The 107242-nt window shown below is 36.2% G+C and overlaps 3 protein-coding genes, 1 long non-coding RNA gene and 2 pseudogenes across 6 annotated transcripts; 2 read left to right on the top strand and 4 right to left on the bottom strand.

The window, feature by feature from the left end:
* Nucleotides 1–29491: 29491 nt before the first annotated feature.
* LOC110805280 (uncharacterized) lies at nucleotides 29492–36682 on the bottom strand (annotated as a pseudogene).
* Nucleotides 36683–48605: 11923 nt separating this feature from the next.
* Nucleotides 48606–60521, bottom strand: LOC110805278 (cysteine-rich receptor-like protein kinase 44). 2 transcript variants are annotated; one of them, XM_056833103.1, is made up of 8 exons: nucleotides 59578–60521; nucleotides 57320–57451; nucleotides 57067–57197; nucleotides 56316–56526; nucleotides 55973–56210; nucleotides 50599–50749; nucleotides 50297–50506; nucleotides 48606–49679 (listed from the first exon to the last, which is right to left on the bottom strand). In XM_056833103.1, the coding sequence occupies exons 1-8, from the start codon at nucleotides 60422–60424 to the stop codon at nucleotides 49644–49646; spliced, it is 1956 nt and encodes a 651-aa protein (XP_056689081.1). In that variant the 5' UTR covers nucleotides 60425–60521; the 3' UTR covers nucleotides 48606–49643. The 2 variants fall into 2 exon arrangements, with proteins under 2 accessions (XP_056689081.1, XP_056689080.1); XM_056833102.1 differs by lacking the exon at nucleotides 48606–49679 and having other exon boundaries at nucleotides 49707–50506.
* A 93-nt stretch (nucleotides 60522–60614) lies between these two features.
* LOC130463840 (uncharacterized) lies at nucleotides 60615–65789 on the top strand. Of its 2 annotated transcripts, XR_008924005.1 has the most exons (5): nucleotides 60615–61087; nucleotides 61959–62065; nucleotides 62151–62306; nucleotides 64219–64305; nucleotides 65531–65789. It is a non-coding gene; the product is annotated as an uncharacterized lncRNA (long non-coding RNA). The 2 variants fall into 2 exon arrangements; XR_008924006.1 differs by lacking the exon at nucleotides 61959–62065.
* A 3320-nt stretch (nucleotides 65790–69109) lies between these two features.
* On the bottom strand, nucleotides 69110–70162 carry LOC110805277 (eukaryotic initiation factor 4A-9-like). The gene is made up of 6 exons (XM_022010874.2): nucleotides 70040–70162; nucleotides 69847–69953; nucleotides 69677–69771; nucleotides 69464–69553; nucleotides 69230–69345; nucleotides 69110–69122 (listed from the first exon to the last, which is right to left on the bottom strand). Exons 1-6 carry the CDS (start codon nucleotides 70105–70107, stop codon nucleotides 69110–69112), a joined length of 489 nt encoding a protein of 162 aa, XP_021866566.2. The 5' UTR covers nucleotides 70108–70162.
* A 2787-nt stretch (nucleotides 70163–72949) lies between these two features.
* On the bottom strand, nucleotides 72950–77301 carry LOC110805276 (cysteine-rich receptor-like protein kinase 44). Its single transcript, XM_056833710.1, has 7 exons — nucleotides 76346–77301; nucleotides 75385–75492; nucleotides 75118–75239; nucleotides 74431–74641; nucleotides 74108–74345; nucleotides 73826–73976; nucleotides 72950–73384 (listed from the first exon to the last, which is right to left on the bottom strand). The coding sequence occupies exons 1-7, from the start codon at nucleotides 77154–77156 to the stop codon at nucleotides 73112–73114; spliced, it is 1914 nt and encodes a 637-aa protein (XP_056689688.1). The 5' UTR covers nucleotides 77157–77301; the 3' UTR covers nucleotides 72950–73111.
* A 287-nt stretch (nucleotides 77302–77588) lies between these two features.
* LOC110805275 (cysteine-rich receptor-like protein kinase 25) lies at nucleotides 77589–84129 on the top strand (annotated as a pseudogene).
* The last annotated feature ends 23113 nt before the right edge of the window (nucleotides 84130–107242 follow it).

The raw sequence follows: 107242 nt of genomic DNA, 5'->3' as shown, positions 1-107242 counted from the left end.
TAATTTTAACTGTTGAACAATTACTACGAAGTATATTTTAAAATAAACAATATAATATAGATGCTTTAGAGGTCATATAGTAACATTTTCAATTATAGTTACTATTATTTCATATAATTACTGAAATAAAAAAAGAGTAAGTATATAAAAGTAAGAGTAATTATAACTCTTGAACAATAATTAAGAAAACATTAATTACATGATTAGTTTTTTTAGCTACGACATTCTAATTATTTACATCTATTCAATAAGACACATTAAACTCAAATGTTTTTAAACTAAAAAGTACTAATCGCCACGTCCACGTCCCTTCTTTACACCAACACGTCCTCTCCTTCGACGTTTGTGTCCTCTCTTTTCTCTACCACGTCCTTGGTTTTCATTGTTGTCAAATTTTTCTTCTTCTTCTTTTGTTTTCCTTGCAGAAGTTATTTTTCGCACGACTTCAATTCTAGATGAATCATCTTTGTATTTCTGAATTAATAATAATATAAACTAAGTTAATAATTTAACATTTAAGTGTGAAAAAATGACATAGTAACTATATAAAACATATAGTTTCTATTATGCATCATACAGTAACTCTTAGAATTAATGATGGTAAGATATTCGCAGAATCGCAGATATAGTTATTGTTATAATCATATAGTTATTGTCATAATAATATAGTCACTTATATTACTAATAACACAGAGACGGAAAAAAAGAACATAAAAAGAACAAAATGATAACATAGTAACTATTAAAAACATATAGTTACTATTATACATGATATAGTAGATTTTAATATTAATGATAGTCATATATTAGCAGAGTTGCATATATAGTTATTGTTATGATCATATAGTTAATGTGATGATCATAACATAGTAACTCTTATTAATAATAACATAGAGGAAAACAAAGAACACAAAAAGAACATTATTATATACATAATAACTATATCAAACATATAGTTACTATTATACAAGATATAATACCTATAAATATTATTCATGGTCATGTAGTCACATAGTTGCAGACATAGTTGGTGTGATAATAATATAGTAACTCTATCACTAAAAATATAGAATAACATCAAAAACATGCACAAAACATAATAAATTAAAATAATAACTATTTAAAACATATAGTAACTATATAAAACATACAAATAGTATTGAGGAAAATAAATATATGGTAACTAATCATGATAAAATAAACATATTACATATTTCAAACATATAGTAACTATATAAATACTATAGTAACTATTGAAGAAAATAAACATATGGTAACAAATCATGATAAAATAAACATAGTACCTATTTCAAAAATATAGTAACTATGTAAAACAAATAGTAACTATATAAAACATAGGGACTATTATTATAATATAGTAACTATTGTACACATAAAGTAACTATTATAATCATATAGTCACTATCTAAGAAGCGAACAAAAACATACTCTAAATAACATAGTACATAATGTAATCGTATAGTAACTATTATTTATCAAAAAGTCACTATAAAGTGTTCATAACATAATAACTATCTTAAACACATAGTTACTGTTTTAAACTTATAATAACTTTCTAAAAAATATAGTAACTATTTTAAACACATAGTTACTGTTTTAAAGTTACAGTAACTTTTTAAAAAATATAGTTACTCTAAAAACTACTATTAATATAAACACAACGAACATTCCAGTGACTATTAAAAACACTATTTCGCAACATAAATTAAAGGTAACTATGTCTTTTATATACTAACTATGTGTAACACTAACCCTAATTTCAACAAAACAACAAGCATTTCAAATCACTCAACAAAATAATAACTATTGTACACATATAGTAACCATTAAAATAATATAGTAACTATTGTACACATATAGTAACCATTAAAATTACATAGTACCTCTTTAAACCATATAGTTACTGTATTACTTATATAGTTACTATTTGAAATCGTGAAGTCACTGATCGAATTCGCGAAGTGAAAACGATATTTCAACAAAACACAAACATTAATGTCTCCAAAACAACAAATATTTTCAATTTTAAATAAAAATAGACTTAAATTCTTTAAAAAACAACAAACCGAGATGTGATCTAAAAATTCTTCCGAAGATTTGTAGATGAATGCAAATTAATCGATTCGATTTCGGCAATGACGAACCTCCTTCTTGATCTACTACTTCCTCCAATTTTTCCTCATCTACTAGATCCAATTATAAGAATTATAAGATAATTACGAAGAAAATCGAACAAAACCTAGAAATTTGGGCCAAATTTTGAAAAGCATAGAGAGAAAATGAAGAGAGAGAAATGAAAGATAAATGAACATAGTGTAAGATCTGAAATTTTGAAAAATAAAAAAGTTTAAAAGGTATATAAAGTGGGCTAGACACAAATCGCATTGAAACTCTACAGAACACATAGTAACTCTTTAAAACACATAGTTACTATAATACGCATATAGTTACTATTTAAATCACAAAATAACTGTCACGACACATGTTTCCCATACAAATTACTTCGTTGCCCTGATCTACGCTAAGTTAGCATGGACCAGGTTTATATTAGTGTAAATAGAGAGTGTAAAGGGGCGAAAATAAACAAAAGAAAAGGATTTAATTGGTCACGTCACGTGGCATCCACGTACAAGTTAATGCCAGCATCGTATCAACGGCTGGATCTGACCCAAAGTTTAATTTTTACTTTTTTAGGCTTAATTTTCTTAACTGGTCTGGTTTAAATGTTTTATTTGCGTGTTTTTTTTTCTTGTTTGATTTGAATTTTTTTATGTGATTTGATTTTAATAAAAATAAGTACTACCTCCGTCTTTTTTTGTTTTTTACGTTTGTTATTTTTCACGCGTTTTAACGAATAATTAATTTGCATTGAAATTTCTCAATTTTTTTTATTTAAACGAGATAAATTACGTTTATTTATAATGTTTTCACTTTTATCAAGATTCTGATATTGGAAAATGAGAAAAATTTAATGTCCCAATGGAAAAGTGTGAGATATTAAATGACCCAATGAATTTGATTGGTTAAAATAATAATTGGACACAAATTTTGATAGAATACTAAGTCATTTATGTGATAGTATAAAAGGAAATGTAATGAACATTTTGAAATACCCAAAAAACAAAACGTAAAAAACAAAAAGGGGCGGAGGGAGTACTTTGTAATAAATAGTAAGAATGTGGTCGGTGAAGAGAACATATCTTAAAGGATTATTTGGAATCTAGCGTAGTTTTTAATTCAATGTTTAAATGTTTTGAAGTATATATTTCTTACGTTTCTTAAACATTACACCATTTAGATTTTTACATTACAACAAAAACAATAAGCCTTAGTCCCAAAATGTTTTGAGATTGGCTAACATGAATCTTCGTAAAAGATCGTCATTGTCACCAATCAAACCAGAAAGGAGCGGAAAGTTAAAAGGATAAACAAGGAAGAGGGAGAAAGTGGAATTAATGAAAGTAAAATAAGAGTAAAATATAAATATATTACAGAAAAAATATTATAAGGGATAATAAAAATAAATAAAGCTATACATAAGTAATTAAAATACGTACATTTCAAAATAGCATGTAAAAAAATGGAAGTTGTATAAGTCAAATGAAGTCATCAATATATATTATCTCCCTCCACTCCGTCCTATCCAACGCCATATTTTTCTCAATCCCAAAAAGTCTCATATTGTGCTCAATCACATTCCTCCAAGTTTTCTTAGCTCTTCCCCTACCCCTTGCAATTCTATCACTTTGCCACGCTTCTAGCCTCCTAACCGGGGCATCACTTGATCTTCTGCTTACATGCCTAAAGCATCTTAAATGATTTTCCATCATCTTAAACTGAATCGGTGCAACCCCTACTTTCTTCCTAACAATCTCATTCCTCAAATGATCCTTTCTTGTATGCCCACAATCCAACCACTACAAGAAAAACGTGATTTTGCGACTGAAAAAGTAGTCACAAAATCAAGATTTTCCGTCGCAAAAATGGAATTGCGACTGAGGCGACATTTTTTTGGATCGTCGCAGAAAGCCTCGTCGCTATTTCATTTTTGCGACTATTTTTTGTGTTGTCGCAATATTGCGACGGATTAGCGACGGCGTTGCGACTACTTTTTGCGACTGAATTTCAATTTTTCGCGACTATTAGATTTCCCGTCGCAAATTTTTGCGACTGATTTCTGTAATTTAGCGATGGCCTGGTAGTCGCAAATTTGATTTAAAAAAATTAAAAAAAAAACAAAAATCAGCAACTAATGAAGTTGCTAATTTCCTTTTTAGGAGCGAATTAAGTTGAAATAAGTTTCCCAGTCAAAGAAATAGTGAAACACGGAGAACATATTTTCAATCTAAATTAACTTGCAAAGAAAAATTAAGAATTTCAAACATAACTCTTTATAGATCTTCTAAATTATTACAACACATCAAACAAATGAAAGATTCCAGTTCCCCGCATAGTAGTGACACAATTCGCTGAACATAAATTCTTCGCCAATCTCTATTGCTTATCTTCTACAGTATCCGACTCCTCCCAGCAAACAACTTGTGTTCATCCTTTTCAATTGAACCCCTACATTACAATTTCCAAATCATACTCAATCCCAATACATAATTAATTAAAAACCTACAGATTTAAAAGATTAAAACTCTAAACTATAGTTGTGAAGTAGGAGTAAATAACATCATCATATTATAAATTTTTTACCATTTTATCTATACTAAATGAAAAAAACAGATCTATAACAACCTGACATAAAAAACAATCAACTAAAAAAAATTAAAAAACGAAATCCAAAATTGAACCTGGGGTTAGATGGGCATCCTTCACCTGAGGCGGCGGCGTAAACTCAATGGGGCAACGGAGAAACGAGGTGGAAAATGGAAGCGGCGGCGGAAAAGAGCAGCAGGAAACTAAAACAGAGGTGGGATGAAGAAAATAGAAGCAAACGTCAGTGATGGGGGGGGGGAGTGAAGAAGGGAGAGAGAAAAGGTGGCCGGTAAGGTGGAAATCTTATCAGAGATTGAGAGTTTTCTTTGTTCAAAACAGTGAGAAAGATGAAGAGGGGGGCGGTAGGTGAGAGAAAATTTAGGGTTTTTTTGTTATATTGTGAGGTTAGGAGGAAGAGGGAGAAACAAGTTGGTGAAACGTGGCTGGTGAAGCCCATCAAAGTGAAATACTAAAACATTAAAATATACTCCGTATTATATTTTTCAAAAAGTAAAATAATTGCGACATAAAGATCAGTCGCCAAATTCAGTCGCAAATAATTGCGACTGAAGTTTCGGTCGCAAGAATTAAAGACAGTCGCAATTTAGCGACTACAGAGCGACCATCACAAAAGTACTCGCAAATTTTAGTCTCTTAGGTTTATTCCGTCGCAACGTTTAATTTTGCGACTGAATTTTTTGGTAGTCGCAGTAGTCGGTCGCAAAAACGGGTTTTTCTTGTAGTGAACGTAACATGCGCATCTCCGCTACATTCATCATATGCACGTGACAATGTTTCAATGCCCAACATTCTGTGTCGTATAACAATGTCGGTCGAATAGTCGTGCGGTAAAATTTTTCCTTCAATCTTTGAGGCATGCCTGGATCACATAGGAATCCCGTGACACTTTTCCACTACAACCAAACTGCTTTGATTCTATGAGCCACATCGCCATCCAACTCCCCAATCATTTTGGATAATAGATCCTAAATAACGGAACATTAAGATTTTTACACTATCATACTAAATTCATATCGATATATGAAACATCATCTTAGGCTTCTGTAATACCCCGAATTTTTAAAACACGATTAATTGTGCTTAATTGTTTTTATTCAATTTTAAAAACGTTTTAATTCCTAATTTCGAACTTTATTTTAATTAACGAAGTTTTAATTCGCTTGAATTTTTAATATTGTTACACGAATTACTATTTTTAGATTTTATAATTTTGTATTTACGAGCTTAACGACCTTTTTAAATCTTAATATTTTCGGATTTTTAATAATTTCGAAACGTTCTTGTCTTTATTCGAAAACTAAATTTATTTTTCGTTAACGATATTTTTTTTATATATATAAAAGAATTGTTTCAAAATTGGTTTTAATTAAACATTTTTCCTAAAATAGAAACCAATTTTCAGAAATCTTGCCTAACTATGTGAAATGACCAAAATGCCCCCAAGGAACAAATTGTCATCTTTCTTTCTCCTTCCTTGCTATTCACGTACAAACAACAACAAGAATGAAGGAATTCCTTCATTCCTCTCTATCCACAATTCAGTCTACATTCACTTGCTTAATCCCCAAGTATTTCAGCTTCTTCTTCACTCTACTTTTCACTATAATCAACCATATATGTTCCATTTTTCTCAACCAAAAATCAGTTACCAAAAACTGAAAATCAACTCCTTTGTTTTCTTTGATTCCAACCATCACCGTCAACCACCATCTACCACCACCACCACAGTCAATCACTACCCACCGTTATCCGCCACCACCACGGCCAAACACTCCGCACTGCCCTGACCACCCATCACCACCGCCACACCCACGTACCCCACCGTACTCCCTCTCATTCCCTTCGCAACTCCCCTACCCTCTCCCTTTTTTTTTCTCTTCGCAGCACCACCCCCGACAACCACCACCACCTCCAGCCACCTTCATCACCTTGCCAATCAACCACCGCCACAAAACAACCCGGCGATCCACCCTGCCTCGGCCCAGAACCGCCATCAACTCCCCTGTTTTGTTCGGCCATTTCGTGCCCTTTCTCTCTCTCCCTCGACGTTCCGCCGCCACCAACCACCTATCGCCACTGCCTCATTCACCGGCACAGCCTCCGACACCGAGCCTCCCAAGCCGAGCCACCGCCTCCCTTTCCCCTTCCTTTGCTGCTCGCCTTCCCCTTCTCTGTTTCGGCCCCCTCCCCTGCTTCGTGTTTCCATTCCCAGGAAACCAAAAATCTGATTTCTAAGTGAAATCTTGATTTTTCTTTCCTCAAACCCAATTTTAAAGTTGGGCCATTTTAGTTGGGCTTTTGGGTGAGTTAAAATTGAATGGTTGATTTCAGATTTTTGATTTAGTCATATTGATGTTTTAATATTTGTTTTATGATATAATTATTTACTACTAAATTATTATTACTTTTCAGGTTTGATTATCGATTTTAATAAAGTAAATTGCTAGCTTTATTTAACAAAAATGGAATTTAAATACTTTTCATGAAAAACGATTTATGAAATAAATAAATATATTTTAATTGAAAGTCCGATTAATAATAATATTTTCGTTAAATTTCGGAATTATATTTTATTAAAACTCGTTATTTATAAATTCGATACTTATAAAATTTATGATTTATAAAATATTGATTTTTAAATAATATATTGATTTAATACTAATTCAATAATTTGATACTTTGAAAGAAATCGAACTCGGAGCTCAGGACGAACGATCCAAGGAAAAAGGCCTAGCAGATCATGGAATTGAGGTAACGGTTATTGCTAGTACCCGCAATCCCTTCGAAATGTATTTATGAATGATGTTATATACGATTGATGTTTAATAATGATGTTTTATGATTTGCGGGATTACAAGTATGATTTGATTGAATTGTTTTACGATAATGCAGCTTTATGCAAAGTATTGATTTAATGAATTATTATTCCTGAAAGAAATGATTTTATGAAATAAACGAGATTTAATGGTTTTATTGAACCACCCTGAATGAATGAGATTTTCCTGATTAATGTTCCAGTAAAAGAAATGTAAACATGATAAATGAAAGTGTAAGAATTGGTCAAGTTCCCCTGATATGGAGCCCAGGCTCCCCCTGATAAGAAGCACTGGCTTCCCCTGATATGGAACCAAGGTTCCCCCTGATAAGAAGCACTGGCTTCCCCCTGATAAGAAGCACTGGCTTCCCCTGATATGGAACCAAGGTTCCCCCTGATAAGAAGCACTAGCTTCCCCTGATATGGAACCAAGGTTCCCCCTGATAAGAAGCACTGGCTTCCCCTGTTATGGAGCACTGGCTCCCCCTGTTATGAAGCACTGGCTTCCCCTGTTCGTAGGAGACGTCCTACCATGTTTTCCTGTAAAGTCCTAACGACCAGAATAATATTGTTAAAAGGAAAAAGGTTAAAGAAATAATGTTCCTGAAATAATATTCCTGAAATAATGTTCCTGAAATGATATTCCTGAAATGATATTATTGAAATGATGTTTCGAAATGATGCTTTTGAAATGAAGATTTATTGTTTTACTATATTCTATCCTCCCTGTTTATTAAATAAAATGAATTGAAATGATGTTACGATGCTTGGGTAACTCATTACTGAGTTTTCGGCTCACCGTTTTGTTTTCTGTTTTAGGTACTGCTGGGGACCAAGGAAACGAGTAGTGGCGAGGATTTCACTATTACAATGTTCACCTAAGTTAATGTTAAGTTGTAACAAGTTTAAGTAAAGATTCTTGATTAAGTTACGTACTTTTATTAAGGATTTAAAAAAGATTATTATGTTAATTTTGGAGTTTAATAGTAATTATTATGATGGTTGCCTTGTAATTCCCAAGATGGAGTTACGGCAGGTAATGTCCAGACCGAATTAGGTTAATTCCGCTGCTAAGTATTCCTTAATAATTGAATTAGAGGTCGGGGCGTTATAGTTTGGTATCAGAGCAAAGGTTCTGGACCCTAAGTGCTAAACCTTACGGGTTTTGCGCGTAGTAGAATTCAATAGGCTTTAAGCAAAGAGTTTTAAGGAATAAGTTAAAAAAATATGATAAAATCATGTTAAGTTAAAATGAAATGAGTGTGAGCGTAGGAACGCACGGGATAAAAGGGATTCATTTCTCATGTTATTTATGTTTTCCTGATTGAATTTGTTATGTGAAATATTGATTATCGAGGTTACTAACGATGCCACGAACGAAGCTCACAAGCGTAACATCCACGATGGCGCCAACGCTAATATTATTTTAATTTAGTTTTCCCTCGCTTTGGAGACAAACTTCCCTTGATTTCATATGTCATGTTATGCGTTTTCTACCCTAGACAGACTAGGAAAAGTTTAAGTATTACTGTTTTCTTGGAAAAAGTTAAGGTAAGCACGGTTCAAACTCAAAGATTTTGAGGATATGAATTATTTCGAGGAATTTTTATGTTATTAAATCTTTAAGGATGGTATAAATGTTAGAGTACCAAACGAGCATAAGGTTGTATTTCATGAGTGGTTGATCACTAATTAAGTTAAGATTATTCGAAGTTTAAAGTGTTAAAGTTATGAATAAAAGTGATTCTTGGGTTACCTTTCCGATGAATGTTTTGGTGTTTATAAGTCCACAAGTCTAGTATCTGAAAAAAGATTGATATGCCTCTATTAAGGAAGCTAAGAAGTTATACATGAATGTTATGAACCCTATGAGTTATGGTAAAAGACCCATTTGAGTTGAAACATGAATAAGATCTTGAGGATTTTATCAAAAGGAGTTATCAAGAATTAGTTATCAAAAAGGTTGAATGATAGAGTATCGAAAGAGCATGAGTTTGTATTTCGTAAGTGGCAAATCAACAATTAAATCGAGGTTTAAAGCATTGAAGTTATGATTGAAATCGATTCTTAGTTTACTTTTCTGCATCATTTGTAAGGATTATTTTTATGTATTTATTTGGAAGGATGTTTGATTATCTCCATAAAGAAAGCTAAGCGAAAGAATTTAAGGTTTTGGAAAATGTTATGTGGAAAACATGATTTATGGTGATCGAAAAGATGAAAATGAGTTTGCATATAAAGCTTTGAGGATCTTACCACAATAAGTTATCGAGAATTAGTTTGTGTATCAGGTTGATGATACCAATGAATGTTATGAAATTCGAAAAAAAATTATGAATGATTGAGGAATGCAATGGAGTTAAGAAAAGAAAATCGACGAAATGACAAGCCTATAGAACCAGGTAGTCTGAACTAAGTTTCAAGAAGCTAGATTGTTTATGATAAAGGCATGCTTGATGGTTTAACATTATCCGCAAAATCCGAGGTTTGTCGACTTAAGATACTAAGGATAAGTAACGAAGTCGTACGTCTAATGATGTAGTTCCTGTCACATGATTGGACTCGAATTAACCCCTGCAACGAACGTAGTCAACGAAGTTGTTTGACGTAGAAGAAAAGATCGGAGATCGAAATCGAAACGAATCGAATAATGAAAGTCAACGAAAAGATTCCTGCAACAAAGAGCCCAATGGAAAAAGAAAGCGAAATATCTCTAATTATTCTCCCACGAACGATATGATATACGAATGACTATGTTTTCTATGAATGATTATGTTATGGTCAACCATGCTCGTGTGTTAGATCAAATGATTATGAATGTTATGTTTATGTTGAATATGGAATTTTCAATTTATGAATTATGTCTATATGATATGGATTATTTTTATGCTGACATGATTATATTGGTAATCTAATTGTTATACATGGAAGCAGTCTCCGATGGAAGTTCTCCTGAGCTCAGAGTACGAGATTGATATAATAAATGACTTTTACAAATTATTTGAGTATTGCAATTGGTAGATAAACATTTATTTTCATTATATTACATATATTTTCAGAATTATAATTTTGCATTAAAAGTTACTATTTTTGGTAGAAAATATTTTCAAACAGGATTTCACAAAGTAAAATGGGAGCCTAGTCTATGCTAACAAGTTTGCCCCGGCCCTTTTATGCTCTTTGCTCCTCGATCCTATTTTATGAAACCAAGTGGAGATACGAAAGACGATGGCGAAATGTAATTGCCCTTAATGACGATTAAGGATCAATATATAATTTTGCCCCTTTTGTATTCTTTACTCTTTGATTCTAGGTCTCGAGTTGAAGCGGAGTCCTAAAAGATGATGGCGGAATGAAGGCTAGACATTGCCGGGATTGAAATAAAATTGTGAGATCTTGGTTTTAAAATAAAACATCATACTTTTATTCGAGCGTTTTCAAATTTTCAACAAACATTTTATAAATTTAATTATCCAGTTTCGAGGACGAAACTTTTTCTAAGAGGGTAAGAGTGTTATACCCCGAATTTTTAAAACACGATTAATTATGCTTAATTATTTTTATTTAATTTTAAAAACGTTTTAAATCCTAATTTCGAACTTTATTTTAATTAACGAAGTTTTAATTCGCTTGAATTTTTAATATTGTTACACGAATTACTATTTTTAGATTTTATAATTTTGTATTTACGAGCTTAACGACCTTTTAAAATCTTAATATTTTCGGATTTTTAATAATTTCGAAACGTTCTTGTCTTTATTCGAAAACTAAATTTATTTTTCGTTAACGATATTTTTTTTATATATATAAAAGAATTGTTTCAAAATTGGTTTTAATTAAACATTTTTCCTAAAATAGAAACCAATTTTCAGAAATCTTGCCTAACTATGTGAAATGACCAAAATGCCCCTAAGGAACAAATTGGCATCTTTCTTTCTCCTTCCTTGCTATTCACGTACAAACAACAACATACAAACAACAACAAGAATGAAGGAATTCCTTCATTCCTCTCTACCCACAATTCAGTCTACATTCACTTGCTTAATCCCCAAGTATTTCAGCTTCTTCTTCACTCTACTTTTCACTATAATCAACCATATATGTTCCATTTTTCTCAACCCAAAATCAGTTACCAAAAACTGAAAATCAACTCCTTTGTTTTCTTTGATTCCAACCACCACCGTCAACCACCATCTACCACCACCACAGTCAATCACTACCCACCGTTATCCGCCACCACCACGGCCAAACACTCCGCACTGCCCTGATCACCCATCACCACCGCCACACCCACGTACCCCACCGTACTCCCTCTCATTCCCTTCGCAACTCTCCTGCCCTCTCCCTTTTTTTTTCTCTTCGCAATACCACCCCCGACAACCACCACCACCTCCAGCCACCTTCATCACCTTGCCAATCAACCACCGCCAGAAAACAACCCGGCGATCCACCCTGCCTCCGCCCAGAACCGCCCTCAACTCCCCTGTTTTGTTCGGCCATTTCGCGCCCTTTCTCTCTCTCCCTCGACGTTCCGCCGCCACCAACCACCTATCGCCACCGCCTCATTCACCGGCACAGCCTCCGACACCGAGCCTCCCAAGCCGAGCCACTGCCTCCTTCTTTCCTCCCTTTCCCCTTCCTCTACTGCTCGCCTTCCCCTTCTCTGTTTCGGCCCCCTCCCCTGCACCGTGCTTCCATTCCCAGGAAACAAATAATCTGATTTCTAAGTGAAATCTTGATTTTTCTTACCTCAAACCCAATTTTAAAGTTAGGCCATTTTAGTTGGGATTTTGGGTGAGTTAAAATTGAATGGTTGATTTCAGATTTTTGATTTAGTCATATTGATGTTTTAATAATTTTTTTATGATATAATTATTTACTAATAAATTATTATTACTTTTTAGGTTTGATTATCGATTTTAATAAAGTAAATTGCTAGCTTTATTTAACAAAAATGGAATTTAAATACTATTCATGAAAAACGATTTATGAAATAAATAAATATATTTTGATTGAAAGTCCGATTAATAATAATATTTTCGTTAAATTTCGGAATTATATTTTATTAAAACTCGTTATTTATAAATTCGATACTTATAAAATTTATGATTTTATAAAATATTGATTTTTAAATTATATATCGATTTAATACTAATTCAATAATTTGATACTTTGAAAGAAATCAAACTCGGAGCTCAGGACGAACGAACCAAGGAAAAAGGCCTAGCAAATCATGGAATTGAGGTAACGGTTATTGCTAGTACCCGCAATCCCTTCGAAATGTATTTATGAATGATGTTATATACGATTGATGTTTTATAATGATGTTTTATGATTTGCGGGATTACAAGTATGATTTGATTGAATTGTTTTACGATAATGCAGCTTTATTCAAAGTATTGATTTAATGAATTATTATTTCTGAAAGAAACGATTTTATGAAATAAACGAGATTTAATGGTTTTATTGAACCACCCTGAATGAATGAGATTTTCCTGATTAATGTTCCAGTAAAAGAAATGTAAACATGATAAATGAAAGTGTAAGAACTGGTCAAGTTCCCCTGATATGGAACCAAGGTTCCCCCTGATAAGAAGCACTGGCTTCCCCTGTTATGGAGCACTGGCTCCCCCTGTTATGAAGCACTAGCTTCCCCTGTTCGTAGGAGACGTCCTACCATGTTTTCCTGTAAAGTCCTGACGACCAGAATAATATTGTTAAAAGGAAAAAGGTTAAAGAAATAATGTTCCTGAAATAATATTCCTGAAATAATGTTCCTGAAATGATATTATTGAAATGATGTTTCGAAATGATGCTTTTGAAATGATGATTTATTGTTTTACTATATTCTATTCTCCTTGTTTATTAAATAAAATGAATTGAAATGATGTTACGATGCTAGGGTAACTCGTTACTGGGTCTTCGGCTCACCGTTTTGTTTTCTGTTTTAGGTACTGCTGGGGACTACAACAAAACAGGGTTTTAGCGGCATTTTTTTTGTGCTTACGCGGCATTTAAAAATGCCACTAAAAACTTTAGCAGCTTTTACCTATGTGCCGCTAGATCCAATGTCGGGAGAACATCTAGCGGGATTTATTTGATTCGCCGGTAAAGGGTCGAATATATGCCGCTAAAGGTCTTTTTTTAAAAAAAAATAATAATATATCCTGTGTTAAATATACAGATTATATCACATGCTCCTGCTTGATTATTTCAAATCAATTTCTTCCAGAATACTTTAAATCTTCATATTTCACTTCAATCACAACAATACACAAATGTATAATATTAGGGAGATAATTATATATTTAATAGATATGAATAATTGTTGTTACATCATCATCCAAGGTACCACCAAAAACTTGTTACATCTTTTATGTTGTTGAACTTCAAATTCATACTTCGAACTACTTCAAAACTAACTACACATTGTCCAAATACCCATTTGAAAGGCTATTTAGGCTCTTCACAACTTCCAAAATCAGCAAAAATCAGCATTAAGCTTCACAATTCAAAGGCTACTTAGGCTCTTCACAACTTCCAAAACCAGCAACAATCAGCATCAAGCTTCACAAATAATAGACAAATTCACCACGACCACTTGATAAAAAATAACCTGAAAAGCAAAGATCTCATTATGAAACTTTATAATGGTAACATTAAAAATAAGTATTCAAATACATATAAATTAGAAGTACCTGTTCACTAAGTACTAAGTACTAAAATCATGAACTCTTCTACCTAGAAAAAATGCCTTTAACAATTCTCTAAACTCGAATCAATCATTTGATCTTCTAGTTCTTCTAGGTTCACTGATGGAGGACTCATATTTGTTCGAGTGTTCACAATATTGCCAGTAGCTCCCTGAGTATCAGCATCTTCATGGGAATGAAGAGTCAATGTTCGAAGCCTCTTTCGTCTTCCAATTGAATCTGTATGCAAATGAATGAACTCAAATAATAGTTAACTTAGTACTCAAACATAAGCTAATATAAATAAAGAACAAACAGTTATAAATATAGTAATCAAACTAATTTACATTAAACAACATCATCTCTAGTTACTCTGCTTCTCGGTTTTTCTTCCACTCAAGTCAAAACATAGTGGACACTTGCATATTTGAAGAATAACAAGATATCTAGTATTAATTCTATCGTAATTAAATTTCTAACTACTTCGTAATAAGGGTATCTCTAGTGGACCAATTACTACCTAATCTGCCACTAAACAAACGAAAATCCTCCAAAATTACTAAGATAGTATATAACTGGCATGTTGGATCATAAAGCAGAAGGGGAATTCAACCTAATTATGTAAATCTCCAAAACCTGTATTTGTCTTTCTATTATCAAGAGAACATAATGTAATGAATGAAATAAATTCTTCAATCATAATTAACATAAAAGTGCAATTATTCAAGGAAATAGTCTGTCCCTTTGACTCTTTGTGAATTGTTATGCCATCTGAACCAAGTAACCAGATAAGAGGGGTTAATAGACAATAAAAAACTAGCTAAAATACACAGTGATATTCTAATAGGTAAAGGAGATTAAATACTCCCTCGTCCCAGATCACGTTAACATACTACTTATGCTAAAGTTAGTTTTTCACTGATAGCCCACATCCACCCACATGTTTTTTTCACCCTACTCTTTTTCCCTCATATATCTTTGGTGTCTTCAACCAAATAAAAGTTAACTCTGGGATGGAGGGAGTGTTGACATTATAACTTTCTGCAAGTATGTTGTCAAATTAAGAAAGACAAGCAAGTAAATTGCAATAAAATTGTGAACCAGATAAACAAGTGTGAGTATTACCTTAACTAGCAATAAGGCTCTAATTAAGAAACAAGAACATCGACAATAATTAAACTAATTACCAATTACCAATTACCAATTACCATAAGTCCATAACAAGGCGAAAATAAAATGGAAGAAAAGTAAGAGATTAAATAATGCAAACTAAATGAAATCAAATCTGACGTAACTAAAGCATTAGACCAATTTTATCTGCAATTTTCAAAGCTTAAAGATGGTACAAAAATCAAGCCCATTAATTTAAACTTATACCAAATTAAAAGAAAAAATATAGATCTTTGATTATTCCTTAACAAGTCGACTTACCCGTTTGATCGAAGAAGCTTTAACGCCTGACCAATCAAACCCTTGATACCGCCACCACCGTCGCAGCCACCGGGTCAAATTCCACTTCAATTCTTCTATTTTTAGCAAGAATCTCCAATTTTGTAATGAAAAAAAAGAATTTCAAAGCTGTTGGTAGAGAAGTGAATCAATATTTTGAGTAGTGAGAATTGTAGATGAGAGAGAAAATGTTGGGGGCGAGGGTTTGAGTTCTGATTTTGGAGTTATGTTAGGGTTTTTTTGGGTTGGAAAAAATTGAAGCGCGGATAAAAAAAAATTGGTCCAAATCACCGCGCCTAGTGGGCTAATACACCGCCAAAGAAAATTTGGGCCTTTACTGGCATTTTTAAGAAATGCCACTAGATATGCCGCCTAAAGACATATTATAGTGACATTTAACATGAATGCCGCTAGATAAATGCCGCTAGACTAGTAAATTGTTGTAGTTTTACTATATTCTATCCTCCCTGTTTATTAAATAAAATGAATTGAAATGATGTTACGATGCTAGGGTAACTCGTTACTGAGTGTTCGGCTCACCGTTTTGTTTTCTGTTTTAGGTACTGCTGGGGACCACGGAAACGAGTAGTGGCGAGGATTTCACTATTACAATGTTTACCTAAGTTAATGTTAAGTTGTAACAAGTTTAAGTAAAGATTCTTGATTAAGTTACGTACTTTTATTAAGGATTTAAAAAGGATTATTATGTTAATTTTGGAGTTTAATAGTAATTATTATGATGGTTGCCTTGTAATTCCCAAGAGGGAGTTACGGCATGTAATGTCCCGACCGAATTAGCTAGGTTAATTCAGCTGCTAAGTATTCCTTAATAATTGAATTAGAGGTCGGGGCGTTACAGCTTCTCTCCCTTGAATTAAAAGCAAACGATCGAGGCCTCTTCCAATTTATATAAAATTGCAGATTGTGGTCGGATGTAGGATGTGTATCCTAATAACTTTCTACACCACAACCAGATGTTCATGTGTATCTATTGTAGAGAATGATAGTTTGAAGGATGATTTATTCATTGATATTCACATTAATATATAGTATTACAGCTAGGGTATTATGGTTTACAAGAAAGGCAACTAGAATAATTACATAAGAAAATCTATCCTAGAATCAAGGAGAATAATATATCAAGATTTTTTAACATCGTAATTAGAGAATTAAATCCCAAGAGTAATGCTAAGCATTGACCTGAGTAGGTCAATCCTTATCACTCACCCTCAAAACGGGCAGCCATGAAGAAAGACCAATTTTGCTAAGCAATGTGTTGAAGGTGTGACGTGAGAGTGGCTTGGTGAGAGCATCGGCGAGCTGGTCATTAGTTGAGATGTAAGAAACCCGTAGTTTTCCACATTGGACATTTTCCCGAACAAAGTGATAATCCAAACCAAGATGTTTCATTTTTTAATGGAATTCCGGATTAGCACTAACATATGTAGCACCCGCATTGTCACAATATATCATCGGTGCCGCATTAATTTTGTGACCAAGCTCTTGAAATAGGCTGCTAACCCACATGATTTTAGTTGTGGCATTGGCCACCGCCCTATATTCAGCCTCGGTGGAAGATCGTGCTTGTGTACGTTGTTTCCTTGAAGTCTAAGATCGAAATGGGATTTTTTTTCCAGGTAGACAATGTAGGCTGTTGTAGAAATGTAATCATCTTTGTCACGGGCCCAATCTGCATCTGAGAATGCATGGAGAGTAAGGGGAGAGTCTTTGCGCAAGGTTAGACCCATGTGTGAAGTTCCACTTAAGTAACGAAGTAGGCGATGTAGTGATTGCATGTTGTTGGTCTGTAGGATGTTGCATGTATTGAGCTAACTTATTAACAACATAGGCAACATCCGACCGAGTTAGACAAAGATATGGTAGGTTTCCAATGAGTTGCCGGTATTCCGTTGGGTCAGGGAGAGGCTCCCCATGAAGCGACAAGGAAGGTTGAGTGGCTAGTGGAGTGGCTGCAGGCTTTGCTTCCTCCATGTTGGCTTTACATAAAATTTCAGCAATGTATTATTTTTTACTTAAGAAGAGACCTTAAGGATGGGGCATTACCTCTACTCCTAAAAAGTAGGAGAGATCTTCTAAATACTTTAATATAAAACGAGCAGCAAGAGTGGTGATAAATTGTTCCAAAAATGGAGTATTATTACTTGTCACAATTATATCATCAACATAAACCAACAGGTAAATAACATTACCATTTTTGTGAAAAATGAACAAGGAAGATGTTGATTCCTGGGTTTTGATGATGACAAGCTTACACTCTACTGATTGTTGAAATAAGGATTGACAGGAGCAAGTCACTATAAGCTAGGACAAGTACACAACGAGGCAAGCTGTGAAGCAGCGTGGAAATTAGGTCCAACATCATGAAGAATACAAGTCTAAAGAGTATGGACAGATTGAATCATGGGCCAAGGAGTATGAAGCCCAGCAAGTCAATTAGAGTCCAGAAAGGTATAAGATCAGTAGAAACAAATACAGCTTAGTATGGGAACAGAATATTTCATAGAGTCCTAAATCAGTTTTATTTTATAAAAGATAAGTGTCGATTTACAAAACTGATTTTACTATTTTACTTAAGGTTAAACTCTTAAACGTTTTAAGTTAATTCACAACTCTCAAATCCGTAAGGATTGAGTTTATCTAAACGCGTTTTAAAGATGTTATTTGCGAAAATATATCTTTTGAAAAGAGTCCTAAATTGGTTTGAATTAGAATCTAGGGTAAACTCTTGGTCTCCTATATATACACCTTAAGTTCTCTGCGAAAGTTTTTTGATCAGACTTATTTACATTAACCGGAAGCTTTCAGGTATTACCCTTAAAGTCTTAATCTTTAAAGAGTCTGTTCCTGTTCCCATATAGAGCAGTATTTGTTACGTGGTCTTATATCTAGTATTTAGTATTAAGTTTAAATATTACTTTGTTTCAGTCAAAAGTGTTGAGATATTGTATGATAAGCCTGAGTCAGGCTTACTTGAGCAAGAGAGAAGATCTTACAAGAGATCTGTGAGGAGAAGCAGTTGAGGGACTGTTTCTGTAAGGGAAGGAACAACGAGGGGTTGTTCCTGGTCATCTGTAGTCAGAGGCGACTAACAGATTGTGGCCCGAGTAGATTAGGCTTGTAAAGAAACTGAGTTGTTTTGCCTAATTAGTGAATGTGTTTAAATCCCCAAAGGTGCCGTGGTTTTTTCCTCTCTATTGGGCCTAGAGAGTTTTCCACGCTAAATCTCGCTTGCATATTTTATTGTTTCTGTTCCTAGTAGTTTAATTTTTGTAAAACCGTAAAATATCAATTCACCCCCCCTCTTGAGGAACTCTGTGAAACTAACAGAAGAGTTTGAGATGGTGTTGTTGAACCCCAAGGATATCAAGTGTTGTCATAATTCGGTGTTCCATGCCCTCGGGGCTTGTTTTAGCCCGTAAAGATCCTTGTTTAGCTTACACACGAATGTTGGGTTTTTACACTAGAGGAAAAAACATCATAAGTTGCCCTTAAAATAGGCTTATAAGTTGCCAATTATAAGGGCAACCTATGGCTGGGTCACTTTTGTAAAATTATCAAAAACAAGGGCAACTTATAAGCTTCACATAAGTTGCTCTTTTTGCAAACAAGGGTAACTTTTGAGTTTTTTTTTTTTTTTTAAAAAAAAATCTGCAATATAATTCCTGATATTCTGCAACATAATTTCTTATTTTGCAATATAAAATTCTGCATTATAATTTATAAAATACTGTTTCACCAAACATCAGTTTGACATTCCTCAAAAATGATATAAATTTCAAATTTCCAATAATATTACCGAATTAATTCAAATGTAATTAATTAAATCGATAAATAACAAAATAATGTAAGAGTAACGGATAACTACAAGCCTGCTCTATTTATTACATTGAGGGTATTTCACAATCGTTGAAGTAAGTAGCCCACTTTGTCTCGAACTTCATCCAACTCCTCTTTGATAAAGGGCCCTCCCTTGGAGTTTTGAAAACCTTTAAAAGAACAACGTATACGTACATGCAAACCAATAAATTAAATTAAGTTTCATATGCGAAAACAGAAATTATATTGGTCGCGAAAACAACTTTCTGAGTGTACTAAGATTCATTTCAAGTTCTTTATGCACATCTAAGGCTCATTTGGCTTGATATAGATCATATTTGGCCAAAAATGGCATTTTCGATCCCAAATATCAACAAATGAACCTAAGGACACTTTCTAAATCTTTTTCATGTTTCATATGATTAGTTATATTTTTATAAGACTTATTTCAAGTTCGTTATGCACGCCTATGGGTCATTTGGGTCGATATAGGTCATTTATGGCCAAAAGTGGCATTTTCGATCCCAACTACCAACAAACGAACCTATTTCCACATTCTAACCCTTTTTCATGATTCATATGATTAGTTATATGTTTATAAGACTCATTTCAAGTTCGTTATGCACGCCTATGGTTCATTTGGGTCGATATAGGTCATTTATGGTAAAAAAATGGCATTTTCGATCCTAACTATCAACAAATGAACTTATATTCAAAGTCTAAACTTTTTTCATGATTCATATGATCAGTTATATGTTTATAAGACTCATTTCAAGTTCGTTCTGCACACCTATGGGTCATTTGGGCCGATATAGGTAATTTGTGGCCAACTCGAAGAGGGATACTCAACACAACGACCTCCAATGTTTAGTGGCAAATACTATTCATACTGGAGAAACAGGATGGAGATCTTTATCAAGGCTGAGAACTATCAAGTATGGAGAGTCATTGAAGTTGGAGACTTCCAAGTCACTAAGCTAAACACCTCTGGTGAAACCGTTCCTAAACCGATTGCTGAATTTGACAAAGCCGACTATGAAAAGCTCGAGCTTAATGCCATGGCTGTCAAAATTCTTCACTGTGGACTAGGTCCAAACGAGCACAATAGAGTAATGGGATGCAAGAATGCGAAGCAAATTTGGGATCTGCTCCAAGTCACTCATGAAGGAACAAACGAAGTCAAAAGATCAAAGATTGATCTTTTAATGCACCAGTATGAGTTGTTCACCATGAAACCTTCTGAAACAATTCAAGACATGATCACCCGCTTCACTAACATCATCAATGAATTGAACTCTCTTGGCAAAATCATAACCCCTGAGGAACAAGTTAGAAAAGTTCTAAGAAGTCTTCCACAGGATCCCTGGATGGCCAAGGTAACTGCCCTTCAGGAAACTAAAGACTTCACCAAGTTTAACCTGGAACAACTAGCTGGATCCCTCCTGACTCATGAACTGCAACTAAATGCACGACCTTCAGAGAATAACAAAAATATGGCTCTTGCTCTAAAAACTGAAAATGATGAAAACTCTGAAGAGGATGAGGAAACGGCTCTATTTGCTAGGAGATTCAGAAGAATGTTCAGGAACTATAAAGATGGAGATCACCGAGGGAAACCTAACCGAAAATTCTCCAAAACTGATACTGGATGCCATAAGTGTGGAAACTTGGAACATCGCATTAGGGAATGTCCTCTCTAGGATCAAGAACGAGGAAAAGGAAAGGAAACAACCAGAGACAGATTCAAAGATAACAGGAACTCATTCTCCAAAACTGAGGTGAGAAAGGCCATGATTGCAGCATGGGGAGACACTTCTTCGGATGAGGAACAGGAACAACCCAACGAAGAAACTGCTCACCTGTGCCTTGTAGCTGAACATGAAGAAGATGGATCTGACTCAGAATCTGAAAAATTCCAGGCAAGTCTCTCTCAAATTAAAAATAAACTTCAATCTCTTTCCAAATTAGAATTGTTTGACCTACTTTCCTGTCTCACTAGTGATTATGAGGATCTACTGAAAGAAAAGTTACTCTGATAAAGAACATCAGACCACCATAAAAGAACTTAGTAATGAGCTAGAATGGACAAAAAATACTAACATAGATATAGACAAACGGTTCTTTAACCTCCTTGATCAGAACCTCCACATAAAAGAAATCTGTGAAGCCTTACGAAGTGAAAACATCTGGCTAAAACAAGAACTGATTGATCTAGAAGTAACCAAGACTAAAAGCCTTTACAAAGATGAACTAGAAAGAACTCAACTGGAACTAGTCAAGATTCACCAAGAAAAGACCAAACTAGAAGATGAACTAGCTAGAAAGACTAGACACAGAATAGAAGGAACACCTAAATGGATAGAAGAAGCTAGAATCAAACGCACAGAAGGACTAGGTTTCAACTATAAGAAACGTCAACCTAGGAAGACTAGAGTAGATCTCTATAGTGACATAGTATGCTCCTTCTGTGGTCTAATTGGTCACTACAGAATCTCATGTCCCAAAAACCAAAGAAGCTTGGAAAAGAACATAGAACACAACAGAACTAAATGGGTAAAGAAAAGCGATTTGATTCCAAGCAAGGAACCCAAGCTATGCTGGGTTCCTAAAAACTCTAACTAAAAATCTCATGCAGGTCGAAGTGAGGGGGAACAACTCATGGTACCTAGACAGCGGTTGTTCCAAGCACATGACAGGAGACAGAAACAGATTTCTCTCACTCACGACCTATGAAGGTGGAACTGTGACTTTTGGCGATAATAAAAAGGGTAACATCATTGGGATTGGTAAGGTCGGTAAGTCAAAGTCTCACTCCATCGATAATGTATTTTTAGTTGAAGGTCTAGGACATAGCTTATTAAGCATTTCTCAATTCTGTGACAAAGGAAATTATGCTAAATTCTTCTCGAATAAATGTATGATTATCAACACTAACACTGATACAGTGATCTTAGAGGGACAGAGGAAAGGGAACACCTATGTGGTTAATCTTAACTCTGTTCCTCACTCCAATCTGACCTGTCTCAGTCTTATTGAAGATGATCCATTATTGTGGCATAAAAGATTTGGTCATGCTAGTTTCTCTCTAATGAACAAGTTGAATTCAAAAAATTTAGTCACAGGTCTTCCGAATACCAAGTTCGCAAAATTATCAGTGTGTGATGCCTGTATCAAAGGAAAACAAGTAAGGACTTCTTTCAAGTCAAAGGGAATAATCAGTACAACAAGACCACTAGAGATGATCCACATGGACTTATGTGGACCAATGAGAACTCAAAGCAGAAGTGGAAAAAGATATGTGCTTGTAATTGTAGATGACTTCTCAAGATACACATGGGTAATCTTCCTAGCCAGCAAGGAAGAAACATTTGAAGAATTCGTAGCATTTGCCTCTAGGGTCCAACGACAAAGCAATCACAAACTGGTCCACATCAGATCAGATCATGGTACTGAATTCCAAAACAAGAAATTTGATGACCTATGCAAAGAATCAGGAATAGATCATAACTTCTCTACACCTAGAACTCCTCAACAGAATGGTGTGGTAGAAAGAAAGAATCGAACTCTTGAAGACATGACAAGGACAATGCTGATTGCTAGTGGACTTCCAAAAAGTTTCTGGGCCGAAGCTCTAAACACAGCATGCTATGTGCTCAATCGAGTGTTGATTAGAGCAATCAAAAACAAAACCCCATATGAATTATATAGAGGAAGAAAACCCTCCATAACACATCTCAGAATCTTTGGATGCAAGTGTTTCGTCCACAACAATGGAAAGGACCAACTGGGAAAATTTGATGCACGAAGTGATGAAGCTATATTCTTGGGATACGCTTCGAACAGCAAAGCATATCGAGTATTCAACAAAAGGACCATGTGCATGGAAGAAAGCATACATATTATATTTGATGAAACTGACTCCCAATACTCTGTTACAGGTACAACTCCTGAAGGAAATTTCGAACTAGGACTCACAAGAAAAACTGAAGACGAAGAAGTAAGAAGGACTTCTCAAATAGAAGAACAGACACAGGATGTTGAAACACCTGAAGGAGGAACAGTTGAAGTAGAACAAACACAAAATGAGGATCATACAGAACCAAATGCTCAAACAGAACAGCGTGCCGAAGAAGCCTCTACACCATTCCAACCCAGACCTTGGAAACATCAAAGCTCACATCCACTTGACCAAATAATTAGTGATCTTGGACGAGGAACAACAACGAGATCACAACTTAAAAACTTTTGTGCTTTTTATGCTTATTTATCAATGATTGAACCTAAAAATTATAAAGAGGCACTAACTGACTCTGATTGGATCATTGCCATGCAGGAGGAACTCAATGAATTCGAAAGAAATAAGGTATGGCATCTTGAGCCCACACCTTCAGCCAACAGAGTAATAGGCCTAAAGTGGGTATTTAGAAACAAACAAGACGAGCATGCAACCATCACTAGGAACAAAGCCAGATTGGTGGTCAAAGGGTACAATCAGCAAGAAGGGATAGATTTTAAAGAGACCTTTGCTCCAGTTGCCAGAATGGAAGCAATACGTATACTTATAGCGTTCGCATCATACATGGGGTTCAAACTCTATCAAATGGATGTAAAATGTGCGTTCCTAAACGGACATCTCAAGGAAGAAGTCTACGTGGAACAACCACAAGGATTTGAAGATCCAGAATACCCCTCACATGTGTACAAGCTGGACAAAGCACTATATGGATTAAAACAAGCTCCAAGAGCATGGTATGAACGACTTTCTCACTTCCTACTAGACAATAAATTCAATCGAGGTAAAGTTGATAGAACCCTGTTCCTTAAGTCAAGAAAAACAGATATACTAATAGTTCAAATTTATGTTGATGATATTATATTTGGTGCTACTAACGAAGATCTTTGCAAGGAATTCTCAAGCTTAATGCAACAAGAATTTCAAATGAGCATGATGGGAGAACTTAACTTCGTCCTAGGTCTTCAAATCAAACAAACGGAATAAGGCATCATGATACATCAACAGAAATACATAAAGGACCTCATCAAGAAATATGGAATGGAGTCTGCTAAAAGCAACCACACACCAATGGGAACAACTACAAGACTAGATGAGGATCAAGAAGGTAAAAGTGTTGATCAAACAAGATACAGAGGTATGATAGGCTCTTTACTTTATCTCACAGCAAGCAGACCAGACATTGCATTCAGTGTAGGTGTCTGTGCCCGCTTTCAATCTAATCCAAAGGAATCCCATCTCACAGCAGTCAAAAGAATTCTAAGATACCTAAAAGGAACAGATGACTTATGCCTATGGTACCCTAACTATGATCACTTTGATCTCAAAGGATATACAGATGCTGACTATGCAGGTGATTTAGTAAACAGAAAAAGCACATCAGGGATGGTGCAGTTCCTAGGAGTATGTGCAGTCTCCTGGGCTTCCAAGAAACAAAACACCGTGGCATTATCCACAACAGAAGCCGAATATGTAGCTGCTGCTTCATGTTGTTCCCAAATGTTATGGATCAAGCAACAACTTAGAGACTTTGGTATGAAATTAAAATGTGTTCCTATCCTGTGTGACAACACTAGTGCTATCTGCATATCAAAAGATCCAGTCCACCACTCAAGAGTCAAACACATTCACATTCGTCATCACTTTCTAAAATACTATGTGGAAAAGGAACTGGTCAAACTTGAATTCTGTCCCACAGAAGATCAAATAGCTGACATCTTGACCAAACCACTTAACCGGGACAGACACGACAAGCTAAGGTTAGAACTTGGTATGATACGAATACAATGATAACTGTTGCCCTTACTTACTTTCTAACTTCACTGGATATCACAAAAAAAAAAAAAAAAAAAAAAAAAAAAAAAAAAATTATTTATATTTTTATTACGATTTTTCCTTGTTTTTATTTATAAAACTTTTCTTCATGAATGGACTAACCATCAGACTCAGATTGCAAAATCCAGCTGTGTGCATTACCACAACCACGTCTGCACACTATTAAGGTAATCGCACTTGTTTCCAATACTTGCTTTCAATTCGAGGTCTAAGTGGGAATACTAAAAATGAATGGAAAGCATTTAATTTGATTCATCGAATCTTACAAAACCCGGTGCATGCATTACTATTCCATTTTTTTCGCTCAAACACGCTTCCCACACTCCGATTCCCAACACCAAAACTCTTCCCATTCCAATCATTCCGCCTATAAAATTCTCAGAACATCCCCTCCTTCTTATCAAATCCCCAATTTTAAAATTCAAAATTCACTTATCTCTCCTAGTAAATCGCAACAGCCTTCCCTATAAAATCATGACCCTCTACAAACTTCAATTCCCAAACCCTACAAATTCATCTTCTCCTTCTACACCCATCATCACCGTCATACCTCTTCAAACCATTCATCCAGAAACAATGCCTCCCAAACAACCAACTCCCAAACCACCAGCCACAAAATCAACTGCAAAACTCACCACCAAACGAAAGCTGGTCTTGAAGAAGGAAGTCGCTGCTTTGACTCAGGGGGAACCTCATCTTCCAGCTGAGAAGAAGGTAAAACTCGAACCCACAAAATTTTTCTATTTTCCCCCCGATCGTATGCTCCCTGGTCTTAGCATAGATTTTGGTTGGTGTCGGGAAATAGGGTTTGTATAGTTGTTGGAGTCGATCGAGTCTCAAGGTTGGACTTATCTTTTTGAGGTTTGTTCTAAAGCTTGCATGTATCCAGAAGCAATGGGGGAATTTTGCTCAAACTTTGTCAATCAAAAGGGGGTTTGTAGTTCTGAAGTTAATGGGAAGCAATTTAGCTTCGATGCTGAGAAATTAGGGTCTTGGTTCAAAGTCCCTGTGTTAGGAGAGGAAGTCTATCACAAGGGTAAGGGTCCAATTGAGCTCGGGGGTGCAACAATGAAGGAAGTTTACTCTTATTTTGGTGGTCAAGGGAAGCACCCAAAAGCTTTCAACCAGTCTGTCCTCACTCCTTTTCAAAAGGTCATTTTTAATGTGGTACGAAGGGGTATTGTTCCGCGTCATGACAAACGTGCTTTGGCAAGCAGGTTAGATCTGATCTACATCTTTCTCCTAGAATCTCAGCGTCAAATAAACTTTCCAGTCGTTTTTATCTCCCATCTCACTCACTCCGTCTCCCAGAACAATATGATTGGGTATGGGTCTCTTCTTACCTTCATCATGAGAAAGGTTGGGGTTGACCTTACTCGTTACACAGCTGAACCTCTTACTCCTGCCCATATCCTTAACAAAGCTTGCTTGAATGGGATTAGCCTGAGTGTAGTTGATGGAGTCGTCTGTGTTGGTAAGACGAATGTGGGAGATACTACACCTCAGGAGGAAGAGGGAGAAGAAGATGTCGATGATGAGGAGGACTTTTCTGAGGAAGAGGGAGAGGTAGCCTTTCCCTGTCAAGACGAAGAGGGTCAATCTGAGGATGTGTCTCACAATGCGGGACCAAAACAACAAAGTCCAAAACCATCTGCCTCACCTGCTCAACAACCTCATCTCTCCCCTGTGTCCACTCAGCCTATTCGCCGTAGCAGCCGTCTCGCCAGTTCCTCCAAGGGCGCACCTCCGGTGTACCGGGTTGAGGATTCTGACTCGGACAAGGAAGGGGAAACTCAGTCTGCCGCTCCCTCACCAGACGGCTCAATTCAGCTCCTAATGACCAAGGTAGATCAACTGCAGCTAGACAATATTGTTCTGATGTCTGCTGTCACATCTTTACAGGAGCTGATACACAAGATGCAGCAGGACCAGGCTGAGTTCTTCAATGACATGACGGAGCGCCTAGCTGACATGGTGATAGAAGAGGTGGCTCCTGCTGATGATGATGCACCCCAACCCTGACCCTGCTAAAACCAGATCTTCCCCCACCCCCTATAATTCTGCTATCTCAAAAACAATTTCATCTCTGTTTGCTCTCTAAACAATTTTTTTTGGTTGGTTTTGATGCGCCAAGTTTATGACTAATGATCATTAGTGCGCTTTTCCTACGTTCTGATAGTTGACCCACATTGACTTGTAGAATTGGTTGCTTGTATTTTGCTCTTTGTTGCGTTTTGCTTGTTTTGCTTGCAGGGGTGCGGTCAAACTCGTTGACCGACTTGAGCTGCATGATGTCAATCTGCTTGGAAGGGTAACATAATTCACATATGTTCTTTCCTCTCCGTCGAGAAACCGTTTTTCCCTAGCACCCTTTTTGATAATTCAAAAGGGGGAAGATATTAAGAGGGGCAACATGTGTTCAAAACTATTGGTGTCTATACATAGGTTCGACACCTCAGTGACTCTTCTGTACCTGGCTAAGGTTGATCTTGGTACTTGACTGTCAGGTTACATGTTCCATTCCTCAGTCATTCTTATATATTCTAATTTTATTAAGCTGTAAGGTTGTCATCATCAAAAAGGGGGAAATTGTTGATTCCTGGGTTTTGATGATGACAAGCTTACACTCTACTGATTGTTGAAATAAGGATTGACATGAGCAAGTCACTATAAGCTAGGACAAGTACACAACGAGGCAAGCTGTGAAGCAGCGTGGAAATTAAGTCCAACATCATGAAGAATACAAGTCTAAAGAGTATGGACAGATTGAATCATGGGCCAAGGAGTATGAAGCCCAGCAAGTCAATTAGAGTCCAGAAAGGTATAAGATCAGTAGAAACAAATACAGCTTAGTATGGGAACAGAATATTTCATAGAGTCCTAAATCAGTTTTATTTTATAAAAGATAAGTGTCAATTTACAAAACTGATTTTACTATTTTACTTAAGGTTAAACTCTTAAACGTTTTAAGTTAATTCACAACTCTCAAATCCGTAAGGATTGAGTTTATCTAAACGCGTTTTAAAGATGTTATTTGCGAAAATATATCTTTTGAAAAGAGTCCTAAATTGGTTTGAATTAGAATCTAGGGTAAACTCTTGGTCTCCTATATATACACCTTAAGTTCTCTGCGAAAGTTTTTTGATCAGACTTATTTACATTAACCGGAAGCTTTCAGGTATTACCCTTAAAGTCTTAATCTTTAAAGAGTCTGTTCCTGTTCCCATATAGAGCAGTATTTGTTACGTGGTCTTATATCTAGTATTTAGTATTAAGTTTAAATATTACTTTGTTTCAGTCAAAAGTGTTGAGATATTGTATGATAAGCCTGAGTCAGGCTTACTTGAGCAAGAGAGAAGATCTTACAAGAGATCTGTGAGGAGAAGCAGTTGAGGGACTGTTTCTGTAAGGGAAGGAACAACGAGGGGTTGTTCCTGGTCATCTGTAGTCAGAGGCGACAAACAGATTGTGGCCCGAGTAGATTAGGCTTGTAAAGAAACTGAGTTGTTTTGCCTAATTAGTGAATGTGTTTAAGTCCCCAAAGGGGCCGTGGTTTTTTCCTCTCTATTGGGCCTAGAGAGTTTTCCACGCTAAATCTCGCTTGCATATTTTATTGTTTCTGTTCCTAGTAGTTTAATTTTTGTAAAACCGTAAAATATCAATTCACCCCCCCCTCTTGAGGAACTCTGTGAAACTAACAGAAGAGTTTGAGATGGTGTTGTTGAACCCCAAGGATATCAAGTGTTGTCATAATTCGGTGTTCCATGCCCTCGGGGCTTGTTTTAGCCCGTAAAGATCCTTGTTTAGCTTACACACGAATGTTGGGTTTTTACACTAGAGGAAAAAACATCATAAGTTGCCCTTAAAATAGGCTTATAAGTTGCCAATTATAAGGGCAACCTATGGCTGGGTCACTTTTGTAAAATTATCAAAAACAAGGGCAACTTATAAGCTTCACATAAGTTGCTCTTTTTGCAAACAAGGGTAACTTTTGAGTTTTTTTTTTTTTTTTTAAAAAAAATCTGCAATATAATTCCTGATATTCTGCAACATAATTTCTTATTTTGCAATATAAAATTCTGCATTATAATTTATAAAATACTGTTTCACCAAACATCAGTTTGACATTCCTCAAAAATGATATAAATTTCAAATTTCCAATAATATTACCGAATTAATTCAAATGTAATTAATTAAATCGATAAATAACAAAATAATGTAAGAGTAACGGATAACTACAAGCCTGCTCTATTTATTACATTGAGGGTATTTCACAATCGTTGAAGTAAGTAGCCCACTTTGTCTCGAACTTCATCCAACTCCTCTTTGATAAAGGGCCCTCCCTTGGAGTTTTGAAAACCTTTAAAAGAACAACGTATACGTACATGCAAACCAATAAATTAAATTAAGTTTCATATGCGAAAACAGAAATTATATTGGTCGCGAAAACAACTTTCTGAGTGTACTAAGATTCATTTCAAGTTCTTTATGCACATCTAAGGCTCATTTGGCTTGATATAGATCATATTTGGCCAAAAATGGCATTTTCGATCCCAAATATCAACAAATGAACCTAAGGACACTTTCTAAATCTTTTTCATGTTTCATATGATTAGTTATATTTTTATAAGACTTATTTCAAGTTCGTTATGCACGCCTATGGGTCATTTGGGTCGATATAGGTCATTTATGGCCAAAAGTGGCATTTTCGATCCCAACTACCAACAAACGAACCTATTTCCACATTCTAACCCTTTTTCATGATTCATATGATTAGTTATATGTTTATAAGACTCATTTCAAGTTCGTTATGCACGCCTATGGTTCATTTGGGTCGATATAGGTCATTTATGGTAAAAAATGGCATTTTCGATCCTAACTATCAACAAATGAACTTATATTCAAAGTCTAAACTTTTTTCATGATTCATATGATCAGTTATATGTTTATAAGACTCATTTCAAGTTCGTTCTGCACACCTATGGGTCATTTGGGCCGATATAGGTAATTTGTGGCCAAAAATGGCATTTTCGATCCCAACTACCAACAAACGAACCTATTTCCATATTATAAAGGTTTTTAATTATTTATATGATTAGTTATATGATTATAAGACTCATTTCAAGTTCGTTATGCACGTCTATGAGTCATTTGGGTCGATATAGATCATTTGTGGCCAAAAATGGCATTTTCGATCCCAACTACCAACAAACGAACTTATATTCAAATTCTACACATTTTTCATGATTCATATGATGTTTATATGTTTATAAGACTCATTTCAAGTTCGTTATGCACGCCTATGGGTCATTTGGGTCGATATAAGTCACTTATGGCCAAAAATGGCATTTTCGATCCCAACTACCAACAAACGAACCTATTTCCACATTCTAATCCTTTTTCATGACTCATATGATTATTTATATAATTATGAAACTCATTTCAAGTTCGTTATGCTTATATCTACATTACAATAACTTATATCTTAATCCAAATTGTTTATATTGAAACTTCATTTGGACAACTTTCTTGTTACCTAAAGAAAATAATCATAAAGCCTAAGTATAGAGAGTATTGGATTCAAATAAGGGCTAGTAAATTCAACTCACAGCATGGGTTCAGATTAATTCAAATAAGTTTATGGTTTTCACGTGAAACTAACAGGTCCTAAGGCAATATTTTTCCAGACTGCAAGACAGCATAATGAAACAATTAAAATATATGCTTATACCAAAAAAAATTCAAGGCAGTTCATGAAATTTTCTATCTCCCAGTCTTCTTGTCCATAACGAGATTATGATGAAAAACTAGAAAGGCTATGGAAACTTACAAATTCGATGAATGCTTGATTTTTATTGGCCCCAACATTGCACTTTGTATTGACAACCTTACCAAAAGGCTTCCCCAATTCAATCAGCTCCTCCTTAGTGCATTCCCATGGCAAGTTTCTCAAATGAAGCACCTTCGATGGAGGTTGGGTGTAACGGAACTGTGGCTGACTCGACACAGAAGCCATTACGCAAGCAGCCCCAAACCGAGGCAGCCAAGAAAATCCTGCAATACAAGGTTAAAAAAAAGCTGAATATTCCATGTGAAATCAATCATCCACCAAGGTTACTAAATATCAAAGTTCTGCAATCGACAAAATAGTACGTACTTGGATCAGCTTGAACAACAGGAAACGGGGGGCCTACAGCTGGTAAAGTCTCTTCTTGCTTTGGCTGATCATCTTTTACAACTATAGCAGCAGAAGATACTTCGGTATCAATGGATGAAATCTTGCCCGGTAAATGAGAAGGTGATTGTGAATGATCTGCATGGTTCGCATTTGGTGCAGTAGAAACTGCATCTTGATCACTGCACAAAGTTTGAGATAACAAAAGAAATTTAGAGCCAGAGGGATAAAAGCTCAATAAGCTTCACAAGCCATCTTATTTAAAAGATGCAAAAAACACACATCCACAAGTAAAAAGACAAATATTAATAAACATGCAATATAAACATCCAGAGACCACCAAGTTCTCCAATTTCAAGATCTCGGTTTCCATGTTTAAAATGAGAATGTTATCTCTCAGATACAAAAAATCACTCAAATGTTGCAACTTAACTTTCATAATCTTGAGATGTTTATTCTCAACGGTATTATCAATTTGGATATCAAAACAGTCATCAGCAAGTTCATGTTAAAATAGGATACTCCGTATTTAATATGAGAAAACATAAAACCCTAACGACTTGAAGTACACTGACCATAAAGAAAGCTCGCTGATAGGTTCCTCGTGAACTGAATCGGTAACAGGTTAAAGCTCCCATTGCTTTCACCGTCTACTACACAGTTCTCCCCGACCCCAAAACTTGCATCAAGGCCTCCAAAGCTTAATACATTCTTTATGGCATCAGGGACTTGGATATGCTGCGGTATGATGACATGTTGACCATCAGAAAATTTCAACTTCTCAAGCTTTGTGGTTGCATTGTTCACACCTGAGATATTTAGAATGACTTATTTAGAAACTCCTTAAACCAAAACCATTATAGTGTCATCACCACACCATGTCTACCATCAGATCTCGTTTGTGAGCCAAGCAATGCCATTTAAAACATGGGAAAGTGTTTTTTTCTTCTGTCAACAGGGGTTTGGGGAAGAGTAAAGATGAAAACTACCCATTTGCTGATCTTGTTGCAGCATGAGCAAATTCACGACTCAGATTATTTATCAAGTGATCAGCAGAAACACAGTTTAAAATCATGGTATGCAAGCATCCAAAACAGGCCAAACATGGCTTTAAAACAAACATTCAACTCTCATGCAGTCAGGCAAGCGTAAGAAAAACATGGTACCAAAGTCCTATTCTTAAATACAGAAAAAGTAAAGAGATGAGAAAAGAAACCACATCACATCATAAAATATTATGTAGAAATGGATGTCTTCAAGCAGTCAAGCTTAACAACTAGCTTCGTAAAGGAAATGCATAATCTCGGAAGGCTGGAATCAAGGAGAGCAGCATCAAGTGCAGACTGAGCAGGGGTGCTCACACTATTATGATTTGCCTAGAGGGCAGGGTCAAAAAATAATTCACGGCCCACAGACCAAAGCTTTTCATATGTGAATGGCGATTAAGCTGTGAGAAAGCATGAGATATGTTGCAGTTTCTTAACATCATCCAGAAAACATAACTGCATTGAAACACTGACTCAATAATTGTTATAAAAAGCATGCAACAGATGACTTCATCTCCATCTAAATACAAACTTAAAAGTCACAGTTATAAATTGTAACAGTTGGATGTGCTCAAGTACCTCCCAATGGGTCAATACCTCGTGGTGAGGAAGGCTTGACAATTGTAACAATGTCGGAAACATGACTCTTTTCAGATACAAGGAATTCACCGGAGATCTTTGGATGTTCAACTACTACAAGTTCTAACGGCTTCTTTTCACTTGTAGATGAAGATACCTGAGAGCTGACCACATTTTGAGGTCCATTCTGGTTCAAATGACTATCGCTTACAGATTCAGTGGTACCAAGAACTATATCAACAGGAACAGGAGACCTTGTTTCAGCAGACGCATGTTGAACTTGCACTTCACATTTGATAGAGCCAACTGCAGTAACCCGCGAATCACATGGGGACACCAGCATAGGATTTGAAGTAGAGGGTGCATTTTCAGCACTAGCCTTGGGCACTATGCTACCTGTATTGTCTGCACTAGCAACATTTTTTTTGTTGGGTGGGTAGGTTTTACATACTCTAGATGACTGGACACTACGGCCACCACTGAGGCTACCATTAGGAAGCTCTAGTGGCCCATCCACGACGGTGGAAGAAGACCTGCAACGTTGCCACAAATTATTAAAAAAATGATTGAAAATTGAAAAGGATTACTTACAGGGTAAAAAAAACAATCAAGTTGTGTCCCTAAGGAGTACTGTCTGGAAAGTCTAAAAGTTATTTACTTTTCTAGATTACGTGGTTGAACAGAATCTGTTTCTTTGGAAATAGGCACAGTAGAGTGCTTGAAACCTCTTCCTCTACTCTCGTCTACTCCATTCTCCTTACGCATTGCAGCTGTCCTCTGACCCCATGCATCTAGCATTAACAGAAAAGAAGCAAGGAGACAATAGCATCCAAGCATAGACCATAAGGTTGAGAAGAAATAAGGTATTACATTTAAATCATCAACTTGTAAATATACAAGTGTAAGCAATATTAACTAGATAAATATACATTTAGCTTCTCTTTACGAAACATTTCTGTTAGATTAATTAATCATTATCAAGGATGATGTAAGAAAGCTTGCAATTCTCTTTAAATGGAGTAACAAAACTAACAAAGAGAAGACGGAGACTGAGATGATAAATAAATATTTTAAAAAAATTAAACAAAATGGATAACCACTAGCACAGTAGCACCTGGAAGGGCTGGGAGTCTGAGGTAGAAATAATTCCAGAAACTATAAATTGGAAGCAAAAACAGCCTAAGATCCTGCATATGTACTGGCGTGCGCATCAAAAAATGCAGTAGACCTAACCTAGCATGGTTAATCTAGAGAATTTCATTTAGTGACTAAAAATAGGTTATAAAAGTATAGTAGACCATCATTCATCAAGTTGGTTTGGAGGACAGTGTTGGAGTTTATAACGGATCTGAGTGTCCAAGTGCACCTATTCGAATAATGCAGATTTACTAGTGTGTGCATAACCACTAATGAGCTTCTACTTTAGATTGGAGCAAATATAAAATATGGATAAACCAGAACATGACATAAAAATAGAAATACCATTAGAAGTGTACTGTGAAAAGGAGTTCCCTCGAGCATTCCTATTTCCTCTCCCTTGATGACTAGGTTTCAACCTAGACTCTTCTCCTGGTGTGCTCTTCACTGTCTGCAACGATACATTTGGAAAACTCTCAAGATTAGTAGGAAATAGTAAAAGTATGTATAAAGCATCTGCAAGAATCACATATATTGTACTAAGATGAATGCCCTTTTTCTTAAGTAGCACCGTGAAGATCAATTTCACACAGACTTAGGTCCATTTGATCTGTGTTATAACAACTCAACAACATCAATTAGACACCAATTATTTTGTGAAGTGCAATCCCTAAGCATTGATTTGGTATATTTTCATTAAGGGGTCCTCAAGTGCAAGTGTATGCAGAATACTAAACAGCTAAACTATGACCACAACAAAGCATGGTGGAAGTAAACAGGATTAGCTACTAAACGCAATAGATGACCTATCCATCAGGCTAATCAGGGTAATAAATCTCAACCACATTACTGCATCACAGATATATTGTAAGGTTTTTGTTTTTCAGCTTAACGTAAGGTTGGATAGTTGTTTACTAATGGTGGCCAAATCTGAAACTTAAAACACTGATATGCATTGAGAAAATAGATCTCCCGATTATGACAAAACTTTTAGAGCTTCTGCCTCATATGACTATATGAGTTGCAATACAGTGAGTAATCTAAGTATACTCGAATAAACTAGCACAAGCTGTACTACATGTCATGGATGTATAAATACCTCCTTTCTCTTATCCCGCTTGCTTTTAACCTCATGAAACGTATCTGCATAACCAATAGATAGTTACATTCACTTGCTAATAAGTTTGCCCATCCTCATAAATTTCAAAAGCCGCAAAATATTTCATGAACTAGGAGCACAAGGCAGCAACACCCTTGTTTAAGAATACCTCAAAAGCTTCCTTGAGAGCCTACAGATCAGCAATAAGTTAGCTCAAAACAACACCAGGAACCACAACCCACAAATTAATTTTCAAAAAGCCAACCTTGTGAAAGATGGTATAGCTGTTGAAGCAATCTGTGACATAGGTCATAAATTTGTCATGCAACTCAATCACTTTCCTAACGAAGACCTAATAGGAAAGGAAAACAAGTCAAGACAAATATCCTATTCCAAATTACATATGAAGGTAAGACCCACCTGCTCATGTGAACCACCGCCAGCATTTTCAGCCTGCTAGGGACATAGTGTTAGCAATAAACGGAACATTAAAAGACCGACAAATATATGCTCCAGAAAAGTAACAAATGAATGAGCATAATTTCATCAATCCATATTCCTAAGAATGCAAACATTTAAGAAGAAAAATATTCTAAACGTATACTAGCCATTTCCCACATTTTTTAGATAGTTGTCAAATTTCAATCAAGATAAAACAGAAATGATTACAAACTATCAATATATTACAACTCACAAATTCACAAATCATAATTCACAAATTATCAATACATTAAAACTCACAAATTCACAAATCACAATTCAAATTTTCAATTATTATCAATAGTTAAAAATTTATATGTTTAATAATTACAAACAAATCGACAATACCTCAAGGGTAACGGTTGATGTCTTGCTGAATCGGGCTTCCTCAATCCTCGGTGCTCGGCTCCTCCTCTTCCTCGGTGTTCTGCTCGACGGTGCTCGACTGCTGAATCGAGATTCAACGGTGCTCGGCTAGAATTTAAATGATGAAAACAGTGGCTCCTCCTCTTCCTCGGTGCTCGACGCCTCGACTGCTAACGGCTCGCCTGCTCGGTGACTACTGACTCGGTTCCTCTTCCTCGCGAATCGTCGGTGAATCGCTTTCTCTTCCTCGAACTCGACTGCTCGGATCGCTGGTGGCTGCGGCCTGCGGTGGCTGCGGCGAAGAGAGGGAGGGAGTAGGGAGATGGTTTGAAGGGTGAGAGACGTACGTTGGTTGCAGGGAGGAGAGGCAGTGTTGGTTTTTTTTTTAGTTCCTAGGTTAAAGGTTGCGTTTGTTTGGAAGGAAAAGTTTAGATTTTAATTATTAATTTTTTTAAAATTTTTTTTGTGCTTAAAGGTTGCACTTGTTTAATAAGGGCAACCTTTGATGAGCAACCTATAAGGATTTTTCCTCTAGTGTTAGGGTCAGTATATCCCGGTGGTTGAGTGTAGACATCATAAGTGAGAGTCCCTTGAAGTAAAGCATTGTTTATGTTAAGTTGTCGGAGGGGCCAGCTGTGGCTTATATAATTACCGCAAGAGAAAGGACCAGTCGGACCGTGGCCTGTTTGACTACGGGGCTAAAAGTTTCACCATAGTCAACGATCAGGAGTTGATTAAAGTCGTGCGATATAACGAGCTTTATATTGTATAAGGTTTCCATCTTTGTCCTTCTTGATATGGAAAATCCATTTGCACCCAACCACATTTTGAGATGAAGAGGAAGGAACAAGATCCCAAGTTTTATTTTTCACAAAAGCTTTAATTTCTTCATCAATGGCAGCCCTTTAAATAGGACTTTTCAAAACTTTGGTGATGTTTTTAGGAACCGCAACCACATTATCTTGGGCATTTAAGTTGAGTTTGTCGATCGGTTTCTGAATTCCATGTTGGAGATGGGTAGAAATTTTGTGAGGTGGTGGAGGTGTAGGTGAGTCTTGAGTATTATTAGGTGTGGAGGTATGAGTAGATGAAGTAGTAGAGGTAGAGTCACAGAGTGCAGCGGAAGAGTGTAGAGGTGTAGATGATGTTTGAGGTTGTGGGCTAGGGGTGGGAATTGTAGTAGTAGGGGTCAAAATGGATAAAATTAAGGGTACCCACTCATCAATTAGAGAAGCCACGTGAGGTGGGTTTGCATTTTCTCTTTAAATGGGAAATTATTTTCTACAAAATGCACATGTCTAGATGTGTAGATGCGATAAGACTCAAGATCTAGACAATAGTAAGCACTTTGGGTGGGTGAATAGCCTATAAAGACACAAGGTTTTGATTTCGAGTCGAGCTTGTGCTTCGTATAAGGTTCTAGCCAAGGGTAGCAAAGACATCCAAAACTTCAAAGTTTGGTGTAATTGGGTAAAATGCCAAATAATTTTGAAAAGGGAGACTCATTATCTATGGTAGGGGTGGGTAGACGATTAATAAGATAGACGGTCGTAGCGCAAGCATGAGTCCAGTACTCCAAAGGCATTTTTGCGTGTGATAGAAAGGTTAAGAAGGTTTCAACAATGTGCCGATGGCGGCGTTCGGAGTAGCCATTGTGTTGAGGAGTATGAGGAGGGGTTGTTAGATGAGAAATTCCATCAATTGACAAGAAATCCTTTAGAGCTTCATATTCTCCTCCATTGTTAGAATACAAGGTTTTTAGAGGGAGTTGAAAATATTTTTCCATAAGAGATTTATAGCGAATAAATATGTTTTTGGTGTCTGATTTCTTTTTGAGGTTATAAATCTAAATATACTTGGTGTAGTGATCGACAAAAATTAAGTAGTACTTAAAACCATCATGAGAGTAGACGGAAGATGTCCATAAGTCGGTATACACGTACATATTGGAAGGGAGCAGTGGATTGAATTGATGAAATACAGAATGGAAGTTGTGACTTTTATTGCAAGCACAAGAGTTACAATCCAACGTAGGAAAACTAGAAACAATGAGTTTATTTCTCGAAATAAGTTGCCTAAAAACATTCTTAGTGGGATGCCCTAAACGATGATGCCGGTCAAGAGAGGTTGCTTTTATGCTTACGTAGACCCTAGGAGAGTTGGATTGTACTTCATAGATTCCCAACTTAGTTGGCCCCTGGAAGAGAGATGCCCCTGTTGTGAAATCCTTCACAAGAAAAGAGTTGGATGAGAAAATAACAGACACATTATTATCTTGACAGAGTTGAGATATGGAAATGATATTTTTAGACATGGCAGGAACAACAAGAACATTGTTAAGCTTTAGAGAAGAAGGAAAAGAGAGAGCCAAAATGAGTAATAGTAAGACCCGTACCATCACCAAATACAAGCTCTTCAGTCCCGGCATAGGCAGCATGTAATGATAGATTGTTGAGATTTGTTGTAACGTGGTGTGAGGCACCACTATCAAGAAGCCATGGAGAGGTAGAGGAGGAGGCAGTAAGGCTAGCCGTGTGTGCTTGCGGCTTAGAGTTAGGACGGGAGGTTTTCATTGAAGGAGCAGGAGGGGGGTTAACATTAGGGAACCGTTGATTAAACATTTGGCATTGAGCAACAACATGACCTTGTTCCCGACACCATTGACATTTTCCTAGAAAGGGACGAGGCTGGTAATTAGAGGTGTAAGGAGTAGGGAGAATACCTGGACCAGAATTGCAGCCATTATTACCGTAGTTACTACCATGGGATCGAGTTGAAGCAACAAAGACTGTGGCTGGAAGGGAGGACTCAACACGATTTTGTTGAAGAGAAAGCTCTTTGTTAATCAGCTTCTCATGAAATTCTTCAAAGGAGATGAGAGTATCCCTTACATTAACATATTCAACCACAAAATTGAATGAGTCTTCGGAGGCCAATGAGAACCCGGTCGATCAAATCCTCATGTTCCATCTTCTTACCTAGAGCTGCAAGTTGGTTCGCACACACCTTAATGGCTTGCATGAATTCAGTGACGGAGCAACTGCCTTTTGTAGTCCGGTTGAGTTGGTCTTTGAGTTGTTTGATGTGGCCACGACTGGGTGTGGCATAGGTTCTGGCCAGAATGTCCCATATTTCTTTGGAGGTACGAGCTTGAGAGACAAAGGGAACGAGGGTTGGAGATAAGGTACCTATGAGAACGCCAACGAGAAGTTTGTCTTGAGGAGACCAAAAGGAGAAATCGGGATTGATGGTTTCTGCATCATCAAAAGTGACAACTTTAGCTGGACAGAGAAATGAACCATCAACGTATTTGAAGAAGTCGTGACCGAAGAGGATGGCTTCAACCTTCATCTTCTAAGAGAGGTAGTTTGTTGGGGTTAGTTTGATAGTATTATGAATGTTGAGATAGGTGAATGGTTTTGTGGGATCACTGCCATTAGGAATTTGGTAGGAGGGAATAGGGTTTTTCATAGCCTTGAGAGAGACACTAGTGGAAAAACAGTCATTTGCAATGTACGCAAATGACAAAAGTTATTTGCGTCACACATTTGGGCGACGTAAATAAGAGTCATTTGCGTAGCAAATTAGCTAAACTGTGACCCAAATTACTATTTTTTTAACATGCTGAAAAGCCATTTGCGTCGCAGTTTATCTAATCTGCGACGCAATTGACTTTTCAACTTGTAAAAAAAAAGTCATTTGCGTAGCAGTTTAGCTAATCTGCGACGCAAATGACTTTTATTTGCGTCGCCCAAATGTGTGACGCAAATGACTTTTGTCCAGTTGCGACGCAAATGGGAATAAATGACCGACGCAAGTGACTGTTTTTCCACCCGTGAAAGATTGTTACATCCATCATATGTTCAATGGTTCATCATGAACCTGAGATATTGTTATTCCAGTAGGAACACGCACAAGAGGGGGGGGGTGAATTGTAATTAGAACTTTGATAAAGTTTCTTGCGGAACTTAAGAAACAATCAAGGAACTGAGAATAGAGAAGACAATAACAACAATTGTGAAAACTTCTTGACACTAATCAAGAAGAGAATTCTTTTATTATAGTAATGCCTCGATTACAATAATCTCTCTAACACAAGTTCCTCTTAAACTTGTGTTCCTCACAGTAATCTACTCTGATTACAGCTCTTTCACTTCTCTCTCTCAGACTTAAACTCTAAGTCTCAACAAGATAACTCTATCCTTACTAATACCAAATACAATTCGTGTTTGGATAACTCTAGATATTAATGATGCTTTTGTGTATATATGTCACTTAGGAACTTAGGATTAACTAGGACACAAACTGTTTTTAGAAAAATCTTTGACAATGCGTTTTTAGGAAAGCAAGAACTCTTAGAAAGTTTGTGTATTTTTTTCAGAAAACTTCTTGGCCTTATATAGAGTTTTGTCCTTAGGGTTTGTCCCCTTCAAAAACTCAACTGCCAACAACTGACACTTTGATTTTCACGTCCCTAGACTTGAGGAACAAGGGGAGACCACTTCCCACACAACTTCCTCAACTGCTGGACGTGTTTAAGACTATGTCAATCACTGAAAAATGTTTATTTATTTTGTCAAAATAAATAGGAGAAGTTTTAGGAAGATAAAAACTGTTTTTATTTAAGTAACAAAATGTGATGAAAATCTTATTCTTATTAAATAGGAAAAGATATTTTATTTGAAAGTATTTTCCTTAAAACTGTGTTGCTTGATATTTTTGACAAAAACACACGAGTAATCCAAGTTCCTCTAGTTCCTTATATACTACTTAACATATTAATATATTACATATAATCTAAGCAAGATAAACTACCTAGACATATATGTCTTTCCTTTGGTGAGGCATTCAACTCTGAAGCTTCACTTGTTCCAGCTCAGGAACAATAATGAGTTCCTCTCATGTTTAAATAGGAACTCGTTGCCATGAGTCTGTAATAGTTCTTGTGAATATTCGGAACTCTTGATATGTAACTGTGTTGCTCCTCTTGTGACTTCAAACTGGAACAAATACAACTTCCAGCTCTGGAACTCCAGTGACTGTTCCAAGTGTACATCAGGAACTTCGCCATCTTATTCAAGTTCCTATCCTAATAGAAACTTGGGCATTTACCTGTTCAAAGTCATTTAGCAACCATAATCAGGAAGTTTGCAATATGTGTGTGTCATCAACCAAAACTTAGGAACAACAATATTCCCCCTTTTTGGTGATGACAACACTTGCAAACTTTTTACAAAGAGAGTAAGTACAAACAGGAACTTATACAGACTATTGTGAAATAGAACATAAAAATTGAAAAACAAAAGAGAAAGATTAAAGAGAAGAAAGAAAGAAAGAAAAATAAACTTACAGAGAGATTCAGAGAGATTGATGCAGGAACTGGGATTGAGTGTGCCTTGGAAGTTTGCACCCTTGACTTCCCCCTGTTGACATCAACAAAAAGCATAGCACGAAATATAGCCATTCCAAACACAGTGCCCCACGATCAACGTTTGGCAAGTTAAGCTAGCCTCAAAGTATTAAGCCAACTCATACAATAAATTGAAAGCAAGCAGTAATGATCAAAACTAGAAAGCACAGATATGTGTAACCAAGCAAGTCAAAATAAGATGGAACAAATACCCAAGTTTGAAAATTATACAAACCAAAAGGAAATTAAAAAGATTGTTCCATGGCAAAAGATAAAAGAAACATGGGATAGGGTGATTTAGGCTTGGGATGGAGAGCCAGAACCAGCAGTTTCTTCTATCACAGTCTCCTCAAAAGATTCCAGATTGTTGATCTTGGTGAGGATTGTGGCACGAGTTGCATTGGCTTGTTCTGAGTAGTGGTGAAGATTGTTTTGGAGAGTCTTGACACTTGTAACCAATGCACCTATGTGGGCCTGCATTGAGCTAATCCTGTGATCTGTTCCCTCCTGTAGTTCCACCAGACGAGCAACTGTTGCCTTCAGCTCCAATATCTGATCATCCTTTATGTTCCAGGCACCCCCATGATCTTGAACATGTTCCTGTTCAGATGGAACACGACGAGCTTTGGACTTTTTGGAGGATCTGGGTGTCCTTTTTCTTGGCCCAACAGTTTCAGGCAGTTTCTCTTGATTCAGTGGAACAGCATCCTCCTCTATGGGCATCTCCTTGACATCCCCTTCCTCATTTATTTCCATGAAGACAGGCCCTCTTTTCTTGTTCTCCTTCATTGCCACCCTCAAGCTCTTTCTTTTTCCTACACTCTTCCTGTTCCCTCGAGATAAAGGGACCTCTATTTGTTCGAGTTCCTCCTCATCCTCCACTTCTTCTTTAACTACAGTTCCTTCCTGATCTTCCTCATCTTGTTTCTCTTCCTTTCCAGCCCTAATGACTTTACCCTGAACCACTTTAAGATTTAATAGATGGAGCATTTCAAGTTGAAGGATTTGGGTGGATTTTAAGGGAATCACAAAGTATGGGCTAAGGTCAACTGAGAAGCTTTTGAAGATTTCTGTAAGAAGGGAGGAGTATGGAATTTTGAATTTGGGGATACAGGTGGATAAGTGTTTGATCATGATTGCAGGAAAGTTTATGGGAATTTTCCTTTCAAGACAATACATGAGACATGCATCAAACAGACTTGCTATGTTCCTTTTCTGAGTTCGAGGAACTACACCTCTCCACACAATATTAAACAGTAATTTTTGAAGAGGTGAAAAGCAGTTGTGTGAGGTAGAGGTGGATACTTTAGAATCTCCTCCAATGGAACCAACTATATCTTTCTCATCTACATTATCTATGGTCACTGTGATTTGACCTTTGAGCCACATATCAAAACCCCTATTGGGTGTACCAAACAGTTGTTCCAGATAAGAGGCATCAAATTCGATGCGAGTTCCATTCACTTTGCTTGAACATACATTATCAACACATGCAAAGTTCTTGCAGAATTCTTTCATAGCTTCAGGAATTAAGGGGGATTTGGCATAGGTACTCAACAGACTTACCCATTTTTGTTGTTCAAGGATTTCCATCAACTCTTTAAATTTCGTGGCTTCACACCATGTTGAGTTGATTGCGAACCCCTCGACCAGGTTGTTTTCCTTTGCAGTGAGTTTCTTGGACCCTTTTGCTTCCCCCTGAGTTTGAGCATTCTCCTCTGTTTCCTCGATGTTTTCACCAGAAGCTTCCACTCGTCGTTTTTTGGATTTTCTTGTGGAGGATCTAGGGTTTGAGATTGGGGATTTCATTTCGATGTCAGTGTCGGTTTGTTCCCCCTGAGTGATTGCGAGCATTGGATTGTGGGATCGAAGAGGAATTGGCGATTGAATGGGTGAGGTATCCATGGGAACTGGAGATGAAGGGTTTCTCTTTCGTTTGAGGGATGTGAGATCAGTGTTGTTGCTTGTGAGAACCATGGTGGAGGTTTTTATAGGTGAAAGGAGAGGTGATGTCAGTGGAGAAGGCGTGTGGGAGAGAGAGAAAGGGGGTTGCATGGATTGAATGTGGAAAGGTAAGAGTTTCTCCTATTTATTGCCAATGGAACCGTTCCAAACATTCTTTGAATATGGGTATTCGGTTTTGAATTTTAAAAAATAAATAGATAAAAATAAAAGGAAAATGTAGAAAAAAATTGTGTTTGACTTTGACTTGCTTAATTTCGTATCTCTGACTTAACTAGTTTGAAAGGAACTGCTTACCTTGCTCATTTGGAGTGTGAGTGAATTTGCCACGATGGTAAGCTTCAACTATGTTTGCACACAAGATTTTGTGTTTGTAATAGTCTATATGTACCATGATTTTTGCTTTTGCCTTAGAGGAACTTCAATTTGGCAATTACCTTAGCTTGATCATTCCGAGTTCCATTCTCATTTTCTCATGTTTCTCTCTGTTCAAAGGCTTAGTTAAAATATCAGCAATTTGGTGATCAGTTTGGCAAAAATCTAATTTGATCAAACCTTTCTCAACATTATCTTTAAGGAAATGGTGTCTAATGTGGATGTGTTTGACTCGGGAATGATGAACCAGATCTTTTGAAATACAAATAGCACTAGTGTTATCACAATAGATAGGAACACAATCATAGATAATACCAAAATCTCTTAGCTGTTGTTTTATCCATAGAATTTGTGAGCAACAAGCTGCAGCAGCTACATACTCAGCTTCAGCTGTGGATAGAGCAACAGTGTTCTGTTTCTTGGAACCCCAAGAAACCATGCATGGACCTAGGAACTGTACCATACCTGATGTGCTTTTTCTATTCACTAAGTCACCTGCATAATCAGCATCCGCATATCCTCTTAGCTCGAAAGATCCACTTCTTGGATAGTATAGGCATAGGTCATCAGTTCCTTTGAGATATCTTAGTATTCTTTTCACCGCAGTTAGATGGGACTCCTTTGGATTCGATTGAAATCTTGCACATAGTCCTACACTAAAAGAAATGTCAGGTCTACTGGCTGTTAAATATAATAGTGATCCAATCATACCTCTGTATTTCGTTTGATTCACACTTTTCCCATTTGGATCAGTGTCTAATCTGGTAGCAGTTCCCATGGGAGTGTGATTTACTTTGGCTGATTCTAGCTCATATTTCTTTAGGAGTTCCTTCACATACTTTTGTTGGTGTATCATGATTCCCTCATCGGTTTGCTTGATTTGTAAACCAAGGAAGAAATTGAGTTCCCCCATCATACTCATTTCAAATTCACTGCTCATCAAGCTTGCAAAATCCTTGCACAAATTTTCATTAGTTGCTCCAAATAATATATCATCAACATAAATTTGAACTACTAACAAGTCAGTTCCTCTAGATTTTAAGAATAAGGTTTTGTCTATTCTACCTCTTTTAAAATCATTTTGAAGGAGGAACTTTGATAATCTCTCGTACCAAGATCTAGGGGCTTGTTTTAGTCCATAGAGAGCCTTATCTAATTTGTAAATATGATTTGGAAATTCGGGATTTTCAAATCCAGGGGGCTGTTCCACATAAACATCTTCCTCTAAGAAACCGTTTAAGAAAGCACATTTAACATCCATTTGATAAAGTTTAAAACCCATGAAAGCAGCAAAAGCAATTAAGATTCTAATGGCTTCTAATCTAGCAACAGGTGCAAATGTTTCTTCAAAGTCAATACCTTCCTGTTGGTTATAACCTTTGACCACTAACCTTGCTTTGTTCCTTATGATTGTTGCATGTTCATCTTTCTTGTTCCGGAACACCCATTTCAGCCCTATCACCTTCTGGTGCTTTGGTTTGGGTTCCAAGTGCCATACCTTGTTTCTTTTGAATTCATTTAATTCTTCTTGCATGGCAATGATCCAGTCAGCGTCTTCTAGAGCCTCAGTGTGATTTCTTGGCTCAAATATGGAGAGGAACGCGTGGAATGCGCAAAAGTTCCTTAGTTGTGACCTTGTCTGAGTTCCTTTTCTGATGTCACTCACAATGAGTTCCATTGGGTGGGACTTTTGATGCTTCCAAGGTTTAGGTTGAAATTGAGCTGCTGGTGTTGTGGCATTTTCGTCAGTTCCTTCTATGACCTGAGTTCCCTGTTGGTCATTGTGGGGTTCCTCTGGTGTTGTTTCTGGATCTTCTTGGTTTTCTGCTTGTCCCTCTAGTACGGGAACTTCTTGATTTTGTTGAGCAGTTCCTCTGGCTGTGTGTTTGCTTGGTTGGAACTCCTCATCATTTTCTGCAGCACGAGATAAACCAATCTCGAAAAATTCTTGTTCCTGAACTATGTCAGTTTTGTTAGATTCATCAAATATTATATGTACACTTTCCTCAACACACATAGATCTTTTGTTATAAACTCTATAAGCCTTGCTATTTAAGGCATATCCTAGGAACACTGCCTCATCGCTTCTTTCATCAAACTTCCCCAAGTTCCTTTTTCCATTGTTGTGGACAAAACATTTGCTGCCAAAGGCTCTAAAGTAAGAGATGTTGGGTTTTATACCTTTTAGTAGCTCATAGGGGGTTTTGTTTAGGATTGCTCGAATCATAACTCTATTTATAATGTAACAAGCAGTATTGACTGCTTCAGCCCAGAAGTTCCTAGGCAGGGAACTGGCTATTAGCATGGTTCTTGCCATATCTTCTAAGGTTCTATTTTTCCTCTCAACAACTCCATTTTGTTGTGGAGTTCTGGGAGCTGAGAAATTGTGATCCATACCTTGTTCCTTGCAGTATTCATCGAATTTGTAATTTTCAAATTCTGTTCCATGATCTGATCTTATATGGATCAGTTGGTGACCTGTGGTTTTCTGGATTTTCTTTGAAAATGTAACAAACTCATCAAACGTTTCATCCTTGCTTGTTAGAAATATGACCCAAGTAAAGCGAGAGTAATCATCAACAATAACTAATACATATTTTTTCCCACTTCTGCTTTGAATTCTCATTGGTCCACATAAGTCCATATGGATGAGTTCCAATGGTTTTGTGGTGCTTACCAATTTCTTAGATTTAAAGGAACTTCGGACATGCTTGCCTTTTGCACATGCATCATACACTTTATCAGTTAGGAACTTGATTGAGGGGAGTCCTCGAACCAGTTCCTTTGATCTTAGTTTGTCAAGCAGAGAGAAACTAGCATGTCCAAACCTCCTGTGCCATAGTAGGGAATTTTCTTCAAGGGCACTGAGGCAGGTTAGATTGTTCCTGGGAACTGTATTGAGATCCACAGAATATGTGTTCCCTTTACGAGTTCCTTCCAAAATAACCTTCCCAGTGTTATTGTTTATGATTTGACAGTTTTCAGAAGTAAAACTTACAGAGTTTCCTTTGTCACAGAATTGAGAGATGCTTAGTAGACTGTGCATCAAACCCTCGACTAAAAATACATTTTCAATGGCGTAGGAACTTGACCTTCCAACTTTTCCAATTCCAACAATTTCTCCTTTCATGTTGTCTCCAAAGGTCACAGTTCCTCCATTGTAGGCTTCTAGTGAGAGGAATTTAGATTTGTCTCCTGTCATGTGTTTGGAACACCCGCTGTCGAGATACCACGAGCTGTTCCCCTTCACTAGAATTTCTTCTGATGGAACTTGATCAGTTCCTTCTGTTCTAGCCATAAGGCAGAGATTTGCAGTTTCTTCATTTGGTTGTTCCTCATCGTCTTCTGAGTCTGTTGCTTCGCCCCATGCAGCTATCATGGCCTTCTTGAAGTTTGGTCTGTTGAAGGTAGACTTGTTAAAGCGATCTTTGACCTGTTCCTTCCCTTTTCCTCTGGTCTTGTCGTTCTCCCACAGAGGGCATTCACGAATTTGATGATCAGTTTCTCCACATTTGAAGCAACCTTGCTCAGTTTTGGAACTAGTGATTTTCTTGGCAAAGTTCCTTCCTTTCTGGTTTCCTGGTTTGAAGTTCCTATAGAGCTTTCTCATTCTTCTGACCAGCATGGCAGCCTCTTCTTCATCTGGTTCAGATTCATCGAGTTCCTCAGCTTTTAGAGCAAGTCCTCGACTTCTTGAGCTCTCAGGAACAGCAGCTCCAAGATGCAATTCGTGTGTCATCAAGGAACCAGCAAGTTGTTCAATGTTGAACTTGGTGAAGTCCTTGGTCTCAAACAGTGCAGTGACCTTTGTTCTCCAACGATCATCTTGTGGCATGCTTCTTAGTATTTTTCTTACCTGTTCATCTGTGGGAATGATTCTACCAAGAGAAACTAATTCATTGGTTATGTTAGTAAATCTAGTGAACATTTCTTGAATAGTTTCTTTTGGAAGCATTTCAAATCTTTCATATTTAGACATCAAAAGGTCAATTTTGGAACGCTTAACTTCATTAGTTCCTTCGTGGGTTACTTGAAGTAGTTCCCAAATCTGTTTTGCGTTCTTGCACCCCATGACTCTGTTGTGTTCATGAGGTCCAAGCCCACAATGCAAGATTTTGACAGCCATGGCATTCATCTCATATTTATCAAAGTCTTCTTTAGAAAATTCAGACATTGGTTTAGGAACTACCTCGTTTTCAGCATTGGTCTTTGTTACTTCGAAGTCTCCAACTTCAATTACACGCCAAACTTGGTAATTTTCAGCTTTGATGAATATCTCCATTCTATTCTTCCAGTATGAGTAGAACTTTCCATTGAACATAGGTGGCCTTTGTGTCGAGTAACCTTCTTCCAGTTTCTCTTGTGAGTTCATACTTTCAGGAACTTGACTCAAACAGGGTTTCCTGTGTTTTAGTGAGTACTGGCTCTGATACCAACTGTTATTCCAGTAGGAACACGCACAAGAGGGGGGGGGGGGGTTGAATTGTAATTAGAACTTTGATAAAGTTTCTTGCGGAACTTAAGAAACAATCAAGGAACTGAGAATAGAGAAGACAATAAAAACAATTGTGAAAACTTCTTGACACTAATCAAGAAGAGAATTCTTTTATTATAGTAATGCCTCGATTACAATAATCTCTCTAACACAAGTTCCTCTTAAACTTGTGTTCCTCACAGTAATCTACTCTGATTACAGCTCTTTCACTTCTCTCTCTCAGACTTAAACTCTAAGTCTCAACAAGATAACTCTATCCTTACTAATACCAAATACAATTCGTGTTTGGATAACTCTAGATATTAATGATGCTTTTGTGTATATATGTCACTTAGGAACTTAGGATTAACTAGGACACAAACTGTTTTTAGAAAAATCTTTGACAATGCGTTTTTAGGAAAGCAAGAACTCTTAGAAAGTTTGTGTATTTTTTTCAGAAAACTTCTTGGCCTTATATAGAGTTTTGTCCTTAGGGTTTGTTCCCTTCAAAAACTCAACTGCCAACAACTGACACTTTGATTTTCACGTCCCTAGACTTGAGGAACAAGGGGAGACCACTTCCCACACAACTTCCTCAACTGCTGGACGTGTTTAAGACTATGTCAATCACTGAAAAATGTTTATTTATTTTGTCAAAATAAATAGGAGAAGTTTTAGGAAGATAAAAACTGTTTTTATTTAAGTAACAAAATGTGATGAAAATCTTATTCTTATTAAATAGGAAAAGATATTTTATTTGAAAGTATTTTCCTTAAAACTGTGTTGCTTGATATTTTTGACAAAAACACACGAGTAATCCAAGTTCCTCTAGTTCCTTATATACTACTTAACATATTAATATATTACATATAATCTAAGCAAGATAAACTACCTAGACATATATGTCTTTCCTTTGGTGAGGCATTCAACTCTGAAGCTTCACTTGTTCCAGCTCAGGAACAATAATGAGTTCCTCTCATGTTTAAATAGGAACTCGTTGCCATGAGTCTGTAATAGTTCTTGTGAATATTCGGAACTCTTGATATGTAACTGTGTTGCTCCTCTTGTGACTTCAAACTGGAACAAATACAACTTCCAGCTCTGGAACTCCAGTGACTGTTCCAAGTGTACATCAGGAACTTCGCCATCTTATTCAAGTTCCTATCCTAATAGAAACTTGGGCATTTACCTGTTCAAAGTCATTTAGCAACCATAATCAGGAAGTTTGCAATATGTGTGTGTCATCAACCAAAACTTAGGAACAACAGATATTTAAGCAGCTTTTATAATAGAAGTAGTAACAGTTTAACACCATTTAGTGAAATATACATGTAGAAATTGAAGGTAACAATACTTTGGAAAACCAAAGAACACGTAAAGTAAACAAGTAAACTTCTTCTGCGCCGATTATGTTTCCTGCTATATACTTCCTCCGTCTTTTAATACTCGCAACGTTTGGACTTTTGACACTATTCATATAATCTACTTTGACTATCCGTAGTGTTTTTTATATAAGATAAAACATAGTCATGTGGGATCTTGTTAGATTCTTCTCAATGTGTATTTTCAAAATATCAACTTTTTATAATTTTTGCATAAAGAGAATTTAAGATATAAATGATCAAAGTTGTGTATTGGAATGCGTGAAACTAACAAACGTTGCGAGTATTAAAAGACGGAGGAAGTATCTTGTTGGATTTAGTCTCGAGCATCAAGCGTTGAAAAGGAGTCATCATTAATGGACATATCAGGAGTCTGTTTATTGTCAAATTCAAGTGGAAGATTTGTGTTCAAATCATTTTGAACCTGGAAAGCAGGTCGTGAGGGTACTGGTATAGTGGTAGAATAACTGTTTAGCATTAGAACAACGGAAGACATGATTGGCCTTTGTGACGCATTCTCTTGGACGCATAGTAACGCAATGTGGATGCATCTTAGGACTTCATTTGTGTTTATAGCTGCAATTGTTGAATCCACCAATCTCATTGCATTTCCTTCTGTCCAATTTCTCCATGCCTGGAAATATTCCAAGAAAATTTCAAAACTTAACTATATATTATGATGAAATACATCAAATTTTTGGAATCATTTATAGTTTCTTTACTTACAAAGCTTAGGAGACTATCTCCATTTTGTGCTTGTGAAAACTTGCTGACCTTTTGGCCGCTTATGATTTCTAGAACTAGCACTCCGAAACTGAAAACGTCTGATTTGATGGAGAAGTTTCCATGAATCACGTACTCCGGTGGCATGTATCCACTACATAGATAAAGGAGTTCAGATTGCATAACATACCAATGGCATATTTTTAATTACGAGAAATTAGAGAAATGTCACAATTAAAAGTCGCAATCCTACGTGTCGGATTCTAAATGGTACAAAAGGCCATATGGGCGTCACGTAGGCCACTTATCATCAAAATATTTTTACTATCAATGCAATGTTTTTACTAAGAAAATATGTAAATAATGTAGTAACAAACTAGATTAAATCCCGTGCACGCACGGATATTTGAAAATTATTATTTAATCCTCTTTTTTATATGAAATATTTACCCCTTACATCTATTGCGTAATTAATAAATCTCGAAACTACTCATTTTATCATTTTATCTTATAATATATATTGCCCGTCCTATTAAGTATTACGGAGTATACGAAGTATATATTTTAAATGTTTAATATGATGATTTGACCAAAATATTTGATATGGTTAATATGCTAATTTGACCAAAATATTGAGTAAAAATATTTTCTGCTATTGATATGAAGATTTAACTAAAATATTACCAAAATTGTCTAATGATCTCATACGGAGTATTACATAATCTTATAATTTTTCCATATATAAACATTTATAAAGAAAAAGGAAAGAAAATAAAAAGAATAAAGTAGATTTTTTTTTTTTAGGAAATGGTTTTTGGCGGGAAAATTTTACACCAGGAATTGACACGTGTCATTCCTGGTGTCTCTTTTAGTATATAGTAATTAGTATAGAACCCGTGCGATGCACGGTTAATAATCTAAATATAAAAATGAAAACTAAGCTTATTGGTAGACCATTATCATCAAAATAGAGCTTGGATGCTCCTAATGAAAAATAATCAATTATGTACAAATTTGTTATTGTCTCATGTTGGGGTGTCTTCAATACGGAGTATTAAAAAAAAAATCAATAAAAGTACATAGAAAACATTGTTTCCATCCTCATTAATCACTTGTGTTAAATATAAAATTATTCTCGATCATCCACCATACACACCTGATAGTTAGTCACATCCACTCAATACTCACTCTATCTACCTTATTACCCGATCATTTACCACCTACCACCACCATTTACTTTATTCGTCTAGATATGACTTTGAGGCGGGACGGAGCATCCACACCCACGCGTACCCGCCTAAAATTCGCATCTCATCCCCACCACCCATGATATATAGGAACAATACCCATCCATGATATATAGGAACAATACCCACCCCTCCCAATATCCATCTCGAGGGGTGAAAAATAAAATTCATCTCCGCCCTGTCACCCACCAGTGTATCCACACCCGTCTTAAACCTACCCCTGTACTCAACATTTTTTTTTGTAATAGAGTTTTGAATTTTAAAACTCTATTCTAGAGTCTTTGAAAATTCGATTGTCTAATTAGAGTAATTGAGTAAAATAAGCAATACATTACAATATGCAGGTTAGTAGTAAAAAAAATGTTGATATATTTATAATCATTATATGAAAGATAAGCAAGGCGGACAGTTGTACGGCGAATACATTTTTAACACTGTCACCCAACAATATAAAATACATCATCGCCTCTTTACCCGCGACGAATACATTTCTTAACCTTATCACCCACAAAACTGTCCTTCATCCTCACCCACTTGAGGCGGATGACTCGGGGATATCCCTAAAACCTGTCCCACTGACAATTTGATATCCCTATATTCAGTAAATAATTAACTTTAATTTGTCTTTCAGCTAACTTTGAATTTATTGACATAAGTTTATTATTAAAATTTATTGTGTTAGCTATATACTGATAAAATATTTAAAAGTGATATACATAATTAAATTAGGTGAGTATTCTCAATCTAAGATTGTTATTATTTTAGGTTACTTATGCAATTTTATAATAATCTTAGATTTTTCTTAATCCAAAAACCTGCACTCCAGTCTAAAAGATCTGAATTTTCCTTCGTTAATTAATAATTATTGTTGATTGACTTTTGTGTAATTGATTTTACAAAGACAATTTTGGGTACGATTGATTTTTTGGGATTGTGAATTTATTGACTTCAAATATCAAAACTTTGCACATACTTACATACTACACTATTTTACTTAAATGATTTAGTAATTAGGTTGTTAATTTCATAAGTTCCCTTATCCAAATATATTTTGGTGCATATTGGATGTATTTGATTACGATATATTAGTCAAAATTTCAATCAACATGCCCTTAAGACTGCAATAATAAGAGCGAAAAAATTATTATTCGTGTTCGGTATAAAAATATTACGATAATGAGAATCTAGAAAAATCCTTCTTTGATATTTAAGATTAAAAATACGATAGGGCCCGTTATTAAAAATTACTTATTTATATGGCTAGGGGTCTCATTTTGTTAGTTAACATCGGGCCTATAAAATGTTTGTGACAACACCTATAAATAGTTAAAGGTTTCTATTCATATCCATATTCATTGTATGACACAATTTCTTAAAAATTGATAGCATTACAATAATTTAGGTTTTGTTCTATTCGACTTATTTACTCTGAACTTATATTATCCGAACTTATTTGAACTTAACTGAACTAATCTAAATTTATTTTATCTGAAATAAACTTATTTGTGTCTGAATATATATGAAAAAACTTATTTTTTCTAAACTTATTTTATCTGAGTTTAGCTGAACTTAACTGAACTTATCAAACTTATTTTATCTCAAAAAATTGAATTGGTCTGAAATAGACTTATTTGTGTGCAAAAATGTCTGAAAAACAAATTTTTTCTGAACGTATATTATCTGAGCTTAACTGAACTTATCTGTCAGAAATAAGTCAAAATAAGTCGAACAGAATAAAGTCTTAATTCATAGTATAAGTTCAACTATTATAAGATTTTCTATACCGGTCAATTATCAGAAATTGTATGCAAAGATTTGTTATTGGACTAAAATTAACAAACAATCAAAAGTAAAGGTTTTTTTACATATCCACATCCAGTATATGACCAAATTTCTAAACAAAACTTGATAGTACATATGTACATTAGTCATTATTTATTTATGTATAATAGAGGCAAATCAAATAGAGACATTTGTTATCTTGACATCGATTTGTCTCTCTTTAAGTATAGTATGGAGTATATAGATATAGATATGGATTTAAATCAAGAAATTTATTGCATAAGTAAATAATTAATTCATATTTTAATCGGTTATTACCATAATTAGAAAATTTTAGGTAAAATATATATGAACTATATTAATTAATTATTTTATCATAGGTTAGCTATTTATATTATAAGAGAGAAAAATAAGAGAGAGACATTTGTCAACTCCACATCGATTTTCCTCTCTGTTAATATAGTGCTCGGCACCAAGATATTTGTTAAAAGTTTATTAAACAATTCAATTGTTTAGCTAACAGATTTGGAGGAGCTTAATTTATATAGAAAATGTTATTATATTATCGAGCCTAACGACTACAATAGAACCCACATCATATTCTATAAACGGTGTATCGCATGACGTTGTTGTCAATGGAATTATTTTTTTGGTAAATTAATACCAATTTAGTAAAATTTGTTGTAATTTTTAATATAAAAAATTCAATTACCAAATTTTCCGTATACATCCTATGCAAATACAGGTATTAATAGGTATGACTTAATGGTTGATTATCATATTTAATTATTAATAGTGCAATTTAGGCAAAAAGTATAAGTTCAACTATTATAAGATTTTCTATACCGGTCAATTATCAGAAATTGTATGCAAAGATTTGTTATTGGATTAAAATTAACAAACAATCAAAAGTAAAGGTTTTTTTACATATCCACATCCAGTATATGACCAAATTTCTAAACAAAACTTGATAGTACATATGTACATTAGTCATTATTTATTTATGTATAATAGAGGCAAATCAAATAGAGACATTTGTCATCTTGACATCGATTTGTCTCTCTTTAAGTATAGTATGGAGTATATAGATATAGATATGGATTTAAATCAAGAAATTTATTGCATAAGTAAATAATTAATTCATATTTTAATCGGTTATTACCATAATTAGAAAATTTTAGGTAAAATATATATGAACTATATTAATTAATTATTTTATCATAGGTTAGCTATTTATATTATAAGAGAGAAAAATAAGAGAGAGACATTTGTCAACTCCACATCGATTTTCCTCTCTGTTAATATAGTGCTCGGCACCAAGATATTTGTTAAAAGTTTATTAAACAATTCAATTGTTTAGCTAACAGATTTGGAGGAGCTTAATTTATATAGAAAATGTTATTATATTATCGAGCCTAACGACTACAATAGAACCCACATCATATTCTATAAACGGTGTATCGCATGACGTTGTTGTCAATGGAATTATTTTTTTGGTAAATTAATACCAATTTAGTAAAATTTGTTGTAATTTTTAATATAAAAAATTCAATTACCAAATTTTCCGTATACATCCTATGCAAATACAGGTATTAATAGGTATGACTTAATGGTTGATTATCATATTTAATTATTAATAGTGCAATTTAGGCAAAAAGTAATGAATTACAATTTATTACGGAGTACAATTGAACTACAAATTCACTTGTCATTTTCTTCCTCTATATTTTATATTATGTTTGTTATAGTTCAATTGTTTTGCCTAAAATATTTGATAGGAAGTTAATGAGTGAAATCAAGTATATATATAGAAAATGCTCCATATAAGTTGGAATAAATATATTATTCTTACTTACCAAAAAAAAGTTGGTAAAAATATTGCGAATAAAATATTAAAGAATCTTTCATTCTTTATGTATTTTTCATATTAGTCAGCTACCATAAATACAGTAAGTTAAATATGACAATAAATTATCTATAAATTAATTAATAATATTAAAAGAGAGGTAAATCACAGAGTGACACTTGTCAGCTCCACATTGATTTCCTCTCTTTTAGTATAATATATAGATAGATATTTCTTATACAAATCATAAAGAATTTTTTGAAATAAAAAGTTACATTATTCAATTTGTAAATTAGAATATTAAGATTTTCCTATTTATTGTAACATGTATAATAGGTTACTTAAGTTAAATATTTTAGTTTCCAATTTAAATCATGACACATAAGAATTTCATGTCATAATTATAACACGACTTAAAGGTCGCATGTTGCTAGCTTTATCATTTTCGCATATAATTAGTGCATGGAATTTGCAAAGAAAGGATGAGGAGTTACCAACTTACCAAGTTCCAGCAATTTTACTAGTATAGGCCTGAGATTGATCTACCCCAAACAAACGCGCAACGCCAAAGTCTGAAATTTTCGGGTTCATCTCTGCATCTAGTAGCACATTGCCTGCTTTTATATCACGATGGACAACTAACAGTCGAGACTCTTCGTGCAGGTAAAGCAGTCCTCGAGCAATTCCACCTATAATATTGTACCGGTTTTCCCAATCTAAATACTTGCGCTTGATAGAATCTGCATAGTTTGGTATAGGACTATAAGTTGAAAACTGTTTATTATTGAGATGCAATCTTACAGTTTAAGTAAAATAATCGTACAGTTTTGAAGCTGAAATATTACCGAAAAGGAGATGATCGAGACTTTTGTTAGGTAAAAATTCATAGATCAGGAGTCTTTCTTCTTTCAGCAGACAAAAACCAAGAAATCTCACCAAGTTTTTGTGTTGAAGCTTAGCTACTAATAAGGCCTCATTTTTGAACTCCTTTTCGCCTTGTCCTGTACTTGTGGACAATCTCTTCACTGCTATGAATTGTCCACTAGGAAGTCTACCCTGAAATTTTTATGTAACATTGTAGTATAAAATTTGAATGAAATTAATTATACGGGTGATGGCATAGGTCGCGCGTAAATTGAGACAACATTTAGTTAACGCAATCTTACGTGTCAGATTTTAAATGGTACATATAACCGCCACGTAGGTCATGCATCATCAAAATATTTTTACTATTAATATAATATTTTTAATATGAAAATATGTAAATATAATATTCGATACAAAAAAAAAACAAATATTTATTATATTTATAATAAAATGCTTCGTATAATATTAAGATTTTCCTATCTTTTTTATAACATGTTTAATAGGTTATATAAGTTAAATATTTTAGTTTTCAATTACGTTCATGACACATAAGCATGCATGTCATCATTGTGATACGATTTAAAAGTCGCAGGTTGCGACCTTTATCATTTTCGTAAATATAAATACATTAGTCGATCGATTTACCCCATACCTTCTTTCTAGGGTAAAATTTGTGCATTCGCAAGTTAAAACTAATTACTCGATACTGAATAAAATGGGGATTTGTACCTTGTAAACAGTACCAAAACCTCCTTGGCCTAGCTTGTTGGAATTGGAGAAGTTATTTGTTGCGGCTTTCACAACACCAAATTCCAATTGCAAAGATTCAATCATTTTGTAATCATCTTCAGCCTCTTCATCTTCACGAAACCATATAGGGAGTCGGTCAAGACTTGTTTGCTAATAAATAAAGGAATACTCATATACCATAGTATTAACAAAGTTTGTTAGTCCGTATTATTATACAGAGTTTTAAACTTACTTTCAACCTTATACAACGACCTTCCTCTTCTTTTTAAGCAGAGACGGATTAGAATCCCTAGTAGTACAGAAATCATAAAAACAGAGATGATAACGATAATGGAAATTTTAGGGCGCCTTTTGATTCTCCAACCTACAAAAGGGAAATCGTCAAAGTTAGAAAATTCAAAAAGTACGACACGCCAGCGTGCCACATTATATTTTTGACATGTCTTAAAGGTCGCACGTTAAAACCTTTATCACTTTCATACTATTTAATATTTTTAAGTTTCAACTATTGCAAATAACTCTGTATAATTTTTGTAAATAATTAATTACAGTACTACGTAACATTTTGAGTTTCTTTCACAAACTACAGCCATTTGACCATTTCACATAAAAGGTTAACAAAAACATGCAACTCCTTTATACTTCCATTTCCTGTGAAATGGTAGTGATACGTAATATAACAAACAAAAACAAAGGTCATGTTTGGCAATTGGTTGTTGGTTGTTAATTGTCGGCTGTTTTACTTAGTTGGTTTGACTGGCTGTTTAAGTTGTCTGCTATTTGTTGGCCGTTTGACTATTAATTGTTTACAAATATGTTTAGTAAATTCAGTTGTTGGCTGTAACTATGTAAAATGACAATTAGGGACATTTAATGGTTTTTGTTCATTTTTAATAAATACTTTGTATTATGTACGAAGTAAAACGCAATAACAAAGAAATAAAATGTGAATCAAAAATAAATTATTGTATGGAACTGTATCCATTATTAATTATTAATTATAAATTAATTAGTAGAAAATAAGGATACAAAAGTAATTTAAATAAGAGAAGCCAAAAGCCGACTCCAAAAAGCTAGTAATACTAGGTTTTTATTTTTGGCGGAAAATATGACTTTTCAGCTAGCTAAAAATCTAGTTACCAAACATATACTTTGGTTGTTTGACCAGATTAAAAAGCCAACAGCTAAAAGCCAACCAAAAAACCAGCCAAAAAGTCATCAACCAAACAGGGCCAAAGTGAAGGTATTTGTACACATAAATGAAAGTACGTAATACGTGGAAGATAATTGTTCGTAAAAGTTAAAACTTAAAATAGTATAAGTTCCCAAAAGTTGAAACTTAAAAGACAGTACATATGATGTACCTTTACGGCTTGTGTAGGCGTTAGTACAATGTACTCCCTCCGTTTCAAAATGTTTGTTACGTTTGGATTTTGGCACGTTTATTAACGTATAATTAAAATTCTTTTTTATTTTATTTTAAATGTTCTAGATTCCATCATAAATCTGATTCCATCTTTTCAAATTCTGACATATTACTCTTTTTGAATATAGTGCAAATCTGCTTTCATCTTTTATTAAAAAAAAATATACCTCAATCCACTAATCATTGAAACAACTAATAAGATTATTTTATTATCAAAATGAATCAATAATTAAAAATCACACAAATTGCTAACTTGTCATAATGTGACTTTTGGTTGCATGAGATTTATTGAGTTGAAAAGTTGAACCAATTAGAAATGAAAGTTGGCTCAAAAAATAATAATAGTAACAAGTTTATAAATAGAAAGATTCTTTATGTAACAAACATTTTGAAACACTATTAAAGGAATACGTAACAAACATTTTGAAACGGAGGGAATACCTTTTATTTTACTTTGTACTAAAAATTAAATTAATAAATATATTCACGTTCTTGTCACGTAAGGTAATACCCCGTCTGTATTTAATTAGGAGTCACACTTGTCATTTGCGGCCGTATTTTATTCGGAGTCACACTTCGGTTTTTAATAACTTTTCTACCCCGCCATATAATTAAATAATATATATATATAATTTATCCTATGACCCACCACCACATTAAACAATTAATTTTAGAAACACCCCAGCCCTTACCCCTCCAAAATTTAATGGTTCTCACTTGTTTTACTTTATTAAAATATTTATCCCAACCCCAATTGCTATATTATTTTATTTCATTCAATTATTTTTTCTTAGTACCCGTGCCAGACCATATGTGATTTCTATTTAAATACGGAGGGAGTACTATTTTATCTATGTATTTGTGTTCTTAAGGTGCACAATATTCACAATGCATCATTGTCTACCATCTAACTTCTTTTTTTTTTTTTTTTTTTTGATGGGAGTCTACCATCTAACTTGTAATTGCAATATAACGAAGAAAAACAAAGTAAAAGGTACTTGTACGCAAAATAAAAGTAGTTGTTCTCAAAAGTTAAAACTTAACTAAAAGGCAGTATGAGGTACCTTTTCGCCTTGTATAGAACGGAGAAGGAGGTGATAACGCCGACGGTGTTGACGGTGGTTGAAGTGGTGGTAGCTCAATAGCAGACTTATAAAAAGGGTAATTCTCGTATCTAACGTTACATGTTGGACCACCAGTTCGAACCCCTTCCTTGGCATAACAACAATCAGCAATTGTATAATTGATAATAAGGTTAAGACAATTCAAACAATCATATTCCTCCAAATCTGGGATACACTGTAACAGTGCATATACCCTAAGTTTGCTGCTAACATTAACTTCTCCCGTCGCAAATTTGCGACGGGAGTCCCCTGAAGCAGCTTTAAGGGCCAACTTGTTCATCAAGTTCGAAATTGTTAAGTTGAAGCTTTTGGGATCGGGTACTTTATTATAATCACGACTTGTTATGTTAAATCGTGGGTGTGACATCTCCCCTTTAAAAATGTTATTATTTGAGTAACGAATCATGCATTCCTCGTACCACCCTATAGCGGAATTCTGGGTAGGACAATCTAAAGCGATCCTTGCAGCTGCGTAATCAACACACACCTTACAATCGGAGGTAGGAACGTCTCCCCTACATAACGCGACTCCATAAACTTGGTTGAGTTCATGGCCAACAGAGTTATTGTAAAACCCATAATTATTAATTCGCCAATTGGAAATTAGGGAGGATAGGAGTGTATGGAGATTTGCTTTGTAAGTAGGATTGTTTATGGTGTAGTTAAAGAAAGGATCTCCACATATGTAGGCTGAAAACGTAGGCTGGGATTTTGTAGGAGAAGCAAACAAGAGAATGGTAATTGGAAAAATCAGTAATATTATTTCAATGTGTAGTTTTGAGTTCATTTTTTTTGGGGGGTGTTATATTAAAACTCTTGCTAGCATGAGTTTATATGCAAATAAACTTAAGAGTGGTTCACCGGTAGAATAATGTACTTGACTTTGACTAGCAGTCCACAACTTGCGAATTGGAGCAGACAATTGAGGTTGGCATGTGTGGTTAAGGGCATCAGGTTCGAGACTTGAGAATCACTAGTGGAAAAAACCCCTGTTGTAGCCCCCTTGTTGAGGGGGGCATATATAAGTGGGCCTCAACAACCACTTAGTCAACACGGGTCAAAAAATTTACTAACAGGTTGGGGCGGGCTTTTTTAGAGTTCGCTTCAATAGAACTTGTTGGAGGGGGCTTTATATTGCCCGCCTCAATAGATACTAGTCTAAAGGGGCGGGCTTTGTTTTGTTCGCTTCAACCGATATTCACGAAATTTAAAACAATAAAAACATAGCTTCTCATCGCCAAACCGATAAAACAATCCCTTCAAATCTCTATATTCAAACAAAGCAAGTACGCTTCTAGTGCAATCTGCAGGCGAGTTCGCACCGCTCCTCACCGCGCGCCTCCACCACCACCACCACCTTCCTCGCCTCCTCTTCCATAGTAGTCGCCCCCGACCGTCGTCTTCCCTATCTCGGTTGACTCTGTTTCACACAGTGACGCAATCTGTCAAGGTGAGCTTTTAATTGATTCTTGTTTTGCTTGGTCTTAAAATTCAGTTTCCCTTCAATTAGTTGAGCATAATGAGTTGATTATGCAGAAAGTTTAGGCTAATGTTCCAATATTGGATGAATTTACAAATTAGGGTTTGATATTTGTGGTTTTCTAGTTCAATTGTTAGTTTATAATTGATTCTTTTTTGTTTTTGTTCTGGCCGGGGATGGGGATTGGGTGGATGGGGTCTTCTTTTATTACTGCTTTTTTTGTATGATGAGATGATGGTAGTTGTGGGATTGACTTATCTTACTTTCATTGGCCAACTCGGTTGGGTTCTTGATACTATCGTCTCCCTTTGGGTAACACTCCTCAAACTACTCTACTTGTTTCAATCTTCTATTTCAAACTTTGTTTGTCCATTATTTTGGGTTTAGGATTGTTGTTTTGATGTTAATCTGTCTGATGAGTATTTGATAGTTTGTGTCAGCGAGTTAGCGGTTTTGTTGTTCGTTTGCGTGAGATTGATCATTATCGGATATGAATTTCACTTGCGTGACCCGCGTTGACAAACAAAGTCATTCTTAGTGGTTATGAACTTATGTGCTTGTATATGTTCAGAATAAGGTGATCATTGACTAGAACTGATGCTGCCAGGAAAGTTTTGTAATCCTACCAGTCTAGAGTATATTAGATTTCATACAGAAAAGAGAAGGTTTTGACTTTTCATTGATTTTGTTCCTTAACCACTTATGTACACTTTAAGATGGTTGTTATGGTCCATTCGGGATATTAGGTATGCTGTATTGCTGGATTGAGGTTGATTGCATGTGCAACACAGTTATCCTTTTTAAGGCACTAAACTAAAGTTATGTGCCTTGCTATATGCAGTTTTTGGCTATGAGCCTCATTCGGTGTTGCCAATTGGTGTTGTTTCTCTTGCTGATCTTACAGTTTTTCTTCCTTTCTCGAAAATTAACGTCTTTGCTAGTACTGTTGTAAGTCCTACATGCCTAAGTCCTAAATTTTCTGACCTCCTATTTTTCTCTCTTATCATTAGTCTTACCTCTTTCTGATGGCTAGATATTCTACACTCCTTTTTTGAGGCATATATGGACATGGTTGGGTCTATCTCCAGCAACTAGAAAGAATTTTAAATCTCGTCTGGCTTCAGGTTACAGTTGTATCATAGTGCCTGGTGGAGTACAAGAGACGTTCCATATGGAGCATGGCTCTGAGGTACGTTATGTAGATTATCTGATTGTTTTTTGTAATCCTGGTTGTGGAGTTGTCAACTTGTGTGAGATTAGACTTTTGTTGTTCGTGTGTGTGACATTGATCAATATTGGATATTAACTTGGAATTTCTTGTCGACTTGCCCATTTTGAAATTTGAATCCATGGTTTTATCTTGTTTTTTTTATTTTTGTCCGTTTTAACTTTTTGTTACAAATTGCGAGTTTGTTCCTTATATATTTGGTGGTCTGTTGAGTGTTTTACTAGCCTATTGTTTCTAGCAATACATATTTTGTTGCTTTCACGTTTGAACTTATAGTTGCTCCAATGCATCAAGTTCTAGTTGGCACATATGATAAGTTACTCTTTTGAACAGATTTGACCAGAAGTTGTTGTTGATTGGTATAGGCTTCAATCCCGAATTTCAAGTTAGTCCTTTTCATAGCCATTACTGCTTTTTAGAGATTCATGTATGTTGCAGCTTTCATAGCCATTACTAGGTTGTTCTATTTGTCGTGCTCACATTGAGTATTATACTATTATGGGTTGTCTGTCGTTGAGTCCTTTTTCTATTTGGTTCAGGCGGGGAGGGTATCACCGATGGTTGTGAAGATCTTCAAAATTGCCTCTATGTTTGCATTCTTGTGTTTGGTTAAGGATATTCTTTAATCTTCTAATTAACATGCTTCTTCTAGATGGAATTATATGTTTACACTGGCCTTATTTTGTTGATTTAAGGTTTCTGATTTAGACTTGATAGGCTGAGGAGTGAGGACGAGATACTGCAAGGTCTAGCCTTTTGCTATTGTTTACAAATCAGAGTCGTGTCTCTGGCCAAATGAACAATTTAATGAAATCTAAATATTACTACAGTACTATTCCTACTAATATACTACTAGAGACTAGAGACCTATATATTACTACAGTACTACTCCTACTAATATATATTCACAGGAACTAAATGTAACAATTTAATGAAATCTTAATGTCACCAATAATAATGTTATCCCATGTTTTATTTTTATTTATTTTTCTTTAGAATTTCACTTTTTCTCAGTTGAATTCCAATAAGTTCAGTTTAACTTAACACTACTATAACCCATTTTTCGATAAGTTCAGATTGAGCAGTGATGTATAAACGTGCTCTTTCATTTTGCCTTATTTATATTCCTGAATAGCATTATTTATCAAGGTTCTGCCTTAATAATGCTGGTATTGAAGTCTGAATGGTGTATGATGTGGAAAGACGTCAAGGGGTTTCTTTGGGATGGTATATGATGATGTGTTGCTGTTGTTTCGATCTGATAAAATCGAAGTAGTTTCTTCTTCGATCCGTTTTCTAGGTTTTGTTAAAACTTTGGACGTATTGCAGAAAGCAGATCGTTATTTGTATGATGTGATTAAGTGTATTCATGTTGGACTTGTGTATTTCAGAGCGCTAGTGTTTTCTGCTGCTTGAGAACTATAGTGCAGAAAATGGGTTTGCTCTTACATTTATTGAAGGAAATTATTCTGTGTGTTTGTTGAAGTGTCCTTTGCAGTAAACAGCTAGTTCTTTCTAATCGAAACCTGTGATTTAGGACATTAATGTTGTCTATTGTGAGTGAGGTTATGTTGCCTCAGCTGATCTCAAGATATACTGCCGGTGATGCCCACGTATTCTGGTGCTAAGTATAGCAGATTGGTAAACTATAGCAGCAAAGCAAGGAAAAAAAATATTATCATTTTGTGTGCTAACTGTTTCCTTCGTACTTGCTTGGTCCGTCATTGTGTTGAATTGTTTTATCTGTTTGAATTTGCAAAATTGTAGAAATCAAATTATATGGCAGCCTCCTCCTGTTTTCTTTCTTTTTCTCATTTATTTCTTTGTTTAAATTGAGGTGGTTAAAACATGGCAGTTTTTGTTGTTTTTACAGCTTGTTTTGAGTACTGGAAGCGGTGTTAATGGTTTCACTCTAGATCCATCTCTTGGAGTGTATATTTTAACTCATCCAGACATCAAGGTAAGGACACTTTAGCTTCCTGATTAGAACTAGCTAGAACATATTGTTGTTACAGTGGGGAATCTATTTACTTAGCTCGTTATTGTCTTGGATAAATTGTTTTTTACCACCTAAAAAACTAAAACTTGTATTTTACCACCTAATTTTTTTAAAAAAATTGTTTTTTACCACCTGTAAAATAGGAAAATAGATGAAAATGTTATGTGGGGGGCACAATAACGGTAATATTTTATATATGTTCTTTTCTTCCACTATTTCATGTAATTAACTCTATTCTCTTCCTCGCTTTCCTATTTTTCATGAATTCACATAATCTTTCAGCTGATGCTATAACATGCACTCTTAGGTCATAAATCTCATTGAAATTGCTGTCATTTTCCATGCTTAACAGTAGAACACGTACACGTATCCGATGTCGAACTATTGGACATTGGTCTGCAGGATTACTGTATTCAGCTAGCTAAGTGCAGAATCCATCTAGAGTAGTTTATTAGACTAGAAACTAATGTTGGAACTTATCTCTGAAAACAACATTCTCCTAACAATACACTCTGATTAGTTGTTTAATACAAATTAGTATTCTGATTAGCTGTCAGTACACTCTCACTTTGTAATCAAATATACATTTATATAAAGATTAGTATTCTCATACTCTTCCAATAATTTGGATTAGGTATGAAGACAGTTTCCGCCAAAATCATTGATCTACTGATCATGTATGTTTCTGAATAACTAATTGTGTTCAGATTTTTTATCTAATACTGACAGCGATTTCACAGCACAGTCAGTCCAAGGAAGTATGAGAAACTTCGGGTTTCATATATATCATCATCAAATTTTGGTTGATAGATTATCTGTTAGTCACTTTAAGTTTTCTGAATGTACGAACCTCGAATGAATGAGACCTTTAAACGTAATAGTATCAGGAAGCTAGCAGTATTATTTGTTTGCCGTCTACGTTAAGGAAGGGCTTCACTTGGGGGCCCTAGATTTACAAACCACGACATATTCAAATTAACCAACTAATCATGGTTTGACAGGCATCAGCTTTCGTGGACACTTTAATGCTCACAGAGCAATTAGAAGTACAGTTTAGCTGCATGGTTTTGAACAATTTAATTATCTCTATAGTCTGCAACTATATCTTTTTATGATCCAATGGAATGTAAAGATAATATCGTTAGTGTAAACTTTGGTACTCATATATTTTCCTTCCATCTTGCAGGGATCGAGTCGATTGGAAGAAAGTCAACACGGCCTTAATTAAGGTTTGTAATGCATGATCTAAAGGGAGCTAAGTGGCCAGATTAGAGAAATTTGTTAGACTAGCTCTCTAGCCTTTTGTCTTTATTTGTTAATATTAGTTTTAATTTGTTAGACTAGCTAGCTAGGTGTTTAAAAATTGTAAACGTACGTACTATACGCTTTTCTCTATTGGGTTAATATAAATGAAGTTAATTTAATGATTTATTAATAAAAAATAAGCAGATTCATACCTTTGCTATTCTGGTGTTGATTGGTGTACAGGTTTCAATACTCAATGGTGTATATATATAGATTTGGTTATTGCCACCTATTTTATATTTTAAAAGAATTTGGGAAAAAAAAAATTAATGTTGTTGAAGGGGGCTTTTAATGTACGCCTCAACAACATATGAATTTATGGCGCCAATGTACAGGTATTGGCGCAAAAATACAGGTCTGTTGTGGGGGGCATTTAAGAAGTGAGCTTCAACAGAGGTGTCTGTTGAGGCGGGCTTTTGGTAATGCCCCCCGCAACAGGTCCTTATTTTTCCCTTTGGTTTTGAGCTGTTAAGGCGGGCTTTTGAAAGCCCCCCACAACAGATGACCTGTTGAGGCGAACAAAGCCCGCCTCAACAGCTAAGTGAGCTGTTGAAGCCACGTCTGTCGAAGCGGGCTATGTTCGCCTCCATAAGCCCAAAATGCCCCCCTCAACAGGTACTTTTTCCACTAGTGAATGGAAAAAATCTCAACTGGGTGGGATGCTGCCCATCGAGGTACCCATGCAAAACTCCCGTGATAGATTATTCTACTCGCCCAAGGCGGTGGAAACACCTTGTAGTAGAACCAAAAAAAAAAAAAACATTTCTTATATGTCCCAATTCGTTAATTTGAATTGAACTGAGCTTAACTAAACTAAAATAAAAATATGGAACCAAATTAAAATAAACTGAATTGACCTGAAATGAATTTAACTGAATTGACCTGAAATAAATTTCTAGAAGAACCGGGTGTCGGGTGACATTCAACTTAGAGAAAATACTCCATAAGTGTGAACATGAGAAAATTGTGTTGAAAAATCGGTCTCGCGCAGTTGTGGACGGTACTGTATTGCTCCGTATATTAGACGGTAGAATTTCATACGTTTAGTTTGGTTAAGATTGACTGGATAATTTTCTAACGTATTACAGTGGCTTGGCTATTTACTTATTGCTTAGTCGTCGGCGTCAACAACGACGTGATTTAGGAGTTCACTTGACTTATGTTATGCATTGCGATTTGCGAGTATAATAGTCCGCGTAACTTTTATTACTTGACTTTGACTAGCAGTCAACATTAACAAGTATTCAGCATTAATTTAGGTAAATATATCACAAGATATTTACACCATCGATCAGAGAATCAATCACACAATATTATGTAATCAATCATAATCAATTTACATGATTATGTACATAAATATTCATATTCTAACAAAGAAAACTGAGTTTTTTCGAACTGCTAAAATTATGACTATTTGGTATCTAAAACTTTCACCATATACAATTGTTAAGAAACAATTAATTTCTTAAAAAAAAAAAATTAGTCGTTGGCCAATATTCCAAGCATCATATCCTCTATATAAAGAAACAGAAAGTGATGTAAATTAAAATATTTTCATCTAAATTCAATTAAGTTTAAATCAGGTGAATGTAACGCAACCTACAAAATTAAAAATATATTGTTAGCTATACTTATCTTTTCGCATGAAGGATCTTCTTTCCATCTACCTGCAACCTCTTGGGAAGCAGTGTGAAAGCATCTCCGTTCGACTCCGAGCCTTTTTAGATGTTTCAGTTTAGTTACACTAATTTTTACTACTTCCTCCGTTCCGGAATACTTGCACCACTTTCCTTATAAAACAATCACAGAATACTTGCATCGTTTCTATATATGGCATATTTTTCTAATTTTGTATTGTCTATTTCACTTACCTAAAGTCCTACTTATATTCCTAACATCTAAAAAGACATTAAAAAAATCACTCTTACCTCCACCATCCTAAAAAAGTTGATACATTTTTCACTGACTATATTAAAAAAAAAGGTGATGATAAAGGTCGCAAGTTGCGACAACATTTAGTTCACTAGTGGAAAAAGGGTCATTTGCATCGCACATTTAAGTGCATTTGCGTCGCACATTGTGCGTGGCAAAAGCTCTCGACGCAAATGACTAAAAGTCATTTGCGTCGCACATTTGTGCGTTGCAAATGACCCTTATTTGCGTCGCACATTAAGCAAATGTGCGAGGCAAATGACTTTTCAGGCACCATGTTGAAAAGTCATTTGCCACCACATTAGCTTAATGTGCGACGCAAATGACTTTTCATGCGCCAAAAAAATAAGTCATTTGCCACGCACAATAGCTAAATGTGCGACGCAAATGACAATTTGAGCGCCAAAAAAATAAGTCATTTGCCACGCACAATAGCTAAAAGTGCGACGCAAATGACATTTTTGAAAAAATGCTGAAAAGTCATTTGCGTCGCTGTTTTACTAAAAGAGCGACGCAAATGACTTTTTGGATATTTAAAAAAATTGCTGCTGATTTTATTTAATCTACAGATTAAATAAAATAAGCAACTTTTAATACTACCAAAACACAAAATGCAAATATAGTGACATTCAATTTAAACAAAATTCCAGAATGTTAAAAGTTACAGAAATTATCAAAAGAACAAAAATATGGTATCGAAGCCGGAAAGATATACCGGAGCACCAACATCTAGACCTTACGGTTATAATATTCTATAGGGGAAATCCATGTAAGGACCCATCCCAAAAAAAGTGTTACTGGAGTCTTCATGGACTTCCTTATATGGTAGCACAAACTTATTCGCAAAACGAGACTCCTCTAAAACCTTCTCTAGGCATTTTCCAACCACACTTAAGTTAGCGGATTTGTCACCATGCATCGCTGAAACAATATCCGTCCTGCAAAATCCATATTGATTTAGGCCTCAACAATGCATTGCTACTTGCAACAACATAACATTACAAATTATCTACAAAAGAAGACTGATTACAAGTCCGGCCAGAGGCAGAAAACTGTTCTATTTTTTCAAGGTGTGAATACAAGTCAGATTAATTTGAAATTGACAAAAAATATATACTTCGTACTAAATATCCCTTTTTCAAAATTTTAGAATGAACTGAACAGAAGAACTTAAGACCATTCTTCCAATAAGAAAGTGAAAAGAAGAGATATGATGATTGACATGCTAAATACATAGTTTCTCATGACACTTGGGCCAATCATACAACATATAAATAATGCTTGCTACTGACCTTCGTGCTTCGTCACCACGTCGTTTGGCATCCATCTCCTTGGTTGGTGGATATTTTGGAAGCGTTGATGGATCACAAGCAAGAGGTTCAGTACTGAAAACTGCACAGGTCAAAATACCTGGAAAAGGCAGTGTTTAAGATCATTCATACTCTAACTCTCCAAGTAAGAAACCACTTAATTTCCAAATAATGCAGAACATAAAGAAAAACAGAAACAATTCTTAGAGAGCCCAGCCTCAAAGACAACAACTAAACAAGAATAACAAAGTAAGAACAAAATGGTATGTATAATGTATAATGTATCAGCAAACTAATAAGATTCAAGTTTTGAGCGGAGTAAAATTTTGGTGACTTACCGGTATTGAGCAGGGGAGCCATCAGCAAGCACCTCATCGGCAATTCTGCTCTTCCTCTCCTTTTTATTCAACCTACTAGAAAAATAATCTGATGCTGACTCCACTACAGCACCCACCTACATAGTTAAACAAATAGCCATAAGATCAATCTCTACCAGAAGTCCAGAATAGCAGCTTGGAGTGCTGCGACAAACACTTGAGGCTAGATTATCAAAATATGGACGAGCTAACTACATGTTCCAAGTACTCCTGGGGGGGACTTGATGCATCGAATAGCAGCTTGGAGTGCTGTAACAAAGTCCTTCTCGTGATCAGATCCAAAACCTGTGGAAATCAGATAAAATTTGTCGTTAAAGATGTCACTTTCCAGTTTTCATTTCCAAAAGAAGGACAAATTTCTAGGCTTTATTCTTTTATAAGTTCAGACGAGTTCTGATATGGAAAAACTTTTCCTGTACCAGACTGGGCTTGCTGAATAACATCAAGACCCTTGCAGAATGGGACTATTCCCCTCTGTTGAATATCAGAAGGTTTCTCGAAACCTGATAACGTACAGAGTTCCATTTTCAAATAACTAAAACAAAAACAATAAAAAAGAATGTAGGATTGAAATTTACCATAAGCATAGATTCCTCTAAGAAGATTCTCTGCCAAACCCATTTTATCGAAGCTTTCATAAACCTCGTCATATGAAGTGAAGAAATCACTTCCTTCCTCAGAAAGCCTTCATTGTCATGGAGTAAATGAAAATCAGTGATAAAACAATAAAACTTTCGCAGATTATGTATTACAGCAAACTAGTCAACTTACAATTCACTCATTTTGCTGTCATACTGGCGAGCATCATACTGGGAACCTTCAGGTGCAACTCCTGCCATGACTGCATTGATCAAACAACCATTAGAATCTACAAAAACCCAAACTCTTTGAACGCAATAAGATAGATTTTCGGACAAAACCAGAACGAGAAAATCTATTTATTTCAATTGAAAATCATCCATAAGAGACCACAAAAATGAAAAATCAATGCTTTCCTAAAATACAGAACCAATGCTTTACCACGAGACCACAAAAATTAATGAATTGAAACAGTGCCAAAAAAAAAAGCTATCTATGTTTCGCATCTGCACAAATCTAGGGTAATTTTACGGAAATAAGTTACATGTTTCGGTACGATTCGATCTTTCGGGCCTAAACAATCACCATGTGCTAATAAATATTATGGAATATCTAATTAAATGATAGAACTCTCTAATATAGTTAATTATTTAGGCAAACAATATAGAATACACAAACCAACACATCTATGAAATCAATCATAAACTACAAGCATGAGAGTACCTAACACCATACATAAAACTGCAAGCAAACTCTCTCTAAGCTTCGTAGATTTATTGGTGCTCGGTTATACTAGAATTGATCTCATGTGGATTAACAAGACAAATAAAGATCACATAATTCACTTTTTTTAGTACAACGAGTTTATATGGCCTCACAAGTCTGTATACATCCTATGTATAACCTCTAATGACATCGAAACAGTAATTCTAGGTTTCCAACAGGCTGAACAATATGGAATTCTTGAACTACCAACAAGAAACCACACCATAAAGCATATGCGAACAAGGTATGCAAAATAAATTATTATTAGTGTGATTGATGACCATATCAATGTTTGTCAGGAACAGAAAAACGATTGAGATCAGCTAATTGACAAATCCATGAATAAAGCTAGAGTCGACTTCACAAACAGAGAGATAAAAAACCCGAATACCATCGACACCCAGTTAACTAACTCACTATTCATTCACTGATATATTCCATTTTTCATGTGATACTTCTCAATATTTATTAGTCTACTCGAGCTAGATACAAGAATGGGAATTCCACAATACTTCTTATAAACAACTAGCTTGACATTTAATTATCTCTAATGCTGAAAAGTAGGCAAAAAGGCAGACTGATTCCTCACAATTGATACATTTAAACACAACTCTTAGTGGATATATCAACGAAATTCTAAAGCAAAACTCATACCTTCTCCTCTGACGTTACTGTCAACTGGACCATAATCGGGTATGATAATCAAGTGAATGTTGCAAAGCCACAGAAAACAACGAAAGACAAATTGCCCTATAGAAATCAGAAATTAATTAACAAAAATTAAATTCCTAGTCCTAAATTGCCCTAAATTCAATCAAACAACAATGTAAACCTAAAATTCCCAATCATACTATCTCAGTTAACCAGTGCACACTTAACCAATTAAACACGTACATCACAAAAGGAGAAGCAAATCAAACAACAATGAAATCACAAGCTAATTAATCAAATCAAGCAACAATTAAATTACTGAAATTAAATTTCCAAATTTTATTTAAATTTTACTTAATTACCTTGAAATCCTGAGAAGTTTCACGGACAATATGCTGGAATGGGAGCTCGCAGATGAAGAGGACACTTGCAGATTTCACTGTTTCCAAAACCCAGCTATATCCCTCTTTCTCTCCCCACTTTTCTGCAATTTGAAGGCATGTACCGGTGTAACTCGGGACCAGCTCAGTCTGAGTCGACTCAACATAATGCCCCAAAACTCAGCCCCACTTCCACCGCACCCAAGATGAGTCGTCGCCGATTCATCCAACTCAGAGCTGGAGTTTTCAGAGAACGCGGCTTGAAATCTGGCTGAAGAAGTCATCGCTTTCAGATCTGGGTTTGCCTCCTTCGTATTCGCTAAGCTTGAATTTTAAAACAAATATGAGAGATTGGGATGATTTGGTGAGAGGAGACTTTGAAGGGAAAGCTCGATATTGATTTTGAAGGAGAGATCGACAGAGAAACTTTGGAGTTTCAACAATGGAGATCTGGAAAATACGAGAGAGAAAGAGTTGTACAGGGGAGGCAGGATATGTATGAGAGAATAGGAGAGAAAGGGAATATGAGCAGGTAGACTGCGTCGCACCAAATAAAAAAAAAGGAAAAGGTAATAATTAAATTTTAGAAACCGAAATTATCGTACATTTTAGGTGGACACGCAGTGCATCGCAGATTTGTAAATCTGCGATGCACTTGATTGAGTCATTTGCCTCGCAGCTTTGTTAATCTGCGATGCAAATGACTCTGGGGGGGATCCTAGAGTCATTTGCCTCGCAGTTTAACAAAGCTGCGACGCAAATGAGTAAATTTTATGCTAAAATTTGTTATTTGCATCACATGTTCAGAATGGCGTGGCAAATGCGGGGATGCAAATAAGCCTTTTTCCACTAGTGGTTGTCACAATCTTACGTGTCGCAGTTTAATTGGTACATATAGGCGCCACATAGGCTATGTGTCATCAGAATTATTTTACTATCAATTCAATATTTTTACTATGAAAATATGTAAATAAGGTAAACGATATAAATAAGGAAACAAATTAGAATATTAAGATTTTCCTACCTTTTTTGAAACATGTATAATATATTATATAAGTTAAATATATTAGTTTCCAATTTAAATCATGACACATAAGCATGCCATGTCATCGTTGTGACACGACTTAAAGGTCGCATGTTGCGACCTTTATCATTTTCGTAAAAAAAATAAGTAACTAATATCAACTACCAAATAATTAAATAATAAGTTGATTAAATTGCCTTAAACTATGTGCCGATCAAACCGGTGCGGTTATTTCGGAATGGTGGGAGTGCATTATAAAAAAGAGTACATTACGCCTTGGCCTCAACAAAATATGCTAATTTACATTCATGCATTGCTACAAATTTGCAGTATGTAAGTGATCTTTACACAAGTATGATATTAAGAACAAGATTTGTTTCAAATTACATTGATGATATTTTCTAATATGAGTCTCTTGCTCTGTAGAATGAATTGTAATTACAACTATGGCTGAAAACCTTCCTTTATGAAGCTTGTTGTACGTGAATTGAGACTTGAGATTAGATCCGCTGGTTTAGAAGGTTCTTGTATAGTAATCATGTCGTTGTTTAGCATGTAAATAACAGCAGCAATTGTTGGCCTGTGTGTTGGATTCTCTTGAACACATAACATTGCGATCTTTATGCATCTCATCATTTGCGTTTTGTGACTCTCTATCCTTTCGAGTGTTGGATCTACCACATTCAAGGCTGTACCCTCAGACCACTTTCTCCACACCTGTAGTAGATCATAAAACAAATGTAAATTTACCTTCTTGTAAACTCACATTAGTATTCCTTATTAGTTTTACTTTGTGTTTTGTTTCAAATCTAAGAAAGAACACTCAGAATATAAAGCAACTGTTATAACAGACGCACAAAAAATTAAATAAGGTAATACAGAACGCAGAGATTTAACGTGGTTCACTGACAATGTGTTACCTACGTTCAGAGGGGAGAAAGTTTTGTTGATCTTGAGCAGTACAGATTACAGAATACAATTAGGTTATGACCTAGAGAGTCTATATCCTACTCTCTAGACAGATGCGGAAAAGTCCAGAAAATAGGCCCAAAACAGATAACCCTAGTCTATCATAACATATACCTCATGTTGGGGCGTTGCAGTAAGGGGTTTGACCGATTCAAGGCATTATTCTAACAGCAACATTACAATACTTACATAGCTTAGAAGATCCATGCCATTTTCTTCCTCTGAAAAGCATAGGATCATTTGCCCACATATGATTTCCAGTAGCAAGACACCAAAGCTAAATACATCAGATTTGACAGAGAACTGCCCTTGTTGCGCGTACTCTGGAGGCATATACCCACTGTATAATTGAAGCAATCAAGTACCATTACAGTATCCACGAAATTGAAGTACAGAGTAATTCTTCTCTAAATATGATGAAAATAACCAACTTCATTAATGGTATAATTTGTAGTTGTTCTGAGCGCTTACCATGTACCCTTAATTGTGCTAGTAGCTCCCCTAGTTTGGTCTTCATGAACATGGGTTGCCTTGCCAAAGTTTGAAATTTTGGGTTTCATGTCAACATCTAATAGTATGTTGCTTGGTTTAAGATCTCGATGAATGACCCTTAGTAGAGAATCGTCATGCAGGTAACAGAGGCCTCGAGCAATTCCTTGTATTACATTATATCGTGTTTCCCAATCAAAATTTGCACGCTTAGCAGGATCTGCAAAATTTCATGTTTACTGTTACAACTTAACTATCATCCATTGCAACATGTTACGAATGCAAATAATATCCCTGTCCCTTACCGAGTAGAAACTTATCGAGACTTTCGTTTTGCAGAAACTCGTATATTAGAAGCTTAAGGTCCTCTCGAGCACAAAATCCTAGGAGTTTCACCAAGTTTCTGTGTTGTAGGTTTGTCAATAATAGAACCTCATTGTCAAATTTCAGTTTGAAATCTTTGTCAATTTTTAATAGCTTCTTAACTGCTATTTCTTGTCCACCTGGAAGGATTCCCTGAGTTATCAAGATGTGAAGAACCAAGTCAAAACAAACTGGAACTGAGGCAGCTCAATGGATATATTTCAGGAATTCAAGGATGATTAATAGTTTAATACTCCCTCCGTTTCTTTTTGTTTGTTACGTTTGGAGTTTTGCACGTTTATTAACGTATATTAAAGATTTTTTTTTCTTTTTTATTCAAAAAATAAACCCAAGTAAGTCAATCCACTAATTCTTACAACAACCAATAAGATTATTTTATTTATCAAAATGAACCAATAATGGAAAAACAGAAAAATTGTTAACTTAACATACTTGGGAAATTGTAAAGAAATTTAATGAGTTGAAAAAATTGGACCAATTAAATTTAAAAAATGACAAAAAAAATGATAGTATAATAAGTTTATAAAAGGATAGATTCTCCCACATAACAAACATTGTGAAACACCCTAAAAGGAATACGTAACAAAACAAAAAAACGGAGGGAGTACCTTGTATACTCTTCCTGAACTTCCCTTCCCTATATTTTTAGCATCAGAAAAGTTATGTGTCGCGGCTTGTACTGCCCTTAAATCGAATTTTCTGAAGTCGACACATATTATCTCATCATTGTCTTCATGGAGAAAATGCAAGATTAATCAGTAATTTGTTTCCAAATAACAAAAGAATACAGTACATTAACAAAACTATGCATATTTATCTTCCAAAATGGTGTATGAAATGAGTCGTTGTATACTTGTATCATTAATTGTACTTACTATCAATCTGATCTTTATTCTGTTTTGATCTCCTTGAGAAATATATAAGTAAGCTGGCAGTTGCCAATATCGCAATCACAACGCCGATAACTATATAAATGCCCCTTCCTGTAAGTAGAGAAATTAGTACCTGGAAATGTTAGTATTAGCACAAAATTAATAAATGAGCTTCTGCTCTGTCTTGTTTTGTCGAGTATAACACCCAACAGAATTAACTTAGCGATTAATTAAGATCAAGCCCGTTTGATATCATTGTTTGTTTCCAATTTATGTATTTTACAAAACTAAAAACATAAAAACTAGTTTTCAGACTTTTTTTGGTTATCAGTTTTCAAAATCAATATGATTACTATAAATATGACTATTTTTTAATTCATTTTACAATCTTAATCATATGACTTACTAAATCAAAAAACAAAAATTGAAACTGGCAGTGATAACCGAAAAATGCCTAAGAAAATCAAATAGAATTCTTTAAAAAGAGGAATGGGACATATATATACGCACAGTGTGCTGTCAAAAACTGACTCGACCCGAAAACCCAACCTGAACCGATCGAACCCGTAATCGACACGAAAAAATCGATAACGGATCCCGAACTCGAAAGATGACCGATGACCGAACTGACCCGATCGAACAATGACCCGATGTATAACCCGATCCAGAACTCGAAAGATGATCGATGACCGAACTGACCCGGCCGAACAATGATCCGAGTTCGACTCGATACCCAACTCTACAATGATGCGAACACGATCCGAACTCGAAATTGAACACGACTCGACCTGTACCGAAATAGAAAAATAAACCGATATGACTTGACCGAAAACCAACCCAACCAAACCCGACCTGAACCCGGGTAAATAAAGTGACCAGACTTGATCATAACCTGAGACCCGATCCAGACCCGACGACCTCTCGCTCGAGGGACTAATAAGACAATGAATTGAGTTATGTTTACCTGGTTTACTTCTTCTCCGGGCTAGAGCTGGAGTAAACGGTGGCAGAATTGATGGTGGCATGGAATTCCAACTAGCAAAGTTGAAAAATGGATAATTGTCAAACTGAATCGTACAACCGGACCGATAGAAAGTGGCACCTTGAAGACTACTACAACAGACATCGATCTCACTAAGACCCCGTTTCAAACAATGCAAGCAATAAGAAGAAGATAAATCTGGACTGCACATAGTTATTGCATATATGCTCAGGGAACCTGTAACATTAACAACTCCTGCAGCAGATTTATCGCTCGAATTCCCTGCTGCCGTCTTCTTTATGAGTCCATCAAATAAACTTCTAGATTCCTGCCTGAACTTCTCTACATAAGGCTCCGGAACTGGCCAGGGACCTCTAAAGGTGCAGTTAATGTTGCTGTCGATATCCAATATAGGCTTGTATGAATATCGGAATATACTCTCACTACTATAGTATCCAATTGACTCATTACTTGTAACACATACTTCCCGGAACCTGATCGCCGAGTCAGTAATATGACGATGGCAGTCCGTCACTAAGAGGTCTCGACGGCATACGGCCAGAACATAAACTTTGTTGGGTTCCTTCCCAAAGGAGGAGTTGTAGACTCCATTGTTAATAATGTTGGTGTTGGATGTTATGATAGAAAGAAGGTTGTTTAAGTTTCTGCTATACTCATCATTTGTACGATTGCCTTGACAAATTTCGCAGTCCAAGTTTGTCTGGCCATCTGTAAAAATAATTTGTTTCAAGAAAACAAGTATTAGACTCAAGATCAGACTTGAAGTGAACATGTCTAGCACTGCAATAATAATAAAAAATATGAGGAAGTATGATTTTTTTTTTTTTTTGGTGAAACTTATACTCCGTAGTAATTCATATGATCATCGGCAAACCATCTTACAATATGATTGATAGTTTTCCGAGTTTGAATTTGTTACTCAAATGTTGAATAGTATGTAGCTTTACTAAAAACAAAAATTAGTTGTGCGCGTCGTAGTTGACTGACGTTGACTTGAGCAAGTCATAGAGTCCAAGCATAACACTATTGTCTCTTACCAAAACAGAACAAAAACATGTTGTCAAACGTATGAAATGGGTCTCCTAAACGTGAAATGCACGGCCGTACGAACGTATTGAAGGGTTATCCTAATTCTCTAGACAATATAAAATATAAAATCCCAGTAAACTTTATAAATAACATCCTAACTAATACATACGGAGTATCTTAATATTATTTGTTGTATTATCAAAAGTTTCAAATGATGTACTCTCCAAACAAACTCAACACGATACGAGTAATTCTTTTAGCCCTTACCCAAACACTAGTTTTCTTGATCTTACCTATAACCTCACAACCAAGTTTCACCTCCGTCGTTTGTCAAGACATATTTGGAAACTACACTACAAACAGTACATTCAAAACTAATCTTGATACCCTTATTTCCACCATAACATCTGACACGAAAATCGACTATAACTTTTACAACTTTTCGGTTGGCCAAGATTCTGACGTAGTCAACGGGATCGGGTTGTGTATGAAGGACATATTGCTCGATGATTGCCACAGGTGTCTCGCTCAAGCAACAACTGCACTTGTCCAAGCATGTCCCAACCAAAAAGACGCCATCGGGTGGTACCCAACGTGTATGTTAAGGTACTCTAATCGTTACATTTTCAGGAAAATGGAGATTACACCTTGGTTCCACTTACAAGATAACTCTCATTTTAGTGACAAGGGGAAGTTCAACCAAACTGCAACGGCAAAGTTGCAGAAAAGGGCGGCGGCCGGAGATTCTCGTGGTAAATATGCAGCAGGAAAAGCTAAAGTCACAAGGTCCTACACTATATACGCATACGCACAATGCACACCAGATTTGGATTATTCTGATTGCTATAATTGCCTTGACCAAGCCATAAATTTTGCTCTCTTTGATCTGTTCGGGCAGACAATCAGAGTGTTCTTTACGAGCTGCCAAATTCGGATGGAAGATTATCACGTCTACAATGCTACATATTTGAACTCCTTGGGGAGTACGGACCCCTTGGACCGGCCACCACCATCACCGGCATCAGCTTTTCTACCGCCTCACGCCGTCAAAACAAATAATGGTAAGTTTCTAATTTTGCTACTCTCCGTATTTATTTAAGAGATACACTTGGACGGACACGAGTATTAAGAAGATAAATTGAATGAAATAAAGTAATAAAGCAAGTAGGGTTGGTAGATATTTTAATAATTAAACAAGGGGGGACCATGTCATTTTGTGGTGGAAGGTGGAGTGGGTTTATGAAATTATTTGTTTAATAGAATGGTAGATCATAGGGTAAATTAGATGTATTATTTAATTAGATGGTGTGGTTGATAAGTTATTAAAAATGACAAGTGTATCTCTTAAATAAATACGGTCAGAAAAAGCAAGTGTATCTCTTAAATAAATACAGATGAAGTATTTTTGTAGGGATAATTTTACAATGACTACAACAAAACTGTAGCCACTATGATCTTTAAATCATGACCATTGATATTTAGCATTAATCAAGACCGTTCATTTAATTGACTAAAAAATTACGAAAAAAAAAAAATCAAACATCAAAACTTAGTTTTAAATTAAATTGAAAAAAATAGGGAATGTCAATCTATAAGACTATAATCAGTTATAGAGTAATTAAATCATACGAAGTACGTTTTTTGGCTTCGTCCGATTACTGTTTAAAAAAAAGCTTCATCAACCTTTCCCAACCCAAAGATTTGTTTGATTTTTAGTTTTATGATATTCTTCTTGTTTGCTCTTATCATTTTAATTCTTGAAGTTCAAAGAATCTCCAGTAGAAGGATCGCGACCATTATGATATTATTCTAATTGTTGGTGTTATCATTAATGTGATGAATTGAGTGATGATGATTTCCTCTAAAATATGATTCATTAATTTGATGGAAGAATCAAGGAATGATGATACTCTTTATAAAAAAAACTATCCTAAGTAGTATATTGTATTGTATTTTGCTGACGTTTTTTTCTTCTAAAATGGGATATTTTTAATTTTGAAAAATATATTTTTGGTTTTTCCTAAAATCATTTTTTTAATTATTTTTTAAAGTTAAGGTAATGAATGGACACGATTGGTCTTTTTACAATAAAACGTCAAGATTTAACATTATTTTGGTGGCTACCTTTTCTTTGTACTTTTGTAACCATTGAAAAACCATCCTTTTTTTAGTTGTTACCAAACGACTTATACTTAGGGCTAATTCGAATTCGGTACGAGTTTTGGGTGGATAGCTTTCTGTTATAACGGATGCAAAGAAAGGCTAAATTAACGTAATTAAAGAACGCAGAGATTTAACGTGGTTTACTAACAATGTGTTAGCTACGTCCACAGGCAGAGGGGAGGAAAGTTTTATTGATATTGAGGAATACAGATTGCAGAATACGGCTAGGTTATGACCTAAAGATTTTATATAGTACTCTCTAGACAGATGCGAAAAAGCCCAGAAAATAGGCCCAAAACAGATAACCCTAGTCTAGCATAACATATACCTCATGCTGGGGCGTTGCAGTAAGAGGCTTGACTGACTCAAGGCATTATCTAACACTTTCAATCCCCTCCCAATTATTGTTGCGGGGACACGCGATCTCCCTACCAGGTTCAACCCTCAATCACTATTAAACCAACATGTAGTTGGTTCGAATTAATTAGTACTTCCTCCATTTCAAAATGACTTTTACAATTACTATATAAATCAATATTAAGATAAAAGATGGAGAATGTGTGAAAGTTGAGTAGTTATAATAAAATATTTGATAAATTAGAAGAAGAAAAAATGAGTAAAAAGGTAGATAGATGTACTTTGAAACGGAGGTAATATTACTTATGAATTAGGAAAAATTACTTTAAATAATCCAACCTTTCGACGATTTTCTGTTAATAATCCGACCTTTGGATTATTATCTAATAATCTAACCTTTGCACCCCATTAACTTTCATTGCACCTAACAAGTCACCAACCCGGTATAGCAGGTCACCTATATACGTGTCATGCAACCATTTGTTATTTTTATATTAGAAAATAATTAATATATATTTTTTTTTTCCCTTTACCTTCTTCCTTTTTCTAGTTTTTTTCTTTCTTCTTTTCTTTACCCTTCCTCCTTGTTTAGTCGCGGCCTCCACCAGAACTCTAACCCTTAACCAAATCCATTATAAAAACCATTTTTTTCATTTTTAATATTATTTCTTTGAATTACATTAAAAAAAAAAAACTTCCTCATCTCCTATATCCACCACCGCAACTCCTCCTCTTCCGCTTCATCATCATTCCTTCTTTATTCTTCTTGTCAATCACCAACAAGTTATGCCTCTTCAACTAGTGAAATTTCTATTGATTTTTTTTTTTTATGATTAGTAAAAAAATTAATGAAGGATTACTCAAATAACTAAAGAGAATTTCAATTGAAATTTTAGTATGAGGAAACGGATTTGTAGATCTTGATGAGGGTGTGGTTATATATCTGCTAGATTTTGCCGCCCCACTTTGTAGATGGTTTTGATGGTGGTGACAGAGCTAGGGACATTCCGAGGTGAGGGGTATTAGCAGTGGTGGTTGATTTTGGGTGTTAGTGATTGTTTGTTGGTGGTGAAGAATAGACGGTGGGGAGGAGAGGTGAAGGAGAAAGATGGTTGGTTTAATTGGTTGGGTAGTGGTTGTGGTGGTGGTGCGGTACAGACAATAAAAGGATGGAGAGAAATTTTTTGTTACATAAAGGTAAAATTTTTGTTACAGAATGATACTTCATTTTTGTCTTTTAGCTGATATGTGTGTTATCACACATATCTGATATTCGAAAAACGACCTCTAATCATGGTGCTTCCCACGAAGTACTAGCTAGCTAGTTAGTCGTGCGTTTTTTTTATATTGGTATAGTTAGTATGTGCTAGACATTAATAACTCAATTTTTGAATTCTTGAAGGCAGAGGAAATGATATGATAAGAAATCCGGAATCACTAAAAATGGATTTTAACACAATTAAAAGCGCAACGGGGAACTTCTCTGATGCTAACAACAAGCTTGGTCGGGGTGGATTTGGCATAGTTTACAAGGTACTGCAAAATCTTTGGTACAACAAACGAACTATTTTATTGTACGTAATACTACTTTAATTAATTATTAAATCGTGTGTATGGCGTAAAGAATAAAATGGAACGACGGGAGTATTATTCAAGCTTGCGTGCTAAAATTCATTCAGTTCTTATAATATTAAACTATTTAAAATTTGTTTAACGTGATAGATAAGTAGTAATATTAGAAACTTTGACCTTTTATCATAATACAAAGCTAATATGCTTTTTTCCTAAACAAATTTAAAGAATTTTTTGTATTAAGCAACGTTAATTGTTGACATACAAAAAGTGGGCGAATAATACACGTATGATAAGTAAAACAAAGGGTAAATTTGTTTGGAAAAGGAATACGCTTAGATCCATTTTGAACCAATTTGGACCTTAGCCCAGCGGATCTGGGAATTGATCTGATTTTTTTTAAACCCAATAGATCTGGGTCGGATCTGGAATCACATTAAAAAATGCGGGTCTGGATTTGGATTTTGTCGGACCCGGTCCAGATCCGGCCCATTGCCATCCCTACTAATAACAACTAAAAGAGTAGTAGCTTAATTAATTGGTGAAAGAGTTAAAGTCGTACTCTAAGATCAAATCTAGTTATACCATTGCGTAATAAAGGCGTTGTGAAGTGCGTGTTTATAAAGAAAAAAACGAACTTACTCCCTCAGTGTCTGGATACTTGCAAAAGTTTGATTTTTGCACTATTCATACATTAGTTATGACCAAAAGTTATCACTAATATATAAAAATAAAAAGTTATTGTGTAATATCACTACAAGAATTTGTATCTTTTATGACAACCTAATAACGACGGGTAAAAATCCCGTCGCAAAAGAGCTTTTGCGACGGGGATAACAACCAAACAAAGACGGGAACAACCGTCGCAAATGTCTTTTACGACGGGATTTTTCATTAACGACGGCACTCTTTTATGACGGGTTCGCGACGGAGAATCGCGTCGTTAATCAACAATTATTGGCCTTTAGCGACGGAATTTCCCGTCGTTAATAGTCAAATTTTTTGTAGTGTATGTTGTTGTATTAATCTTAATGTATATATTTTTTCTAATATCAATTTCATAATTTTTACTAATCTGCAATTGCATATAATTACGGTCAAGCTAGTGTATTGATCGTTGGAAAGTGTGTTAGTCAAATTGGTGCAAGTATTTAGGAACATAAAATGTAGTAAATTTGACAATTTGTAATACGTAGTACTCTGTATAAGATTGAGTTTACTGACTCAATTCAATATTAATTCAGGGCATATTTCCCAGTGGCCAAGTATTAGCGGTGAAAAGGCTAACTAGAAATTCCGGGCATGGTGTAGAAGAGTTTAAGAATGAGGCTGTCCTGGTAGCCAGGCTTCGACATAAGAATTTGGTCAGATTCATAGGCTATTGTTATGAAGGAGATGAAAGACTTCTAATTTATGAGCTTCTACCAAATAAAAGTTTGGACTGCTTTTTATTTGGTAAATTTTTGACTTTTTTTTATTTATAGGGAAAATTTGTCAAATACAACATACTAAAGTTCTCTATTTGCCAATAACAACCTCAAATTTTTATTTTTTGCCAATTACAAGCTTAAACTTATACATCCATTTTAAATTACAACCCAAAATTATTTTCCGGCAAAAATCACCGGAAGTTGATGTCATCATGTTATTAAAAAAAATTACATATTTTCTATATAAAAAAAAAATTACATATTTTCTATATAAAAATATCGATAAATAAGAATTAAAACAAAATAATAAAATAATCGTTTTTTTTACAGATATTATGTGCTTCATGATTTTTTTTTAATAACGTTATGACATCATTTTCCGGTAATTTTTGCCAGAAAATGGTTTTGGGTTGTAATTTAAAATATACGTACAAGTTTAAGGTTGTAATTGGAAAAATTAGAAAATTGAAGTTGTAATTGACAAATAGATAACTTTATTAGCTAGGTTATTTTCGGCAAATTTGTCTATTTATTATATAGCTGTTGTAGTAGAACTTTGCTTATCGATAAAAACCTGAACTTACTAGAATCTGTTCGTGCATATATAGATGCCATCAAGCGCGTAAATCTAGATTGGCAAACTCGCTACAAAATCATAGGAGGCATTGCTCGAGGATTGCTTTATCTACATGAAGAATCTCAGTTGTTGGTTGTCCATCGTGACCTAAAAGCAGGCAACATACTTCTAGATGCAGAAATGAACCCAAAGATTTCAGATTTCGGCATGGCTAGACTTTTTGGTGTAGACCAAACTCATGAAGATACACAAAATATGCGGCACCTTGTAATATTATTACTATATTTTACTTATTGTATTTCAATTATTAATCGTATAATTCCTCAGTCTCATTTTACTTGCTCAATTAATATGAGTGTGTGCAGTGGATACATGCCGCCGGAGTATGTGCAACAAGGACACTTCTCCATTAAGTCAGATGTTTATGGTTTTGGAGTATTACTCTTGGAAATCGTAAGTGGCCTAAGGGTTACCAGATATTACAATGAAGGGAATGGAGAGGGTCTTCTCAGTTTCTTAAGTACAGAATATTAAACTCCACTTCTTCTTTTCGTTTTCGTTTATTCTTTTAGCTATATATCATGTTAAGATCTGATCCACAAAACATCACATTGTGAATAACCCACGTTAATTTATAAACTAAGAGAGATTTAATCACTTTATAATCCTAAGGGCTACTCTCTTTATCACCCTATAACTTTAAGGTAGAACCTCATTGGTCTTCTAAAGTGGACTCTCTCTCTTGAGGGAGGGTGCAGCCCAGACTCGTATCTCCCAGGGTATCAAGTTGATCTTCATATAATGCCCAACGAGGAAGTCAACTTAATCCGAATTGCAAGAAATAAGATGTAAATAGAGAGAAACTGACTAACATGTAAGATTGCGGGCTACTTCACCCATCACAACAGAACCCATAAAGCTTATATATATATGTCTTTTAAACACTTGTCCGTGTACAACTTTGATTGATTTTTCATTTTCATTTATTCATACACGTCGTGTGATGTTACACATATGCAGGCATGGAGAAATTGGCTAGAAGAAACCCCTTTAAGCATAGTAGATTCAACAATGTCAAGTGTAACTAATACTAATGAAGTGTTAAGATGCATTAACATTGGGTTGTTGTGTGTACAAGAGAATACAAGTCATAGACCTATCATGTCTTCAGTTGTTCTTCTGTTAAACAATCACGATCTTGCTCCTCCGGTGCCTTCCCGACCTGCGTTTCTTCTGCACGACGACACTGAATCAGATCAGTCATCGAATGTACCAACAGTAAACGAGGCCACTCTATCTGAGCTTGATCCTCGGTAAATGGTAATGCAATGATGTTACTCTGGAACAAAAAATATGTCACCCGAGTATAATACTACGTGGTACAAAGTATATCATGTACTCCCTACTTCTTTTGTTTGTCAGATATAAACATTTTTTCGAGAAGTATGGCTAATATATGAATTTGATCATGAATATTATGCATGAATTATCACTTTAAAAATGATAAAAAAAATTAAAATAAAATACTTCTACCGTTCTATAAATATCTCACCATGGTTGACTTTTACTTCTCTAACACATTACTTTGACTTTTAATATCTCAAATCGTGTGTAATTAAAAATTATAAAAAATTGATATTTATACAATATATATCGATACCAATCTAAGACACACAAGAAATGACACATGTCACATCCTGGTGAGTCCTTAGTTTATTTATTTTTAATTTAAGAATTTTTTAAAATATATGATTTCCTGATTTTTTTTTTTCTATTTTTTCTTCTATTTATTATAATAGAAGTATATATGAAAAAATAAATTATGATTTCATGTATTACGACAAGAATAAAAAACATACTTCTATATTATTACTGATTTGAAGTACATATATGTTAGGAATGGAAAAACATCACACTTTTTTTTGATATTACTGTTTTTATAATATACGTAGTAAGTTATTACGGAAACTCCGTAAAGCAAAATAGCAAAATATTTTTTTGATTTTCATATAAATTTTCAAAAAAAAAAGCATTATACTCTTAACCTAAAATAGTTAATAAATAAATAATCAAGTTACACTGGAATGTGTTATTATACAGCCATACCCAAATAAAAAACAATGTTTCATTTTTTATTTTATGTAAAACAAGTATTAAAAAGTGGGTCCAACAAAATTACTTATATAAACCTGAAAGCCTGCTATATACCCAATCTAGAAAATAGGGTATAATAACTGATATGGTTATCAAATCAATACCATATCCAAAAATTTGGATAGATCGAGGGTACGGGTATGGTTACAGTTACGAATATTATTCAATTCCAAAAGAAAATGATCACTACTACAATTTACGTGTTTTAGCGACGCGTTTTGGCTAATTAGAGAAGCCTATAGGCGTCGAGAAAATTTCCCTCGACGCCTATCATTATCGTCGAGGAAATCTTAGTCGAGACTTCTCGACGCCTTTAGGCGTCGAGATTTGGGACGCCTTACTGAAGGAAATAGTGCCCTTGGTCCAAGTATGCATATAATATTAAGTCTAATAAATGCGGTTCAGTATTAATTAACAAATTAATAATTCAGTGAGATCAAGTGAGCTGAATGCCTAGCTAGAGGCCGCTTCAGTTCAAGTGGAATTAATGATATTAATCCACATCTTACTCTTGACTGAACCCGTAGGGTCACACAAATACTACGTAAACGGATCAAGTATTTAAAGGCATTAAATACTCCATCTATGGATATTCGGAATCGACGGATCTTGGTTTCAGTTGGCGCTGAGATCGTCATCAAGCAAGAAATGAATACTCCGGAAACGATGATATTGCCGGAAACAGAAATATGGATCGTATCGGAAATATAAATATTATCCAAGTCGTAGATGTTGCCGAAAACGGAAACATGGTACGTATCGGAAAATATTGATGGAAATGGAAATATTGCCGGAATCGGAAATATTGCCGGAAACGAAAATATTGTCTGAACCGGAAATATTATCGGAATCGGAAAATAATTCCGGAAACGGAAATATTAAATATTTGTTCGAAACGAAAATTTATTCCGGAATCGGAAATATTAAATATTGTTCGTATCGGAAATGAATTCCGGAATCGGGAAATTAATCGGAAGCGTATCGTACGAATTAGCATCGGACGAGGCCTGCCGGACGAAGGCCCAGCATGAAGCCGGGCCATCGCCCAGCAAGCCAGCGCGCCACAACGCACCAGCCAAGGCTGCGCCAGGCCCACCGCAAGGCAGGCCCAGCGCGCGCCAAGGCTGCGGCTGCGTGTGGGCCTCGTGTCATGGGCTGCGAGCTCGCGGGCTGCGCGCGCGCGCATGGCGCCCCTCGTGGGCTGTTGTGCGTGCGTTTGTGTGTTTGTGTGCTATATGAATCCTAAAACTATTAGGTTTCGATATATGATTAAATTCCTAATCCTAAAAGGATAAATTAATTAAACAGAGTTCTACTAGGATTCTAGTTTAATTAATTCGTATCCTAATAGGATTCCAGTTCCTTTTCCATACCTCTATAAATAGGTGCCTAGGGTCATAATTTATAGATACAATTGAAGTATTCTAAAGGTAAGATTTTGAAGAAAAATCAGCCATACACTTGCACCATATTAGCCGAATTTCCTAAGCAACCTTAAGGGCGATTCTAGTTGGTCAAGCTTAAGGCGGATCCGGACGTGCTGTGGACTATCTACGGAGGGACGACACTTGGAGTCCTAAAGACTTGTTCTTGTTCGGTTCGGGCGCAGCTAGGGAGGGCACCCAACAAATTGTATGCATCTAAACTATGCTAAATGATTATGTGTAAATAATATGCTTTCCTGGCTTTATAGTTTTTTCCGCATGATTTATGTTTTGTCATATGGTTTTTTCCGCATGATTTATGTTTTGTCATATGAATCATCCAAATCGAGTGATTTTTGTGTCAATTCCGCATGTAAAAGGCATTCGAAACCCAGAATTCCCAAATTCGAAGCCTAACTATGACTTTTCGGAGGTTTTAGTTTTTCAAACGCAAAAGTTTGTAAATTTAAGATGTTAAATTAAATATTAGCGATTCTTGTTGATAAATCTTGAATTTTTGATTGACCTACTGTATATGTTTAACAAGTTTGAATGCCTAGCCTTGTTAATTATGCAATCTAATTTGTAATTATGATTAATTTGTTGATATTCGAATAATTTAGAATTGATTTCATTTTCATAATTAATTAATAATTTAATTAGATACCTATGATTAAAAACCACCATAAAAATTGTTAATTTGTGTTAAATTTTAAATTTTTATGACCTAGATTTGAATCCATGATTAATCGGAAATTAATTGATTAATAAATTTTCGATTTTTCGCCCTAAAATTATGAAATTAATATGTTTTATTAATTTGTCATTAATTTTGAATTAAAAATTTTAAATTTTTATGCAATTCGCTCATAAAATTTGCACGCACAAAGCAATGGACGCTACGTGTTACCCTTAAGGGGTGTTGTATAGTGCGGGCATGCGACGACGAGCAAGGGAGCTCGTCGCCCATGCGGTACGAATGCAGCGAGCAAGGCGAGTGGCGCGCGAGCACAAGGCAGCAGCCCTGCCTTGTGTCGAGTGCTGCGCGCATGTGGGCAATGGGCGAGCAGCGATGGCATGGCACGAGCAGAGGCGCGCGCGCGCGAGGGCGAGAGCTAGTCGCCCAGCGATCGCTGCTCCGCGCACCAACACGTGTGGCCTCGAGCGCTTGCTTGCGCGAGCGAGCGAGCACCATCGTAGCTGCTGCGATGCTATGGGCAGGCAGGCTGCGCGCAAGCGTGGCTTGGCTTGCTGCGTTTGCGCGTGGCTGCTGCGATGATGTGCCATGGGCCAGCGATGGGTCGTGCGATCGACAGGGCTTGGGCGCGAGCCCAAGTGCTCGTCATGTTACGATTGTCGAGTTTTAAATTTTAATTTAAGATTTTCAGTTCATGTAATTTTAATTAATTTTAAAATTAATAATTTAAATTGTTTTCTTGGATTTTAATTTTGAATATTATAATTATTATAAATTTTATTTATTCTAATTATTTTACTAAAATTAAAAACCTTGAATTAATTTAAATTTGACTGAAAATAAATTAAATAAGTGGATTTAATTATAAATTTATATGAGCTTTAAATTTTAATTAAATTTGTATGTTTCCGGTTAGACTAGAAATACATTTTTATGTTTAAAATTAGTTAAGCATATGAATTTATTGGTTTAAGTGGGAGCCCCTTTTAGTCATAAACTCTTGATTAGGTCTACAAATCCTTTAAGGCTAAACAACTTGATTAGAATTAATAAGGACTGAATAATTGGTAGATTATTGGTGCCCTTGATTAATTGCTGCAAATGTTTATATGATGCATACAATGTGTTTTAACTAACCAATTATGTGGGCCATTCATGATAATGAATGGATGAATGGTATATATTGTATATGCACTGTTTTGCAGGTTATGAAGTGGCTAGTATGGCCCAAATATGATAGAAAATATGGTCTGTGTACCATTAATTTGAATGTAATTGGTCTAAAGTACCATATTTGTTTTTCAATTCAAATATGGTCTGCGTACCATCAAATAGTTGTAATTAGTTTAATTATAGCTTATCCTATTTGAAGAAAATGGCGCCTCCCACGGTGAAATTCAAGACGAAGTTTCCATTCTCGAGACGGACTTTGAAGTTGATGCTTCAAGATGAAGTCGGGCCATACTAGATCACATTTATCTTATGCATGCTTTAAGTTATTTATTGCTATTAAATATGTCTTAAATATGCATGAGATCAAGGCTTGATTATGTTGCATGATTAAGGATTTTAGTTCACTTAAAATCTAACCAACATAGTAAGAGCCTTAAGTTCCAAACTTAAAAATTGAGTTAAAAGGTGCCATGCCAAAATAACACTTACTTGGATATCCTTTACATCGATCTTAGTAATAGTTTTCCGCCATAGCGAGGTGTTTCTTATCGATACTAAAGATGTAAGGTATACAAATAATTGTGAGTACATGTTAGTTTTGGTGAAACTCAACGATATAAGTAAGGAGTCCTTTTATGTCGTGGCAAAATCGATAGGTTTACCTAATAAGTTCTTAGACGTACCTATCAACCAAAAGTAGTTTTTAGACTATTAGCAAAAGGCTTTTGCTTACCTAAAAGATTTTTGAATTAAGTCTAAATACATAATGTGCTTAATTCTTCAATGGATTTTAGGATCTTGGAATCATTTTATTCACACCTGCCGGAACACATAACTTGAATAAAATGCTTAATGAACATTGAATTATGCATATATGCTAGAATTTAAGTTTATTAAGAGAAACTGTGAATGGTTATTTATTTGTTTATTCTTTTCAATTGTAGTTTTAATTATGGCAAACAACAATTCATTCAACATTCGATCAATTCTCGAAAAGGAGAAGTTGAGCGGGAAAAACTTGCTTGACTGGCAAAGGGCCTTGCAAATAGTTCTTATGCAGGAAGAAAAGGAGTATGTCCTGGAAGAGGCGATGCCCGAAGCCACAGGCGACGGGGTCACTCAGGCAGCCCTCAATCGTTGGATTGATACCAACAAGGATGTGAAATGTCTAATGCTCGCCACCATGAGTGCAGATCTGCAGAAAACGTTCATCAACTCAGATGCTTTCACAATCATCAGTGAGTTGAAGAACATGTTCCAAGATCTGGCTCGAGTCGAAAGATTCGAGACTCATAGGCAAATTCTTGAGACCAAGCTTAAGAAAGGCGAGCCCGTAAGTCCACATGTTCTCAAAATGATTGGACTCATTGAGAATATGAGTCGGCTGGATCAACAATTCTCTCAGGAAATGGCTGTAGACACCATCCTCCATTCTCTTCATAACGGGTATGATCAGTTCAAACTGAACTACAGTATGAATAGTCTGGAAAAAACGCTCACTGAGCTTCACGGTATGCTGAAGACCGCTGAAAAGACGCTCAAAAGTAATAAGCAGGATGTGCTTATGGTGCGTGGGGGCAAGTTCAAGAAATCTGGAAAGAAGAGGAATGCTAAGAAAGGTGGCAACAAGGCCAGCCCAACTAAGCAAACTGGCGCCAAGTCTAAAAAGAGGAAGGTCAGTCAACCCACTTCTGAATCCGAATGCTTCTACTGCAAGAAGAAGGGGCATTGGAAGAGAGATTGCTTGAAGCTAAAGGAAGATCAGAAGAACGGAACAGTCGTTCTATCTTCAGGTATTTTCGTTATAGACTGTATACTTGCTAATTCAACTTCTTGGGTATTAGATACAGGTTGTAGCTCACACTTATGTTCCAATTCACAGGGACTAAGATGAAGTAGAAAGTTAAGAAAGGGTGAAGTCGACCTACGATTGGGAAATGGAGCACGAATTGCTGCATTAGCTGTAGGAACTTATTATTTGTCGTTGCCCTCTGGGCTAGTTTTGGAACTGGAAGAGTGTTTCCATGTTCCAAGTCTTACTAAAAACATCATTTCTGTTTCTTGCTTAAATGCTAAGGGATTTTCCTTTTTAATAAAAGACAATAGTTGTTCGTTTTATTTTAAAGAGATGTTTTATGGATCTGCTAGATTAGTCAATGGACTTTATTTATTAGATCACGACAAACAAGTTTATAACATAAATACCAAAAAAGGCCAAAAAGGATGATTCAGATCTCACCTATCTGTGGCATTGTCGATTAGGCCATATTAACTTGAAACGCATGGAAAGACTTTAAAAGGAAGGAATTCTAGAACCATTTGACTTAGAGGATTATGGTAAGTGCGAATCATGTTTACTTGGCAAAATGACAAAGCAACCTTTCTCTAAAGTTGGAGAAAGAGCAACTGAACTATTGGGTTTAATCCATACAGATGTATGTGGACCAATGAGTACAAATGCTAGGGGTGGTTTCAGCTACTTTATCACTTTCACTGATGACTTCAGTAGATATGGTTATGTCTACCGAATGAAGCATAAGTCTGAATCCTTTGATAAATTCAAGGAATTTCAGAGTGAAGTAGAAAATCAATTAGGCAAGAAGATTAAAGCACTGCGGTCCGATAGAGGCGGTGAATATCTGAGCTATGAATTTGATGACCATCTGAAAGAATGTGGAATTCTATCAGAATTGACTCCTCCTGGAACACCACAATGGAACGGTGTGTCAGAACGGAGGAACAGAACCTTGCTAGACATGGTTAGGTCAATGATGGGTCAGGCCGAACTTCCATTAGAATTTTGGGGACATGCACTAAATACAGCTGCACTCACTATAAATAGAGCTCCGTCAAAAGCTGTCGAAAAGACTCCATATGAGTTATGGTTTGGAAAGCCTCCAAAAGTGTCTTTTCTTAAGATATGGGGATGTGAAGTATACGTCAAACGATTAATTTCAAACAAACTTCATCCGAAATCTGAAAAATGTATCCTTGTGGGTTATCCAAAGGAAACAAAGGGGTATTACTTCTACAATACATCTGAGAACAAGGTGTTTGTTGCTCGGGATGGTGTCTTTTTGGAGAAGAATCACATTTCCAAAATGACAAGTGGGAGAAAAGTAGACCTCGAAGAGATTCGAGTCGAACAACAAACTCTAGAGAATGCTCAAGATGACATTCACGAAGAAACTCAGAGATCTTTAGAATTATCTGGTGAGAATCATGGTCAATCTAGAGATGTAACCCCGCGTAGATCGCAGAGATATAGATCTCAACCGGAAAGGTACTTAGGTATTTTGACGAATGAGAGCTGTGACGTTCTATTACTTGAAAGTGATGAACCTGCGACTTACAAACAAGCTATGACGAGCCCTAGCTCCAAGCAATGGCAAGAAGCCATGCAATCTGAATTAGACTCCATGTCAGAAAACCAAGTATGGGATTTGGTCGATTTGCCAGATGGCTACCAAGCCATTGGAAGCAAATGGGTTTTCAAACTGAAAAAGGACAAGGATGGGAAACTTGAAGTTTTCAAAGCTAGATTGGTTGCAAAAGGTTACAGGCAAGTCCACGGTGTGGATTACGATGAAACCTTTTCACCAGTTGCAATGCTAAAATCTATTCGGATAATGTTAGCAATTGCTGCATATTACGATTACGAAATATGGCAGATGGATGTCAAAACCGCTTTCTTAAACGGCGTTTTAACAGAAACTGTGTTTATGACACAGCCTGAAGGTTTTGAGGATCCAAAGAATGCTAAAAAGGTATGCAAGATAAAGAAATCAATCTACGGATTGAAGCAGGCATCAAGGAGCTGGAATATACGTTTTGATGAAGCAGTCAGTGACTTTGGTTTCATCAAGAACGCAGACGAATCTTGTGTATACAAGAAGGTCAGTGGGAGCAAAATTGCTTTCCTGGTATTATATGTCGATGACATATTACTTATCGGAAATGACACTCCTATGTTAAACTCTGTCAAGATTTGGCTTGGGAAATGTTTTTCGATGAAGGATCTAGGAGAAGCACAGTACATATTGGGCATCAAGATTTATAGAGATAGATCTAAAAAGATGATTGGAGTTAGTCAAAGCACTTATATTAATAAGGTGCTTGATAGGTTCTGAAGGAAATAATGCCCTTGGTCCAAGTATGCATTCTATGATAAGTCTAATAAATGCGGTTCAGTATTAATTAACAAGTTAATAATTCAGTGAGATCAAGTGAGCTGAATGCCTAGCTAGAGGCCGCTTCAGTTCAAGTGGAATTAATGATATTAATCCACAGCTTACTCTTGACTGAACCCGTAGGGTCACACAAATAGTACGTAAACGGATCAAGTATTTAATGGCATTAAATACTCTATCTATGGATATTCGGAATCGACGGATCTTGGTTTCAGTGGGAGCTGAGATCGTCACAGGCAAGAAATGAATACTCCGGAAACGATGATATTGCCGGAAACGGAAATATGGATCGTATCGGAAATATAAATATTATCCAAGTCGTAGATGTTGCCGGAAACGGAAACATGGTACGTATCGGAAAATATTATCGGAAATGGAAATATTACCAGAATCGGAAATATTGCCGGAAACGGAAATATTGTCAGAATCGGAAATATTACCGGAATCGGAAAATAATTCCGGAAACGGAAATATTAAATATTTGTTCGAAACGGAAATTAATTCCGGAATCGGAAATGTTAAATATTGTTCGTATCGGAAATGAATTCCGGAATCGGAAATTTAATCGGAAGCGTATCGTACGAATAAGAATCGGACGAAGCCTGCCGGACGAGGGCCCAGCACGAAGCCAGGCCATCGCCCAGCAAGCCAAGCGCGCCACACAAACAGCCACGCCAGGCCCAGCGCAAGGCCAGGCCCAGCAGGCCGTGGCAGCGCGCACAGCGCGCGCAGCGCGCGCGGGTGCTTGCGTGGGCTTGTGGCTCGCGCAGGCCTCGCTGCGTGGGCTGCTGCTCGCACGCACGCATGGGCGGCCCATCGAGGCTGCCGTGTGTGTGTGCGTAAGTGTTTGTGTTCGTGCACGTTTCCTAAAACGTGCAGAGTTCGGTTAATGATTAAATTCCTAATTCTATTTGATAAATTAATTAAATTAGAGTTCTTGTAGGATTCTAGGTTTAATTAATTTGTATCTGAATAGGATTCCAATTCCCTTTCCATACCCCTATAAATATGTGGCCTGGGTTCACAATTTATAACGAGTTTAAAAGTATTCAAAGTGAGTTTTTGAGAGAAAAATTCAGCCACACATCTTGCTCAAAAGTGCCGAAAATTCTAGTACCTTAAGGGCGATTCTAGTTGGTCAATCTTAAGGCGGATCCGGACGTGCTGTGGACTATCTACGGAGGGACGACACTTGGAGTCCTAAAGACTTGTTCTTGCTCGGTTCGGGCGCAGCTGGGGAGGGCACGCAACAAAGAGTATGCATCTAAATTATGCTATATGATTATGTGTAAATAATATGTAATCCTGGGTTAATGGTTGTTTCCGCATGATTTATGTAATATCATATGTATCATAACCTAACAGTGGTATCACGAGCCCCTTATTATTTTCATAATCTAAATTGCATAAACATGGTTAAATATTACAAATTTGCAAGAATTAAAAGGGGTGATTAATTTTCGTAATTGTTAATTAATTGCAAATTGCGTTTATTTAATTATACGTACGCAGTTTTTCGGCAGTTTCTTCGTTACTCATCCAAATCGAGTGATTTTTGTGTCAATTCCGCATGTAAAAGGCATTCTAAAATTTTGACAAAAATAGTATTTTTCTGCCGAACCCAGAATTCCTAAATTCGAAGCCTAACTATGACTTTTCGGAGGTTTTAGTTTTTCAAACGCAAAAGTTTGTAAATTTAAGATGTTAAATTAAATATTAGCGATTCTTGTTGATAAATCTTGAATTTTTGATTGACCTACTGTATATGTTTAACAAGTTTGAATGCCTAGCCTTGTTAATTATGTAATCTAATTTGTAATTATGATTAATTTGTTGAAAATTAGAATAATTTAGAATTAATTTGATTTTCATAATTAATTGTAATTTAATTAGAAACCTATGATTAAAAACCACCATAAAAATTGTAAATTTATGATAAATTTTAAATTTTTATGACCTAGACTTGAATCCATAACAATCGGAAATCAATTGGATAATAAATTTTCGATTTTTCGCCCTAAAATTATGAAATTAATAATATTTATTAATTTGTCATTAATTTTATAAATTTTAAATTTTTTATGCGATTCGTTCATATAACTTGCACGCACAAAGCAATGGACGCTTCGTGTTACCCTTAAGGGGTGTTGTATAATGCGGGCATGCGACGACGAGCAAGGGAGCTCGTCGCCCGTGCGGCACGAATGCAATGAGCAAGGGCGTAGTGCACGAGCACAAGGCAGCAGCCCTGCCTTGTGTCGTGGGCCACGAGCAATGGATGAATGGGCATGGGCGAAGGGCGAGCCAAGGCAGTCGCGTGTGGGCAGCAAGCGAGCTGCGCCACAACGCGCACTGCCTCGCGCATGAGCGCGCAGCCTCGCGCGCAGCGAGCGCAAGCTCGCGTGCCACGAGCGCTGCGCCCAGCGTTGCTCGCGCGCATAGCGAGCGATGTCGCGCGCCCAGCGAGCGAGCTCGCGCGCCCAGCGAGCGATGTCGCGCGCACAGCGAGCGATGTCGCGCGCCAAGCGAGCGATGGCTCGCGCGCACTGCAAGCGATGGCTCGCGTGCGACGAGCGCTGGCGCGCGCGCAGCGAGCACCACAGCGTGCGGAGGCTTGCGATGGTGATGCAGCAGCTATGCGACGAGCGCATGGGCTGCGCGCACATGGCCAGCGATGGCTGTGTGCGTGCGGCCCATGGGCGTGCAATGTGTAGGGTGTTTGCGTTACGATTAGATCGTTTTGAATGTTTAATTTGAAATTTTTCTGTTTACGTAATTTTAATTAATTTTAAAATTAATAATTTAAATTATTTTCTTGGATTTTAATTTTGAATATTGTAATTATAATAAATGTTATTTATTCTAATTATTTTACTAAAATTAAAATCATGAATTAATTTAAATAACGACTGAAATTAAATTAAACTTTTTGGATTCAATTATAAATTTATATGAGCTTTAAATTTTAATTAAATTTGTATGTTTCCGGTTAGACTAGAAATACATTTTTATGTTTAAAATTAGTAAAGCATATGAATTTATTGGTTTAAGTGGGAGCGTATTTTAGTCATAAACTCTTGATTAGGTCTACAAATCCTTAAGGTTAAAACAACTTGATTAGAATTAATAAGGACTGAATAATTGGTAGATTATTGGTGCCCTTGATTAATTGCTGCAAATGTTTACGTGATGCATAATGTGTTTTACTAACCAGCTATGTGGGCCATTCATGATAATGAATGGGTGAATGGTATATATTGTATATGTACTGTTTTGCAGGTTATAAAGTGACTAGTATGGCCCAAATAGGATAGAAAATATGGTCTGCGTACCATTAATTTGAATGTAATTGGTCTAAAGTACCAAAGTTATTTTTCAATTCAAATATGGTCTGCGTACCATCAAATAGTTGTAATTAGTTATAGCTTATCCTATTTGAAGAAAATGGTGCCTCCCACGGAGATTTTCAAGACGGACTTTGAAGTCAAAGCTTCAAGATGAAGTCGGGCCATACTAGATCACAAATATCTTATGCATGTTTTAAGTTATTTATTGCTTTTAAATATGTCTTAAAATTTATGAGATCAAAAGCTTGATTATGTTGCATGATTAAGGATTTTAGTTCACTTAAAATCTAACCAACATAGTAAGAGCCTTAAGTTCCAAACTTAAAAATTGAGTTAAAAGGTGCCATGCCAAAATATACACTTGCTTGGATATCCTTTACATCAATCTAGTAATAGTTTTCGCTCAGCGAGGTGTTACTTATTGGTCCTAAAGGGGCAAGGTACACAAATAATTGTGAGTACATGTTAGTTTTGGTGAAACTCAACGATATAAGTAAGGAGTCCTTTTATGTCGTGGCAAATTCGATAGGTTTACCTAACAAGTTCTTAGACGTACCTATCAACCAAGAATAGTTTCTAGACTATTAGCAAAAGGCTTTTGCTTACCTAAGATGTTCTAGGATTAAGTCGACAAACTGTGCTTAGTTCTTCAATGATTTTAGGATCTTGGAATCATTTTATTCACACATGCCGGAACACATAATTTGAATAAAATGCTTAATAAACATTGAATTATGCATGTATGCTAGAATTTAAGTTTATTAAGAGAAACTGTGAATGGTTATTTATTTGTTTATTCTTTTCAATTGTAGTTTTTTAATATGGCAAACAACAATTCATTCAACATTCGATCAATTCTCGAAAAGGAGAAGTTGAACGGGAAAAACTTCCTAGACTGGCAAAGGAACTTACAAATAGTTTTTATGCAGGAAGAAAAGGAGTATGTCCTAGATGAGGCGATGCCCGAAGCTGCAGGCGACGGGGTCACTCAGGCAGCCCTCAATCGTTGGATTGATGCCAACAAGGATGTGAAATGTCTAATGCTCGCCACCATGAGTGCGGATCTGCAGAAAACGTTCATCAACTCAGATGCTTTCACAATCATCGGTGAGTTGAAGAACATGTTCCAAGATCTGGCTCGAGTCGAAAGATTCGAGACTCATAGGCAAATTCTTGAGACCAAACTTAAGAAAGGCGAGCCCGTAAGTCCACATGTTCTCAAAATGATTGGACTCATTGAGAATATGAGTCGGCTGGATCAGCAATTTTCTCAGGAAATGGCTATAGACACCATCCTCCATTCTCTTCATAGCGGGTATGATCAGTTCAAACTGAACTACAGTATGAATAGTCTGGACAAAACGCTCACTGAGCTTCACGGTATGCTGAAGACCGCTGAAAAGACGCTCAAAAGTGATAAGCAGGATGTGCTTATGGTGCGTGGGGGCAAGTTCAAGAAATCTGGAAAGAAGAGGAATGCTAAGAAAGGTGGCAACAAGGCCAGCCCAACTAAGCAAACTGGCGCCAAATCTGCAAAGAGGAAGGTCAGTCAACCCACTTCTGAATCCGAATGCTTCTACTGCAAGAAGAAGGGGCATTGGAAGAGAGATTGCTTGAAGCTAAAGGAAGATCAGAAGAACGGAACAGTCGTTCCATCTTCAGGTATTTCGTTATAGACTGTATACTTGCTAATTCAACTTCTTGGGTATTAGATACAGGTTGTGGCTCACACTTATGTTCCAATCCACAGGGACTAAGAAGAAGTAGAAAGTTAAGCAAGGGTGAAGTCGACCTACGAGTGGGAAATGGAGCACGGATTGCTGCATTAGCTGTAGGAACTTACTATTTGTCGTTGTCCTCCGGGCTAGTTTTGGAACTGGAAGAATGTTTCCATGTTCCAAGTCTTACTAAAAACATCATTTCAGTTTCTTGCTTAGATGCTAAGGGATTTTCCTTTTTAATAAAAGACAATAGTTGTTCGTTTTATTTTAAAGAGATGTTTTATGGATCTGCTAGATTAGTCAATGGACTTTATTTATTAGATCACGACAAACAAGTATATAACATAAATACCAAAAAGGCCAAAAAGAATGATTCAGATCTCACCTATCTGTGGCATTGTCGATTAGGCCATATAAACTTGAAACGCTTAGAAAGTCTTCAAAAGGAAGGAATTCTAGAACCATTTGACTTAGAGGATTATGGTAAATGCGAATCATGTTTACTTGGCAAAATGACAAAGCAACCTTTCTCTAAAGTTGGAGAAAGAGCAAATGAACTATTGGGTTTAATCCATACAGATGTATGTGGACCAATGAGTACAAATGCTAGAGGTGGTTTCAGCTACTTTATCACTTTCACTGATGACTTCAGTAGGTATGGTTATGTCTACCTAATGAAGCATAAGTCTGGATCCTTTGACAAATTCAAGGAATTTCAGAGTGAAGTAGAGAATCAATTAGGCAAGAAGATTAAGGCACTGCGGTCTGATAGAGGCGGTGAATATCTGAGCTATGAATTTGATGACCATCTGAAAGAATGTGGAATTCTATCAGAGTTGACTCCTCCTGGAACACCACAATGGAACGGTGTGTCGGAACGGAGGAACAGAACCTTGCTAGACATGGTCAGGTCAATGATGGGTCAGGCCGAACTTCCATTAGAATTTTGGGGACATGCACTAAATACAGCTGCACTCACTATAAATAGAGCTCCGTCTAAAGCTGTCGAAAAGACTCCATACGAATTATGGTTTGGAAAGCCTCCAAATGTGTCTTTTCTTAAGATTTGGGGATGTGAAGTATACGTCAAACGATTAATTTCAGACAAACTTCATCCAAAATCTGACAAATGTATCCTTGTGGGCTATCCAAAGGAAACAAAGGGGTATTACTTCTACAATACATCTGAGAACAAGGTGTTTGTTGCTCGAGATGGTGTCTTTTTGGAGAAGGATCACATTTCCAAAATGACAAGTGGGAGAAAAGTAGACCTCGAAGAAATTCGAGTCGAACAACAAACTCTAGAGAATGCTCAAGATGACATTCAGGATGAAACTCAGAGATCTTTAGAAGAATCTGGTGAGAATCATGGTCAATCTAGAAATGTTACCCCGCGTAGATCGCAAAGATATAGATCTCAACCGGAAAGGTACTTAGGTATTTTGACGAACGAGAGCTATGACGTTCTATTACTTGAAAGTGATGAACCTGCGACTTACAAACAAGCTATGACGAGCCCTAGCTCCAAGCAATGGCAAGAAGCCATGCAATCTGAATTAGACTCCATGTCTGAAAACCAAGTATGGGATTTGGTCGATTTGCCAGATGGCTATCAAGCCATTGGAAGTAAATGGGTTTTCAAACTGAAAAAGGACAAGGATGGGAAACTTGAAGTTTTCAAAGCTAGATTGGTTGCAAAAGGTTACAGGCAAGTCCACGGTGTGGATTACGATGAAACCTTTTCACCAGTTGCAATGCTAAAGTCTATTCGGATAATGTTAGCAATCGCTGCATATTACGATTACGAAATATGGCAGATGGATGTCAAAACTGCTTTCTTAAACGGCGTTTTAACAGAAACTGTGTTTATGACACAGCCTGAAGGTTTTGAGGATCCAAAGAATGCTAAAAAGGTATGCAAGCTAAAGAAGTCAATCTACGGATTGAAGCAGGCATCCAGGAGCTGGAATATACGTTTTGATGAAGCAGTCAGTGACTTTGGTTTCATCAAGAACGCAGACGAATCTTGTGTATACAAGAAGGTCAGTGGGAGCAAAATTGCTTTCCTAGTATTATATGTCGACGACATATTACTTATCGGAAATGACATTCCTATGTTGAACTCTGTCAAGATTTGGCTTGGGAAATGTTTTTCGATGAAGGATCTAGGAGAAGCACAGTACATATTGGGCATCAAGATTTACAGAGATAGATCTAAAAGGATGATTGGACTTAGTCAAAGCACTTATATCAATAAGGTGCTTGATAGGTTCAAGATGGCGGACTCCAAGCGAGGCTACCTACCCATGTCTCATGGAATGACTCTAAGCAAGACTCAGTGCCCAAAAACACTTGATGAGCGTAGACGAATGAATGGGATTCCATATGCATCATTGATTGGTTCAATAATGTATGCTATGATATGTACACGCCCGGATGTTGCGTACGCACTCAGTGCTACGAGCAGATACCAGTCAGACCCAGGAGAGGCGCATTGGACTGCTGCCAAGAACATTCTGAAGTACCTGAAAAGGCACAAAGATGACTTCCTGGTCTATGGTGGAGATGATGAATTAATTGTTAAGGCTATACGGACGCAAGTTTCCAAACCGACAAAGATGATTTCAGATCACAGTCTGGGTTTGTCTTCTGCCTCAACGGAGGAGCAGTAAGCTGGAAAAGTGCTAAGCAAAGCACCATTGCGGATTCTACAACTGAAGCGGAGTACATTGCTGCACATGAAGCAGCAAAGGAAGCTATATGGCTAAGGAAGTTCATAGGTGAACTTGGTGTAGTCCCCTCCATTAAAGGACCAATAGCCCTGTATTGTGACAATAACGGAGCTATTGCACAGGCAAGAGAGCCTAGACACCACCAGAGAGTCAAGCATGTACTTCGTCGATTTCACCTTCTACGAGAGTTCGTTGAAAGAAAAGAAGTCGAGATAAGCAAAATTGGAACTGATGACAACATATCAGATCCATTAACTAAACCTCTGCCGCAGGCGAAGCACAACTCGCACACTGCAGCTATGGGAATCAAGCATATTGGAGAATGGCTTTGATGTCTCTGTTTAATGTTTTAAAGTTTTAGAGTTTAAATCTTTGTAAAACATTATTGGTTAATCAGTCACAATAAATGAAAAGAATTCATTTTTCCATTTAATTTGTGGTTTATTAAATGATGAGTCCCTTCAATTTGACGATATATTCAAGATAGACTGTCAGGACCAGTCCTTTGACTAAGAAATGTCTATCAAGTGAACTTGAATGTCAAAGGTTGAAAATGGTCCCTAGTCGGAGTTTTCTATAAAATTGGACGCATAGAAAACGTTAGACGATTAGAATGCAAGATGACTAGTAGTTCTGTTTCTTGAACTATGTGGACATGGCAATGTTATAATCATTTGCATAGATACTTACTTTGGGAAGACTAGTATCGGACAAGACCTATGAAACTTTACTGTAAGAGATGAAAATCTGTCATAAGTAAATTTCATTAATCTATTAGACACTAAATCCTCAATACCTGAGTGATTTGAGATTACTTGTTTGAGAACTGGTTGCTTTGACGTTGACCAACCGTCGCACCGTAAAAGGAGGCTATAAAGGCAACGCTCAGGTAATCACCTATCAAACGAAGTCTAATCTCAAGATCGCAAGATTGGGATTGTCCTCCCATAAATCGGGATGAGATGCTTAAAAGTTGTACAAGGCCACTCGGAGAGCTAGAAACTGTGAAATGCATGGCCGTGCTCGGATGAATCATAGGCTATGATTATCTGTTTATTTGATCAGTTGAACTCTGAAACCGAGGAACACCTCTGGACATAATAAGGATGACAACTCTTACCTTATGTTCAAGAGCAAGCATCGAGCGACAAAGGAATTAGGAAATGCACACTTGTCCCTAAGGACAAGTGGGAGACTGAAGGAAATAATGCCCTTGGTCCAAGTATGCATTCTATGATAAGTCTAATAAATGCGGTTCAGTATTAATTAACAAGTTAATAATTCAGTGAGATCAAGTGAGCTGAATGCCTAGCTAGAGGCCGCTTCAGTTCAAGTGGAATTAATGATATTAATCCACAGCTTACTCTTGACTGAACCCGTAGGGTCACACAAATAGTACGTAAACGGATCAAGTATTTAATGGCATTAAATACTCTATCTATGGATATTCGGAATCGACGGATCTTGGTTTCAGTGGGAGCTGAGATCGTCACAGGCAAGAAATGAATACTCCGGAAACGATGATATTGCCGGAAACGGAAATATGGATCATATCGGAAATATAAATATTATCCAAGTCGTAGATGTTGCCGGAAACGGAAACATGGTACGTATCGGAAAATATTATCGGAAATGGAAATATTACCAGAATCGGAAATATTGCCGGAAACGGAAATATTGTCAGAATCGGAAATATTACCGGAATCGGAAAATAATTCCGGAAACGGAAATATTAAATATTTGTTCGAAACGGAAATTAATTCCGGAATCGGAAATGTTAAATATTGTTCGTATCGGAAATGAATTCCGGAATCGGAAATTTAATCGGAAGCGTATCGTACGAATAAGCATCGGACGAAGCCTGCCGGACGAGGGCCCAGCACGAAGCCAGGCCATCGCCCAGCAAGCCAAGCGCGCCACACAAACAGCCACGCCAGGCCCAGCGCAAGGCCAGGCCCAGCAGGCCGTGGCAGCGCGCACAGCGCGCGCAGCGCGCGCGGGTGCTTGCGTGGGCTTGTGGCTCGCGCAGGCCTCGCTGCGTGGGCTGCTGCTCGCACGCACGCATGGGCGGCCCATCGAGGCTGCCGTGTGTGTGTGCGTAAGTGTTTGTGTTCGTGCACGTTTCCTAAAACGTGCAGAGTTCGGTTAATGATTAAATTCCTAATTCTATTTGATAAATTAATTAAATTAGAGTTCTTGTAGGATTCTAGGTTTAATTAATTTGTATCTGAATAGGATTCCAATTCCCTTTCCATACCCCTATAAATATGTGGCCTGGGTTCACAATTTATAACGAGTTTAAAAGTATTCAAAGTGAGTTTTTGAGAGAAAAATTCAGCCACACATCTTGCTCAAAAGTGCCGAAAATTCTAGTACCTTAAGGGCGATTCTAGTTGGTCAATCTTAAGGCGGATCCGGACGTGCTGTGGACTATCTACGGAGGGACGACACTTGGAGTCCTAAAGACTTGTTCTTGCTCGGTTCGGGCGCAGCTGGGGAGGGCACGCAACAAAGAGTATGCATCTAAATTATGCTATATGATTATGTGTAAATAATATGTAATCCTGGGTTAATGGTTGTTTCCGCATGATTTATGTAATATCATATGTATCATAACCTAACAGGTTCAAGATGGCAGACTCCAAGCGAGGCTACCTACCCATGTCTCATCATTGATTGGTTCCATATGCATCATTGATTGGTTCAATTATGTATGCTATGATATGTACACGCCCGGATGTTGCGTACGCACTCAGTGCTACGAGCAGATACCAGTCAGACCTAGGAGAGGCACATTGGACTGCTGCCAAGAACATTCTGTAGTACCTGAAAAGGCACAAAGATGACTTCCTGGTCTATGGTGGAGATGATGAATTAATTATTAAAGGCTATACGAACGCAAGTTTCCAAATCGACAAAGATGATTTCAGATCACAGTCTGGGTTTGTCTTCTGCCTCAACAGAGGTGCAGTAAGCTGGAAAAGTGCTAAGCAAAGCACCATTGTGGATTCTACAACTGAAGCGGAGTACATTGCTGCACATGAAGCAGCAAAGGAAGCTATATGGCTAAGGAAGTTCATAGGTGAACTTGGTGTAGTCCCCTCCATTAAAGGACCAATAGCCCTGTATTGTGATAATAACGGAGCTATTGCACAGGCAAAAGAGCCTAGACACCACCAGAGAGTCAAGCATGTACTTCGTAGATTTCACCTTCTACGAGAGTTCGTTGAAAGAAAAGAAGTCGAGATAAGAAAAATTGGAACTGATGACAACATATCAGATCCATTGACTAAACCTCTGCCGCAGGCGAAGCACAACTCGCACACTACAGCTATGGGAATCAAGCATATTGGAGAATGGCTTTGATGTCCTTATTTAATGTTTTAAAGTTTTAAAGTTTAATTCTTTGTAAAACATTATTGGTTAATCATTCACAATAAATGAATAGAATTCATTATTCCATTTAATTTGTGGTTTATTAAATGATGAGTCCCTTCAATTTGACCATATATTCAAGATAGACTGTCAGGACCAGTCCTGTGACTAAGAAATGTCTATCAAGTGAACTTGAATGTCAAAGGTTGAAAATGGTCCCTTGTTGGAGTTTTCTATAAAATTGGACGCATAGAAAACGTTAGACGACTAGAATGCAAGATGACTAGTAGTTCTGTTTCTTGAACTATGTGGACATGGCAATGTCAAAATCATTTGCATAGATACTTACTTTGGGAAGACTAGTATCGGACAGACCTATGAAACTTTACTGTAAGAGATGAAAATCTGTCATAAGTAAATTTCATTAAAACTATTAGACACTAAATCCTCAATACCTGAGTGATTTGAGATTACTTGTTTGAGAACTGGTTGCTTTTACGTTGACCAACCGTCGCTCCGTAAAAGGAGGCTATAAAGGCAACGCTCAGGTAATCACCTATCAAACGAAGTCTAATCTCAAGATCACAAGATTGGGATTGTCCTCCCATAAATCGGGATGAGATGCTTAAAAGTTGTACAAGGCCACTCGGAGAGCTAGAAACTGTGAAATGCATGGCCGTGCTCGGATGAATCATAGGCTATGATTATCTGTTTATTTGATCAGTTGAACTCTGAATCCGAGAAACACCTCTGGACATAATAAGGATGACAACTCTTACCTTATGTTCAAGAGCAAGCATCAAGCGACAAAGGAATTAGGTAATGCACACTTGTCCCTAAGGACAAGTGGGAGACTGAAGGAAATAGTGCCCTTGGTCCAAGTATGCATATAATATTAAGTCTAATAAATGCGGTTCAGTATTAATTAACAAGTTAATAATTTAGTGAGATCAAGTGAGCTGAATGCCTAGCTAGAGGCCGCTTCAGTTCAAGTGGAATTAATGATATTAATCCACATCTTACTCTTGACTGAACCCGTAGGGTCACACAAATAGTACGTAAACGGATCAAGTATTTAAAGGCATTAATACTCCATCTATGGATATTCGGAATAGACGGATCTTGGTTTTAGTGGGAGCTGAGATCGTCACAAGCAAGAAATGAATACTCCGGAAACGATGATATTGCCGGAAACGGAAATATGGATCGTATCGGAAATATAAATATTATCCAAGTCGTAGATGTTGCCGGAAACGGAAACATGGTACGTATCGGAAAATATTGATGGAAATGGAAATATTGCCGGAATCGGAAATATTGCCGGAAACGGAAATATTGTCTGAATCGGAAATATTATCGGAATCGGAAAATAATTCCGGAAACGGAAATATTAAATATTTGTTCGAAACGGAAATTAATTCCGGAATCGGAAATATTAAATATTGTTCGTATCGGAAATGAATTCCGGAATCGGGAAATTAATCGGAAGCGTATCGTACGAATTAGCATCGGACGAGGCCTACCGGACGAAGGCCCAGCACGAAGCCGGGCCATCGCCCAGCAAGCCAGCGCACCACAACGCACCAGCCAAGGCTGCGCTAGGCCCACCGCAAGGCAGGCCCAGCGCGCGCCAAGGCTGCGGCAGCGTGTGGGCCTCGTGGCATGGGCTGCGAGCTCGCGGGCTGCGCGCGCGCGCATGGCGCCCCTCGTGGGCTGCTGTGCGTGCGTGTGTGTGTTTGTGTGCTATACGAATCCTAAAACTATTAGGTTTCGATATATGATTAAATTCCTAATCCTAAAAGGATAAATTAATTAATCAGAGTTCTACTAGGATTCTAGTTTAAATAATTCGTATCCTAATAGGATTCCAGTTCATTTTCCATACCTCTATAAATAGGTGCCTAGGGTCATAATTTATAGATACAATTGAAGTATTCTAAAGGTAAGATTTTGAAGAAAAATCAGCCATACACTTGCACCATATTAGCCGAAATTCCTAAGCAACCTTAAGGGCGATTCTAGTTGGTCAAGCTAAAGGCGGATCCGGACGTGCTGTGGACTATCTACGGAGGGACGACACTTGGAGTCCTAAAGACTTGTTCTTGTTCGGTTCGGGCGCAGCTAGGGAGGGCACGCAACAAAGTGTATGCATCTAAACTATGCTAAATGATTATGTGTAAATAATATGCTTTCCTGGCTTTATGGTTTTTTCCGCATGATTTATGTTTTGTCATATGAATCATAACCTATCACTTATGCTGTCCAGGAACTCTTTGGGGCGTCAAGTATAGCGACGCCTTACAACGTCTTCCTTTTCTTTATGCGTCGACAATTATGACGTCATATGCTGTCCATAAAATACCAAGGCGTCGAGATCCTCGACGCCTTACTGCGTCTTAAGATGTGTGTTAGGTGTGGATCCTCACCGCATATTCTAGAACATTCTTCTTTCCTTGACTCAATTTGATAAATTCCGACTCCATTTGCAGTTGCAGAGAATAGGGATAAAATTGTTCCCGCATAGCTTCTGTGAGCTTTTCCCAACTAAAACCAGGCTCATTTAAGATTCCTTTTACACCTTTCCACCAAAGGTTGGATTGTCCTTTCAAGTAAAAGCGGCATAATTGACCTTCCATTTCTCGGGGCATTGCGTAGCATCGAATAAATTCTCCATATCGCTAATCCATTCTTCAAATTCGGTAGGGTCAGGCTTGCCATCATACGTAGGGGGTTATGAGAAGCGAAATTCTTGAACATGTTCGAGCATTCTTCTTTTTCTGACCTTGGCTTCTGACGATTTCCTTGCAGAAGTTCTGACATTATCAATCTCATTAAGTCCATTCGATTATCGCTTGTTTCTCCTGGAGTGTCCCCGAAAATGGTATCCCTGCGTAATGATACGATTCTTTCTCTCATT

Source organism: Spinacia oleracea, chromosome 6 (assembly GCF_020520425.1).
Source record: "Spinacia oleracea cultivar Varoflay chromosome 6, BTI_SOV_V1, whole genome shotgun sequence".
Lineage (NCBI taxonomy): Eukaryota > Viridiplantae > Streptophyta > Magnoliopsida > Caryophyllales > Amaranthaceae > Spinacia > Spinacia oleracea.
The sequence above is the reverse complement of the archived record's forward strand: the minus strand, read 5'-3'. Positions and strand labels throughout refer to the sequence as shown.

What these genes read in the sequence shown, in the direction of transcription:
- LOC110805277 (XM_022010874.2), bottom strand. Translation starts at nt 70,107, where the DNA reads ATGGCAGGAGTTGCACCTGAAGGTTCCCAGTATGATGCTCGCCAGTAT. An exon ending in GACAGCAAAATGAGTGAATT is followed by an intron (nt 69,954 to 70,039) that starts GTAAGTTGACTA and finishes ATGACAATGAAG; the next exon opens with GCTTTCTGAGGAAGGAAGTG. An exon ending in TAGAGGAATCTATGCTTATG is followed by an intron (nt 69,772 to 69,846) that starts GTAAATTTCAAT and finishes GTACGTTATCAG; the next exon opens with GTTTCGAGAAACCTTCTGAT.
- LOC110805276 (XM_056833710.1), bottom strand. Translation starts at nt 77,156, where the DNA reads ATGTTCACTTCAAGTCTGATCTTGAGTCTAATACTTGTTTTCTTGAAA. An exon ending in AGCACAATTAAGGGTACATG is followed by an intron (nt 73,977 to 74,107) that starts GTAAGCGCTCAG and finishes TCAATTATACAG; the next exon opens with TGGGTATATGCCTCCAGAGT. An exon ending in GCATGGATCTTCTAAGCTAT is followed by an intron (nt 73,385 to 73,825) that starts GTAAGTATTGTA and finishes GATCTACTACAG; the next exon opens with GTGTGGAGAAAGTGGTCTGA.
- LOC110805278 (XM_056833102.1), bottom strand. Translation starts at nt 60,424, where the DNA reads ATGAACTCAAAACTACACATTGAAATAATATTACTGATTTTTCCAATT. An exon ending in TCTCGATCATCTCCTTTTCG is followed by an intron (nt 56,211 to 56,315) that starts GTAATATTTCAG and finishes CAAACTATGCAG; the next exon opens with ATTCTATCAAGCGCAAGTAT. An exon ending in GAGATAGTCTCCTAAGCTTT is followed by an intron (nt 50,507 to 50,598) that starts GTAAGTAAAGAA and finishes GAATATTTCCAG; the next exon opens with GCATGGAGAAATTGGACAGA.